General features: G+C 51.9%; 2 protein-coding genes across 9 annotated transcripts in view; both read left to right on the top strand.

Annotated features, from left to right (window-relative positions):
• Nucleotides 1-214: 214 nt before the first annotated feature.
• RGS12 (regulator of G protein signaling 12) lies at nt 215-119,924 on the top strand. 8 transcript variants are annotated; one of them, XM_038533173.1, is made up of 19 exons: nt 215-275; nt 27,723-29,703; nt 43,642-43,758; nt 67,931-67,952; nt 98,616-98,785; nt 99,256-99,348; nt 100,319-100,462; nt 100,990-101,100; nt 101,445-101,598; nt 103,128-103,204; nt 105,315-105,509; nt 105,874-105,947; nt 106,411-106,537; nt 106,889-106,985; nt 108,960-109,039; nt 109,426-109,579; nt 110,812-111,273; nt 114,122-114,184; nt 119,411-119,924. In XM_038533173.1, the coding sequence occupies exons 2-19, from the start codon at nt 27,823-27,825 to the stop codon at nt 119,635-119,637; spliced, it is 4,248 nt and encodes a 1,415-aa protein (XP_038389101.1). In that variant the 5' UTR covers nt 215-275; nt 27,723-27,822; the 3' UTR covers nt 119,638-119,924. The 8 variants fall into 8 exon arrangements, with proteins under 8 accessions (XP_038389101.1, XP_038389100.1, XP_038389097.1 ...); XM_038533172.1 differs by having other exon boundaries at nt 101,442-101,598; XM_038533169.1 differs by having other exon boundaries at nt 100,990-101,169.
• Nucleotides 119,925-121,867: 1,943 nt separating this feature from the next.
• Nucleotides 121,868-121,896, top strand: part of HGFAC (HGF activator) — an 8,252-nt gene continuing 8,223 nt past the window's right edge. The window contains exon 1 of the mRNA NM_001031815.2: nt 121,868-121,896. This exon is cut by the window's right edge and continues 97 nt beyond it. Coding sequence (NP_001026985.1) covers nt 121,883-121,896 — 14 coding nt within the window. The 5' untranslated portion in view covers nt 121,868-121,882.

The raw sequence follows: 121,896 nt of genomic DNA, 5'->3' as shown, positions 1-121,896 counted from the left end.
GCCCCGCCCCGAGGCCCCGCCCACAGGCCGAGAACTTGGGCGGGATCCCGAGCCCCGCCCCCCGAGGCCCCGCCCCCCCGAGGCCCCGCCCCTCCGAGGCCCCCGCCCACAGGCCGAGAACTTCGGCGGGATCCCGAGCCCCGCCCACGCCCGAGGCCCCGCCCCCGAGGCCCCGCCCCCTCCCGGGCGGCGGCGGCGGCGGCGGCGGCGGCGGCGGCTGAGCGAGCGTTGCGCGCGCGGGCTGAGGCGAGCGAGGCCGGCGGAGCGAGCGGCCGGTAGGTTGCGGGCCTGGCGCAGGGCCGCCCCGCCTCCGTTTCTTTCTTCTGCGGGCGCGCGCTCGCCCTCCGCGGCCCAGCCGCCGGCCCCGCCCAGCGCGGGAGGGCCTGGGGGCGTCCTGCCGGCGTGGGGCTGGCCTGGGCCCCCGCGCCCCCGGGCCGCCCGCCCTGCCGCCGGCCGCTCTCCTTTTGTTCCCGGGCCCTCGGCGGGGACGCGGCGGGGGAGCCTGGGCCGTGGGGTCGCCGCGGGGCCGGCCGCTCCTCGGCGGGACCCGAGGGCCCGGGTCGGGGTGGGGGGCGCAGGGGCCGGGAGCCGGGGCCTACGGTGCCCGCCGCGCCCCCGGGGCCCGGGTTGGAGCCGGGGCGCCCGGGCCCGAGTCGGCTCGGGGTCTCGGGTTTCCTGGCGGCCCCCGGCCGGCGGCGCATTGTTTGCGCGGAGCTGTCTCCGGAGACCCCAACTCCCGCGATTAACTGCGGCAACGTCAGCGCCGCGCGGTGCGGCTTCCCGGCCCAGCCTGTGCTGCCACTCGGGGGTCCTGGGCTGTGGGGTGCGGACCGGGCGGCCCAGAGTTGTGCGGTCGAGACGGAGTCCAGAGTTGGGAGGTGCAGACAGGGCGGCCCAGCCTTGTGTAAACAGAGTGGCCCAGAGTTGTGGGGTGTAGACAGGGCGGCCTAGAGTTGTGGGGTGTAGACAGCAGCCCAGAGTTAGGTGCAGACAGAGCCCCAGAGTCATGGGGTACAGACAGGGCAGCCCAGACTTGTGGGGTGTAGACAGGGCGGCCTAGAGTTGTGGGGTGCAGACAGAGTGGCCCAGAGTCATCTTGTGTAGACAGTGGCTCAGAGTTGTGGGGTGTAGACAGGGCGGCCCAGAGTTGTGGGGTATAGACTGAGTCCCAGAGTTGTGGGGTGCAGACAGCAGCCCAGAGTTGGGAGGTATAAACAGAGTGGCCCAGAGTTGTGGAGTGTAGACAGGGCGGCCCAGAATTGTGGGGTATAGACTGAGTCTCAGAGCTGTGGGGTGTAGACAGAGTGGCCCAGAGTCATCTTGTGTAGACAGTGGCTCAGAGTTGTGGGGTATAGACAGGGTGGCCCAGAGTTGTGAGGTGCAGATGGGGTCCCAGAGTTGTGGGGTGTAGATGAGCCCCAGAATTGTGGGGTGTGGGTGTAGCCAAGCAGCAGCCCAGAGTTGTGGAGTGTGGACAGAGTGCTCCAGAATTGTGGGGTGTAGGTAGAGAGCAGCCCCGGAGTTATGCGGTATAGACAGAGGTCCCTTGTGTGCCTTGCCTGCCTGGCACCTGCCCGGCCGCTCACCTGGGATGTGCCCTACCTGCTCCGTGCCTCGGTGGCTCGTGGTGGAGTGGCTTGGGAATGGTGCCTGCCAGGGGGCCGCTGGGCGCTCCATGAGTCTGTGATTGAAGTGTGTGGTGGGAGGGGGTCCCCGCAGGAGGGCGTGGTGCGGAGAGGAGGGGTGCAGCCAGGCGAGGCATGGTGGGGAGGGGTCCTGGAGTCTAGAACATGCAGCCGGGGACAGCGAGGAGTAGGAGAATGTGGCCACGGTATTACTTTAGAGACATAATTGTCATTGTGAGCAATTTCATAAAAATGCCACCTCACCCAGTAGGTTTGAGGACCAGAGACCATGGCTCGAGGGCCTGCACAGGCCCTGGGCTGGAGGGACGCTCCTCAGGCGGGTGGCCCACTGCTTGGCTGACTGGCGACAAGGGACACCCACCCCCCCCACCGACCGCTGGGACGGGTGGGGCAGGGGAGGCCACGGTGGCTGGAGGGAAGGCCATGGACTGGGGCTGGATATGTGGAGCGACTGCAGTGGCCCTGTCGTGGGGCGGGGTGGAGGCACTGACCAGGCCTGCGTGGCAGTGAGGAGGTGGCTGTGGGCTGGTGGCCCTGGGGTCAAGGACAGGCCTTGTCCCCTTTTTCCAGAATGGGGTCGGCTGAGGGGGATGTGGCCAGGCAGAGAGGGGCGGAGGGGGCACAGGGGGCTTGGGCTGGGCTCTGGGTTAGGGTGAGGCTGTGAGGGAGTGGGTTTCAAGGTTGGGGGGGGGTCAAGGCTGTGGGAGGTCGTGGGGGATGGAAGTGCCGGCTGGCTTCCATGGGAGATCCCTCCAGGTGGCCCAGAGTTGGCTCTGCTGCTACTGTCTTCTGTCGCCCTCTGTGCCTGTGCCTAAAGCCAAGCAAAACAGGGTGCAGGGCAGGCAGTGTGTCAGGGCTTCACAGGCTGTGGGCAGGTGGGCGCAGCAAGGGCCTGCCTCATACCTTTTACACCTTGCACCTTCCTGGACTTGGGTGGAATTCCTGGAAACATTAGACTTCCTAATTAGCGCTTGAAAGACTTTCTCGTGGCTGCTGCAACAAGTGACTGCAAACTTAGTGGCTGAAGCCATGGAAATGAATTCCCTTGCTGTTCTGGAGGCCAGAAGGCAGTGGGGGTGTCCCTGGGCTGACACCCAGGTGGTACCTCAGCAGGAGGGAGCCCACCCCCAGCCCTTCCAGCTTCCCAGGGCTCCCACCCACCGTGGCCTGGCTCCCCTGCTCCCTCTGCCTCCTTCCTGCAAGGACACCTGGGATTGCACTCAGATGGGGAGGGAGGGGGCTTTCTCCCATCACGGGGTCCTGAACATAGTCACAACTCCCAAGTCCCTGTTACCTATCTCGAGTGACATCCATCCATGGTCCAGGGAACTAGGACCTGAGCCTTAGGAGCCCACTCTCTAGCCCTCCACCATGCTTCTGACTCCATTTTTGGGAGGCCTGCTTCTTCCCTCCCCATGTGGAGGAGCAGCCACATCCTTTCCCTTCCTCCTTGGCCCGAGAGAGAAGATAAGCCTTGCTTGGGGTCCGAGGCTGGTAAATGACTTGTTTTTACTTTTTGGGGGTTGGTGGTCCCCAGCTCCCTTGACCATCTGATAAAAATTGTAGTCTCTCTTTAGAAGCGTACTCTATACACATGCACACACAGTTTTACTGTAGACGAACTTTACCCATGATTGTTGGTCCCCCCTTTCTGAGGTTCACCCGGTTCATGGGTGCGTGTGCTCCAGGCAGACAGCTGTTGCATTAGAGCATTCCCAGTGCAGTTTGTCCTTTCTGGTTGTCTTCCCTCTTCCATTCAGGGGCTTTGCTGTCCCCAACCCTGCAGTCATGGTGATCCCTAATGTCTGTCCTTCCCCATCTTTTTTCTTATTCGCACAGTCATTTATAGATGGACAAGCACACAGTCACCACCCCCCACAGACACACACACACTCACAGGCACAGACACACACACAGCCTCCCCCAGACAAACAGACACATAGACATGCCACCTACACACAGACACCCACAGACACAACCATCGACAGACATGGACATACACACACACACCATTGCTACTTATTTTCTCCTACATCTTGTTGTCCCTTAACTGTGGCCATGGTCTGCCTTCTAGAACCCTGGGTGGAGAGCCAAGCCCACTCATGAAAAAATCAAGCAGCAGATCTTGTCCTGCCTGCTTCTTGGCATCCCCCAGAGGCACTCGTCGTGAGCTTGCTGTGCTCCCTGGTGCTCACTGCTGCTCAGGCTGCTGTTCTCATGTATATGTTGTAGACATTCTCTTTTGGTTTCTGTCAGAGGTAAAGAAGCTTTGTCTCTCCCCACTGCCCTGCCCCTTTCCCCTCCATTTCCCACCGTTTTGGTGACACCTGTGGTCACTGCTTACCATTCTGACTCCAGGTTTGGTCTCTTACTCAGGACACTCATGCATAGTGCTTTCCCTCTCAGCCCTGTCACCCACCTATGAAAGGGCTCTCTGCCTTACACTCAGCGTGCGTCCCACCGCGTCCCTGTTGTGGCGGTGCTTGTCGTTGGGGGACTTTTCTCCTGGAGTCCTCCATCCTGCCCCAGGCTCTGCTGGTCCAGGGGAGCCCCACACCCAGCTGCTGCACAGCTTCCCTCTGCTGCTCTCCCTCTGTATTGGTCGCTGTACTCTGGAACCCTCTCTCTAACTGGGTTCGCTCCTTGTTTTGTTGAAGGACGTACTCTGGATGATTAAGAAGCAGTATGTAGATATTACTTATTTTTTTTAAAAGATTTTCTCAGAGAGAGAGAGGGGTAGAGACACAGGTAGAGGGAGAAACAGGCTCTATGCAGGGAGCCCGACGTGGGACTTGATCCTAGGGCTCCAGGATCAGGCCCTGGGCTGAAAACAGCACTAAACTGCTGAGCCACCCAGTGTGCCCTAGGTATTCTTTTCTAAAAAGATTTTATTGAGGTAGACCCCCCACTGAGCATGGAGCCTGACATGGGGCTTGAACCCTTGACCCCTAGACCACGACCTGAGCCGAAACCAAGGATTAGACGCTCAAGTCACAGCCTCCTGGACGTCCCAATGTAGATATTACTTCTGTCTTTGATTTTGAAGCTATCTTTACTCATTGGTAACTTTTAGTTTAGCTGGGTATAGAATACTGAAATGCTGAAAAGTATTATCTCAGAATTTTGAAGATGTTGCTTCACTGTTTTTGGTTTCCAGTATGGGTGCCATTGTGATTTCAGTTCTCTGTCAGTGATCTGGCCCCAGGAAGCTCACAGGAGCTTCCTTTGCTGCCCTATGCTCTCAAGTAGCCCGTGATGGTGCTTGCGTTCATCGTTGTGCTGGGCACATGCTGGGACCCTTCAGCCTAAGGACTGATGTTTTGTATTACTCCTGAGAGAATTTCTTGCCTTAAGTCTTGTAGTTTCTGGAACTCCTGTTATTTGGAGTTTGGGCCTCCTGGCTGACCTGCTAATCCCCTGATCTCTTGTTGATCTCAGAGATGTTTGCTCAGCTCTTGGGAGATTGCTTTGCATTGTCTTCCAGCTCTTCCTTTAATTGTTTCATTTCCGTTATCCTTTTCATTTCTCAAGAGTTCTTTTTTTATTTTCCTTTTTTTAAAAAAAGATTTATTTATTTGAGAGAGAGAAAGAGTGTGTGTGTGGGAAGGAGGGGCAGAGGGAGAGGGAGAGAGTCTTAAGCAGACTCTGTGCTGAGCAGGAAGCCCGACGTGGGGCTCAATCTCATGGCCCTGAGGTCTCAACCTGAGCTGGATGCTTAGCTGACTGTACCACCTAGGTATCAATTTCCCTTTTCTTTTTATTTATTTATTTATTTTTATTTATTTATTTTAAGATTTTATTTATTTATTCATGGGAGTCACAGAGAGAGAGAGGCAGAGACACAGACAGAGGGAGAAGCAGGCTCCATGCAGGGAGCCCGACATGGGATTCGATCCTGGGTCTACCAGGATCAGGCCCTGGGCTGAAGGCGGCGCTAAACCGCTGAGCCACCCGGGCTGCCCTCCCTTTTCTTTTTAAAAAATATCTCATTCTTCATTTAGAGATGCAAGATCTTATTTTTTTAGAAGGTAATAAACATACTTTGTGTTGTTATTCTGTTCCCTTATTTTCCACCCCCATGTATTTTTCATGAGACTATATCCTCCAGGAGACCAGGATTTTTTTTCCCTAGTATTATTCATGGCTGCTTTCAAACACCTAAAATTATGCCTGTCATGTAGAAGAAACACTTGGTAGTATTCATATCTCTTGTATTATTTCTTATGTTTGGGTGGTAGAGATTTGGGTTGTTCTAACAGTTGCTGAGAAGAGTTTTTAAAATCTCCAACAGTGACTGGATTTGTCGATCTCTACCTTTAGTTCTTTCAGGTTTGGTTCATGTGTTCGAATCTGTTATTAAGTTTGCACATATTTGTGATGGTGATTCTACTGATGAATGGGGCTTTGGTCTTGAAGTCCGATATATTTTTTCAGAGAAGGGGGAGGGGCAGAGGGAGAGAGAATCTCAAGCAGTTTCCAGGACCCTGAGATCATGACCTGAACTGAAATCAAGCCTGGGTGGCTTAACCGACTGAGCCACCCAGGTGCCTTTGAAGTCTGATATTCAGATAGCCCTTCCAGCTTTCTCACATTTATTGTTTCCATGGCATAGCTCTTCTGTTCTTTTATACTGAACCTGTTTGTGTTCTTATATTCAAAATCAGCTTCTTACAAAGCATATGGTTGGGTCCTGCTCATTTATCCAGTCTGATAGTTTCTGCTTGTGAATGTGAACATTTTGTCCATTTACATTTTTTATTTTTTTTAAAGGTTTTATTTTTTTATTTAGGAGAGACACAGAGAGAGACAGAGACATAGGCAGAGGGAGAAGCAGTCTCCCTGTGGGTAGCCTGATATGGGACTCAATCTCAGGACCCTGGGATCAGCCCTGAGCCAAAAGCAGATGCTCAACCACTGAGTCACCTAGGTGTCCCTACAGTTTTTAGTTTTTAAGTATCCCCCAAATTGAAGACTTTTTAAAATTAACTAATAAATAATAAACACAAATTTTTCCAAAGCAGCTTGGGGGGGCATAAATAATATTTGGAATACTGTTGTTCTTTAAGATTTTAAAATTTATTTTGAGAGAGAGAGAGAGAGAGGGAACATGAACAGGGTGTGGTGGGGGACAGAGGGGGAGGGAGACTCCTTCCCACTGAGTGAGGAGTCTGACGCAAGACTCGATCCCAAGACCTGGAGATCATGACCTGAGCCGAAGGCAGACACATCACCGACTGAGCCCCCCAAGTGCCTCTATTTGGAATACTCTAAAGTGGTGTTCCTTATGGAACAGACTTGAATAGACACAGAGCAAACAGGACACAGTGAGTCCCTAGTGCCTATGGTTGGGCTTAGCAGCTGTCTACAACCTGCTCCATCTCTGCCTCGGCCACACTCACTCCTGTTTCCTAGCTCTTCCTTTCTATTTTGCTGGAGTACCAACATAGCAGATTGATGTCTACCACTGGGTTTTCTCTTCTACCTTTTTTAAAAAAGATATTTATTTGAGAGAGAGTGTGTGCAGAGGGGGAGGGGCAGCGGGAAAGGAAGAGGGAGACTCTCAAACAGACTCTGTGCTGAGTGTGGAGCCCAGTGCAGGGCTCTATCCCACGACCTGAGGTCACGACCTGAACTGAAATTAAGAGTCGGACACTTAACTGACTGAGCCACCCAAGCACCCCTCTATTCTACTTTTGTTTTTTGCTGTTCTTGAGTTTTCCCTTTTCTGTCTTGTTTTGGATTAATTGAATATATGTATATGTGTACACACATACATGAATGTGTGTACAGTTATGTATGTGATATATACATGTATATGTACTATACATACACATGTAGTTTTTAGTTTCCCTTCTTAATTCCTCTATTGGTTTTTTTAGCTGTATCTCTTTGCCTTATCTTTAGTGGTCCAAAATATGTACAGTAGTCCCCCTTATCTGGAGAGGATATGGATATGTTCTAAGACTCCCAGTGGATGCCTTAAACCACAGATAGTACTGCATCCCATCTAGACTATGGCTTTTCATATACTTACATACCTGAGATAAAGTTTAATTTACAAATTAGAGATTAACAAGAATAACTAATAATAAGCTAGAATGAGTGTAAGGACGCAGTAATAAAAGTTGTGTGAATGTGGTCTCTCTCTCAAAATGTACTGCCCTCACCCTTTTGTGATGATGTGAGATGATAAAAGAGCCTTAAAGTAGTGTTAGGTGAAAGGGTGCTTCTAGAGCTGGGCTGGCTGTGAAGAGATGCAAGTGGGACCGCTGTATCTTAACCAACTGCATTCTGTTTAAGTTTGTTTGGTAACACTTGACATAAAATGTAATGATTTTGTAATAGTAAGTCCATTGACTCCCCCTTTGAGCTCTTGTTGTCATTGGCATTACAGTTATATATATTATAAACCACACAACCCAGGGTTATTTTTGTGTTTAAAAGTTATGTATTTTAAAGAAATTAAGAGTGAAAAACCAATATTTTAAAATATTTACCTATATACTCACCATTTCTGATGTGCTTCATTCCTTCTTGCAGATTTGAGTTTCCATCTGGTATCATTCCTCTTCAGCCAGAAACACTTCCTTTAGCATTTCTTGCTAAATTCTCCCAGTTCTCATTGATCTGTAATGTCTTCATTTTACTTCAGTTTTAAAGGATCTTTTTGCTGATGTAGAATTCCAGGTTGCCAGTGTCTTTCCAGCACTCTGACTACGTTATCCCAGTGTCTTCTGGCTGCTGTTGTTTGTATGAGACTCTGTCCTAGCTGCGGTGTCCCTGTGTGTCAGGTGGTGATGCTGACACATCACCTTTACAGCTCTACAGCTCTTGTGTTTGTCTCTGAGCATTTCTGACTGATGTCTGATGTGTAGGAGGGCTTTGTATGCACCCTGCCAGGCTTTGTTGAACTTCTTGGATTATATAAATTTGTAATTTTTCACCAGGTTTGGGGAAAATTTGCTATATCCTCAGATATTTTTCTCCTTTGTTTGTTCTCTCTTTCCGGTATTCCTATTACATTTATGGTTGACATTTGATACTGTCCCACAGGGCATTTAGGCTCTGTCCATTTTAAAAATCATTTTTGTCTATTTTCATATTGGATAATTTCTATTCGTCTGTCTTCAAGTTAGTACACCCTTTCTTCTTCCAGTTGTCTGGTGAGTTTTCAAATTTCAGTTACTGTAGTTTTTATTTCTAGAATTTCCTCTTGCTTCTTTAAAAAAAAATTTTTTTTTTTGATGTTTTCAAGTAAGCTTGACACCCAGTGTGGGGCCTGAACTCACAACCCTGAGATCAAGACATGTGCTGTACTGCCTGAGCCAGCCAGGGGCCTGCTTCTTTCTTATAGTTTCTGTTTCTTTCCTGAGATGTGCCATCTGTTTATTATGATCATATTTTCCATAAAATTCTGAATACATCATATTAGCTGCCTTAAGTTCTTATCTGCTAATTTCACGCCCTGGGCTATCTCAGGATCAATTTCTGTTGACCCCTTTTTCTCTTGACTGTGGGGCACATCTTCCTGTTTCTTTGAACATTTAGTAATAATCATGTGCTGGACATTGTGGATGGTCCACTGTGGTGATTCTCTTTTCTGGAGAATTATGATTTTTTTCTGGAAGTTCATTTGTCTGGACTTAAACTGAGATCTCTGCTGTAATCTCTGCTTGGAGCACCTGGGCTGCTCCTTCTGTTGCTTGGAGGCACTTAGGGGATGTCTAGCTCAGGGGCTGGCTGAGAGCCTGGGCAGTTTACAAACACATCTCAGGGCTTTCTCTCTTCCAAGCTACCTCCTTTCTGAGATACTGAGATGTCTCCCTCACTTTCCAGCTGTACCCAACCTTCATTCTCTGACTCAAAGGTAGGAGGCTTGTGGCTTTCTGCTGGAGTTCCAAGCCATTTGTACGAACCCATGTCTTACCCAGGGCGACTGTTCTTCTAGGGGATATTCTCCTCTAGTTTCTGCCTGCTTTTTTTTTTTTTTTTTTAAGATTTTATTTATTCATGGAGACACAGGGAGAGAGAGGCAGAGACATAGGCAGAGGGAGAAACAGGCTCCATACAGGGAGCCCAATGTGGGACTTGATCCTGGGACTCCAGGATCATGCCCTGGGCCGAAGGCAGGCACTAAACTGCTGAGCCACCCAGGCGTCCTTCTGCCTGCTTTTCATAGTTCTCCAAAACCTTCACATAGTTGGTTTTTGTGTCTTGTACCCAGTTGGAACTGGATTTAGCAGCATAGGAGAACACGTGAGTATTTTTACTTCACTGATAGACCTCTTCACACTTTGATTAATAGCCAGGCCTTGATCTTTGGGGCTTACTTGTTTCTCATCTGGAGAATCAAGGTAATCAGGAGGGAACCCCTCTAGTCTAAAAGAAAGTTTTCTTTAACATAAACACTGGATATTATAAAGCCCTTCTAGGTGTTTACCTGATACTTTTTTTAGATCAGTAAAGGAGTTTGATGAATACGGTGGCAGTAGAGCCTGTCCATTGTTCATTGTGTTCCTGTGATGTGAGCCACTTAGGGATAAGTATCAGGGGTGGTTCTTCTCTGACCTCTCAGAGGCTGACAACCCCTGAGCCTGGCATGAGTTTGCTAGGCCTGGGCTCCATCTGAGGGCCAGGAGGAGAGATACAGACCATGTTCTTCACTCCAGCCCCACTGTCTGGTTAGACTTTGGGCTTTTTTGGGTACAGTGTGTGTCAGGTAAGGTTAAGAATAAGGCTGCTGTGAGCATTAATTAGGATGGTGTGTGTGACATGGTGGAACTGTGTCTTACACATATGACTTTGTGACCACTAGCGATGGTGCTAGTGATGTCACATCTAGGTTTGTAGTGTCATTTATATGAGTATATGTGCCCTGGGAGGTATCCAGGTAGGTAGCTCAGACCTTTGCAGAGCACATCTTTTTTTTTTTTTTTTTTTTTTATTCATGAGAGACGGGGGGGGGGGGGGGGGGGGCAGAGACATAGGCAGAGGGAGAGGCAGGCTCCCAGCAGGGAGCCCAATGTGGGACCCAATCCTGGGACTCCAGGATCACGCCCTGAGCCAAAGGCAGATGCTCAACCACTGAGCCACTCAGGTGTCCCTTTTTCTTTCTTTTTTTAAAAGACTTTATCTATTAGAGAGAGAGAGAAAGTACACAAGAGAGAAAGGGCAGAGGGAGAGGGAGAAGCTGCTTCTCCTTGCTCGTAGGGAGCCTGATGCGGGCCTGGACCCCAGGACCATGAGATCATAACCTGAGCCGAAGGCAGGCAGTTAACCTACTGAGCCCCCCAGGCTCCCCTGCAGAGCACATCTCTATCAAGCAGCTAGCTTGTGGCAGGCTGTGAGCTCTGTGGCTCCTCCTAAATGTAGTCCAGAGGAGCCAAGCCTAGGACACATTTTCCCCAGGTGGTACTTGGGCAGAGTAACATGCCCAGACCATCCCGCTCACCAGAGCCCTGTATCCCTAGTTGCCTGGAGTCCAGCCAGAAGGATGGTTCTGTGGAGAATTTAACGGCCAGTTGGCTTCCTCACTATGAAGTTGGGGTGGTTGGGCCCCAGGAAGAGGAGGGCCCTGGGCCCAGCCCTGTGTTCATTTCCTGTGGCCCTTGTCACAAAGCACCATAGATGGGGGGACTTAAAATAGCAGAAATTTATTCTCTTACAGTTCTGAAGGCCAGAAGTCCAAATTAAGTGTGGGCAGGGCTGCACTCCCTCCTAGGCTCTAGGGAAGGATCCTTCCTCCCTCTTCCAGCTGCTGGGACTACTGGCAGTTATGGGCCATGGCTGCACCGCCCTGTCTCTGCCTCCATCTTCACGTGACCTGTCCCCTGTCTCCATTGGATCTGCCCTCTACCTCCCTTTCATAAGGACACTTGGGATGGCATCTGGGGCCCATTCAGACCATCTAAGACCATCCAGGACCATCTTCTGTCCCAGAATCCTTCACTTAAGCCCATCTGCAAAGACCCTGTTTCCAAAGGAGGCCACATTTCTGGGGCCTGCAGATTAGGGTCTGATGTCTTTGGGGCCACCATTCAGCTCATGACAGCCTGCCTGGACCCGGGAGGTGAGGAGCCATGTGGGGCCACCAGGGGTTGGGGCCTCTTGCTCATATGACCTCTGGCCACCCCTCCTCTATTGCTTCCAAATGGTGTCTGCCCTCAGTTTCCCCGTGGGCAGGGTTGAGGCTTGTAGCTTCTCCTTCATACTGTCTGCACTGAAGTGGGCACAGGGACTTGGTGTGTTTGCACACTCTCTTATCTTCCTGGGAGTAACTGAGAAAGGCATGCAGAGCAGAAAGATTTCTTTCAGCCTTAATGAGAGAGCCAGACAAAGGGCAGTGTAAGACTCCTCTGCCTGTCCCTCTTGAATCCTGTAGGCAATGACCAAATTTGTACGTGGGTAGGAGAATGTCGCGTGGGAGGCCTGACATAAGGCCATTTGTTGCCAAGGAAAATTGTTCTGTCTTTCTAGGCATTTGGGGGTGAGGCAGGAGGCAGGCTGGGGCCGGGGATTGAGTGAGGTGTGGGGGGTCAGGCAGGGAGATAGACACAGGGCTCAGCCTGTCCCCTGTCTGTGGGCGGCCACTGCCCACTTGGCCTAGGGGAGCTGCTGTGTGGGGCTGGGGGAGCTGCGAGGGAGGTAGAGGTGACATTCCGGGGGTGGGGGGTGGGGCGGTAATGGGAGCCAGCGAGGATCCAGCAAGGAGAGCTGAGGGATACTGAGTCAGGGACTGTGAGGGCCACGGCCTCCTCTGTCCCTTCTGTTAGACTTATCAGACAACACAGGCTGCTCAGTATTTGGGACACACTTAGACTAAAAGTCAGCCATCTATTATCTGAAATTCAAATACATTTATTTATTTATTTATGATTTTATTTATTTATTCATGAGAGACACAGAGAGGCAGAGACACAGGCAGAGGGAGAAGCAGGCTCCATGCAGGAAGCCCGATATGGGACTCAATCCTGGGACTCCAGGATCACGCCCTGGGCTGAAGGCAGGCTCCAAACCACTGACCCACCCAGGGATCCCCTGAAATTCAAATTTAACTGGGTGTCCTGTTTACATGCCAGACCTGACAGCTCTATAGCCCCGTGATGCCCAGGTGACAGCCACAGACAGAATCAAGTAGAAGGAGGAAGGGAAAGTCAGATAATAACGGGAGGGAAAATTGAGATGGTTTAATCTCCAGTCCTTCCAGATAATTGAGCTAGAATTGATTACTGGAATCAAAAATAGCCCCACAGTTCCATCAGCTACAGAGCAAGCCAGGAGCTGGTAGCTGGAGGGGGTGGGCACCTGCCCTCTGAATCCTCTGGACTCGGTCCTGGTGGTGACGGCCAGGTGGGAGTGAGCCATGGCTGTGGGCCCTTGTCTGAGCCCCTCAGAAAGGCCTGGAAGGTGGTATGGTGCCTGGGCAGACAGCGGTGTGGCTGGAGTGTGAGGCCCACTGGTCTGCAGATAGCTGGGGGGGAGGTGGGGATTGGAGGAGCTAGTGGGTCAGAACTGAACCAAGGAGCCATGGAGGGATGGGCAGAGGGCACGCTAGGGGAAGAGTGATTCCCCAAGGGGGTCAAGGCTGGGTGCCCCCACCCCGTGTGTCCCCCAGACCTTCCATGACTGGTGGACTTGATGAGCTGTGCTGTCCCCCCGGGGTTGGCTAGCACTAGAGGCCGGGGCCACCCCTGGTCACTGTTCACAGTTGTCTACTTGATGCTGCTGTAGAAGCCACTCAACAGCCATTGAGTGAGTGAATGAGCAAATGGATGAATGAGGCACAGGGAAATCGTGGGTGGTGAGGACAGGCCTGTCTGAGGTGGATGTGGAGGCTGGGGCAGGCCTCAACAGGCAGGCTGGAGGCTAAGGCTGGATCCCGAGAGAAGTGGGGGAGTGTTACAGGCCTGGGTTCGAGTCGAGCCTGAGGGAAGGTGAGGGCAGGTGTAGGTGGGAAAGGTGGCGTCAGGGAGAGCAGGAGGCTCTGCGGGAGCGGGAGCGGGGCTCCGCGCTGCCCAGGGAGGCTGCACAGGAGTAGGGGTGACAGCCAGCTGTTGCGGGGTGCCGGCGGGCCACCCGCCAGCCTCTCCCCTCTCTGCCTTGCCCTTTGCTGTGATCCCCTCTGCCAGCTCCCACCTGGCCCTCTGGCTGCCTTCCTTCTCCAGAGCTTCTTTCCTTAATAGAGAGCTTCCCTAACTTCCTTCTGGTGTAGAAAATGTTCTTAATGTGATGTAAATAAAAGAAGTTACATTAGAATGCACCTACCTCAGTAGCTTTGTTCAGCCCAGCACTACAGAGAGTCCTGCAAAATGAGGGGGGAGAGCCTGTGGGTCAGGCCGGTGACCCGCCCAAGTGCCTGTGAGGGATGCCGGTTGTGGGTGTGGACAGTGTGGACCCGGGGTCACAGCACAGGTGTCTGTGTGGCCTGGGGCTGCAGGTGCTCTGTCCCATTCACTGTGCATTGTGTGAGCCCAGCCAGTATTAAAGAATGCATTTTTCTAATCATCAGAGGTCTTGCATGTTTATCTCTTTGAGATGAGAGAGCGTAGGACATTTCCTTCTCCTAGTTGGTTAGCCTACAGATTTTGTTTGGTCTGAACTTTATATCCCAGAAGATTAGATTCACTCAGAAAGATACATTAATATTTTTTGAACCAGTAAAATGGACCTTTGTAATTTAAATGATAGTTTCGTGCCAGATCTCCACCTTGTCCCTCACATGCTAGGAGGAGGGCAAGTGCTGGGTTAGAGGCACCCTGGAGCCAGGCTCGGACTGTAGGTGGGACTCCGGGAACTGGAGGGACACACCTGTGCCGCGGGGCCCTAGCCGGTTCCCACAGGCCCTTGGTTCCCACAGGCCCTTGTGTCCGGAGGGCCTCGGGCACTTGCAGCCAAGGGTCTCCCTCTGCCGCTGAGCTGTGGCCGTAGCTGGGAAGGCAGGGAGGCCGAGGGGAGGCCGAGGGCTGAGTGGCATCTGTCTGGCCATCCATTGGCTCAGTGCCTTGAAAATGCACTGGTGTCATGTTCTCCTGAGGGAGGAAGCTAGGCAAGTTTAGAGCTCGCATTTCAAGCCGTAAGTGGTAAGGATGGCATAACTACTTCTCCAGCTGTGTATCAGTACTTTCAGAATACCATCTCCTTTTCACAGGATCAGACTGTAGTCATTGTACATATGTTTTTCTACTGTGTTTGAAGAGATGAAACCTTCAGGTTGCCAGTCCTTAGTTTCCTTTTTATTTCTTTCTCTTCTTTCCTCATTACTTATAGTTGCCCTAGTTCCTGTTTCCAAGAGTACCTTTACTGTTGTTGGAGTGTGTTCTCAGCTCCCCTGCTGATCACGCAGCAGCTCTGTTAGGGGCTTGTTTTTCCTGCCCCAGCCTGGAGTCTGGAGCCCAGAGCTCAAAATCTGGAGCTGAGAGTCTGGAGCCCGGAGCCCAGAGCCTGGAGCCTGGTGCTTGGAGTCTGGAGCCTGGAGCCCGGAGCCCACCGGGAGGGCAGATGGGAATGCCCTGTTAGTACCGAGCCCGATACTTGCTTCTGTGGCTTGATCTCTTGGTTTCTTTGGACTTGAAGTGTTAAACCTCAAGAACTGACATTAAGAAAAGCCCCTGCAAAACCTTTGCATAATCACAAAATGCTGACCCGGAACATTGTATATTTTGTGCTCTTCTGTTCAGCCTATTATAAATTATTCAACAACCATGCACATGAATGATCTCAGTGGCTGCTGACTTGCCTCCTAAGCTTAGGTTAGTGTTCACATTTGGGAGATGAAGTATCATGGAATTGAGCTAGACTGAGAGCCAGGTACATCATTTTGGTGGGAGAAAAACCTCCCAGGAGGTCTGTTCCTCACATGCTAGGAGAAAATGAGAGGCAGCCAGGTGGTGCTGAAGAGCTCACACTGGACTTGGTCAGCTGAGTCTGTGTTCGGCGGTGACCCTGGGCAGTGCACCTGTGCCTTGCGCCCTCCTTAGAGGGATGGGATTGTCATGGTTAGCTGTGAGGTCACAGTGTTTCAGTGGCCATCCAGTGTAGGCACTGTTCTTAGCCAGTTTGTTCCATTCTGTAGTCAGTTTCTCTCAAGTGTGTGCAGTCAGATTTCCTGAATCACCCATTGCAGAACTTCCAGTTCAAGGTGATAGTGCTTCCACTGACGCAGTTTTCTTGACAACTTTGTGGGCCTCCTGTGAATCACATTGCTGTTTACTCCATCGGACGACTTTGAGAGAAGGTTTGTGAGGCTCACCCTTAGGGGGACACTTTGAGAAAGTTAATCACGCATTGCTACCTAGAAATAAATCTAGTGCCGTTTTTTTCTATATTGATAGCAGCAGTGCTAACAAATCAAACGAAAACTTTCATACTTTGTACTATATGGGACATTAGTCACATACTGCTGTGTAACAGATAGTTCCACAAACAGCAGCTTACAACAACCAACATTTATTATCTCTTAGTTTCTTGGATCAGGAATCTGAGGCTTTGTTGAGTCCTCTGTTTCAGGTGTCACCCAAGGTTGTGATCAGGGTGTCGGCCAGGCTACACTGTGATGGATCTGCTTCCAGGCTCACTCACATGGTGGCGGTGGCCTCCGAAGATCTCACAGGTCTGCTGGCAGGCCTCATGATCTTACCAGCTGTTGGCCAGAGACACTGTTGCCATGGGGCTGCTGCTCAACACACCTCACAGCCTGGCAGCTGACTTCCCTCAGGGCAAGTGAGGGAGACAACGAGGACAAAAGCCAGTCTCTTTTTAAATTATCTTGGAAGTGACTTCTTGTTGCTTCTGCCCTGGTTATTAGAAGTGAGGCACTAGGTCCAGCCTGAGGCTCAGGAGGAAGGGCTGCCAAGGGTGGGACAACTGGGAGGGTATCACTGAGTTATATCAGAACATTGATAGGTGTCAGTCTGCTCTACCACTGTCTGGTTTTAGGCCCCAGTGAGTTGTCTCTGCCTCTTTCTTTGGGTCTCTCATGGATGGATAAGTTAAATCTTAAAAAAATTTTTTTTTTAATTTATTTACGAGAGACACAGAGAGAGGGGCAGAGACATAGGCAGGGGGAGAAGCAGGCTGCCTGCGGGGAGCCCGATATGAGACTCTATCCCAGGACTCCGGGATCACGCCCTGAGCCAAAGGCAGATGCTCAACCACTTGGTCATCCAGGCGTCCCCAGATTGTGGCTCCTTGATTCAGCCCCTGGAATGTGCATCCTCTCCATCCTGGGCAAGAGAGGCTAGCTCCCAGCCCCACCTCCCACACCTGAGCACACTGTTGGCACAGACATGGGATGGCCACCGTGGACTCCTGCCCAAGGCGAGGGGGATGGGGTGTGTGGGGGCCTGGCTGCTGTTGGAAATGTCTTGGTTATGTCACCAGGCCTGACTCTGTCTTCAGGGCCTCTGACCCCCACTCTGAGTCATCTTCCATTCTCACGGAAGGCAGCACGTGCTTGCAGGGGGATGGCCTCTCCCCACCAGTGGAGTTTGCATCTTGTGCTGCTTCTCCTGCTTCCAGTTCAAGGTGGTAGTGCTTTCATTGACGCAGTTTTCTTGACAACTTTGTGGGCCTCCTGTGAATCACATTGCTGTTTACTACATGGACGACTTTGAAATGAGCCCTCCTCTGTCTTGGGCTCCTGAAGGGACTGCCATAAGCAGCTCCCTGGAGGAACGGTTTTTCAAGGAGAGGGTTTGTGAGGCTCACCCTTCATCTCCCAGGATCCCAGTCTGCCACTTCACCCCTTTCCTCCCACAGCAGCTTTCACTGACCTCACATGCACCCAGGACTTAGAAAAGCAGAAGGTGAGATGAGGAGGTGGCTTTCGGGAACATCCTCGTGGACAGTGGGGTGCTGGCAGGAGGTGAGACAGTGGTGACGGGAGTTCAGAGAAGGGGTGAGGGGAGGAGGTGCAGCCGAGCTCTGCTGGGGAGATGTGCCAGAGGTGCGCAGCTGGGGCAGGAGCGGTGACCTTGGAGAGTCCTCATTGCCATGTCTGTGCCCTTCTGTGCTGTTTGCACTCGTGTTGTGGGACCTGTGTTGTGCGACTGGGTTTCATTCAGTGGGCTTTCTGTGTGGTGTTACTGGAAACATAGGCTCATCAATCAAGTACTGTCCTCACCTGGAAACTCTTGATGGTTCCCTTCTGTCAATGTAAACAGGGTCAGTCTGCTTGGGATCAGCCTGTAGGGTCCATGTCACCTGAAGGAGCAGAGGGCAGCCCGTGGCCCTGGCTGCCTGACCCCCACACACCCTGATGGCCAACCTGCTTCCCTGTGGCCTGCGACTTTCTTGGGTACAAGGCTGCATCTCATGCTTGGTTACTGGGGCAGTTAGGCTGCCAGCCCTTGTCTGAGGGGTCGGGTTCAGGGGCTCGGGGGTTCAGAGGTGATGGGATCTGGGAACAGGGAATGGGGCAGATCCTAGCTTCACCTGCGGGAACTCAGAAACATGCCAGAGTGGCTTTCTGTCAGTTTTTTTTTTTCTTTTTTTCTTTGAGTAGGTTCCACACCCAGTGTGGAGCCCAACCCCAGGCTTGAACTCACGACCCTGAGATCATGACCTGAGCTGAGATCAAGAGTCAGATGCTTGACCGCTGGAGCACCCCCTGGCACCCCTGTCAGAAACCTGATGTTGGGTTTCTTTCATCCTTTTACTGTTTTCTGAGTTGGTGTTGATCAGAATACTGATTATTGGGCAGGGGTGGCAATGCCCTCTGCTCATCCTGCCCAGCAAGCTCTGCCGTCTGTGGTGGGCAGCATGCTGTGACCACTCCCTCTCTCTGCACCTGCAGCCCTTGCTCTGCTGCCATGAAGGCTTGGGGCTCCGGGCAGGCACCCCACTCTTGCCCGGCCCTATTGTGATTCAGGCAAGGTCTCCTGCTTGGAAGCCAGCTAGGGAAGACAGGTGCCCCCACAGCAGCCTGGGGCACCCCACAGTTCATCTGTCTTCCCTGTGGCATCCTTGTTGGGCCAATGGTGGGGCAGGATTGATGTGAGTTTGGAGAGAAAAGGCCACCTTCATTTTTGTACAACAAAGAATTACGTGTAAAATTCATCACACGCTTCTATTAACTTTGATTTTTTTCTCATTACAAGAATCATGTTTGCTCTTTTTAGAAATTTTAGATGCTCTGAACAAAAAATTATTAAAATTCTAATACTTAGAGAAAGGTAAGACTTTCAGCCATGTTTAGTGGCTCAGCAGGTGCTTACTGAATACCTTTTTTTTTTTAAGATTTTATTTATTTATTCATGAGAGATACAGAGAGAGAGAGGCAGAGACACAGGCAGAGGGAGAAGCAGGTTCCATGCAGGGAGCCTGATGTGGGACTTGATCCCAGGTCTCCAGGATCGTGCCCTGGGCTGAAAGCGGTGCTAAACCGCTGAGCCACCCAGGCTGCCCACTGAATACCTTCCTATGCTCCAGTGGGCCCATAGACGTGAACACAGACTGCCTGCATAGCCACACGTCACCCTTGGGCTCACGTTCATGCTCATGAGTCAGGGAGGGGAGCGAGCAGAAGGACCTGGGCCTGTGATGGGCCCTGTGGACAGTAGGTAGTCCAGGAAGGGGCCTTCAAAAGGGAAGAGTGCTGTGAACTTGGTGAACTTGGTGTATGCAGCCAGCACATCCTTGCCCTTAGGGAACCACGCAGGGGGTCCTGTGTTGTCTCCTGGGACTGTGATTTCTCAGATGGGTGGGGGAGGGCCAGCAAGGATGGAAGCGAAGGCCTGGCCCCTGCCCTACTTCTCATGTGTGATTTCATCTGACACAGCCTCAGCCCGTGGCTCTGGGGTCTCTACAATACACATGACCAAGGTCCTCACTTGACCAGGATCACATGAATGGCATAATGGCATGATTGGTCCTCTAAGGTCCAGTTCCACAGTCCAAGAGCCCTGACTAGAGCAACCTGCTAGACTCTGTCTTAGCTACTGGGGGGATAGAAGGCAAGGCTCCCCTTGGACAGGCTCCCCTACTATGTGTTCCCCAGGACAGGCTCTCCAGGATGGGTTCACTTAGGACAGGCTCCCCACAATGGGTTCTCTTGGACAGGCTCCCCTAGGACAAGCTCCCCTACAATGTGTTCCCCAGGACAGGCTTCCCATGATGGGTTCCTCAGGACAGGATCCCAAGAACAGCGTCCCCAGGACAGGCTACCCCAGGACAGGCTCCCCACGATGAGTTCCCCAGGATAGGATCCCGTAGGAGAACATCCCCAGGACAGACTCCCCACGATGAGTTCCCCAGGATAGGATCCCAAAGGAGAGCATCCCCAGGACAGGCTCCCCCAGGACAGGTTCCCCAGGCAGGTCCTGTTGTCTCCATTCTTCCCTCCTCCTAGAGGTGCACTTGCACAGAGGTGCTCCTGGTATTTGTGAGACAGATGCAGACAAACATCAGCTCGCTTCTTTGTATTAACAGAGCTATTTTAGGCCTCTGGTATTCAGGGGAAGACTGCAGAATTCTACACACATGAGGTACCACCTGTCCAGGAGTCCTTTTAAAAGAATTTCCTTCTTTGGTCCCAAAGCCCAAAAAGTCTTTTACAGAGAACATGGGAAATTCTCCTTGCCTCATATATTTGAGGCTTCAGCTCACCCCTCTAGGATGTCTGGGAGCTTGTTTACACGTTGTTGCAGTTTATCAGACTCTTCCTGTTCAGGAGAGCACCAGAGTGCCGCAGATCTTGGAGGGTTGTGCTGGGAACGTGGCCCTTGGTGCATCTGGCTGGCTGGCTGGCTCGGATGAGCACAGTCTGCCTGGGCTGATGTTTATGTGGGGGCAGGCCCACCTTCCCATGGCAGCCCCACACTGGCCTAGAGCTTGCATCATGGGTGAAGAAAAAGAAACACAACCCGGGGAGTCAAACAAATGGTACAAATGAGACTGGTTCCAGATAAGGGGTATCCAGTTGATTCTTTTACTTTTTTTTTAATTTTTAAAATTTTTTTAATTTTTAATTTTTTTGTTTGTTTTAAAGATTTTATTTTATTCATGAGAGACACACAAAGAGAGGCAGAGACACAGGTAGAGGAGGAAGTAGGCTCACCGAGGGGAGCCCAGTGTGGGACTGGATCCCGGAATCTGGGATCATGCCCTGAGCCAAAGGCAGGTGCTCAACCACTGAGCCACCCAGGTGTCCCTTATTTTTTTTTTTTAAAGATTCCATTTATTTATTCATGAGAGACACAGAGACACAGGCAGAGGGAGAAGCAGGCCCCATGCAGGGAGCCTGATGCGGGACTTGATCCCGGGACCCTGGGATCACGCCCTGAGCTGAAGGCAGACGCTCAACCGCTGAGCCACCCAGCTGTCCTGGGTCCATTAATTTTTGGACCACCTAATCCCCAACCAGGTTTTATTGGGCAAACATTGACTACCACTAATAAATCCAGTCAGTTTATCCATCCATCTATCCATCTACCTTCATCCATCCCCATCCATCTCTCCATCCCTCATCCATCCATCCCCCCCCTCCATTCATTCCCCATCCATCCATCCCCCATCTACCTCCAATCTGTCCACCCATGCTCTCCATCCCCACCATCACTGGAGCTGTGTTACTGGGGCTGTGGTAACCCATTGCTTCTGCAGAAACAGCCTGGTTGCAAAGCACTCCCTGAGAATTGGCATGACTGTGGTTTGAGGCGTGTAATTAAACTGCTGTGTTTTTCTTTGTAGGGCTTGAGCAAGTGGCCTGTCCCCTGAGCATGGGAGTGAGGCTGGGGAGTGTCCCCTTTGCTCTGGTGACTGCAGGATCCCTCTGATCTTTCTTCCAGTTTATTTCTCTCAGTCCTTTTCCACTTTTTTCTAACATCAAACAAGGCCAGACATCCCATCAAATGCTAAAAAGTCTGGCTTCAGTCTTAGCTGCCTTCAGGGTTCTCTGAAGAGAATATGTTTTCCGCATGGGGTGCAATTTAAGTCATACAACCCAGATATACCCTACAAATTTGGGGAACCCATTCTGGCTGCCTTCTGTGGGTGGTATAGTGACAGATGAACAGAGAGACTTGTCACCAAATTATCCACATGTTTCTTCCCCTCCATTCCCACTTTTTCCCTTGGCAGCTCCTGGTCAATCCTCTTGGTGGCTTAGCTCTTCTGCACTATTCTCATCTCCTGTTGGCCTTGGGGTTACCCACAGGGGAGGGCTTTGAAGTCTAGAGAGGAAAGGGGTCCTTACCTTGGTCGAGGGAGCTGGCAATGCCATTTTGTGGAGCACAATGGGTGGGGGCCGTGACCACCGGAGGGTCCCCACTGGGTGTGCTGTGCCCCTTGGGTTCCTTGGGAGTCACTCACCAAGCAACAGGTATGCAGATGTGCAGCTGGGGAGTCCTGGGTAGTCAGCCAGCATCCTTGTCCCTGAGCTGTGGGGTCTTTGAAGGAAGGGTCTGTTTCCTCAATTGGCAGCCCTGTTCTGGGCCAAGTCCCACACAAGGTCCCACCTGGTGTCACCATTGAACGGCAGGTAATGTGTGCAGGTGTCAAGCAGTGGTGGGTCAGGTCGGGACCTGTGGGGAGGGCCCTTTAAGGATGAGAGCTCAGTGAGGGTGTGGGTTATTAGTGGCTGTTCATGGCCTGGAACTGGCCTTGGTGAGCCAAGAACCCACCAGTCTGTTCTCTGGCATTTTGGGGACCTGGTGTGTTGGAGAGGGCAGGTCCTAGGTCAGTTTAGTCTGGGGGAGAGCAGGAAACATGTCTTGGACTGGGGAGTGCTTCTCTGAGATCAGGTGGCAGGTTACCAGAATGGATCAGACCAGGTGAGGCCAGGGTGCAAGGATGGTCAGCATGCGTCCTGGTATGTGTGACGGTGTTGGGGCTATGCTGCATCTTCTGCAAATGTCCCCAAGAAGTTGGGGGGAATAGTGCCCAGTGGGTGTTTGGTGCCATGGCAGTGGTGGCTGGAGGTAGCACCCAGACACAACAGCTTTGGGGGAGGATGTGAGGGGTAGGGCCTGCTGGTGGGTGGGTCCTGGTCGGAGAGGGTGGCACGGCACCGCAGGGCTTCTGCAGCAAGAGATCAGGCGGTCAGAGGGACTGTGGAGGTGGCCGGCGCCTGCTGTCTCAGCCCCAGGGCTGCTTCTGCTTCCTCTAAGGACCCCTCTGTGTGGAGGTGGAGAGAGCGGGGTTCAAATCCACTTGTGACACTCAGGAGCTGTGCAGCCTTGACAGGTTGCTTAGCTTCTCAGTGTGTCTGTTTGCTCATCTGCAAAATGGGAGTAATCCTACCTACGTCATAGCAGTGTGGCTTGTGGGCACACATGTTACCACACGTGGAGTCCTGAGAACAGCCCTGGCTCAGGCCAAGTACCAAGTACCAAGTACCAAGTACTGCACACAGCTCCCTGCTGCTAGTGCTTATCTGATATCTGCTTCTGTTCCTGCACTTCCCACTTGTCCTCATGTGCTGGGTGCCCTCTGCCCGGGGTCCTCAGCCTCCCCCTCTACCTCGTTTCCAGGCCCCCTTGTTGTAGCTGCTCTTCCCCGCTTCGGTCTTTTGGCACCTGTGCTCAGCTCAGGGCCTATCATGGTGACCTGGGGCATCATCGTTCCAAAATGCACCCCAGCAAGGAAGGATAGAGGAAGGGGGTGAGCCATGCGGTTGGCAGGAGTGCTAGATGCTGTGCTCCTCTCCTCTCCCTTCTGGGCCGGCAGACTTCTGCCCCTGCTCCTCCTGCTTTCCCTGCTTCCCCTCCTCCCCCTCCTCCCACTCCTGCTTTCCCTGCTCCCCCTGCTCTTCCTGCTCCCCCTGCTCCTCCTGCTCCCCCTCCTCCCTCTGTTCTCCCTGCTCCTGTTGCTCCTCCTGTTCCTCCTCCTGCTCCCGTGCTCCTCCTGCTCCCCCTGCTCCTCCTGCTCCCCCTGCTCCTCATCCTCCTCCCCCTGCTCTCCCTGCTCCTGTTGCTCCTCCTCCTCCTTCCCCTGCCTCCTCCTGCTCTCCCTGCCCCTCCTGCTCCTCCTCCTCTCCCTGCTCCTCTTCCCCCTGCTACTCCTGCTCTCCCTGCTCCCCCTGCAGGGCCCGGAGCACACCACGTGGGGTGGTGGCTCTTTGCCTTATCCTGCCTCTCCCTCCCTGGGGCCTGGGGGCTGCTCAGGGCCCCGTGTGGCTTCTGGGTGTGAGATGCTGCAGGGCACGGAGTAGACACTCACTTGGTGGCTGTGAGTGGAGCAACTCATCAGATAGGACTGTCTTCTGATTTGAACCTCAGAGAGGAGTAGGGAAAGGTCACGGCACCTGAAGTATAGTCCTGGGTCCTGCTGGCCTGAATGACGTAGGTAAAGGAATGACAGTGTCATTTGATCCTGGTAGTGGGCATAGTGGGGGGACCCTTGTGTCCTATTGTCTGTGTTGTGAGGAAGCCGTCGCTTCTTTCTGAGCTGTTCCCTTTTTCTGCGCAATGGGGAGGCCAGCTTGGATGATGTGTCCATTGGCTGGGGCTACAGCAGAACCCTGCATGCTGAGCACCTGAAAGCACACCGAGGTCCAGTGTTTGGCGAGGACACTCCCTGGTTCCAGATAACCGTCTTCTCGAGTCCTCACTGTCTTCACCTGATGGAGAGCGGGGGTGGGGGTGTCCTGCTTTACAGGACAGGAATCTCATCCTGATGGCTCCACCCTCACGATTTCATCTAAACCTCCTCACTTCCCAAGCCTCTCCTCCACACACCTTCACACTGGGGGGTAGCATTTCAACATCTGTGAATTTGGAGCTACACACATTCAGCCCATAGCAGGTGATCTCAAGTCAGGGCGCTCCAGGTGTTGTTACCTGTCGAAATCACCTGGCAGGTGTGTGTGGGGGAGAGACTTTGTTGAAGCGGGCAGCTCAGACCTCCTCACCTGGAGTATCCGGGTGGAGGAAGGGGACCCAGGAACTGGCACTTGAGCAGCCGAGATGGCAAAAATGCCAACAGGAGCTGGAAACTGTGCCCTATGGTTTCTTCCAAATTTCACTCTGCTCACTTTACTATTAACTGATATAGTTTAAGGAAAAATTAACCTGTAGGCTGAACTCAAAATGTGGTTGTAGGTATTAAGACACTACTTATATGAATTAGAAACAATTCTTTTTCAGTGAGTAAAGCACAGGGACAGGACCTGTGGTCAGAAAGTTGCTTGAATTAGAAACAGTTTTTAATCAATAGAGGAATGTGACTGTAAGAATCCAGTAGAAATATTTGGGTAAGTCACATAGAAGACTGTTGGCTTGGTGTTACATCGTACAGTGCTAGGACTCTGGTGTTTGGGTGAATTACAAAATAATTCTGCATGTAAAATTGGGAAATCATTAATTTTATACAGGCAGTACCTGTTGTTTGGCAGAGACAGCCAGCAGTCTTCTGTCACTGGAGGAAGGCAGCAGGGCGTCATCAACCCCTGTCCTGGGAGGGGTCATGGTGATGGGTGGCACAGGTAGGCATAGTGGCCCTTGCATCTGTGTGCTCTCTCCTCACCAGTAGGGTGACGCCCCTGGCACGAGTTTCTGTGGCCACGGAAGCAAACTCGGAGGCTTGGAACAACACAACTTTATTCTCTCACAGTTCTGGGTGATAAGTCCACAGTCAGTCTCACCTGCTACAGTCACAATGTCGTGGGACTGTTCCTTCTGGAGGCCCTAGGGGAGGGTCTGTTTTCCTCACCTTTTGTGGCTTCTAGGGGTGCCCCGATTGGGAGCTGTGTGGCCCTTCCTCTACCTTCATAGCCTGCCACTCTGATCTCCACTTCTCTCTAACCCTGACCCTCCTGCCTCCCTCTGATCAGGACCCTGTGACTCCAGGGGTTGCTCAGATCAGCCAGGATAACCTTCTGTGTTCAGGAGCCTTCACCTGAACATGCCTACGAGGTCTCTTTGGCTGTGGGAGGCTACTTCCCAGTTCCCTGGGGGTAAGGCATATTTGGTGGGGGAGCATCATTCAGCGTGGAAGTGGCCTGGTGAGGAGACCCTGAACACTATTCTTGGCCAACTTTAATAGATGTTTTTAATGATGAATATCAAGTAGTTAAATGTCCAGTCATAATACTTAAGTGATTCTTGTATCACTACTTAGATATTAAACAGTATGGTAATTTAGAAATACTTTGTTCTTTTATCACTCTTAGCCATCGGGGTGATTTTGTTCAAATCCACATCTTGCACACTGTGTCCTCTCTGTCCTTGCCTCCACTGGTGGGGCCACCCTGGAGCACACCCTTCAGTTCCTGTAGCTTCTTCTGTCATGCATGGGTGGGCATTTTTTTTTTTTAATTTTTATTTATTTATGATAGTCACAGAGAGAGAGAGAGAGAGGCAGAGACACAGGCAGAGGGAGAAGCAGGCTCCATGCACCGGGAGCCCGACGTGGGATTCGATCCTGGGTCTCCAGGATCGCGCCCTGGGCCAAAGGCAGGCGCCAAACCGCTGCGCCACCCAGGGATCCCGCATGGGTGGGCATTACTTGAAATTAAGCTTCTGTGACTGCGTACCTTTCCCAGGATGAAGAATTGATCCTAACAACTTTAGAACAATTATTTTAAAAATGTACTTTCCTTAAGAAACATGATATCTATACTGTTTTGGGTCTTCACAACATGATTTGCTATATTGTTTTTTAAAGTGATCTTTGAAGGGTTTTGTACAGTAGGAGCTCCACAGTGGGACCAGGCTGTCCCCCGAGAGGCCTGTGCTGCACTGGGCCTGGGCAGGTGTCCAGGAAGTGTTCCCGCTCCTCAGCTGGACACCCCCCTGCCTGTGCCAGACCCCTTCTTCCTGAGGGTCTGCGGTTTGGGCTGAGCCAGGGGCAGGGGCCTGGAGGACCAGCCCCAGCAAGCCCTGTTCTACGTCCTTAACGAGCCACCCTGGCTGACAAGACCCCACACGTGTTGTCACTACACGCTGCTGGGAATGGAGTGCATCCCACCTGAGTCCCAGGGAGAGGATGCTGGAAGCTGGCACCTGATTCCTCTGGACTTCGTCCCCCTGACTTCTTGACCCCATACCTCTCCCTTTGGCCAACTCCCTGGGATCAATCCCAGCCATGAGCACAACTTTATTCTAGGTCCTGTGTGTCCTCCTAATGAGTCATGGAACTGGGATGGTCCTGGGACCCTGACACAGGTTTGTTTTTGAGGACAACCAAGGCTGAAGTCATCCCCGGAACAATTAAATTATATTCCTTTGCTCTTTTTTTTTTAAATGTTTTTTAAAGATTTTATTTATTCATGAGAGAGAGAGAGAGAGAGGCAGAGACACAGGCAGAGGGAGAAACAGGCTCCATGCAGGGAGCCTGATGTGGGACTTGATCCCTGGACTCCAGGATCACACCCTGGGCTGAAGGCGGCGCTGAACCGCTGAGCCACCCAGGCTGCCCTCCTTTGCTCTTTTTGGTGGTTTTAACTGTTCTATCCGGTGGCCTCTGTAGTTGGCTGAGGCGATTTCAGACTAACGCAGTTTTCCCACATGGTACCTTGTTCAGAAGAAATTAATTGAGGGAGGAAAAATATGAGAGAATATAAGCTGACTCTTTCCTGATGGATTGCTGCTTGTGATGGAGGAATTTGTGATCAGATAGGCGCCTTTCTACCCCAGGTCTGTAGCCAGCACTGCTTCTCACTCTGCCTCTGCGTCTCAGATTAAAGTGCAGGTAGGGATGTGCTGGATCTGCAGAGGGGCACGAGAGCCCCATTGTGCCCATTTCCAGGCGCTGCCAGGCTACTGGTCTTCTGATCACACTTGGAATGGTAAGGGTCTTGAGGTGTCTTTCCTTTCTGCCCAGACAGGCAGGAGAAGGCAGGAGAAGCTTCTGCTGCAGCCCTGGATCCCTCAAACCTAAGGTGGGAGTAACGTCACATCAGTGTTGCAAAGTGTGTCGATTCTGGGAAACACAGTCTGCTCCGGAGGGAAATTTCTTAGGCTGACTTTATGGTTTACCATATGTAGAGACTGCTTTTCCTTCCTTTGGACATTTATGTGTTAACCAGACACTCTTTCTATGATGGTTTTTGTTATGAGTTATCTTTTTATATTTAGGTGATATGGGTAAGCAATGGAAATATGGGATCTGGAATAACAAGCTATCTATTGTCTTCCTTAGGGCATTATTTCAAGGAAAAGTGCAGTAGCACCCAGCATTCCCTGAACTATGGATCCCCTGCAGTAAAGAATGATGCCCTTGGTATTGCAAGCACATCGAGATGTATAGAGCAGGGGACACAGTGGAGCGTCCACTTCATGGGCCGGCGCCCCTTCGCATGAGGAGTGTGGAAGTGGCCAGAGGAAGAACAGGGTACGGATTCACCCTTTCTGGTCAGGCGCCTTGTGTGCTCAGCTGTGTCATGAGAGGGAGCCCTGCAGATTTTGTGGGCCTCCGTGCTGGTGATCAGATATTTGCTGTCAATGAAATCAATGTGAAGAAAGCGTCCCATGAGGATGTAGTGAAATTAATTGGGAAATGTTCTGGTGTCCTGCACATGGTGATTGGTGAAGGCATTGGCCACGTGGAGTCCTGTTCCAGTGATGAAGAGATTGGATTTTATGAAGGAAAAGGCTGGCTGAAGCCCAAGCTTGATTCTAAAGCCTTAGGTATAAATAGAGCAGAGCGAGTTGTTGAAGAAATGCAGTCCGGTGGAATTCTCAGTATGATCTTTGAAAATCCTAGTCTTCGTGCGAGCAATTCAGAGCCCTTGAAATTGAAACAAAGATCCCTTTCAGAGTCAGCCGCTGCGCGATTTGACCTTGGACGTGAAAGTATAAGTCATCCGAATCCTGGCCTGCTTTCTAAGGAGGAAGTATCAAAAATGATTAATGATGATTCGGTTTTCAGTATCGGACCTGAGAATCCTGAAGATTTTGTAGTAGATGCAAGTATTTTAAACGTTGCCATGGTCGTAGGCTACTTAGGTTCCATCGAACTTCCTTCCACAAGCTGTAACCTTGAGTCGGACAGTTTACAGGCGATCCGTGGCTGCCTGCGGCGCTTGCGGGCGGAGCAGAAAATCCACTCCCTGGTGACGATGCGGGTCCTGCACGACCGTGTGCAGCTCTGTACTGACCAGGCGGCTGTTCTGGCCGAGTACCCGGCTGAGAAGCTGGCCTTCAGTGCTGTGTGCCCAGATGACAGGAGGCTCTTTGGGCTCGTGACCATGCAGACCAGTGACGATGGGAGTCTGGCTCACGAGGATGAGGGTGCCTTGCGGACTTCCTGCCATGTGTTCATGGTGGATCCAGACTTATTCAATCACAAGATCCATCAGGGCATTGCTCGGCGGTTTGGGTTTGAGTGCACGGCTGACCCCGACACCAACGGCTGCCTTGAGTTCCCAGCATCCTCTCTCCCTGTCCTCCAGTTTGTCTCCGTACTGTACAGAGACATGGGCGAGCTAATCGAGGGAGTCAGGGCCCGGGCCTTTGTGGACGGGGATGCGGATGCCCACCAGAACACCAGCACCAGCAGCAACAGTGACAGTGGCATTGGCAACTTCCACCAGGAGGAGCGAAGCAGCCGAGTGCTTGTGGTTGACCTGGGCGCCAGCTCTAGCAGGCACGGCCCCAGCAACAGTGGCTGGGAGGGTGCCGGTGGGAGGAGCTCCCAGCCTTGGGGTGCCCCCTGGAATGGGGCCTTTTGCCACGACCCCGAAGGGGGCCCCCTGTTTGAGGCCTCTCCACAGGCTGATAGGTGCCGGGACTTCAGTAAGCACTTAGGGTCCACTTCTCACGGAGAGGCTCCCCCTGCCCCCTTGCGGAGTTCAGTGCCGCCTTCCAAGAGGGGTGCCGTGGGCCATGGCGGTAGTTTCGGCCAGCGGTGGCTTCCAGTCCACGTCCTGCAGGAGTGGCAGTGCGGACATGCCAGTGACCAGGAGTCTTACACAGACTCCACCGATGGGTGGTCTAGTGTCAACTGCGGCACGCTGCCCCCTCCCATGAGCAAGATTCCCGCCGACCGCTACAGGGTGGAGGGCAGCTTGGCACAGCCCCCCCTGAGCACCCAGAAAAGGGACTGGTCCAGGAAGGCTTTCGGGATGCAAAACATTTTCGGTCCCCATCGACAAGTTAGAAAGACTAAGGAAGACAAAAAGGTAAGCCTGTTAGATGTGATTCGGTAAAACTGAGCTGGATATCGTAACTCAGTCACTGATGGCATGATACATGCTAGTTGACAAGTGTCCAGTCCCGTTTTTCTCCTGCTGCCCTTGGGCCCTGCCTCTGTTGGCCTTGCAGGATGTCTTTTGCTTATGTGCGGTGGGCTCTGTCCTGCCCGGGAGCCCTCTAGGTACTGCCCCCTCTCTGGCGGGTCCTGTGCAGAGCAGATAATGGAGGAGGGATATCACTTCTCACAGCCAGGCTGAGGCTCTCCTCCCTCCCTCCCTCCTGCCCTTTCGTACTGCTGGTGCCTAGGAGGGTCCTATCCATGGGCCCCTTTGGAGCCCATTTTATCCCACCCTTTTGAGATGAGAAAATTCTTGAAGCACAGATACTGTTGATCTCAAGACAGGTCACTTCCCAGGGTGTGGATCCTTGCTCTGTTTACTTCATCTGGAAAATCCTGAAAGAAATGCTGGCTGAACTCGGCAGTGGGCTGGTGGCTTGTGCTCCTTATTCACTGAAGGTGCCTATCAAATGGTAAGGGACCATGCTTGGTGCAGCAGTGCTTTGAGCATCTCACACCTGTCCATGTCCCTTTGGGGCCTTTGCCTTCCCCACTAGGAGCTCAGTTTGGAGCATGAGGGCGGGCGTTAGCATGTAGGACTTTCCTTGGCAGAGGGGTGGCCAGTGGCACCAGAGGGACAGGCTGAGCTGTTGTGTGGCCGGCGCCCAGTGAAAGACCCAGTGAGACATGGAATGGTGCCTGGCTTGGGTTGTCTCCAAGGGACTTTTCTCAGAGGACTTTTCATGATTTAATTTTTTTTAATTTATTTTTTTAAAAGATTTATTTATTTATTTATTTATTCATGAGAGACAGAGAGAGAGGCAGAGACACAGGCAGAGGGAGAAGCAGGCTCCATGCAGGGAGCCCGACGTGGGACTCGATCCTGGGTCTCCAGGATCACACCCTGGGCAGCAGACGGCACTAAACTGCTGCGCCACCAGGGCTGCCCTTCATGATTTTAAAATACCTTTTCTGCATGTGTTCACATTTCTGTTCTTGATAGCCAAGAGTCTCACAAGGAGATCCTTCTGCTGGCTGGTGAGGATGGGGTTGGGGAAACAGGAGAGCTGAGGGGCTGTTCAGCGAATATTCTGTTCATGCCTGCACCCTTCCTAGTAGTTTCCTAGTCATAGTAGTTTCCACTGTACAGCACTCTGAAGATTTAGAGATGGAGGAGAGGTCAGACCCCCTGGCTTTCCCTCTCCCAATGGCCATGATCACATTTTGAAGAGTCTAAGGGTAGATTTTTGTCCTTATAAACAGTTGTAATTGTGTGGGTTTTTGACTCAGTTCCTAAACTGCTGCTGCCAGATGTTCTATTGTCATGTGCACCTGTTCTCTTGTCCCTTGGCTGAGCCACACATGGCCTGGGTTCTTGGGGCAATCCCCCCCACCCACATCCTTCTCGTCTGCTCCAGCCAGCCAGACTGTGACATGGATGCTTCACACTTGAGCCTCCTTCTGGGGTTGGGGGTGGGGAGGTTCCAGCAGCATGTCCTTCCCTATTGCTGTGGTAGGCTAAGGAAGGAGGGCCCGAAAGGTGGTAAATGTTATCTGAAATTGGAAAATTCACCACCCCTTTGAATGCATATCCCACAAATGTGTCTCCACTGGTGGTGTATAAGTGGATTTTTGCATTGGGGGAAGGAAAGGGTGTTTATGTGGCTCTCTGCAGGTCCGGTGTACCCCTGGTCATTCTGGGTGGAAGCCCTGTGTGTGCACTGCAGGGCTCTCTGCTGTCTTAGACTGCACCCAGTGGGGTTTCAACCTCAGGGCACCTGCGAAGAGGGGGTGCTACAGCCCCTGTTCTGCAAGTGACGTAGCCAAGGTTTGAGGTTTAACAGTCAGGATTAAGCAGGGTCATGATTCAAACCTTGGATTTCTTCTTTTTGTTAAAGATTTAATTTTTTTTAAGATTTTATTTATTCATAAGAGACACACACACAGAGACAGAGACACAGGCAGAGGAAGAAGCAGGCTCCATACAGGGAGCCCGACGTGGGACTTGATCCTGGGTCCCCAGGATCACACCCTGGGCTGAAGGCGGTGCTAAACCGCTGAGCCACCTGGGCTGCCCAAGATTTAATTTTTTTTAGGGGAGTTTTAGGTTTACAGTAACATTAAGAAGGTGCAGAGATTCCCCGCATACGCTTTGCCCACACATGTGCACAGCCTCCCTGACTATCCGCATCCCCACCGGGGAGTACCCGGTACTGATACCATCATCACCCAGAGTTCATAGCTCAGTTCCAGGTCCCTGTCGATGTTGTGTGTCTGTTGGCTTAGACCACTGCGGAATGACAGGTGTCCACCCCTGTGGTATCACACAGAGGAGCTTTGCTGCCCTAAACACCCTCGTGCTCCCCCAGGGTCCTCCTCCCCAACCCCAGCCCCTGGCACCCACTGGTCTCCTTCCTGTACCCATCGTCGCTCTGTTTTTCCAGAATGTGCGGCAGAGGGACTCCTACAGCACACAGCCTTTGCTGACTGGCTTCTTCCTCTGACGTGCACCTGAGGCTCCTCCAGGCCCTTTTGTGCCTTGATAGTTTGTTTCTGTTTAACGCTGAATAATCCACCATCTAGATGGACACAGCTTATTCCTTCATCACCAGCTAAGGACATCTTGGTTCCTTCTGAGTTTGGGGAATTATGAACAAAGCTGCTGTTAACATCTGTGTGTAGGGTTTTGTGTGGACGAGTTTTCAGCTCCTTTGGGTAAATGCCAAGCAGCTTCATTGCTGGATCAGATGGTAAATGTTTAGTTTGTAAGAAACTGACAGACCATCTCCCAGAGCGTCTGCACCAGTGATTCTGTGTCCCCAGTGTGGTAAGCAGGAGCTCCTGTGGCTCTGTGTCCTCGCCAGCACGTGCTGTGGTGGGAGGCCCAGATTTGGCCGTTCTGACAGGTGTGTAGTGGTATCTTACTCTTATTTTAATTTGCAGCTCCTTGATGTGGTAGGATGCCGACCCCTTCTCATATCCTTCCCTGTCATATGCTTGCAGTCTGTGGCTTGTCTTATTCTCTTGACATGGTCTTTCCCAGAGCAGAACTTCTTAGTTTTATTTTTTAATATTTTATTTTTTAATTTATTCATGAGAGAGAGAGAGAGAGGCAGAGACATAGGCAGAGGGAGAAGCAGGCTCCATGCAGGGAGCCCGACGTGGGACTCGATCCTGGGTCTCCAGGATCAAGCCCTGAGCCAAAGGCAGGCGCTAAACCGCTGAGCCACCTGGGCTGCCCCAAACTTCTTAGTTTTAGTGAAGCCCAGGTGATGAGTTCTCTCATGAATCATGCCTTCGGCGGTATATCTGAAAAGGCCTCATCAAGCCCACAATCATCTAGCTTTTCTCCTGTGTCATCTTCAAGCTTTATATAAATTTTTTATTTCACATTGAGGTGTATGATCCATTTGAGGTTAATTTCTGTTAAGGGTATACCGTCTATGGGGAATATAAATAATAGTGAAAGGGAATATAAGGGAAGGGAGAAGAAATGTGTGGGAAATATCAGAAAGGGAGACAGAACGTAAAGACTCCTAACTCTTGGAAGCAAACTGGGGGTGGTGGAGGGGGAGGAGGGCGGGGGGTGGGAGTGAATGGGTGACGGGCACTGGGGGTTATTCTGTATGTTGGTAAATTGAACACCAATAAAAAATAAATTTAAAAAAAAGGGTATATGGTCTGGGTCTAGATTTATTTTTCTGTGTAGGGACGGCCCATGGCTCCTGTACCATTTGTTGAAGATGCTGTCTTTGTTTGCTTGTGTTGCCTTTGTTCCTTTGTCAGAGATCAGTGATGATATTTATGAGGGTCTCAGGCTTCTTTTTGATATTCTTTCACCTTGAACACAAGTGTAGTGAGAAGGAGGGCCAGGCTGGTAAGACTTAGGCTGTAACAGAGGAGGACATGCTGCGGTGGAGTTGGGGTGTCTCTTGTGCTGGGAGATAACAGGAAGGTGCTCACCAGTGTACTGTGGACCCAGGTAGGAATTCTGTGAGCCCGTCAGATGGGTATCGTTCTTTTTATTTTACTGACAAGGAAAGTCAGGTTTATATGCGTCAGAAGACCAAGGAAGTGCTGAGATTCAGACTTCCCTGGGTCTCTCTGACTTCCTTCATTAGACTAGTTTGGATGACTTGTTCCTTTGGTAACGGTGATGGGACACCCAGTTCATCTAAAAATAAGGAGTGGTGAATGGTGTTTTATTGGATTCCTACTAAAATCTCTTGAAGGTTATCAGTTACTTTTTACTTTGCTCCATGGATTCTCCTGATTATTAGCTCAGCCTAATCTCACAGCCTCCCTTGCTGGAGTGGCAGAAGCTTCCAGAGGTTGTGAGGTGGTCTCCTGGTGTCCCTCCTGGAGGCTTGTTGGGATGAGGAAGACAGGCCAGGAGGGATGAGGGAAGTGCCTGGGAGTGGGGAGAGAGTGAGAGGTGTTGGGAAGGGCACGTGGTGGGTGCCATGCAGTGGAGGCCCCAGGTGACTCCCATTCTTCTGCATGGTAGCAGTGGCTCCAGTGACATGCTGTGCATGGGTCAGGGGACAGAAAACACACCAGGTTTGAGCAGAGAAACAGCGTGGAAAAGTGTGACATAGGCCAAAGATGGTGAGCTGCTAGGAGGAAGAGCCCTCTTGGACCCTGGGGCAGGCCTCACAGCAGTGGCGGGACAGGGGCCAGCTGGAGAGGCTGCCCCCCAAGGCCCCGCTGCTCTCTTGGAAACAGTGCAGGAACCCATCGGAATGCAGCCACTATGGGACGGCCATCCCCAAGCACTCACTCACCACCTCCTGGAAGACATCCCAGACCAGAGCAAGGTCCTGTTAGACCTTGACACCTCCCTCCCTCCTTGGCTGGCAGCGCCTCCATCAGGCCAGCAGGCCGTGAGAAGGCCACCCATGTGAGCCGGGTGGCCACTCCCGCATTGCCCTTGGCAGAGTGGGGAGCGTGTTTGAGCTTTTCCTACCCCCAAGCCCATCTCGATCCCCAGCTCTCCTGGAGCCAGTCTTGGTCACCTGTGCCTGAGGGCTGTTTCTTGTGGTTATAGGGCAGTGCTGGCCTGGGCAGCCTTGTGGCTCCTCTTCTCTGGGAGCCATATGGGGAGTGACATGCTACCTCCGCCTCAAGATGGCCTTTCCTGGTCTCTAGGTGCTGACGATGGCTCCCACATTGTGCTCCGCAGCTCTTTGTATGAGATGTGCCCTGTGAGTTCCTGGGTCGTACCTGTACGCAGTCTGTTAGCTCCACAGTGAAGGAGGAAGCTGACCCCCAGAAGTGCTCTTCCAGGCCCATCTCTTCACTGTCCTCCTCTGCCACCGCTTTGGTTACAGCCTTCAGTGATTTCCCGCTTTGTTTACTTTGCTTTTTGCTGAGTATCTTAGGTACAAAAGGGAACGTATGACTAACAAAGGGATTGATGTTGAAGAAAACCCAAGACCTTGAGATGTGATCTGTATCATCAAAAATGATCCCATTACATTTAATTTGAATTAAGGATATTTAATTCTGCTTCTTTGAAAACTGATATTCTAAAAATAATATTAATCAAAATATCTGGCTAAGTAGCAAAATCCATATTCTTAAACTTCACACGTAATGGATTTTGGAAAAATTAAAAATGGAAATATGTTCATTATAAGACCATCTAAAGGATTTCTTATTGTTATTTTGAAATGAATTCGTAAATATTTTTAAACTTCTCAGTTTCATTTTTAATATGGAAAATAAACAATAGGTGGATCCCACAGAAACAGAAGCTCTTTGGGATCAGCAGTACTTTGTATGAGGGTACAGGCATCCTGAGACCACAGTGTTTGAAGACAAGATGCCCTGGAGGCACTCACTGGTTTGCAGGACAGACGTTCAGGAGTGAGTCCTTTCCAAACTGGCAGTGTTGGTGGGCACCTAATAAATACCTTTTTGATTGAATACAATGAATAAGTGCTGAAAAAAACACCGTAGACTACATGCACTCATTTAAAAGAAAGCAACATGAGTTAGCGAACATGGAGGGCAAGACAGGGTCACGCCTACACCCCAGTGGCCGTATCTGCTGTGCTTGGGAGGGGGGTGTCAGCTGAGTCACACGGTGGCCTCTGCTGCAGGAGGCTGTCAGTGTCGTGGTGAGCCCCTGGGCCTCATGTGCAGCACACAGCCCCATGGCAGAGGCAGGAGGGAAGAGAAGTTAGCGCCATCTCTGCCTCAGGCAGTGGGGTCCATGTACCAGCCCCATGGAAAGCCCCCCCAAGGCACAGGGAGAAAGGTCACCAAAATACATGTATTTAATATCCCATTTTTGTGTAAAAATGTCAATACCCCTCAAATGAACCTGTATGTTTTAAAGTGTGTACATGTTTATATATAAATGTATAGAAACAAGTCAAAGGAAATGCTCCCTACTGAGCAGTTACCATGGGGGTGTAAGGGGAGATTGGGGATGGGTCCAGGACATTTTGGTTTTATCTTGTGTTACTTTGATTTTTTTATTATGGGAATAAGAACATATTTTACTTGCTAAAAATCATTCCTTTGGAGAAAAAAATTATTTTTCTGAATTCTGTTTAGTAAGAACCAAGTGAGGCATGGCGCTGGAAGCCGAAGCCATGTTTCTGTGGCATAGCTGGTGATGGGCTGGTCCCCGGGGGGCCGGGAGGGTACCTGGTTCAACAAACAGATCTCGTACAGCCTTCCAGTACAATGAGAGGAAGTTTTAAAATAGATCTTAGAAAAAAAGAATCTGGAGGATACTGTATCCTTCTGCACAAAGTGGCTTTGCCCATTAGCCTGTGGGAACCACGCCCGAGCACCGTGGCGTCACTTTCTGCCCCAGGTCGCCAGGCCAGGAAGCAAACGGGAAGCCAGGCCGGGCCAGCCGGCTGTTGCTGCTGGGCTGGTGGCTGGTGCTGAGGGGCCGGTGGAGGCAGCCCGGAGCCCCCGTGGAGGGGGGCATGTGGGTGGTTGGGGGGCTCAGGGAGGCAGGACCAGGTGCTGCGGAGGAGGTGGCGGGAGCACAGGGAGTGCCAGGACAGAGACAGAGCGTCCCCCACCCCCACTGTCCTGCCAGGGTTTCCTGTGCTTTCCAGGAAAAGTGAGAGTGTTCCGAGCGAGGTGGCCCCGTTCCCGCCAGAGTCAGGAGCCGGGGAGGCCGCAGCAGTAGCGTGTTCTGTCCTCCTGCCGCCCTCTCCGCTCGGCTCTGTGAGGGGCTCAGCGCAGCCGGTGTCGGCTCAGATTTAGCCATGCACTGTCTGCTGCTGCGGCCCATTCATTTCCACCGTGTGTGCACCGCCACACACACACGCACACACACACATGCTCTCGCTCACACGTTCACACACTCACTTTCACACATGCACACATTCGCCCACACTTACACACTCACACCCATGCATTTTCATACTCTCACATTCACACTTTTACGCATTCACACAGTTCTCACAAACACTCTCACATCCACACATCTTCTCACACACACTTTCTCTTACGTATTCACACATGCACACTCACATACACACTCTGAGCCATTGAGGAAATGGCAAGTGCTGCTCTTATGAGCATCCTGCACACATGTCCATCTCCGGCAATGCATGTGAAGGGATTTCCCGGGGTCTGTCCAAAGAGTGCAATGGCCAGTCGGTAGCAGTGCTTGTTCATCTTTGCCGATAACTGCCAGGTGTTGAGTTTTTAGTATCCATATTTTAGTATCCGGCAGGTTTCTGGAGCAGCGACAGATTGGACTACTGACTTATAACAACTTTTTCCTGGTGCTCAGTCCTTGTCCCTGGACCATGGCAGTGTCAGCCACGTCAGGTGTCACTCTACACGCACCAGGGTGGTACTTACTGTAGGTGAGGAACCCTGAAAAGAGGAATCAGGGAGCTTATACACAGGCTATACCCTCTTCCTCCTGGCTCTTTAAGCAAGTTTCCTTGGAGACAGAGGGAAGAACCCTGGGTTTTCCCTCCTACTCTTCGCAATGTAAATAAGTATCTCTGGTAGGTTCTCCCCAGACATGCTCCCCCCTCAACTCTGAAATGGAAGGTCTTACCCTCTGGAGGTAAATCTCCTGAGTTTCCTGTCTGCTTCCTCCTAATTAAGTCACCAAATCTAAGACTGGGAGACTGTGGGTCAGGTCCCATGTCTCAGTTTCCCAACAGTCCCAGTCTGCTAAGCATGAGCACCCAGACTGCTCCACATTGTCTCCAGAACTTGCCAGAACTCGCCCTGGCCAGGCTTCTTACTTTGTTGCCAATCTAGTGGATGTAAAATGATACTGCACCTTGGCCTTGCTCAGGAAGGTGTGGATTCCTTGTGGGGAGAAATCCCCTCAAATCTATGCCTACTTTTCTCTTGGGTTGTTTCTTCTGCTTGGCCTGTCGGAGTTTTAGATACTGGCTGTTCATCCTGTGCTGATCATATTGCACGTATAGCTACACAGTTTGTGGCTTGTGTTGTTCACTTGCTTTGTGGGGTCTTCATGTCAACCATCTAGTCAATCTTTTCTTTATGATTTACAGTGTTGATGTAACACATTCATCACTACCCTGAGGTCAGGAAGATTCTTTTTCTTTTTTTTTTTTCTAAAAAAAAAATCTGCTTTATGAGTAGAATAAGATAGCTAGCAAGTTCATTTTTTTCTCTCTCTGGATGACTTTGGAACTGCTGCTTGTTGCTAGAGCACTATAACCATCCTGCCGTGTGGCAGGCTCAGAGGTCCCTCAAAGAGGCTCAGCTGTGCCTCTTTGCATCACATGTTCACACGTTTGGGTCCATTTCTCAGTGCTCTACTCCTCACTGTCCACACCTCCAACAATACTTTACTTTTATAATTGTAGCTTTGTAATGAGTCTTTATATCTGATGCGCTGGCTCTCCTTGCCTTATCTTGGCTATTCTGAGCTTTGCTCTTTTATATAGATTTTACAGTGAGTTTGTAAATTGTCCAGAAATGCTACTGATGTTTTTGTTGCAGTTGTATTTTCATCTGTAGACCAATTTGGGAGAACTGACATCTTTAGAGTATTGAGTCTTCCTATCCATGAAAATGGTATTATTTCTCTCCATTTATTTATTTAGGCTTTATTTTGTTGCAGTAAAAATTTATAACTCCCTTTATAAACATCTTTAATCAGATTTATTTTTAGAGTCTCCCTTTTTTTTTTTAAGATTTTATTTATTTATTCACAAGAGACACACACACAGAGAGGCAGAGACATAGGCAGAGGGAGGAGAAGTAGGCTCCATGCAGGGAGCCTGATGCGGGACTCGATTCCGGGACCCTGGGATTGAGCCCTGGGATTGAGCCCTGAGCCGAAAGCAGATCGTTAATTACTGAGCCACCCAGGCGTCCCTTAGAGTCTCCCTTTTGCAATCAGCTTTGGGACATTGGCATCTGTGTCCCTCCCCCTCCCCCAAGCTCTGCCCCCAGGGGTGCTGGGGAGTGGCTAGAGGGGAGGAGGAGGGTCCTGCTTCTCCCTCCTTGCTCCCTGCATGTTGCCATGGCAATGCTCCTCCCTGGGCTGGGCAGTCCTCTCCCCTGCCAGCCCTGAGCTCAGTTATCAGCTCCTCTGGCTCCATTGTGGCTGCACCCCACCCCTCTCCCCCAGGTCTGGGTCCTCATCTGGCTGCTGTGTTTAAATCCCTCCCTCTTCTTCCGGTCTTTGTCCCAGCCCTGGGGGTGTAGTCACTTCCCGGTGGCTGTCTCTGACTTCTTAGTGTCTCTGCCTTTCCAGGTCTCTGATGCCTAGTTAACTGTTCCTTCTAGGAAATTCTCCCTGTGAAAACAACTGGTGTGGTCTTGCTTTCTGACTAGACTGCCTGACATACCAGGAACAGTAAGTATGTCAGCTGGAAGTCTTACTCCTTAAATTCTCTGTGTTCCCTCTTTTTAGAAAAACCTTCAGATACTCTGGTCTCTATTTTGAACTAAACAGTTTTCTTTGTTAGAGTCTACTTTTTTAGTAAGTGCTTACTGAGCACCTACTACATACTGGGCCCCATGGAAGGGATGGAGGCATATGAGCGGGACAGGCACAGCTCTAGTTCTAACTGTAACTAAAAAATGACTAGTCAGGGCTTGTTCCAGGCCCCCTCTGGGTCACCCTGAGCAGGTGTTTCACTGGCTACCGTGTTCTCCTGTGGAGATCGAGGTGGTTAGACTGGCTAGTCTGAGTCACTGCTGGTGCTGAAATGAGCCGCCTAACTCAGTGGCTCTGTGGGATGGATCAGCATTGGTACTAAGTGGCTGGGGCAGTTTGGTACCCCAGGTGATGGAGTTCTGCTCTCCCCCCACCCCCCACCCCATTTCCACCCTGGAGAGAACTGACACCTCTCAGCCTCCTTGAGGTACCCACCCCCACTTATAGTTTGAGGTGACAGGAACCAGGGGGGTTGTTTCTCCCAAGTCCTACTCAGGGACCAGGTGCATGGGAGGGCCCTCTTGTTCCTCTGGAAACCCGGCCGCACGCCCTGACTCTGGCTCTGGCTCTGGCTCCGGCTCAGCTGCTGGTGGTCAGGCCATGTTCTCCATGCCTGGAGCTGGGGCAAGACAGTCTGCTCCCTGGGCTGGGCCATGGCCACGTGGCAGTGACAGTGACAGTGTGTCCCCGCATGACCCCTGGCCTCCTGCAGCAAGTGTGCAGAGTTGTTAGCAACAGCAGCTGAGGAAGGGAGATGCAGGTGGAGGAGGGCTGCCATGCAGGCCGTTACACCCTTGTTCGGAGTGTGTGGGGACCATGAGTTACTTAGTGCCGGGGGTGCTGAGTCATTGGTGAGCTTCTGAGTTTGTTACGGTAAGAACTACGTTAAGAACTCCAGTGGCTGGCCCAGCCCGCATGTCCTCGCCTCCTGAGCATCACAGTGACACCGTGTTCTTAGCACAAAGCCACATGCTCATTACCCCCACCCACAAAATAAAAATACGGAATCACAAGTACATGATTTGTACACAGGGTTCGTCTTGTGCATATTTGGAGCCTTCTTTGGTTTGGGAGCAAAGAGCATTGGGCTGCAGAGAAGGCGTTTGGATGGCTGCCAGGCTTCCTTTGCCTGCAAGCCACTGGGTCCTGCTGCAGGGCTCTTAGGCCCCTAGACAATTTGTTCTCAGCCTTTCTTCTAGCACTGTGCTGGGCAGTAGGTATTCAGAGGACAAGGGCCCTGCTTCCTGGGGGAACTTGTGCTAACAGGTGGGGAGGGAAGGCACAGCCTCAGAGGAGGACTCCTCAGAGGGGGACCCCAGGGCAGCTCCTCAGGCAGTGCAGTTAGGGGTGGCCTTGGGTTGAGGGCTGAAGGGTGGGGAGAACAGGCACCTGGCCCAGCGGAGTCTGGATGGCAGGGACCAGGCCTTGCCAGTAGTGCAGCAGCCTCTGAAGGGCTGAGCAGGGGCTACTAGGCAGATGTGCAGGGAGCCCGCTACTCAAGTAACCTGCTAGCAAGGGTTCTCTCTGAACTCTTGTTGGGATATTCAGGTTTGATGAGTGTAGTGGGATGTTTTATTACCAGTTCTGAGGACCTGTGTGCTGCTGCTGCTGGCGATGGTGCGTCTGGGACAGGGAGCCTTGGGCATCTCTGCCTTTTTCTTCAGGCCTACCTATTGTCCTGTTCCTGAGACAGTCCCTTCTTCCCCCTCCCTCTCCCTCCACCTTTTCCCCTCTCTCCCCCCCTCCCTATCTCTCCCCCTCCCTCCTCTTCCTTCCCCCAATCCCTGCACTCCTTTCTCTCTTTGTACTACTGCTCCCTGCTAGGTTCGGTTCTTTCTGCTCACCGCTGCAACAGGTTGCCCTTTCCTGAGCTTGCACACTCTATTTCAGAAGACTTTGCTGAAGTACCCCTGCCAGTGCTGTCTGCAGCCTGGCTTTGCCCTGTCTGTTCCAGGGCTCTGTTGGGCTTGACCTCTGCTTAGCCTGGTTTCCTTCTCTAGTGGTCTTGGCCTGGAGTCTTCAGCACCATCCTGGACTTGCAGTCCACGGTGTGGCCTCCAGGGGCCTCTGGTTTCTTCTAGACTGGGAAGCGTTCAAGTAGCCCGCAGCTGCTCTGTTGCCGTCTTCAAGTAGCCTCAGGAGGACTGAGAGATCTTGAGTTCTTTGGAGTCCAGAGACCTGTCTGAGCTTGTCTTGGGTGCCCTGTGGCCCTGTGCATGTGGTTGGTGTTTAAGAAGCACTTGTGGAGAGCCCCGTGGCAACGCAGAGCAAAGGAAATGAAGGCGGTTTCCCTTGGCACCTATGTTACTTTTTAATAAAAATTGAGAGATTAGGGCAGCCTGGGTGGATCGGCGGTTTAGCGCCGATCCTGGAGACCCGGGATCGAGTCCCATGTTGGGTTCCCAGCATGGAGCCTGCTTCTCCCTCTGCCTGTGTCTCTGCCTCTCTCTCTCTCTCTCTCTCTCTCTCTCTCTGCCTCTCATGAATAAATAAATAAAATCTTAAAAAAAAGAAATTGAGAGATTAGGGATGCCTGCGTTGCTCAGTGGTTAAGCCTCTGCATTTGGCTCAGGTTGTGATCTCGGGGTCCTTGGATCAAGTCCTGCACTGGGATCCCCAAAGGGAGCCTGCTTCTCCCTCTGCCTATGTCTCTGCCTTTCTCTGTGTGTCTCCCATGAATAGATAAATAAAATATTTTTAAAGAATCAAGAGATTAAAAATAATGTGCTTGTTGCTCCCATTTAGGACCCAGTGATTCAGGGGGTGGAGGTGAGAGGTTGGGGTCTGGGTGTGAGTGCAAAGGCAGAGAGTGAGGGAAGTAGCCAGTAGGTGTGTGGAAGGCAGGGGGAGGCCAGAAGGGGCAGGAGGAAGAAGCCGTGGGTCAGGCCTACCCACACCCTGAAGGCCCTTGGCCTGAGGTCCCAGACAAGGAGGAGCGAGGGAAAGAAAAGTGGTCACGTGGCCGAGGGCCCCTCGGGTCAGGCATGTCATGGGACAGCAGTCTGGGGGTTGTGTTCTTCCCCCACGCAGCCAAGTGGCCTAGGTGTGGGGGAGAGAGAGGGGTAATGGGGTGGGGTGTGTGGGTGAGGGTTGTGTGGCACTGAGACGTGGCCGGCGGAGCTCTACCCGGCAGTGCCACAAGGCTGCTCCCTTCTGCAGGACGCCCAAGGGTCTCACACGGGAGAAGAGCAGACATCTGGAGAGCCTCATAGTCCTTAGAAAACGTGAACTTCCTTTATGGCTGAAATTGGTCACTTAGGATTTCAAGTACCCAGGAAATCAGAGATTTTCAGCTGTGATGCTTTTTATATTAAAAATGTGATGCCTTATTTGTTGGACCCAAATCACATTTGGGGAAGTGTCCAGCATAATGACAGTGAATTAATTCTGATCATTTCCCAGAGAAAGAACAAGACCAGTTATTTCATGCACCTGAATTGCTTTGGTCTTCAGACACCAGCTGAATGTCTAGGGATTCTTTAATTTCCTAAAATGCCTATAAAATTATGTAAAGTCATGATTTTTATTTTATTTTATTTTATTTTTATCTTTATTTTAATAGTTATTTCTCTCCCCACACACTTCATCCTTTCCCAAATATCCACATGTTGTTTTTCATTTGCTCTTGATAGTGGCCTTTGGAGGCCAGCAGGCAGGAACCTGGCTTGTAGTCATGGGGTGTGAGGCCGGGGTTGTCCTCTGGGTACAAATCTTAAGTGGCAGGGCAAGCACGTGGAGGTCCTGGGGTGACTTTTGTTTTCAACTTTGGATTTTTCTTGTGGTGACACATGCACAGCATGACATCGACTCCGGGTGACGCTCCAGTCTTGCTCTCCTCTGCTCCCCAGTGCCCTCTCCTCTCTGGGGGTCCCCTCTCTGGGTGGTGTGCCTAGCAGAACTCTGCAACTCTTCCCAAGAAGGTAATGTGATGTGTTTTTGTTTCTTTGTGTTTAGGGCTCAAAATTTGGGCGGGGAATCGGACTCACTCAGACTTCTCAACGCACCTCTGCCCGGAGATCATTTGGAAGATCCAAGAGATTTAGTATCACTCGCTCCCTTGATGATCTCGAGGTATTTGATTTTAATTTTTCTCTTTTCTTTGTCAGGTTTTTACAAATGAACATCTACCGTGCAGATAAATTGGAATCTTTCTGAATCCCACCCTAATCCTGATCCCTTCCCTCTGTCTTGGTAACTGTGATTGCCAGGTGCAGGGAGGGTAATGAGAGACTTCTACTGCATAGCCAGGCCTTCCCTACCCCTGCCCATATTGCTGCCTTCCCTGCATCTGCCTGCATCTGCAGAGCGTTGCAGTGGCTTTTGCTCTGTCTTCTGTGTGGCCAGCATGCCTGTAAACACTTTACAGATGTGAGCTTGGCTCACCCCTTACAAGAATTCTGAGGAAGGTGGGGCAGCCCGGGTGGCTCAGCGGTTTAGCGCCGCCTTCAGCCCAGGGCCTGATCCTGAAGACCTGGGATTGAGTCCCATGTCGGGCTCCTTGCATGAAGCCTGCTTCTCCCTCTGCCTGTGCCTCTGCCACGTGCTCTTTTTCTCTCCGTGTCTCTCATGAATAAATAAATAAAATCTTTAAAAAAAAAATTCTGAGGAAGGGCTTCTCATGGTCCCCTCTTTATTTTATTTTTTAAAGTATTTTTTTATTTATTCATGAGAGGCACACAAAAAGAGAGAGAGTTAGAGACACAGGCAGAGGGAAAGCAGGCTCCATGCAGGGAGCCCGACGTGGGACTCGATCCCGGGTCTCCAGGATCACACCCTGGGCCGAAGGCAGCATTAAACCGCTGAGCCACCCGGGACTGCCCTGGTCCCCTCTTTAAAGATTGGGTATTGACTCACAAATACAGAGGGTTTTATTTTTTGTTTTGTTTTGTTTTTTTATTCATGAGAGACACAGAGAGAGAGAGAGAGACAAAGGCAGAGGGAGAAGCAGGCTCCTTGCAGGGAGCCCGATGTGTGACTCGATCCCGGGTCTCCAGGATCACGCCCTGGGCCGAAGGCAGATGCTCAAACGCTGAGCCACCCAGGCATCTCCAAGTTCTTTGCTTTTATCTATAGTTCTTAAAAAAATGAACAGACTTTCCTTTCAGAGCCATTCTAGGTCTATAGAAGTGGCAGAAGGCAGAGAGCACCCCGTGCTCCCCATTGGCACTGCCGCAGTGCCTGGGATGCTGATGGGCCAGTGTGGATGCGTTCTTGTTAGGCCCCACTCTGAGCCGTACATTCAAGGCCTGTGAACAGGTATATGGTGTCACATGTGGTCTCTCACTGCCCTGAGAACCTCCCTTTCCCCCCTGAACCCTTGGCAGCCCCTGATCCTTCTGTGGTTCGTTGTGTGTTCTCATACTTTACACAGATGCACCTGTACCATGTCTTACTCTGCCACCTTTAACACACTGCCTGATGCCTTCAAGTCTGACCCTCATGGCTTTAGTCCCAGTGTGGCACTTGTTCCATGGCATTCCACTGTGAACGTGCTAGTGCTGTTGACAGGCACCCGGTGGGAAGTGGGGAAACCCTCTCCCTCTGGGTGGGGTGCTGCGTAACAGGGTGGCCACTCCCACACAGGCTCTGGTCACCCTCCTCTCTGGCACCAAGTGCTGTCAGACTAGATTTTTCCCATTTTAGTGGAAGGGCAGCTTGTTTTACTTTGCATTTCATTGATGATGCGCGTGGCCAAGTGGTCCACTGTGGGCTCTCTGGCCAGTCAGGTTTTCTCTGTTATGAATTAGCAGCCTGTTCATATCCTTTTTCTATTTTACTAAAAAAGATTTTGTAGTACTTCTTTATATATTATTCTGGATATGGGTCCTTTGTCAAATAAATGTTTTGAAAAAATCTTTGTGGCTTATTTCTACGTTTGTTTAGGGTGTCATTGGTTACACATATATTTAATTGGAGTAAACTGGTTACAGCATAAAATTCATCATTGTTAAGTGCCTCGTTCAGTGGCATGACACATATCACAGTGTTGGGCAGCTGTCCCCCCTGCCCCACATCCCCAGCACTCTTCCTCTTGTAAATGGAAACTGTCCTCATGAATCCCTGGCTCTCCATCCCCCTCCCCTCGCCCTGGAACCCACTGTCACACTTTCTGTCTCTGTGGATTTTGATGACCCCTAGGTCCCTTATGTAAAAGGAATCATAGCAGATTTGTACTGGAGCCCAGGGTCCCCAGATCCTTCTGTGGGCAGCAGGTGTCAGAATGTCCTAATATTTGATCCATTTTTCCATTGCATGGATATTCCACCTTCTGTTTATCCATCCATCTGGCAGTGGACGCTTTGGTTGCTCCCACCTTTTTGACTGCCATGGATAATCCCGCTTTGAACTCGGTTGTGCAAATATCAGTGTGGTTCTATTTTAAAAACTAACTCTAAGATAATTTCTTTTGTTTTTTTCTATTTTTTTTTCTCTAAGATAATTTCTTACAGACTGAATAACAATAAATGGAAACAAACTGACTTTGGTTGTTTCTTGCTTAAAAGAGTAAGTTAGTTTGTGTTTTGATGTGAAAGGGGAATCATTGAATGTTAGAGCCAGAAGAGGCCTTTGAAAGTACCTCATTGTCTTCTTGGCTAGATGAATTTTTGTTGGAGTCAGAGGGTGGGTTGAGGGGCTGGAGCTGTGGTGGCAGTGAGACCCTCCCCTGTGGTCTCATGGTAACCGCGGGGCGGTTCAGGCCAGTATGCTGGGTTTGGTTGTCAGTGGTCAGCATAGGCTCCAGTGTATCACCCACACTCCTGTGGAAGAAGCAGAGGTGTGCGTGCCACAACGCACAGGCCAGGCAGAGCCTGCTGCCTGGGGACCCTCAGAGTGGTGCTGGTCCCACCAGAAGGGGGTCTGGACTAAGCCCACATTCTCAGGTTAGGTGGCTTGCCAGGTGTTTTCGTGTGTTTCTGGAAGGATTGTGGAAGGGGTCTGAGCCTCCAAGAGGTGACGAAGTAGCACCAGCCAGGCTTATGGTGGCAGCCTGTGGTCAGACGTTCTTTTCTCTGATGCAGGCCCTGGCATGCGTGCCGCAGGACGCTGTAGTTGGTGCTTACTTCTCCTTGCCCAACAGGAAGTCCCAGGACTTCCCACAACATGCCACCATCGCGTGCACTGTGGTCTGTGCTCTTGATCAAGGGCAGGCTGGGCGGCTCAGGTCTTTTCTCTCTGACCTTTGGGTTGGCTCTCTACAGAGATTGTCACGATCTCTGTTGTACAGATGGGGAAACTGAGGTGCAGATTCAGGAGCATTTTCCTGGCCATGTCAGACTGCAAAGCTGTGGTCTTTCTGCCACATGTGGAACCTCTCACTTTTGTGAAAATAGTACATTAGGGACATAAGATTGAATCTTTGCTGTTTTTTTTCTGTCTGAAGATTTCAAAATGTAGAAGATACAAATAACTTTTATGAACATTCGTCACTGGTAAGCTTCTCTCTGAGGGCAGCTTGTTGAACACATTGTCTGTACTTCCCTTTGCCGTTCTTTAACAGGTGTCCTCAGCAGTCTCTGAGACTGTCCCCAGACTCTTGGGCTTCACTGCCTTGTATGGCCCCCTCAAAGAGGCACCAGCTTTCACGTCAGCCTTCAACTGGTACTTACTCATCCTGGGCTTCTTGGGAACATTCTCTCCATATTGCAGGGGCCTCCGCATCCCTTCAGCTACCACCGGCCCAGCTCCTCTGCACAATCCATCTTGGGTCCACTTCCCGGGGCCCCTTAGTCCCCTGGAGTTAGACTCAGATGAGAGCTATGTAAGCCTAGGGACAATGAGGAGGACCCAGTAGGACCACATAAAATGGTAAATGTATGGGTCAACCCAAATGAGTGGTGACTGTGTAAAACAAGAATAACTGTGTTCTATTTGGTTTAAAAATACATAAATTTACCTGACACCGTAGCACTAGTCTGAGCTCCAGGGAGGGTAGAGGGTGCAAGTTCAGATGCTTAAATCCCTGCGGAAGAAGGTAGAGAGAGAGGAGCCAGTAATTCTTCGATTCTTATAATGTGAGGATGCATGCTGTAATCCCCTGAGTAACCTGAGGCAATAAAACAAGGAGTAATTTTAGGTTGCAAGAGGGAAAAATGGAGTTATGAAAAACAGTCAATTCAAAAGAAGGTGAGAAAGTTGAGAGGCGAGACAACAGGAGGGCAAGAGCAGAAACTGCTGACAGGAGGCAGCATTTGGCAGAGCTGGGGTTAAGCCCAGATAAGTCAGTAAGTACCTTTAATTTATTTTATTTTATTTTATTTTATTTTATTTTATTTTATTTTAATTAATTAATAAGATTTTATTTATTTATTCGTGAGACACAGAGAGAGAGAGAGAGGCAGAGACACAGGCAGAGGGAGAAGCAGGCTCAATGCACGGAGCCCAACGTGGGATTCGATCCTGGGTCTCCAGGATCACACCCTGGGCTGAAGGCAGTGCTAAACCACTGAGCCACCCGGGCTACCCAGTGCCTTGATTTTAAATAAATTAAATATTTAATTAAAAAGAAAAGATTGTCAGACTGCATGAAAAATATGATCATACTATACTAGAGACACATGAAAGCTTGAGGACACAGAAAGCAAATAAAAGAACAGGAAAGGACTTACCATGCAATGCTAATCAAAAGAATGGAATAGGGTGCCTGGGGGGCTCAGCTGGTTGGACATCTGCCTTCGGCTCAGGTCAGGATCCCAGGGTCCTAGAATCAGAGCCCTGGGTTCTTCCCTGCTCGGTGGGGAGTCTGCTTCTCCCTCTCCCTCTGCGCCTCCCCCCTGCTCGTGCTCTCTCTCTCTCTCTCTCTCACTGTCTCTCAAATAAATAAAATCTTAAAGGAAAGAAGAACGAATGGCATAGCTGTATTGATGTCAGAGTTGGCTTTCAGGCAAGAAGCTGTCCTAAAGGTGAAAAGGGAACCTTCACGATGTGAGCGGCAGTAAGAAGTCACAATTCTGAATGTGATATACATTCAGGAGTATGCTCTCAACGTATCTAAAGCAAGAATGGCTAGAGACAAGAAAATACTCTGCTTAATGCCTGGCAGGTTGAGCAGGAAAAGGGTCAGTAAGAATCCAATCAGCATGACTCCCACCCTGGCCTCCTGGACGTCATGTGGCACTGTACCCAGTAAGTGCGTTCTTTCTACTCCCTTGTGGGATGTTTATGAATGCTGACCACGTGCTGGACCATAAAGCAAGTCTCAGCAGATCTAGAGGACTCTTCAGTCTGTCCCCTGCTGCAGCAAGGTTGACTGGAAGCCGGTGGCAAGTAGGTGGTGCCCACACACCTGTAGATAAGTGATCCACTGAAAAGAGAATCATTGGGGGCTTGAAAAGAGAATTGAAAAGAAAACTTGAAAAGAGAATCATTGTGGGGCTCAGAGCATATTTAGGATGACACTGGAATGGGCGCATCTGGCCCAGGGGGGTGCTCACAGTGTTCCCATGCCTGTATGAGAGGGGATGGAAAGCGGAAGGTTGTCTTGAGGCTAGAGAGAACGTGGTGAAACTGACCTGGAGAAGTAGAGGCTGGACAGTGATGGAAGCAGAAGCAGAAATTAATGAAACAAATTAACAGACTGAAACAGCAGAAGAATACGTAAAGAGGGGTTAACTGCGCAACTCGTTTTATGAGGTCTCCAAAACCTTGGCTCCAAAAGTTGATGAGGACCTGAAAGGAGAGGGGAGGGGCAGGGCTGCCCACTGGTGAGCACAGGTGGGAGGACTTCACGCCCTGACATAAGCATAGTCCAGCAGTTCATGGTCATTCCAAGAACGTGTTTTTTTTTTTTTTTAACACTTGAAAGTCAAAATAATTTACCATATTAACAGAGTAAAGTAGAACAATCGTATATCATCTCAACAGCAACAGGAAAAGCATTGGGTAAAGCTAGTATCCATTCATGGTAAGAACAAACGAAGCAAAACAAAATTTAACAAAATAGGAATTAAAGGGAACTTCCTCAATCTGACAAGGACATAAAAACCCCTAGAGCATGCAGTGTACTCAAGCTTTCCCCTTGAGGTCAGGACCAAGAGGAAGATGTGTGCTGTCACCAGTTCTATTCAAATGTTTATTGCCAGTTTTAGCATACTAAGAAAGTAAAAACAATAGAGAATTAAAAGCCACAAAAGAAAGATGAAAATGTTATTATTCTCACAGGATATGATTATGACATCAAAAATCTAAAAGAATCTATAGTCATTATTGAAATTAATGAATACTTGGCAAGCTTGATGGATAGTCTGTCAAAATACAATAGTCAGCTGTGAGTACAGTCAGACAATAGCATATAGATTCAATGCAATTTCAATAAAAATCCCAAAAGGTGTTTTGTTGAACTTAAGATAAATCTAAAATTTGCCTAGAAATGCAAAGGACCGAGTAGCCAAGATATCCTTGAGGAAGAATAGGTAGGAGGAATTCTGCTATTCGCTATCAAAACTTGCTACAACATGAGAACAATTCAGGACTGTGTAGGTGTCGGTACATGGATGGACAGACAGACAGTGGACTCAACGAGCATGCATAAAAATAGACGCATTGCCTACATAATTGGGCTGTGTGCAGAACAGGGTTGAGTGTGGTCTTTTCAGTGGTGCCGGGGTAGAGAGATCCATGTGAGAAAAAGGAAGTCCATTCTCCCCATGCCGTACAAACAACTAAATCCAGCTGTGTTGTAGATGTAATGTGAAGGGCGGCACAGGAGAGTCACCAGAGGGTAATGAAGGCACATAGCCTCGTGGTGTTGGGGCGAAGAAAACATTACCCAACAGAGAGCTTGAACCATAAAGGCAAAGGCTGATGCCCCAACTGGGTGAATGTTAGGACCCTTCATTTGTGCAAATGCACCATTGCTAGAATACGGGGTGGGGGCATTGGTGGTGGTGGCCCCCAAGGTCCATCCATCTGAGGATGCCTACCAGAAAGTGGGCATGAGACTCAGATGGAGATTTTATGAAAGATGACACCTCAATGACACATCCAGCCACATTCGTCATCAGGAAGGTACTGTTACTACAGTGGTGAGGCCCGTATGCAGAGCCAGCTGGAATGAAGACCACAGTGTGGAATGTTGGTGTGGCTGGGAAGCAGCCCTGACCCCTCTGAACCCCTGGGGCGAGGGTGACATTATCTACTGCATGTGGAGGTACATGGGCCCTGCAATCTGGAGCTCTGTTCCCTCAAAGCAGACGGCACGTATGCAGGAATTCGAAACAGCACAGTCCTGGTTTGCTGAAGCCGAAGCAACCTGTCTGTCCACCCACCCTGGGAAGGAGTCTCTAGGGGTCTCCACCCAGTGTCGCTGTGGGAGGCTGTTGGCCACAAAGAATGAGAAGTGGTTTGCTGTGGTCCTTCCAGCAGAGAGGGCCGAGCAGTGAGTGGGGGTGGGGTGTGGCGAGGGCAGGCCGGTGGGGGCTCCTCTCCTTAGCTGTTCTGACCAGCCTGCCGGGAAGGCTTGCAGGGCATAGAATGGGTGAGACTGCAGGCATGTCAGGGTATGAGTGCGGGGAGATGGACAGTGTGGGAAAGGTGCTTGTCCAGCACAGTGGTGACAGCTGTCATGGGCGGGGATTAGAAATGCCCTGTGAGAGACACCTGGGTGGCTCAGTGGTTGAGCATCTGCCTTTGGCTCAGCTCAACATCCCAGGGTCCTGGGATCGAATCCCACATTGGGCTCCCCGAAGGGAGCTTGCTTCTCCCACTGTCTAGTCTCTGCCTCTCATGAATAAACAAATAAAATCTTAAAAAAAAAAAATGGGAATGGCCCATGAGTCCCAGGGCATAGGTGATTGGAGAAAGGTGGCCTCAGGACCTCTGGTTCCTCTGATTGGGCACAGGCATGGTGGGAAAGCTCCTGGACTGAGCTGGTGGGTGCCTGGTGCTTGGCCGGGGCCCAGGGAGAGGGTCGAGGGTCCCTGGGGTGAAGAAAGAAGGACCTAGGGATGCTGGTGGGAGGCATCTGGTACTGGGGACCTCCTGCATGGAGGCATGGCAGGCGTTGGCACATTTGTGGTAGGGTGATGGCAGTGGGGGAACTGGCCACATTTGTGGCCAGAGATGGGCTGCCGTGAGAATGTTCACGTGGAACCCTTGATGCAAGGGGCCAGCACGTGAAGATGTGGGGGACAGAAGGGAGGGCAGGCCAGGCTGAGACCTTGGGTCTTACTCCAAGTGTGAGGGAGGCTTTGGGATGCTGAGGGAGAGAGGGAGAGAGTGACGTTCCGTGTCGAGTACAGAGTGCAGTAGTGTGTGTTTCATTGCCAGGGAGTGGGGCTCTGTGGGGAATGTCCTATGGTGGCACGCAGGGTCGTACAGGAGGGATGGGGCCCAAATCTTGCCTGCGGCACCTGGAAGCCACTGTTTGAGCTCTGCAGATGCACTCCCTGCCTTTAGGAGTTCCCAGGGCATTGAGAGGCACAGAGGAAGCTCTTAGGTTTCTAAATGACCAGGAGGGACCACCACCCATCAGACTGGAGAATGTGAGGGTGGGAGAGAAGCAGCTGGGAGAGCCAGCAGGAGCCCTGGGGGCTGGAGTCCACGAGAGGGGTTGGGGGGCTGGGACTGGGCAGAAAGGTGGTGGTTAGGGCCAGAGTCTACACATGGTGGCCTTCAGGCCAAGGCTTGTCCTGTGAATAAAGTTTTATTGGCACACAGAGCATTCGCATGTATGTGCTGCTGTCACAGTGGCAGGGTTGGGTGGTCCGGCAGTGACCCATACACCTGGAAGTGCTTCTTCTCAGCCCTCCTCAGAGCAAGCTTGCTGTACCCTAGAGCCACCTGCCTGACCTTGCTGCAGCCTTGGGAGTGGGAGAGAACCTGGCCGCTCTGTAGACTGTGGCCTTCAGCCCCTACTCGTGGCCTGAGATCCCATCCCTCTCTAAATGGGCTGTCCCATGAGTGCTAGCCCCCCCGCCCCCCGCCTGCCCTGCTGCCCCTGGAGCCTCTCTGGTTGTAACTAGCATACCACGGGGAGCTCCCCATTGTTCCTTCTGGCTCTCACTGTGCCCTGGCCCCCTCCATGGAGCCCTCCCTGTGCCTGGTGGTCTAGAGCCCTCCCCACCCAGGAGGTTGGCTGGGGGACCCCCCTGCCACTCCAGGTGTATTTAGCAGGGACTGGCAGTTCAGGGCCTGGACGGCAGGGGGCGCTAAGGCCATACATTTCATCCCAACCTGTGTAGACTTCCCTTTGGCGGGGATAAGGGGATGGCACCTGCCCCTGAGATTGGGCTGCTCCCTGTGTTCATCTTCCTCTGCCACGCTGGAACCTTCAGTAGAGTGTGTATGTTCCAGAAGGCCTGGGAGTTCCTGACGAGTCCAGGGCATTAAGGGGAAGGTGCTCCCCGCTCCAAGACTGGCATGGGACTGGGGGCAGGAGCCCATGAGAGAGAGGCACCTGGGAAGGCAGGAGGCTGCTGCCATGGGTCCAGAATACAAGAGAGGCTCCTTGGTTGGCTCCTTTACCAGGATTTTCCAGGTGACGACAGAGGATTCTCTGCCTGGCTTGCTGGTGTTCCTGCGGGGATGCCCTCTGTTCCCCTCTCATCTGTGAGCTTTGGCTGAACCCTCCCCTGGCATGCTCCCTGAGCTGCTCTGCCCTGGGGCCCCACAGGACCTCTGCTGCCATTCCCAGGTGCTTGTACTGGACAGGACAGACTCCTGGGCAGGCCTACTTCCTGTTTCAGCTTCTGGGGCCAGAGCACCCCACCAAAGGCCCCTAGCTCCTCAGTTGGTTTGCACCAACACTGGTAGTGAGCTTCTCACTGCCCCTCTGGGCAGCTCACTGCTGAGGCCAAGCCTGTGCAGCACCACACAGCACCCCTGCCAGGCTTTTCTTCTTGTACCCAAACCCACACTTGGTTTTATTAGGGGCTGGTCTTTATGGGCCCAGGTCTGAACTCAGCCCTGACTGGCCCTGAGCTGGCACCCATCAGGATAGGGAGGATACAGTGGTGAGTGTTTGGTGTCAGAATGTCTGGACACTTGCTCTCAGAAGCTGCTGGAACTCTTGGACACTTGGGCAGCCTGGGAATCCCTTCTTCCCCCAAAGGTGAGCCGGGCTCCAGGAGCTGAGGGCACCATTTGGCACAGGGGGGGTTGCCGCCAGGTTCTTGCCCCTGTCCCTTCCCTCTCCTCACCCTACACAGCAGGGAAGGGCACGCTGACAGCAAGAGGGGAGACATAGCCCCAAAGGGACACAAGGACTCTGAGAGACAGTGGCGCCAAGAGCCAGATAGGCATGTGGAGCCTGGTAGGGGTAGGCTGCTGTTTGCGCCCCATGTGACAAACCACAGACAAGATGAGATTGTACTTCCTTTGCTAGGCAGTGGGCTTTTCTGTCTGATACGATTACAATGAAAACAGACTAGAGGGCAGCCTGGGTGGCTCAGTGGTTTAGCGCTGCCTTCAGTCCAGGGCCTGATCCTGGAGACCCGGGATCGAGTCCCACATCGAGCTCCCTGCGTGGAGACTTCTTCTCCCTCTGCCTGAGGCCTGAGTCTCTGCCTCTCTCTCTCTCACTCTCTCTCATGAATAAATAAATAAAATCTTTAAAAAAAAGAAAAAAGAAAAGAAAAGAAAAGAAGAAAACAGACTTGGCACCTGAGCAGTAGTATAGCCGGCATGGGACCCAGGTGCCGGGTTTTCTAGAGGTCCACGTCAGAGGTCCCACGCTGTGCCCCGTGGGCATGGCCCACCCATCCTACGTTCTGCTTCTATGCTCTTGCCACCTGGTCCAGAGCCTGGCAGACCTTTGGGACTGGAGGCCCACTGTGCTCTCCCCAAACCTACAGGTTAGTACAGGCCCCTTGGAAATCAGTGCAGAAAATATCCAGATCACAGAGTCACACAGCTGTGACCACCTGTGAAAACCTGCCAGAGTGTTTCCTCTGAAGATGGGTTTACGTGCATGCATGTGTGTATATGATTGCTTGCGTATGCATGCAAGCTGGAGGGTGAAGTTGGGCGGGGGAACATGGGTGTCAGGGTTGGGTAAAGGAGGGTGGCATGTGTCCCATTTGTTTGCCCACGGCCTGGCCAGATCCTATTTCCACCTTGCCAGTCTGCGGTTGATACCACACGATGCTCTGGGTGCTGCTTCTCTCTCTTCACGGCTGCCTAGGGGGAAGGAGATGGGCTTGCTGGCTTTGTCTGTCAGACTTCATGTATTCCTGGGAAAGGTGACTTGTTCGTGTCCCCAGGGAGCCTTTTTGTAAGTGGCAGCCCCCCCACCTTCCTTCATCCTGCTGACTGTCCTGTTTGGGAAAGATGAATCCTGGAGAACAGGCAGGGTGGGTGGGCCATGGTACCTAAAGATGAGGCCCTAGAGAGGGCAGGGTCTCTAGGCTCCCCCAGGCCTGGCCAGTCAACCATGGGAACCCTGGAAGCCCAGGAGGCTTGGAAGGAGCTCTCTGGGCTGAGGCTCATTACATCACCCCCACTCATCACAGGGAGCAGGGGGAAGGTGGGGCTGCCTGGCACATCCCTGCCCACCTCCTGGGGGCCCAGGCTGTAGGCCTCTCTCACCAGGACCCAGCCTTCCATGCAGCCTTCCCTGCATCTCCCAGCTTGTCCCCCAGCCTTGGGCCATGCTCTCCCCCCAGGCCCTCCCTCATGTGCTCCCCCCCATCATCTCCCATGTGCCAGGCCAGGTACTCCCTGTGTTCAATGGTAGTGTGGATGGTCATGGCAGCTTTTGCCCCTTCCTTGCTCTTACGTTGAGGTCAGTTCATACTTCCATTGTGTGTGGACCTCAAGAAAAGCAGTCTGAAGAAGCTTGAGCCTATGTCCATTTTTTGTCTATAAGATTTTCACCTTTTAGGCAGGCATTGTACAATTTCCGCATTCAACACAGTCCTGTGCCCTGTGTGGCACATTCCCTTCACTGAATGCTCACGTTGGGAGTGCTTCTGTTTCTCCCACAGAAAAGCAAAAGTCAGGACAGGCTCAGCATGGTCAGTGCAGTCGGCTGATGGCCTGACCCCCAAAGCTGAGGGCCATCATCCCAGCCTCTTGACCCTATGAGCATTGCATTGACAGCCCTGGACATGATACTCCCCAAGGTCTGCGGCAACCTAACCCTCCACGGGGGAGCTGAGCACTGGGGCCCATGAAGATAAGACATTTATGCTGTAGTGTGGAGAAGCACTTTGGGGTGAGCAGTTTGCCCTTGGGTCTCCAGAAAGTTAACAGGTAAATTTAGGGTTCTATAACAGGTAATACCTGGGTTTTAGAATCAGTTTCCTATTTCTTTTCTACTTCCTCCACACGGCAGGATCTGCGGTGGTTCCCTCACTTTCAGGTTGTATCAGGCATCAGAAGACAGACAAGCAAATCATGGAGCAGAGATAGATGCGTGAGACGGGTTTTAGGAACACGGCCGATTCCGCAGGTTGGCACCACATAGACTCGTGCATATGGAGGCTTATAATAGAATCGTCAGCAACTGTAATTAAGGCTGTGAACTGCGCCACGCTGCTAAAAAAACAAATTCTCTGCAGCTGTTGTACTGACTGAGCATTACCCCTATCAGCTGAAGTTTTATTTTTCTGATTTGGTAGAGGAAATACTTGAAAAATGATCTCACAGCGTGACTTATGTAAACGGCCTTTTTTTTTTTTTTATATGAGACAATTGAGATAGAGTCTGAATCCCTGGCAAACCACAGTTTCCTGCAGTGTCCTGTTGCCATGGGTTACGAAGGGAGCGGAATGGAACTTCATCTGAAATGTCTTTAAACTTCCCTGACAAGCACAGGCATGCTGCCGCGTCAAGTGCTGTAGTGTAGGTCTGCGCGCCTGGTGTGGGTCGGAAGGGTTCTTGTCTTAAGATGAATTTGGGAAAAGGGCTGTCAAAGGAGACGCACATTTTAAATGATCAGCAGGTAAGGTATTCCAAATGTTTCTTGTCACTTAACAGATTTTTTTTGTAAGAAAACTTGGCATCTCAGTTACTGCATTATTTTTAGGTTGTTCGGTGAATGGTAGATTTTAGATGTAAACTTTGAAAGCACCTCTTGTGTCTGCATCCCGGAACTGAAAAGAGTTGTCTGGAGATACATGGCCGGCTGTGGGACCGCAGGTCCTCTGAGCGAGGCTGGGGACTAGGGCCAGCCCGGCTCCCAGCTGCTTGGGGTCTACAAGCCCACCCTACAGGGAGCATCAGGGCTGTTCTCATATCTACTATAGTAACTCTGACTGATTTCAAAGTGAGCCAAGTGCATGAAATGTTAGATTTCTACTGGATTTTAAAAATCTATTGTACTCTTTAAATTACCATTTTATATCTAATATTTTAAAACATAATGAGTTGATTCTGCTTCCTACCCATACAAAGGGAACTCCTGAAAATCATATTTAGTGATTGATTATTATCCGAGCTTTTATAAGTTGAATTTGCCATGAAAATTTTTACCAAAGGCTTCAGATTAAAAAATTATGTTTATTTTCCTCTTGTGGCTGTGCTGTGTTGACCTAAAGGTGAAAGTAAATTATTAACAGAAGATTGTCACTAATTACAGGGTATGATTTTAAATCCATTCTTCCCTGAGAGTTGTTTCATCTTGATATTTTCCTAATATCTAGCTGGAGCCTCTGTGGAGAGCTGCAGAAGGGCCAGTTCACAAATGCCTGGTTCAGAAGTATGGCAGAGGAGAGGGAGCTGTCTCCTTCCTTTTCAGTGGAAAATAGGAAGAGGTCACTTGGATAGGTCAGGAACTATCCTTATGTTGTAAGTGCAGATTTTAATGTATTTTTAAAATATTTAGTGTGTAGCTTGAAAAGCCCGAGTACTCCTGAAGCCTACTTGAGAGGGTAGAGGCTTTGATGTTGACCGGCATGCCTGCTGCTTGGCTGCCTCTGGCTGCCTTGGTGCAAGAGGGACTGTGTGTTCCTGTATACCCCATTCCTCGTCCTGGATGGAAAAGTGAATTACGGAAATATTGTGTCCTCAAGGGACCGATTAACTGGTTAGGTATTTGTCCATAAACGTAGATTGCGTTTTCATTTCAGTGCTATACAAAGGCAAGTGTTAGAAAATGTTTCTTTTATTCTGAGTAAAAAAAAAAAAAGGTCACTAAAAATCTGCCTTTGTACATGCCTGTATAGATGATTTGGATCCCTTTTGAAATTTTTGCAAATGCTCAAACTGGCAAATATGTTGTTGGCATGAGTGTGTTAAAGTCTGATTGTATAGTTGTATTAAGCAGTGGTAAATGAGCAGCTGCCTCCCCTCTGGGGTCGAGGGTGGTGCTGGAAGGTCGTGGGACGAGTGTAGGTACTGCGTGCAGCTCTGCCTGGCTCCAGGGGGGTCCATGGGAAAGGGGGCAGGAAGAGGGTCCTGGTGGAGACCTCACCCTGCAGGCACAGGTGCAAGGGGAGTAAAAGTCAGGGGCCGTGTGGGAAGGCTGGCTCTGCATCTCTCTGGCTCTGCCATCCTAGGGGAGTGCTTCTCCCTCTGAGCCTCTAGTTGTTGGTCTGTAAGTGGGGATGCCCTGGGAGGGCCGCCATCTGCAGTGTGTATGTGTGCATACACGTGTGTGTGTGTGTGCACACTCAGTGGATGCTGTGCTTCATGAAAGGCTGTGTTTCTTGTAAGCGTCTTTCATCTTGGGGCAGAGAGCTCTTCTGCCTTCATTGGAGCGCTTTCCCACAGTCATTTCAGGAGCACAAAGGGTAGCCAGTGGCTGCCGACCCAGAAAACACATGAGGCTTTCACTGGCCAAATGAAAAGATCCCAGTTTCTCCATCTTTTCAGAAGTGAAGTTGAGCAGAAGTAGACTTTGAGCATGCATATATGCCCCTCTGTCAAAACAAAGCGGGCCATCATCCTTGAGCCACATGAGGATGGGTGTGAGCTGCAGAGGCTGGTGGGGTGCGGTGTGAGGAGACACAAAAAGCCGTAGCCTAAAAGGAATATGAATTGTCACAAGAGGGAAGCTTCAGCGAGCCTCATGAATGGACCCCTCACCCTGCTGCTGCGGCGGCACCTGGTGGGCTGGGTGTCCAGGAGGAGGTGTGCCATCCCCAGGGGCCCAGGGCTGCTGCAGCGGGGTGGTACCTGCCCCCCACCTGCCTCCCACCGTCTTGCTCGGGTGCCCGCCAGGCCAGCGCCTCCCCAGGCAGGGCTGCCCTCAGAGGTCAGCCGCTCCTAGGCTCTGTCCTTCCCTTCCCGGTCAGAAAGTACACATCCTGCTGAGCGGCACGCCTGGCAGACGTGTGGCATTCGGGGGCTTGGAGCGCCTCTTGTGTCATGGATGCCTTCTGAGGTCCGTCTGCCTGGGCAGCTGTGTTCAGGCTGCTAGAGTATGAGGGAAAAAAATTTCCAGAGACCAAGGGGCTTTCACCTCTTCGTGCACTGGGGCTCTGGGTAGGATTTGAAAATAAGAAGGACTTCACTGGGAGGACACAGTCAAGTGTTCGGTCCTAGGCAGCACGGAGCCTGTCCCACCTTGGGCCTCGGGGTATGAGCGGTGGGAGCAGCCATGCTCGGGGCTCCCACGCCAGCACCGGTGCCTGGTCGGGGTGTGCAGAGGGTGTGCAGCGGGCATTCAGGTCCCGCAGAAAGGCCTGGAGAGGCTGGAGGAAGACAGAGCAGTGACGGCGAGGAGGGTCAGCCCAGGCTTGGGGAAGAAGGCAGAGCGGTCACGCAGGCAGGGCTGGAGCCTTGATGAACTCAGCTCTTGTCACAGGGCGGATAGCGGGGTTTAGGTGTCCCGGGGGTGGCCGAGCGGGTCCCTGGGGCCGTGTGGGCTGCCCGGCTGCCAGGCTGGCTGTGGGACGGGAGCGAGCGTGTCAGGCGTGCCCTTCTGTGGGCTGACGTGTCAGGCCGCCTCCCGCCCGGCTGGCTCCCAACCTTAGGATGAGCTGGGTGGGCTGCTCGAAATTCTTTTGCATTTGACTGAGTTTCTCCTTTTTTAGCTCAGATGAACCGACTTCTGTTCACTGCCTGTGTCTGCCATCAGCCTGTCCCTCTCATGGGGCTCCCACAGTCCTGGGGAGAGCCAGGTGGAGGGCCACGGGCCCGTGTCCGGTGGGGTGGCCTCTGCCCAGGGCTGGCCCTGTGTGGCTGGCTGTGAGCCAGTCGGTGCGTACTTTGCCCCAGATCTCTTTCCACCCTACAACTGGTGGGGGAGGGGCCTTGGTCTGTCAGGGTGATCGCGTTTATGCCATTGAATGCACTGGTTGCACAGATTCCTCTCCCACTTTCTGGGGCTCTGACTCTGGCTATACAAGAAGACCTCCTAGTGTGTGTGAAGGGGACTTCACCTCTGTTTGCCTGTCTTCCCCTTTCCTTCAATAAGTGCTGGGCCACCGTGCCCTGGCAGCCTTCCTTCAGCGATGATGGCCCTGTCTTCTGCACCTCCCTGTGGCGTGACCTACATGCAGGCTCCTTTCCCCCTGACCCTGTGGGGGTTGCCCAGCGCCCTGTCCCTTTTCACCCTCCATCCTGGAATGACTCATCTGTCCGTGCTTATTTATCATCCTCTCATGAAAGAAAAACCAGATTTCCTAAAACAGCATTTGTTTGGGTGTCCTAGAGTTTGACCAACCATCCTGGGGGCCCCCTCCCCTCAGATCCCTCTACCTGGCTTCTCTGCTCCATGTGCCTCCCAGCTGTCATGTAGAGGCTGCCCTTGCCAGCCTGCCTCTTGCATCAGGGACCCTGGCTTCCGACCCGGCAGCAGGTCCATGTCCACTCCCAGCTCCCTCTGGATGTGCAGGAGGCAGGTGGGGACTAGTGACCAAGTCAGACTTGGGCTTCTCCCTGGGGTTCCCCTGCCCCTCGCCCAAGCCATCCCTGGAGCCCATGTCAGCAGGCCCATGGACTCGGCATTCCAGACCTGTCCCTCTGCATCTCCCTTCCACACCCCCACCCTGCTCTCTTGCCTGCAGCCCTGGGGGCTGCTCATCAGCCTGTCTTCATCGACACCCCAAGGGGACAGCCTCATTTGCCCTTCTCTGTGCCATGCTCCCCTGTGACACCTGACTTGCCCAGGCAGCAGGGATCTGACAATTTTGGATTCATCCTCAGCCCCCAGCATGAGCACCTGGGAGTGGAGCTGCCCATTTTGGATATGTGGCTTTGTCGCATGCAGCCCACGTGTGCAGGACACATTGACGCGTAGAAGCAATCTCAGCTGAATCTCCTGAGGCTCTGCCTGACCCTGAAGGTGGAGGCCACACCCCAGGACCCACAGGGCAACAGCTGGAGCGAGCCCAGGGGCTGCCGGGAGCTGATGGAGCCAGCCTGGGAGGATGGAGGGCTCCAGCTTGCGGCTCAACTCCAGCTTGTGGGTGGAGGTTTTAAAACCACCAACACACCTTGGCCTTTATGAGAAAGTGCATCCCTGGGGTTGGGCTTCAACTTCACACAAGAGTGGGGCTTGGATTCGGCCTCTGCATGTCCCTGCATGTCTGTTTCCTTCAGGAGGAGCTCCTCTGCAACAGTGTCCGTCTGAGAGCTAGATGTAGGGCCGCGGCCCACATAGAGCCTCCTAGGCAGGCCATGCTTACCTCCACTTTGCTAGCAGTTCAGTGCTGTCCTGTTGGGATGTTAAGTCATGGGTGTCCTCCCAGACCTTCTGTGTCTTTCTGAAACTTGGAACAGCTGGTGAGAAAAAGGGATTTGTGGTCTTTACATCAAGGTCAGAGGATTTTGGGGTGCAATCAGGTGTTCACACTGAATACTTAGCATTAGTGTGGAGCCTGTGTGCTGCTCATCAGGGTGTTTTCAGAATTTGCTCTTGGGCTTCACCATGTACATGATGGGATGTTCACTCTTGAGTTCTTGAGAAAAAGCTGTCATTGTGGGTTTGGCCTGATTGGGTCTCTTCTGATTTTATTGAAGAATGAAGAAGTCTTTGGGATACACACCTTAGAGAGAGAGGCCAGGTCCGATTCTGAGCTCCTGGGGCTCTGCCTGCATCTGCTTGAAGGCCCTCAATTGCCCCGTCCCCTCTCCCCCTCGGGCTGAGTGCACTGTGGTGTGCTGTGTTGTGCTATGATGGCTCTACCCTCACCCATGTCCCATTTGTCACTGTGTGGCACAGAACACGCCTGGAGCGCCTTCACCCTATGTCATTCACCCCATGTCTTCCCTATTTCCTGGAACACAGAAATCCTTTGTTATGAACATCATAGTTTGAACCTTAGGAATAGGTGCCCCTTCCCTGCCTCCCTGTGAGCTGTACATCTAGCTGTCTTTTTGTCTTTACCTGTTGGAAAGCAGTAGTATGGAGGGTGTGTGTGCTTGTGACTTATACTCGTGAACATGGAGAGATCTGGGGGTGGGATCAAACACGGTGGCCTCCCAGTGTGGGGGTGGGCACCGAGCACAGCCCCCTCACCAGGCTCTCTGGGAGGTCTGTGGGACATCACTCCTGGGCCCCGCCGCCAAGGGACCTGGGAACTGACCTGTGAGGGCAGACATCAGAGTGTGTGGTTGGACTCACCTCAGGGGCCTGGCAAGGAAGGCTTAAGGTGTAGCTGAAGCCACAGCCAGGTAGGTGGGCTGGCCAGGTGGGGCTGTAGAGGGAGTGGGGGGGCAGGAGGTGCTCTAAGCTGAAGGCACAAGGAGGGGCTGGGTCCTCTCCACAGAGGCTCTCAGAGTCCTGGGACGACACCACACAGGGGGAGATGGGGTCACATCAGGACCTCATGCACATGATGTGCGGACCCACATGCACACCCATGTGCAACTCTGAAGCTAGGCTTGAGCACAGCACGAACCATGGCAAGTATTTAGTATTTTCCTTTCACAATTTTCTATCCATCTTACTTCTTGGTTGACAAATGTGGCTCGGGGCCACTGAATTGATTTGAAAGCTCCTTAGGGGGTTGTGGCTGGGTGTGAAGACCCCTGGGCCCACAGAGCCTGAGTCAGGGCACACCGCCCAACAGGCCCCAACATGAGCCCGCTTTCTTCTGTACTCAGTCCAGCGAGGAGTCACTTAAAACTGAAATGATCAAGTTTTCATTTTATATATTTATTAGAATGAGAGAGAGAGAGAGAGAGAACAGGGGTGCATGAGCAGGCAGAAGGAAAGGGAGAAGCAGACACCTCACTGAGCAGGGACCCCAATGCAGGGCTTGATCCCAGGACCTTTGGATCCTGACCTGAGCCAAAGGCAGACGTCCAACCAACTGAGCCACCCAGGCTTTCCAATGATCGAGTTTTTAAAAAGTCAAATAAATATATATTAGATACAAATAGGATTGTTAAATTCTTTTTTTTTTTTTAATTTTATTTATCCATTCATGAGAAATCCACAGAGAGAGGCAGAGACACAGGCAGAGGGAGAAGCAGGCTCCTCAGAGGGAGCCCGATGAGGAATTCGATCCTAGACCCCGGGATCATGATCTGAGCCAAATGCAGATGCTCAAACACTGAGTCACCCAGGTGTCCAAGGATTGCTAAATTCTTAAGGTTTTCCATCATTTGGGTTATTTATCTTCTCTTTGTATTCAGAATATTTGATGCATTTGGGCAACTTGCAACCTTTGGTCTTTTATTTAGGACTCAGATATGACTGATTAATACTTTTTATGTCCAAAATAGGAAATTTTGTCAGTGGCTCAAAATTGAAAATTGACATTTTTATATATTATTATATATCAAAGTAATTTGACAACAGTATAGTTTAGTACTTTTCTCTTGTCTAAAGTTACAAGCAGGATCAGCCTTGATAGAGGCTAGATTTGTCATGTAGTTCCCTTTATATTAGTGATCTTAAACTCACTCCATTAATTCAAGATATAATATCCATGGAACGTGTGGTCCAGATTTCCTGCTGGGAATAGATCCGATTTCCACTGAATTGTCAGGTTTAAGAGGCTGACCCAAGAAATGGAGATTGTTTGGACTTAAATTGCATATCTAAAATACTTTGTAAAAAAAAAAATAAAATAAAATAAAATAAAATACTTTGTAAGTTTCTTCCAAATAAATACATTTATGTTAGTGTAAATCTTAGTCCGGCAGGCCTGTTATAGAACACTTTAGAGCTGTTTCCTTATGGTACATGTTTAAATTGTGAGTGCAGAGAAATGCTAACTTCACTGGCAGCTTGTTTTGCGGTTCTGCTTAAGTGTAACACGTAGATGTGGGAACGTGGAAGAGCCCACAAGTACAGACTAATGAAAACGAATTTTTTTTTTAATTTTATTTATTCATGAGAGACAGAGAGGGAGAGGCAGAGACACAGGCAGAGGGAGAAGCAGGCTCCATGCAGGGAGCCCGATGTGGGACTCGATCCCAGGTCTCCAGGATCGCGCCCTGGACTAAAGGCAGGCACTAAACTGCTGAGCCACCCAGGGATCCCCCTGTGAAAATGAATTATTGATGTAGATTGTCCTAGGTCTGAGAATAAACATTGGGGATGTTAAGTTTTAATTCATAAAAATGTTTATGGTGGTCCAGTGGTCTCAGTGTGCTGAGACATTGCGAATGCCTGATTTTAAGCAACACTGAGCAGCAGATGCCCCTCTGTGGGGATGCTCTATGGGAAGTATTTGTGGGAGTTTCTGAAGCTTTGCCATTTTGGACACCACCACCACCACCAGCACCCCCGCCCCGTCAGCCAGGCTGTGCTAAAAAAAAAAAATGCAAACCAGGCTTTGAAAGGGTAACTTGGGTCAGAATCAGACATGCCATTGATCCCGAGGCAAATAGAAACGATTTGGGGATTCTCTGTCTTTTCTACCTCCCTGTTGTTGGCAGGTTGTCTGCCCGCCCCTCCTCATTGTCCCCTTTACCCGCCCCCCCTGCCCCCAGCACTGAGCACTGGCCACCAGTAAAGCCTGTTGTGCCCTGTGCTCCCCACAGGCACCTCCCTGGCTCCTTCCTGCCAGCGCCGTGGGCAGATCACTTCACCTCTCTAGGCCTTATCTCCTCCTGAAGTGAAGCCCCCTGATCCGTACTCCTCACCTGCTGCCACGTCCATCTCAGGGCCTAAGGAGTTGGGGTGCTGGGCAGGGATCGGCTGATGTAATGGCCTGGCTCTGCCACTCCCCGGTGTGTGCTGGTAAAGTAAAATAAATATTGGACAGAAAAAAAGAAGAGTTAGGTTAATGGTGATTATACATTATTTATTTGCAAATTAAATAATCTGGTCAGGAATAGTATAGTCATCATCCATTTCTCTGAAAATATGTGAACTTGGAAGAGGATAGTGGTTTTGTATCCAGGGATATATGTATATATTTTTTAAAGATTTCGTTTATTTATTTGAGAGAGAGTGAGAGAGCATCAGCAGGACAGGGGTGGAAGGAGAGGGTAAAGCTGACTCCCTGCTGAGCAGGGAGCCTAATGTGGGGCTGGATCCCAGGACCCTGAGATCATGACCTGAGCCAAAACTAAGAGTCAGACACTGCACTCACTAAGCCACCCAGGTGCCCTGAACTTTCCTTAGCATTTTAGGCTTGAGAAATGCTCTCTGTACACACCCTCCCAAGCTGGGGGAAGGGAAGGAAATGCACATTTGAAGCTGTGGCTCAGAGATGTTGAGTTGTTCCTGGAACGTGGTGCACAAAGGAGGCCCGAAGACTGTGGAGTGCCTCTCCTGGAGGGTGTGCGTGAGGGGTCCCCGGGGGTGGCCTGTGGGCTGTGAGCTCTGGCACCAGCAGGATAGCTCTCCTTTCTGAAAGAGTTCACCTGGCATCCAGGCCTTGCACCTCTCCACCCTCAGCTCACTCCCAGCCGTCCTTGTCTCCGAGCTGCTGCCAGTGTGACCGTTTCAGGGATGGCTTCCAGTTCCCAGACTCTCTTCAGCAGCCTCCCTCTGCCAGCCTCTACCGGGTGTCTTATTGAAGTGTGGTTCGTTGTCAGACGCCTCATGGAGGGTGTGTTTCACGGCTGCCACTTTACTACTTCTCCTCCGTATCACAGCTTCTATGGACGATTTCAGAGCCATGTGGCATTCCATATCAGAACTTTCCAGTGCCCAAGGCTCTATTAGTTGTAGTTTCTGCTGGCTGTTTCTCCTGGTGGGCTTTTTTCCTGGGTTTGGGGGCCTTTTGGAATTATAAGCACTTACTTGGGTGGTCTCACTTTTTGGAACTCCTGCAGGCGTCAGTTGGGCTGCTTCTCTCCCAGAGGAATTAGGGAGTGGGCATCTTTGTCCAGGTTTCCCAGGGTGTGTGGGGCTGTGCCCTACACCTGATGCCCAGCCCAGCCCCTGGGTCCCCACAGCGGCAACTTTGGTGGTTTGGGAGCAGCAATATATTAAAAGCATGTTTGTCTTTGTCCTGTCTTCACAATTTTTCTATAAATCTAAAACTGTTCTAAAAAAGTATACTTTTTTTTTTAAAGATTTTATTTATTTATTCATGAGAGACACACAGAGAGAGGCAGAGACATAGGCAGAGGGAGAAGCAGGCTCCATGCAGAGAGCCCAATGTGGGACTCAATCCCGGGACTCCAGGATCATGCCCTGGGCCGAATGCAGGCGCTAAACTGCTGAGCCACCCAGGGACCCCTTAAAGTATACTTTTTAAAAAAGCATGTTTGTTGAGCTTTACCTGGATCTGTTGGCACTGCACCTAAGGCCCCCTAGCCTAGAGTCTGGCAGTGTCCTGCCTGCCTCGTCCATGCGGCTCCCCCTGCTGCCACTCTGCTGCACCCCACTCTCGCTCCCACCTCCGTCCTGGACCATGGGTCTTGGTTCATTCTGGGGATGGGTGTAGAGCTTTGTAGTGCATCTGTTCCATCTGCTAAAGTCTGAGAATGTAGTTTTCATTGTGATCATAACATGAAATTGACCATGGCCTTCATATTTATGAAGTTTGCATTTTATGATTTATTTCTCAGATATTATTGACAGTATTTCTGATTTTGTGTGTGGCCTTCCTTGTGGATTTTCTTCTCATAATCAATCTCAAGGGAATAACATGCCTCTGATGCTACTGAATTTATAACATGATTGTAGGAGATTGACCGTAATGTACGTGTCAGCCTTGGAAGGAGCCCACCCCATGCTTCTGTAATGAAGGCCAGACCCTTGGTTGGTGAGGGCTGATGGCCCAGGGCTAGCTCAGATCCAAGTCCCAAGAGGTGAGGGGCTCAGAATGGGAGAGGTCCCCCATCTTCCATGTAGGCTGGGAGGTGAGATTTAGGGAGGCCTGGTGCTAGGAACAGGCTGTCAGCTGTGCCTGTGAGAAGCCCTTCCTCATATCCTGCACACTGGTCTCACTTATCTCAGCAGAGAGGATACGGGTGCATGTCTTTTTCCCCACCAGAGTCCCAGGGATTCCATAGTCCAGGCCTGAGCCCAAGGGGAGCGCATAGCTGCGAGGTGACCACTGAGGAGCGCATAGCTGCGAGGTTTGGTCCTGTGCATAGTGAAGGCCAGCAGGCTGCCAGGGGAGGCCCATCGCCAGTGTCCCAGCACCTGTGCCTTGGGGGCCTGGCCTGCATGCTGTGCTGGGGGGCTCCGGCCTCTACTGTGACCAGGACGTGCGTGCGGTGAGATTGCAAGGTGTCCCCTGTGGGCTCCTGCATCCCTTGTTCGAGGGCTCTTTCCTCAGCTGCCCCTCCCCTCCCCCCACTTCCCTACTGGCCTGAGCAGTGCCTGCAAGGAGTCTTCCTCAGATGGGCCTTTTGTTACTCTGGCCAGCTGTCATTCCAGGGCCTCCCTCACAGCCTCCTGCTTCCTACTGGCCTGTTCTCTTCCACAACTTGTTCACTCTTGCCCTGGAGCCTTGGAGCCAGCTGCCCTCCTCTGCTCCCATCCCACACTCTCCAGGCTCCCACCTGGTGGGCAGGCTGCAGGGCGGACCCCTGCTGTGCTGGCAGCAGCACCTGAGCACCTGTCACCACACATGGGGATGGGGGGGGTTGGGGGTCCCACTCAGGGAGGTGATAGAGTGGCCTAGCGCAGTGTGGGCACTGAGTGGGGCACCACTGAATGTAGGGCACGGGGGCGGGGCCGCCGTTCCTCCCCCCCCCCCCCCCATGCTGCCCACACTGATGTGGGTTCCTAAGCCACTTTCTTCAAGGTGTCCTTCATGGTGTCAAGCGTGCTGGGATTTGATCTCTTCAGAGGAGAGTGGTGATGACTTGCGCAGAGCCCTGTGGCCCTGGCCCGCCCGGCCTGGGCGGGGTTCACTCAGGAAGTGGGAGCGGGCACTCGGCTCACCGGCTCACCAAGGTGTCCGCACGTCCTCAGTCACCGTGCTCACACTGTGGACCTGCTGGTTCCTGACTTGTCATGAGGCTTAATTAACTCATGTCTCTCTCTCTTTTCTTTCAGTCTGCAACTGTGTCTGATGGCGGTAAGTCCCCATTTCTGATGTATATTTTTATTTTTTTTAATGAAGTGTTCAAATTGTGAATGTGTATTTGCCACCGATCCACCTGGAAGAGGTGATTTACTTGCCTCTCCCCATGCCCCGGGGGAGGGTTCGGGTCAGGGCTGATGTCCGGGGAGCTCGTGTGGCTCCCAGGTGGCCGGGACGCGAGTTCTGGAAGCCGTTCATTGCAGAGACATGTTAGGAGCCTGGCCTTGAGCGGGTGGAGGCCTTGTGGCCGCGCCGGCGTCGGCTGCAGCACGTCCCGTCCCACGCCTGTGCCAACAAGTTAAAACACGCCGTCTTGCTAAGCAGCAAGTGAAGATTTCAAAGCTCTGGCTGAATTTGAGCAATTCTGGAAATTCGGGTGAGACTCAGGTGCTATGTGTCCCTTTCCTAGGAAGAGCGCAGTGGGTGAGTGGAGGCCCCGGGGTGGAGAGGAAGCCTTCTTCCTGCCTCTGGGTCATGTCTTCCGAGGGGACTCCTTTCCTGGGAGCGATCCAACACTGAGAGGCTACAGGTGTCCTCTCCGACTGGAAGTTGCTCAGTTGTAACCTTGTCCTGTAGCTGAGTAGTGGTTCCAGGGTTCTAGTACTCATGAAAGTCCTTATGCTTACAAGTTGTGTTTTGTTTGTCACATGTTTTAATTAATCTATTCTTTGCCTTTTGAGAGTTGAATTTTCTAGCTTATCAAAAGGTACAAGCTCTGTGTTTTCATGGTCTGCTGGCTGTGAGTCTGGGAGCAGGCGGTGGCGGCCAGAGGGGACAGGTGCAGGGTTCGAGGGGGCCTGGGGACTGCAAGGGAGAGAGAAAGTAAGTGTGGTTTTCTCGATGCTGTCTGTTGTCCCACAACTGCTGGCTCTGCTGGCGGGCCCTGGACAGAGCTGTGGGAGCGGAGGGCGGCCTGGCCTGTGGAGCCTGCTGCTTGCTCACAGGGGTGCCAGTGGAGCACCTCTCGAATTACAGACGTGCTGATACCTGAGGCCACAGAGCCTGAAGGTTGTATTTGTGGATTTATTTTAATAAAAGGAATTACGTTCCCTATTTTATGTGCAGTGATAATCATGCCATTTAATCAGTCTTCAGCTGGGAGTGGGAACAATTTCCCTTAATGGAAAGAAATAGGACCAGTAACCAAATCCAGAATAAAAGTGAGTGGTTTTTATAACATTCTCTTCATGCTTCCCCTTTCTTCTGTGTTCCAGTTTGTCTTTTCTGGTAGAAGACAATCATTTTTGCAGGAGATTTATAAATGTGAGAAGTTCAGTTTCATCGTAAATATGAAGTCAGTCATTGAGACAGTTTGGTTCTGTCAGCAGCAAGTGCGGGACCCTGGAACTTGGGTATCTTGTCTACTCAGTGCGTCCGAAGCCGAGCCCCCCCACGTTCCTGTGTCCTTCCTGAGGGAGCGGCGCCCACTGTGAGGCAGGACCTCCTGCCCCTGTGACCTGGGGTGCACGGGCCCTCCTCCATGCCAGGGGCTCACTGTTTCATGAGCGCACCCTGGAGCTCAGGAACTGCTCCAGACAGCTTAGATATGTTTTGGTTTTTTATGCTTTTATTATTTTCCCATCTTCGGTTTCTCTTCTGATTTTTGAGAAGAAAACGTTTCTCACTGAATTTGCATGCTAGTTCTAGGAGGTATGTGTTATATTCTGCCGTCTTTACAGATGAGCACCTTGAGGCAGAAGGGGGCCACCATGACACCAGGTTAGTGGCTGGATTGGGGTTCAGACCCTGAGATGGGGCCGTGCACAGAGCCCGCGGAGGCAACTCTGGCTGCTGAGGCTCATGGTGCCCAGCTTCCTGCCCCATTGTGCCCCAGCTCCACCAGCTCCAGGCCCCCCAGCCCCTGACCCTGCTTCCCGGGGACGCCTCCTTAGCCACAGACAGGAGCCTGTTGAATGGGTTTCCACACACGGATGTTTGAGGGGCCATGCTGGCTGGGGGCGGGGGGGGGTTAGGCTCCCCGAGGGGCCTGGGAGCCCCAACAGCATAGTCACTGCAGGAGGAGGGCAGGGCCTGGGGAACCTCCTGCTCACGGATTGGGGTCCCCACATGGACATCGTGCGTGGCTTTGGTGATGAGTAGTCACTCATTCAGAAATATGGTTGGTAACTTGTCTTCCCTTTCATGTAGCATCCCTTTCTCTTGCAGCTTCTCACCATCTAGTTGTGTGGCTTTATTTGAAGGAAGTGGACAAAGCTGTTTTTGTGATCTTTGTCAACTTGAAGAGTATTTTCCACTTTCTCACAAGGAGAGGGGCTCGTCTGACCCCTGTGCAGGCAGGGTCAGAGGTCAGCTTCTGTGGAGGGCCACCCAGGGTGAAGTCCAGGGGCAGATTCTGTCTCAAGGAAAGGAAGAGCATTCTAGCATTATAGAAAAGCTTAGAAATGAAGCAGTCTGCCGTGAGGGAAGGTACTCAAACACTTGCTCACAGAGAATGCCCACAGCCGAAAACCAGGAATGCAGAGGTGGCAGCCATGGGCCTCCAGAGTGGGCACCTGAGGGGCATCCAGCTCTCCCAGTCTGAGTTTCGGAACAGTTCAGCTTTACTGTCATAAAAGCTCACTCTCGTATTTCATTTCTGTCCTTTTTTTACCCTGCACCCGGCAGCTTTGCCAGGGCTCCCGTCCCACTCAACTCCTACGTCCCCAAAAGGTTAGGCTGGTTTCTGCCATTACTAGATGTGCCTTTTGAAGTTGAGAAGGGAGAAGTGAGGGGGAGCACGGCCCCGGGGATGGTCCCTGCAGGAGCCACACACACAACGCCCCCACCCCAGCTGTTTCATGAGCACAACTTCACCCGCCCAACCCTCAGCTCCCCCCAGCGTGCTGGTTCCAGAGCCCCTCTGTCCTCTGGGGGGCATGTCCACTCTACCTCCTCATGCTCCCATGAGGAGCTCCTAAAGTGCTGTCCTCCCCCACTAACACCCAGCGGGCATGCCCTCCCCCTGCCCAGAGCTGCCAGGGGTGGAGGTAGTCCTTTCCCGTGCCTCGCCAGGCACTGTCCTCCTGCGCTGCTCTCACGTGCCCTCAGGCCGTGTGCGCACCAGCATGCTCCCCATCTTGCGGCAGCTCATCACCGGGGCTGCACCCCGCCAGCAGCTTCCCTCTGAGTATCAGCCTGGCTTTGTTTCCGACCAGCACTGCTGACGAGGGCCTCCATCCTAATTACTCATCTGGGTGGCTGTGTGGCCTGCCTGTCCACCCACTAGCAGGTGGCCTCCCTGTGGCGGCCTCAGTGCCACACACCACAGGTGACACAGAGGGTGCCTGCTGGATGAATGACTGAATTAAGGCCCTCACAGGATGTGCAGTTGCTAGCTGGATGCTTGGTTGGGACAGTGGCTTTCAAAGTTTTTATTTCTTAGTGAAACCCTCTTAAAACACAAGCAGACAAGCTCAGTAGTAGAACCCCATCTGGTAGAGCACAAAAGCAGAGAGGTCTGGTTGGATTGTGGGGCTGCGGCCAAGGCCTGAGCACCCAAGTGTGGGTGGGCCTCTTTCCATGTGCCGGCCCACATGGAGCAGGGGTGGGCAGGCTCTTATCTTTCTCCAGAAGCTTCCATCCACCACCTCATACTAGCACAGACACCTATTTTTGAAGTCATTCGTAAGCTCCGTGCCATAAACCAATAGCTGTTGTTTCCACTAGTTTTGATTAGTGTTTTGACAGAAATGAACCTTTTTGAAATCAGAAATAATACCAGATGAAAGACCTGTGATCTTTAATTCTTCTTTGTTTTCTGAATGCAGATGGCCTTTGATTTTAAGTCTACTCTCTACCCTACTTTTCTGTCTGTCCTTTTTAAGGGCGTGCAAAGTTAGGTAAGCCACGGGGAAGCAGGAAGATGGCGGGTATGTCCCTGGGCTGGCGCATTAGGAGTGACAGGGAAGGCTGTGCACCAGAGGTCCTTGCCACCAGGCAGCTGAGGAGTCCCTCATGCCCAGGGCCTGTGGGGCTGTGCTGGGCCTCATTGACCCAGCACACAGGCCTTGGCTTTGCAAACTCTGGGGCAGTGCCTGTCCTACCTCAGTCAGTGCTCAGTAGTGAGGAGATGGGGAGACATCCTCTGCTAGTTAGTTCCTCTGTAAGTAGCAGCTAAGAGGCTGTGCTAGCAGGTTAGGATCATTTAGTAACTGTGATCAGAGCAGAGGGCAACTAAACATGTCATTTTTAGCCAGCCACTAAGATTAAACATGTCATGGACCTTGGGCCTTGGGAAAGGTGCCGTCCAAGAGGAAGGCCACTAATTCAGGCCACGCATCCTTGACCACACTTGGTACTTGGCCTGGGTGTATTTTGGCACATGTTACCAGTAATCATATTCTGCACATGGGTTTCTTGTTTTTTTTTTTTAATAATTATTTTAATTTTTCCCAGATTTATTGAGGCATAGTTGACAAATAAAAACTGTATGTGTTTAAGGTATATGATATGATGATTTGATATACATATATGTTGTGAAATGATTACCACAGTCAAGAGCAATTAATATATTCATCATCTCACATGGTTACCTGTGTGTGTATGTGGGGGGATGGGGACCATAAGATTGACTGTCTTAGCAAATCACAAGTGTACAATACAAGTTTGTGAAGTGTGGTCACCGTTTGTACCTTAGGTCCTCAGAACTTACTCATCTTATAAGTGAAACGATAGACCTTGACCAACATCTCCTGTGACCCCGCCCCCCTCAATCCCAGCCTCTACTAACCACCATTTCACTCTTGCTGCTATGAATTTGACTACAGTTGACCCTCGAACAACACAAGTTTGAATTGCACAGGTGCATTTAGACACAGATTCTACCCGCCCCCCCCTATAAACACAGGACAGTCCTGTAAGTGTATTTTCCTTATATTTTTAAAAAAGATTTTATTTATTTATTCATGAGAGACACACAGAGAGAAACACAGAGACACAGGCAGAGAGAGAGAAGCAGGCCCCATGGAGGGAGCCTGATGCAGAACTTGATCCTGGGACTCCAGGATCCTTTAACAAGGCAGAAGATGCTCAACCACTGAGCCACCCAGGCATCCCTATTTATGCTTTTCTTTTTTTTTTTTTTTTAATTTTTATTTATTTATGATAGTCACACAGAGAGAGAGAGAGAGAGAGGCGGAGACATAGGCAGAGGGAGAAGCAGGCTCCATGCACCAGGAGCCCGATATGGGATTCGATCCCGGGTCTCCAGGATCGCGCCCTGGGCCAAAGGCAGGCGCTAAACCGCTGCGCCACCCAGGGATCCCTATTTATGCTTTTCTTAATAACATTCTCTTTTCTGTGGCTTATGTTATTGTAAGAATACAGCATATGTTACAAATAACACAGAACATGTGTTGAAGGACTGTCTATGTCATCAGTAAAGCTTCCGGTCAATAGTGGGTTGTTAGGTAGGTTTTTGAGGAGTCAGAAGTTATACACGGATTTCCAGATTTTTGACTGCGCAGGGATTGGATTAGGGTTAGGGCACCCCAGTCCCCACGCTGTTCAAATATCAGCTATACTTTAGATCCCACACACAAGGGAGAACACGCAGTATTTGACTGTCTGTGTCTGGCTTATTTCACGTAGCGTAATGACCTCTGAGTTTGCCCATGTTTCTCAAAGCAGAATTCTCTCTTGAGGATCGAATAATACTCTTCCACATGGGTATTTGTGATTTCTTTGTCTCTTCACCTGACCGGCACTTGTTTTCATGTCTTGACCATTGGGAACACGGGGATGCAGATTTCTCTTTGACTTCCTGATTTCAGTCCCTTGAGAGAAATACGCATGGGTAGGATTGCTGGATTATAGGGTACTTCTATTTTCATTTTTTGAAGAATCTCCATACTGTTTACACAGCAGCCACACCAACTTACCTTCTCACCAACAGTGCACAGGGGTTCCCTTTACTCCACGTCCTCACCATCGCTTGTTGGTTTTTGTCTCTTTGATGAGAGCCACCCTGATGGGAGTGAGGTGATTCCTTATGGTGGTTTTGACTTGCATTTCCCTGATGATGAGGGATGTTGAGCATCTTTTCAAGTGCCTATTGGCCATCTGCATGTCTTTGGAAAAATGTCTGTGCAGGTCTTTTTTTATCTGGTTATTTGTCTTTTTGTTACTGAATTGTATGGTTTTCTTGTATGTTTTGGATATGATTCCTTCACCAGATATAATTTGCAAATCTTCTACAGAGGGGCTTCTGACCACATGGCCACCATTGAGCAGTTTAGACCTTCAGCCTTGTGCCCTGAGTGAGGCACAGGGCCTGGAAGAGCCCAAGGAGGAGGCCCAGCTGCAGCCATGCTTGGTGAGGGCTGAGGAGGCTACAGCTCTCCCCTAGGAGCTATGCTGTGCACCAGCACAGTGCCTGTCATGCTACATGGTGCTTCATTTCAATTTTGATGGCTACGCTGTTAGGCAGGTCCAGATGTCACCGGCAGGAAAGGTGAGTAATTGGCATACTCACACAACGGAGCCCTTGAGAGCACTGAGATCACTCCTCCTGCAATTGCACACATCTATACGGATGAGCCTCAGAGATGGTGCTCAGCTCGAGAAGCCAGAGCCCAGAGACGGATGGTAACTCCGTTTATGCCAGAGGCTGAGAGTGTGAGAGCCGAGGCCCCAAGAAGTAGGACCGTGCAGTGGGTGGCAGCAATGGTGCGCCATGGAGCTGATGTGTCCAGTTTCCCTGCCACATCTCTCCTTCTAGCCGCTTACACTTGATACCTGGTTTAGTTGTACATATTTGATATTTGAGGAAAATGACCTTTTTGGGCAAAATGATACATATGTACTATAAATAACCTAAGTAATAAGAAAAAGTAAAGCAGAAAATGGCTTTAAAAAAATCAACCCCAGGACACCTGGGTGGCTCAGTTGGTTGGGTGGCTGACTTGATTTTGGCTCAGGTCATGATCTCAAGGTCATGGGATCAAGCCCCAAGTGGGCTCCCTGCTCAGTGGGGAGTCTTCTTGATATTCTCTCCCTCTGTCCCTCCTCCTGCTCATTGTGCTCTCTCTCTCAAATAAATACATAAATCTTTAAAAAAAAATCAACTCAATCCAACAACCTTGGGCAATATAGGCAAACATCACTACAGGTGTTTATAGTGAAGCTGAAGTAGGGGGATAGCAGGTCAGAGCCATGATGGCCAACACGCTAGGTCCTTCATGCAGATCAGGGACCCCTGCAGTGTGCCACCAGGCAGAGGGGACCAGGCACAGGGCACTCAGGCTACTTGGTGGCTCAGATGGTCAAGGGAGGCTCGACCAACAGCCCCCTCCTGCTCCTCCTCTATTCCCACCACTCCTGGGGTCATGGCCACAGAATGTACTTCATTCACCGAAGGCACAGTCGTAGTGTCACACCTTGTGGCTGCAAACTTCGGTTCTGTGTGGAGTGGAGGCGAGAAGACTCATGATAGGCCCTTCCACTGGGCTTCTCTGTCTCTGCTCTTTCACTTGGACTCACTAGCAGGTTTCTAAGAGTCCCTAGGTGCTCTGTTCCTCACGTTTCTGCTTCTTCAGGAAAGCCAGTCTGTTCTCATCATACTCAAAATACAATTTTGTTGCAAAAGTCTTTTCTTCTATGTCACTAATTTGATTTTCAGATATATCTTGTCTCTTACTTCCTCTTTATTGGTTTTATTTATTTTATTTTTTATTAAAGATTTTATTTATTTATTCATGAGAGACACAGAAAGAGAGAGAGAGAGAGAGAGAGGCAGAGACACAGGCAGAGGGAGAAGCAGGCTCCACGCACCGGGAGCCCGATGTGGAACTTGATCCTGGGTCTCCAGGATCACACCCTGAGCTGAAGGCAGATGCTCAACTGAGCATCTGAGCCACCCAGGGATCCCATCTTTATGGGTTTTATAATAGTACTGCTCTTGTTCTCCATTTGTTTAGTCTGCTGTGTACTGTCATAGAACAGGAAAAATTATAACACTCTTTAGGCTGTGTTTCCTTTCAGGCCAGACTTTGTGTTTGTCTTTTGCTTGTTATGTACCTGCTCTCATCCATGCATCTGTTCATGCACCTGACCAACCGACCATCCATCCATCCATCCGTCCATCCATCCATCCACTTATCCATCCACCCATCCATCCACTTACCGACCTACCCATCCACCCATCTTTCCTGTTATCCATCTCTCCATCCATCTATCCATCCATCCGCTTATCCATCCACTGATCCATCCTTCCATCCATTCATCTTCCCAGCTATATGAGTCAGCAGCCCCCATGACCCCCATCACTTTCTGGTACTGATGTTCACAAGCCCAGAGAGACCTCACCCCAGAGCCTCTGTGTCCAGTCTGCCTGGACTGAGATCCCCAGTGCCAGCTAGGGATGTACTCACAAAGGTTTATCCCCACTCTCCCCAGCTTATCTGTCAGCCTGCCTTACTGAGAATGTCAGGGTTCTACTGAGTCATCTCCTTCCCCAGGACGACTGTGGGGGACTCAGGTGGGTTATGCAGAGAATGTCTCAGAAAGTCTCCCCTTTTAAAAAAAAAAATCTTTCTTTGGCTTTTTTCCCCTTCTTTTTTTCTTTCTCTGTTTGTGAGCTTATGGCAAGAGACTCCTGTGGGTTGCTCTTGTTAAGTTGGTGGCTGGTTTGTGGTCTGCACCCCACTCCCGCCTGCAGGGGCATGGGGAAGGGGAGCCTGGGAGCCTACTTCACATGCTCACACTTACTTGGGAAGCTGCACTGTGTGGGCTTGTTTTGTTTCTAAATAGCACTTTTAGTAGGAGATGAAAGAGGAAAGTAGGTTGCTATAGCTGAGAGCTTTACAATCCTTTTCACCTGCTCCTCTGGGCACTTGGTGCTGAGGGATGTGGGTCTGACTGCTCTGTCTCCAGGGCACAGCAGGGGCTCTGCTCCCAGAAGTTTGAACACACCTGACTGAGGCTAAGCACAGCTCACTGGGCTGCCAGGCCATGTCTTTCCAGGCTCTATGTCCCCTCTTTAACTCTGGCTGGACACCCAGTGAACGATGGTGGGCATGGCCTGGAAGGGCATGGCCTCAGATCCAGTGGAGAACCTCCATTTGCCATCTCCAGGCCTGGGCTTTCTCCTTCCTCCCACCAGAATCAAACCTTAAGCTCTCCATGTGGGTCTGTCTCAAGGCTCTGAGTTTGTAGTAAACTTGAATTTCTAGAAGTGACTCTTATTATTTCAGGTGTTTGGGATTTGAGGAGCCTCTCCCTAACATCATCCTGCATGAAAGTAAATGCAACTCACAGATAAACTCCTGTTGCTTCTCCTCGTTCACTGGAAGTAACTGACTCTTGTGAAACTGCACACGTATCAGGATTCCATGGCTCCCACCCTCAGGGCTGGGCTAGCCTAGCTCCCGGGGCCGCCCTCTGGGGCATGTCCTCTCCATCTGTGTCTCTGTCTATGTCCTCCTCTGGCATCTGGGGGATCTGGGGCATCGCTGTGCGGTGCAGAGTCAGGCTGCCTGGAGTCTGTATGGGAGGTGACCCTTGCTGATGGTGTAGCTGGGGGCTGACCTGTGCCCACCTTGATGCAGACTAGAAGGTGTAATCTTTAGTATTCCTGGCAAATGGAACTACATTCTATACAATTTGAAAAAGAAAGGGAGATGTAAAAGGTTTCAGAGTAATGCCATGTTTTTGTACAAAGTTTTAGTGATTTCACATTATCTGCATCAGAAAAGCAGCGCAGCCTAACTGAACATTTTTCAGAAATGTTTGCTAAATAGTAGAGATGGAATGTTAATTTGTAATTTGCTGTGTGAGAGGAGCTGTTTTAACCAAAACTCTTTATTTTGGTTTAATATATCATATTCGTTATGGTTTGCTTTAGAACTGAAAAATTATACCCAGAATAACATAGTGTATTTATAGGGTATGAAGTACTAAATATCTGTAAACACTAGTCAGACTGTAGATTTTAGTCTGGGGAAGCATGCAGCCTTGCTTTCTGCCAAGATGCTGTCCAATGTGCTTATTTCTTTCCAGTTCTATAAGATATTTGGAGAGAGTTTTTACTAGCAACTATTTATTTATTTGTTTGTTTTTTTAATTTTATTTATTTATTTATGAGAGACAGAGGCAGAGGGAAAAGCAGGCTCCTGCAGGAAGCCTGATATGGGACTCGATTCCAGGATCCTGGGATCATGCCCTGAGCCAAAGGCAGATGCTTTTTTATTTATTTATTTATTTATTTATTTATTTATTTATTTATTTATTTATTTATTTATTTATTTATTTATTTTTTTTTTTATGATAGTCACAGAGAGAGAGAGAGAGAGGCAGAGACACAGGCAGAGGGAGAAGCAGGCTCCACGCACCGGGAGCCCGATGTGGGATTCGATCCCGGGTCTCCAGGATCACGCCCTGGGCCAAAGGCAGGTGCCAAACTGCTGCGCCACCCAGGGATCCCCCAAAGGCAGATGCTTAACCACTGAGCTACTCAGGTGCCCCAGTGATTATTTCTTTTTTTAAAAAAGATTTTATTTATTTATTTGAGAGGGAGAGAAAATACAAGCTGGGGGAGGGCAGAGGGAGAAGCAGACTCCCCACTGAGCAGGGAACCCAGCGTGGGACTCGATCCCAGGACCCCGGGATCATGACCTGAGCTGAAGGCAGACGCTTCACCGACTGAGCCCCCCAGGCGTCCCTATCAGTAATTATTTCTACTGTGAATTTTTTTTTGAGTGAACAGAAGTTTAAAGTAATAAAGCCAGTGAGCACAGACCTACCTCCCAGAACTAACATGTGAACATTTGGGCATATTTGCTTTAGACCCTTTTTCTAGAGCATTAAAATCACAGTGGAGGTCCCCCGTGTGCCCCTCCTGTATTCTTCCCGCCCCCCCCCAGAGGCCCTGTCTGGCAGCAGGCGTGTATCCTTCCTACCCCAAGGGAATTGATTACTTTGCTCTCTTATGAAACTGTAGTGTAAAAAGAGTGGGGTGTGCAGACTGTTTTTGTAAGCTGTGTGTTCGCATCCGGAATGTGGGTAGCTCCTGGGCTGCTCAGGTCCTGCCTCTTGATCGAGGAGCTGCTCCGGGAGCTGGTTCCAGGGCTGCATTCACTTGTGAAAAACTATGCACTCGTAACGTGAGCATTTTTCAGTCTGTGTTACCCTTTTGTGGACAGTCTACTGAAATAATATTTTGAATGTTAGAAGTTTTTTACCAAAGGACTTTCAAAATTGTCTGAACATCTTAATAGGTTCACTCTCAGAGTATTTATAAAGTTGCTGAGAGAAAGGATTTTATAGATTGGGCCGAAAACTTGGTTGGCCAGAATAATTTAAAGGAAAGATTTGAAAATGGACCTTGAGGTTGGTGGTACTCAAGGCCTTTCCCAAGGGCTGTCCTGAGTAATTTTTGTGCAAATTAGGAAAACTCCCCCGTCCCCAAGCTAGAGAAACTGTAAGAAGGTCAGGTATCCAGGCATACCGCATCGAAGGCTTTTAAGATTTTATTGCTGGTTTTCAACAATTTAATTATGATGACTCTTGATTTGTTTTTTTTTTTTTTTTTTTTTAATTTTTATTTATTTATGATAGTCACAGAGAGAGAGAGAGAGGCAGAGACACAGGCAGGGGGAGAAGCAGGCTCCATGCACCGGGAGCCCGATGTGGGATTCGATCCCGGGTCTCCAGGATCGCGCCCTGGGCCAAAGGCAGGCGCCAAACCGCTGCGCCACCCAGGGATCCCTCTTGATTTGGTTTTGTTTGTGTACATGCTGCTTGGGGTTTGTGAGGATCGGGTATCTCTTTTTTTTATTTTTTTATTTTTTAAAGGATACAAACAGTGATCCAAAGGGGCACCTGCAACCCAATGTTTATATATATATATATATTTTTTTTTTTATTCATTCATGAGAGATACAGAGAGAGAGAGAGAGGCAGAGACATAGGCAAAGGGAGAAGCAGGCTCCATGCAGGGAGCCCGACGTGGGACTCGATCCCGGGTCTCCAGGATCACACCCTGGGCTGAGGGCGGCACTAAACCGTTGAGCCACCGGGCTGCTTAGGATCGGGTATCTCTTAATCACAAAAGCTTTAGGCCCCTGGAGCTTTTCTGACCGCCCTGGCAAAACATTCATTTTTAGTCCTACTTTTTCTCTGCTACACTTCACAGTTGATAGATTCCTTGGCTCCATCTTTAAGTTCCCTGATCTCTTCTTCCATAGTGTCTAACACACATTACAGTGTGTTCTGTGGCCTCCCAGCTTCCAAGGCTATGACTTTGTCTCAGCAATGGCTCTGTCGCTTCTCCAGCCCTTCCCCTCTGTCCTGACTACGTCCCTGCCTGCCTTACTCCCATGAGCATGTGTGCAGCATCTCTATGTGGCTTCAAATCCTCGGCTGCTAACTCACCATCACTGGCATTCGTGAGTCTACTCTGATGACTGGTTACCAATCATATTTTTCTTCATCTTCACATGTCTAGAGATTTTCCACTGGTGCCACATTTTGTCATCTTCCTTTGAAGAGTACAGAAGCTTGTTTAATAGGCAGTTAAGCTACTTATGGGTTGATCCTCTGAAGCTGGTTTTTAGGTTTTTTTGGGCAAGTCTAAGGGTAGCTTTTACTGTGGAGTGGTTTAGCTGCACTACTTAAGCCTAACACAGGTGGAGTCTCCTTTGTGGAGCAGGTATCCAACCAGAACTCCTTGGGACTCAGATCTCCTAACCCCGTGGGAGCTATAGGAACAGGTCAGCCTGCAGCTCCCGGCTACTGTTTGCCCAGCCTCGTGGGGTTTCACCCCATGCCCACACAAACCAGAACTCAGCAGCAGGCCCCTGGGTCTCCTGTGGGCTCCCTGCAGCTCTATTTCCACTAACTCTTGCAGCCCCTACAGATCCTGGCCACCCTAGGCTGCACTGAGTCTGGTGGCTATCTCTTCAGCTCAGTGAGAGAGCCATTGTTGATTCAGGTCTGAATCTGAAGCAAGGGACCACCCGTCCTGTCCATGTGCCGCATTTTCTGTGCTGCACTGTGTGTGGCGCCTGCTGACAGGTTGCTGGGCAGCCTCAGGAATCACCCCACTGATTTCTTCTCCATCAGGAATCAGAGTCTTACAGTGACTATGGTCCAGTTTTTGAGAGCTGTTGTTGGTCTACTTTGCCTAATTTTTTATAACATGTGGCACGACAGGAAGTCTGGTCCCAGTTGCTCCATCATGGCCTATCACTGTGTCTCTAAAATTCTAAACAAAACTCAGATCACATCAAAGTTCTTTCCTGCACAAAGAACTTCAGTGATTTCCATTTACCTCTAGGATAAAAACTGCCTTCACAACTTAGAGTGGGTTCTCATCCCCCCAGCCCAGTCCCTGGTGTGCCCAGGACTGGCTCAGTAATAGGCACTGAGAACAGCCAGTGAATGAGCAAACACCTAATTCTGGAATCCAGGAAGCTTGAATTACCTTCAGATTCACGTAATATTCTGATAGAATTTATTGTGGCTGCAGAATGAACTAGTGAGGGATCCCTGGGTGGCGCAGCAGTTTAGCGCCTGCCTTTGGCCCAGGGCGCGATCCTGGAGACCCGGGATCGAGTCCCATGTCGGGCTTCCGGTGCATGGAGCCTGCTTCTCCCTCTGCCTATGTCTCTGCCTCTCTCTCTCTCTCTGTGTGACTATAATAAATAAATAAAAATTAAAAAAAAGAAAAAGAATGAACTAGTGAAATGAATGAGGAACTCTTACCCTGACTCTACCAGAAATGGGTCTCCTGTGGCCCTCATAACTAGACTTTTTCTCCCATGTGGGGGACATCCTGTGTCTCCACCACTACCCAGTCTTCTCTAGGAACTAATGCAGGGGGCCCCAGGAAGTGCCCTTCTCTGGTTGGAGGGAATCTGGGGGAGCCTGCCTCCTCAGGAGGGACTTCTGGCTTGTCTAATACCATACGGACCAACACCAGGGGTCCGAGTGCATCCCTTGGGATAGGCTGTCCTGGGTGCTTCATGTGCTTGCAGCCGTGCAGTCCTCCCTGTGAGCAGGTGGCTCCCAGGCCACAGGTGGACAGCCAGCCCCATAGGTGGACAGGCCGGCGGGGAGGTCATCTGAGCCTCGCGGCCTGGCAGCAGTGGGTGCACTCGCCCACTATGCAGCACATGGACAGGATGGATGGTCCCTTGCTTCAGCTCAGGTGTATCAGCAGTGTCTTGCTACTGCTAGGAGCAGATCTGGGTGGCCCTCACTTGCCACAGTTCTTGGTGCTGAGAAACTCTTATGTATGTTTTAAGTGTGGCTATATCTGACAGTACTGACATAACGTCCTCTTTCCCCGGCTTTAAAAAGGCAACCCTCTGAGTTCACATTAACCAAACTCCAGTTCACTGACACAGCAGTGATTGATCTGAAAGAACTCACTGTGGAGAAATGGCTGGAATTTGGGTAGAAAGGCTTGGCCTCAGATTGGGTCTGGCCAGGATCCCTGCGTGTCTCCTGCTGGTGGCAGGAAGGAGGCGAGGAACCAGAGCCCCTACCCTGTGCGCAATGTGCCCTTGGCCCTCTCTGCCAGCCTTGCTCACACTTGGCCTCTCCATTCTCAGACCTATGCTCTTTCAGGGCACACCATTGTCCCCTCCGGCAGATTGCGTGTGCTGGTCACTATCCCTGGTGCTGGGGAAATGCAAGAACACAGATGCACAGTTACCTGCAACCCCTCCCCGCCCCAGTGGACACATCCACTTAGAAGACACATGGGACAGTCCTCACTTATGACAGCTCCCCATTTTTGTTCCTAACCACAAGTCCCAAAACTCAGTTTTGGCCAATTTGAAATAATATGAACTGTAGATAACAGCTCTAGAAAGAAATGTCAATAACACAGTCTAATTAGAATAATTTATTTCATTATACAAAGTTACATTTCACATTAAATGATACTAATTTAGAAAAGCTGCTCTCTCTTCTAATCTCACATTTCATGATACTATTTCATTCAGATACTTCAGATGTGTTTTTTTTACTACTCATCTTCAGCCAAACGCTGCCAGTACACACGCACTAGCAGCAAATGGCCTGAGGACTTTTCACAAAGTGAACACCTGGAAGCCCCTTGTACCCCCCTCAGACCCTGACCCCAAAGCGGACCCCTAGCCTGGTGGCTGACATGTGTCCACCGCTAATCTTGCCTATTTTTGAACTTAAACATGATGCATTCATACTGCTTACCCGCCTCAGTGTCCAGCTGCTGTCATTCAATATTGTGAGTTTTATACATGTGCATGTCAATAACCGGTCATTGTCATTGCCATGTGCCATCCCACAAGACTGCTGGGGACATTTAAGTGGGTTTTGGCTTTTGGCCATTGCCAGTGGTATGTGGGCCTCGAGGTGAGCATCTATGAGCACTGCTGCTGAGACAGGTTGGCTCTGGTGCTGGTGTGTATAGAGCTGTAGTACATCAGTGTTCCAGAGCAATTTTCCTATATATACACTGCCCAGCATGTGTGGGAATTCTGGGTGTTCCACATCCTCTCTGCTCTTCACACTGTTTTCAGATGAGCCATCAAATAGGGAATATGGGGCATGGGGTTGTGGTGTAGCTCTTCCCTGCAGCTTCCTGATAACTAATGAATTGAGCACCTTTTTGTGTTTTTGGCCACTTGGATATCCTCTTTGTGAAGTGCCTGTGCAAGACCTTCACTCATTTTTCTATCAGATCGTCTGTCTTTCCTTATTATTTGTAGGAAATTTCAAGAATATATCCTAGAAATAAGTTTTGTCTTGAATTTGTGTATGCAGGTAAGCCTCTCTGCAGCTTCCCTCTTCATTCTTCTAGTGGTGTCTTTTGCTGACCAAAAAATTTTTTTTTTCAATTTATTTATGATAGTCACACAGAGAGAGAGAGAGAGGCAGAGACACAGGCAGAGGGAGAAGCAGGCTCCATGCATCGGAAGCCCGACGTGGGATTCGATCCCGGGTCTCCAGGATCGTGCCCTGGGCCAAAGGCAGGCGCCAAACCGCTGCGCCACCCAAGGATCCCCCAAAATTTTTCATCTTACTATCATCCAATTTATTGATGATACTGATGATTTTTCTTGCTACTGCTAGGAGCAGATCTGGGTGGCCCTCACTTGCCACAGTTCTTGGTGCTGAGAAGCTTTTTTTCTGATGATACTTTTTATGTCCTTTTAGAGTAAGCCTTGCCCTGCCCCTGACCGTGGGGGTAAAAACCATTGTTTTAGTGTTTCCCCTCGAAATCTCGGGTCATCTGGAGGCAGCTTCTTATGGATGACGTGACTTAGGGGACAAGCCTTGTCTGTCCCACTTGAGGTCCGGCTGGCCCCACCCCAGGTGTTACAATGCCGATCCTCTCCTCACTGAATTGAAGCAGCGCCTTTATCAGGTAATCCTATATTTGCAGGTCTGTTTCTGGCCTCTGTCTTTTGTTCCATTGGCCTCTTCGTCTATCATTGGGTCAACACTTCGTGCTGTAATTACTGTCACTATTGGAGCATTGTGAGATCTGCGGTGTAGTCTGTTTTGTGTATCTTCAGGATCACTCCTGCTCTCAGGGCCCGTGCATTTTCTCATACCTCTTAGAGCCAGTTTGTACGTCACTACTGTATTCCAATCATCTTCGCTTCTGCCTGAGCTGGTCGAGATCTAGCACTTCTGTGTGACACCTTCCCTGGAAATGTGATTATAAAGCCACAAACAGCCATTGACATTAAGACTGTTGGGTTTAAAATCTGTTTTGTAATATATGTGTGTGATCTTTGTCATGTAGCCACTTACTGCCTTGCTCTATAAAAATCTTGAGGTCACTCCCCCAGGAGTAAATACTAAATTTGGCTTGGTTTGTCTTTTAAAAAACTGTTTCTTTTAGATGACTGGTCTCCATATCTAAAACCAGGATTAACTGAGATTTTTTGAGGCTAATATGTCACCCTCAAATGGGTTCGATTGTCCAAACAAAGGTGAGGGAGAAGCCTGCAACGTATTCGACTTTCTGAGGATTTGTGTATAAGGTGACCCATCACATCAGAGAGAAGCCAATGGAAAGGCCACGCCTGCCTGTGGGTAGCTGACTGACTGTGGTCAGCTGTGATGCCCTTTGGGGTGGCAGAGGTGTAGGGCCTGACCCAGGCAGTGGTGGGCATGGCCAAGCAAAGCTGGGCCTGACATGTGAACTGAGCTTAGCCTGAGTGTGGGTTTGTCGAGACAAGAGGAGACAAGAGAGGCCCAGAACGGGTAGCTGGGTGCAACAGGGAACCTGAGAGAGAATGACTGTGTGTCCGTTGGGGTAGCATGGAGTGAGGAGACACCATCCCAAAGCCAACTTCCGGTTTTTCACTTTGGCACCTATGGGATGTTCATGGCATTTGCAGGCATGGGAAGGAGTGGGATGGGGAGAAATGGACAGTGGGGCAATCACAGGAGTTCTGCTTTGGGCCTCGGATTTTCAAGGTACTCACTCAATGTCCTGGGGGAGATGCTGTGTAGATGGCATAAACAGATATAGAATGCAGAAAGTTCAGGAGTCATCAGCCTGTCAGTGGACTTGAATGCCTTGGTAAGTTTGAAGACTTTGAGATGGTACAGGAAAGGCAAGTCTCAAATCTTTGGGCTGAGTGGGGGCTAGAGCGGGAGAGGCAGTAGGACATGCAGTCAGGTCACATCCCCACAGGCCTCTGCTCCTGGCAGTGTGCCTCAGCTCTGCTGTCTGCATGGTGTGGTCCCAGGACCTAGTGCACAGAGTTCTCATGAGAAGTAAGTGAGTTAATGCACACCATGCACTGAGAGCAGCACCTGGCATGTAATCATGAGCTGTGACAACCCAGCTGCTGCTGTTAGTGTCACTGTTGTGGTTCTGATCACATTTCAGTATAACTGCACACTGCATTCAGTATTACTGCCCAGAGGGACTGGGCAGAGAAAGAGCCTAGGACGGGGCCTGAAGACAATTTCAAGATCGATGGGAAAGCAAGCATCAAATGGTATAAACTCTCCACTTAGACTGTTAAAAGTCCAATTTTAAAACAACACTGGCAGATTGAAATACTTAAATGAAAGAAGATAGCACAGGCAGATACTAAGAAAGAAAAACTGGTATGAGAATATGAATCTCAGACAAAATACTTTTTTTTTTTTCCAGACAAAATACTTCAAAGTGAAAACAAATGCAAGTAGAGGGGCTCTGTGCACCAAAAATAGAGCATCTCATTTATGAAGCAGACTTAGATGGACCACAATACCAGTGGGCATGTACTCCTGGGAAGAGACTGTAATATACCTTTTTCACAAGCTAAGAGATCAAGCTGGTAAAAATAAATAAATAAATAAATAAATAAATAAATAAATAAATAAATAAATAAAATTTAACAGGTATAAATAGAACTTTGTGCCCAATATACTTTTCCCTAAAGGTATCCTAAATATTCACCAAAGTTGACTATATCCTATGCCAAGATGTAATTGTTACAGATTTAAAAAATATTTATAGCAGACAGAGCACATCTCCTGACAGCATTGTAATTAAATAGATGTCAATCACAAAAAGACAAAAAATAACCCACACATTTGAAAATTCAAAACTATACTTGTAAATAATCTGTGGGCCAAGGAGAAAATTAAACTGGAAATTACAATACAATTTAGAACTGCTTTGCAATTATGGTGCTACATATTAACACCATGGGGTATAGCCAAAGTGGTTTAAAGAGAAAATTTTATAGCATTAAATGTATATATTATAAAAATGAACAGTTAGAAAATATAGGAGCTTGAGCTTTCAACATCAGGTAGGAAAACACAACAGAAAAGTAAGTGTAAATTAAGATTAAGGAAATACTAAAGCAGAAACTAACCATTTATTCATTTAGCAAGTATATTTTGAGCTGCTACTTTCTCCTGCTTTCTTCTAAAAATGTTTTTGGGCACTGGATATACATTTGCAAAAAAAAAAAACAGGGTCCCTGACTTTGTGGGGCTTACATTTGGTAGTGAAATATCATAGGCATATGAACAGACTGTGCTGTGTTAATAGAGTGATGGAGTAAAACCATATGATTATCACAGTAGAAGCTAAAGGAGTATCTGATAGAATTGCACACTCTTGATTTTTAAAAGTTATACTTGATGGTTAAACATTAGAAGCATTCTCATGAGAGCCAGGATTAGGGCAAGGATGTTCCCTATCTCAGTAACTATGTAACATTGTATTGGGAATTCTGGCCAATAGTATAAAGCAAGAAAAAGAAAGAAGTTCAAAAAATTTGAAGAGGAGAAAACCAAATAACTATTATTCTTAAATGATACTAGCATCAAAATGGAAAGCCTCAAGCATCAATCACATGGCCAGGCCTTTTGGAACTAATGGAATTCAGAAAGATAGTTAGTAGTTTTCCTAAACAATACACATTGTTTCTGTGGGAACATATATATGCTGGTAAAAGCATTAAAAAAATATCTGGAAGGATCAACACCAAATTAATAAGATGGGGTTTCTCTGGGGAGGGGAGATAGGGCTGGGATTTTAGGTAATGATTAATAGAGATTTTAGATTTATGTTTAAATTTTCTAAGAGAAAAAACGTTTCATGAATTGTGCATTAAAACCGCAAGATACATATAATTTGAGCTTGTGTGCATTTTAGCCTGTACCACATCATTAGCTCATATTTGGGATACATGACCCACTTATCCAACCAATGTTACTGTATGCCTCCTATGTGCCTGGCAGTATTTGTTACAAAACTCAGTAGGGAGGGGCATTCTCGCAGTACCCCTGTGATGTCAGTCTGTGACTTTTACCACGGTCTTATAGAAGGGTGAGTCCCTTGCCCAGCTGGGAAGATTGGAGCTCTCATTCACCAGGCAGCATGACTTAGGAACCCACAATGTGAGCCAACACACCTGTGCCAACTGGAGCTGGGCTAGAGACTCTGGCTCCCAGGACAGAGCTTGCCGCAGAGTAGACCTTCAACAAATATTTGTCCAATGGATGAGAACCAGAAGTGGTCCATTTACCTCCTATTCTTCTTAAATGTTTCCCCCAGTTTTAGGAAGAAAACCTAGAGAATGGGCTCGCTGGATAGTGTAGCCTTGGTCATCTGCTTATTCTGTAGAAGATTCAGGCTTGACAGATTCCCTGAGGCCAGCCTGTGAGGTGGGCAGCTCAGGCTTTGGTACCCTGGACAGTCTGCTGGCCACAGCTCTGGGCGCATTGCAGTTCCTGCTACTGGAGGCAGAGCAAGTAAGCCCCAGCTTTCTCTGCAACCAGGGGGCTGCAGCCCTCAGGAAACATGGGACCAGCATGGTGACCAGATTTTGGGAACCCAATTTTAGACAAATGACTTTTTAGTTTTCTTTGGAAACCATAGAAGATGTGCAGATATTCCATTGTGTTTAGTTTTATATCTACCATGCTTGCTATCTTCATTAAAACTATGTGACACCATAACTGCCCCAGGAAACCCCGGCTTATGGTTGCAGGGTTTACACCTGCCTTAGAAAGTGGGGCTTCTCCTTCGTCTCACCACTACCTTTCTTCCACTCCCAGGAGTGGTCCCCAAGCACTGTCTCTGAGGTGCCTGCTGCAGGAATGTGAATGCTCCATCCTTTTGCTTCCTCGATGGCCAGTGCTCCAGCCCCTGGCCTGTTGGGAAGTGTTCTCCCACCTGGTCTCCACCTGTCCCACATCAGCCAGCACAGGCCCAGGGCTCCTGGCTGTGCCTCGAGTACTCTGTGTGAGTGGTCTTACTGCAGCTGTGGGAAGGGTGAGCAGCTTCTAGGGTCTTTGGGCTCTTGCGTTGGGCAGTGTCCTATGGACAGGGACAGGCTGCAGATGGACGATCTGCCCTTCATGTGTGGCCTTTGGCACAAAGATAAAAGAAGAACACCTTCATAAAGTACATGTTTTATTCACTGGAGTGAAAGAAATTAATTTCACAAAGAATGACCTAATAAGTGAATAAGGCATATTTTTGAGGTTCAAGCCAGTGTAATAAATGAATTTGATGAGGGTTAATCTTTGAAAATACCCTATGTCCCTTTTTGGTGACACAGGCTCCCTATGGTTAGATGCCACCTTTATTCTGCCAGCCACTTGTGGTCGTAGTGAAGGCTCTGAGAGCAGAATCCTGAAAATTCAGTGTGACAAGTGACAAGATGCGCCCATCTCCGAATGTCGCCTCACACTTCCCACACTGACCCTTTTCGGTTACTGCTCTGCCCACTCACGTGGCCTCGCGAGCTCTTGCAGCATTTTACCCCATCTGCTTGGCATTTCACTCTCCAGAAGGACTTGTGTCATTTCAGACGTGGAAAGTGTGTCTTGCTCTGCTCTGCCAGAACAGTGATAAATCAGACTTCTAGTACTGACTGCAGGAAAGGCTCGGAATTTAGATTTCTCCTGTCTGGGCCCACATGTCTTCGTGCCCCCGAGCTTCCATAAGAATTGCGGGGCATTTTGCCTTCTCTCCAGAGCTATGTGATCTGACAGGAGAGGCACCAGAGGCCTCACTGTGGAGCACAGGCCCGTGGGCTTGGCACCATCACTGGCCACAGTCCGGGGCTACAGGAGGTCTTCTGACCTCAGCAACTTCCTCTGTAAACTGGGTGATTGACTTAGAGCTATAGTTTCTAGACATGTCTTGAGGAAGTACTTGTAGGGGTTCTAAAATTGTGCTCTGATGATCAGTAGGGCTCCACAGTTAATGGCTAGAGAGGAGCTGGGCTGGCTGCCCAGGGTGGAACAGAATGCTGCCAGCCTGGGTTCTGTCCCACCTGATCTGGTCTGTCCCCTCTTCCTTCCCCAGGCAAACTGGCCCATTCAAAAAGATTCCATGTCTGATTTCTTCCAGAAAAACGGCCTTGCTGCTTTAAATTTGTTGGTAACTGAGGAATGAAGTGAACACTCCTAGGTCCAAAGGGTGACTGCTATGGTGGGGATGATGGGACTGACTAGGATGCATGGCTGGAGGGGTTGAGCTGGGGTGGGAAGAGAAGACAGGGGGGCGGGGGGAGGAGGCAGGCCCTCCACCCCCATACTGCTATATCTCAGTGCAGAACTCAGGCAAGTTCCAGATTCTTTTTTTTTTTTTTTTTTAAGATTTTATTTATTTACTCATGAGAGACAGAGAGAGAGAGAGAGGCAGAGAGAGAAGCAGGCTCCATGCAGGAAGCCTGATGTGGGACTTGATTCCGGGTCTCCAGGATCAGGCCCTGGGATGAAGGTGGCACTAAACCCCTGAGCCACCCGGGCTGCCCGCAAGTTCCAGATTCTAAATTCAGATCTGGTCTTCCAGGTTGTTTGAAGGTAGGCTAAAAGAATATAGCTTATTCAAGAGTATGATAGCTCCCCTGGTGCTTTTTCAATATTTAGGTACATAGTATGAAGTCCTTTATTAATACTCTAGCCCCAAGCCCTGCAAATGTTAGCTTCTGCCCTAATGAAAAAATCAAGGCAGGTTTTGGACCCATGCAGTTACCACATCAGGCCACCTGGAGACTGAAGAACCTTCCTGGGGCCCCGAGTCTCCACCTGGATTCCCCCCTGCAGCTGAATTTCATTCACCATTATAGTGACCCGGTGGCAGGCATTCTCAAGGCCTGCTTGGCTTGAAGAGTGAACAAGTGCACTTGGTGAGCAAACTCAGGTTTTAAAAGGTAGGTGACATGATTTTAAAACTCACTGAGTTTTAATTCAGTCAAGCACCTATGACTGTGCAATTGACTCTCTATATCTTATCTAAAAAAAGGACTACAAACAAGATTGACCCTAGTTAGTGGGTTTGGTTTTTGCAGTGATATGAGTGAGTTCTTAAATTATCTTGTAGAGAGTCCGGGTGTATTCTGGTTGAGCAAATGAGTAAATACAGTCCAGGACAGTGGGAGCCCAGTTCCCCATGGTTGAAAGGGAGTTAAAATATAGGAAAGGAGAATGCACTTGGGGTTGGGTCACAGGTGTCAGTATGAACTCATGGTCATAGTGGACATACAGGTAAATGTGGAGATGCATGGATGTCTGTGTGCCTGTGTATCTATTTCCTAGCTCTGTCTGCCAGAAAGTCCTGGGAGCAGGGAAACCTGCCAGTAGCAGCAAGCAGCCCTCATGTGCAGATCTTAGTACCTAAATACCACTCTTCAGTAAAAGGAACCAGCTATCCTTGGAGCCAAGCGTCACTTGCTGGGCTGGAGTGTGGAAAGCACATTGGAAAATCAGGAGACACTCAAGAGTGTGATACGGGCTCCCCTGAAGGACACCAGGGCCAGCCCAAAGGGAGGCAGAGCATACAGAAAAGAAGAAAGAAAAAAAACCCAGATATTTATGGCTTTTATTTTATTCAGTGGCTTAGCCACTGAATAAAATAAAATTCCACTGAGCACCTCCTCATATAGATAAATGAACTTGTAAAAATTGGGAAGAAAGGAAAGCTCTTTCTCATGGTGGAATACCGACTAGAAGTGAATGAGGGGTGGTGGCCGCTTGCTAGATGGGAACCAGATGCATCTGTCATCCCACAAAGGAGGCAGCAGCCCCCTGGAGGGGAAAGCTGGTGCCCTACCTAGACATTACCAGGACTGTAATAAACCGATGTTATGTGCTTCCTCAGGAGATGTGCCCAGAAGGACATGTCACTTCCTGAGGATTCCCACCAAATTGAGGGGCAGTCTACAAGATAACTGGCCTGGGTGGAAGTCTGGGAACACGAAGGCCAGGAGTTTGTAAACAGACACAACAGCTCTGTGATCCTGCGTTCCATCCTGGTCCGTGCTGGGGAGGTAGCTAAGAAGGACATCCTTGATGCCATTGGACTGTGCTGCTTTTCCCAAGTTTGGTAATTGTATGTGGTTGTGGGAGAGAATGTCCTCGTTCTTCGGAAATGCACCCTGAAGTATCTGGGGCCAAGAGAGGTGCCATCTCCAACTAAATGTCCAACAGTTCGGAATGTGTGTGTGTCTGTGTGTCTGTCTGTGTCTGTGTCAAGAAAGAGGATGGGAAAGAGGGGGAGAGATAGGATGATCTAGCAAATAGGGCAGCATGTTGGTAGATGTCTGGTGAATCTGGGTAGAGGATGTATGGGAGTTCCTTTTACTATTCTTGTAAACTTTCTGCAAGTTTGAAAGGGTATGAAAATAAAAAGGTGCCCCCCAGATGATAGCACAAGGAGCCCACAGAAGGGGGCAGCTTGAGTGCAGGTGAAGAGGTTTGCACACACCTGGGGGTTCAGCAGCCTAGGCATCCCCCATCTGACTCATTGGCACCGAGGGCTCTGCCTTCCGGAGCCCACTGCACCAGCTGTGGCTTCGGTGATGCTAGCATCTTCACTTGCTCTGGCCTCCTGTGCATGAAAGCCCGGGGCCCAGAGTCACGGGGGCCAGACAGGAGCAGAGCTGAGCAGAGCCGTCTCCCACACTCTGCTGCCTCACAGGCGACTGTTGACGGGAAGGCAGGACCAGCTTATGCCAGGCTTCCTCTCTCTGCCCCCTTGGAGCAGAGTGGTCACTGGCACTGGAGAAGCCTGTGGGACAGTGCACCAGCATAATTTGGGGCGGGGCAGGAGGGGGAAGCAACATCAGCCCCAGCCTCACCCTGCCCTCTGCAGGTTTTGTAAATAAAGCTTCAGGGGAACCAAACAATGTGGTGCTTTCTGACCCAACTAAATACTTGTTCCTGATAGCCTGAAGTTTTTGGTGAACTCTTTGTTCTCACTTTTAAAAGACAGGCCTTTGTGTTTATGGGGTTTAAAAACACTATTAAGATCCGTCGGAAAATACATGTTTAAAAGCCTCAGAATTATCATGAAAAGCTATTTCCTGTTTCCTTCCCCACCGCTGGTCTCAGAAAGTGCACCGCCAGGTGAGCAGCCGGTGGTAAGCCTCTGCTGATGGTTTCCCTCGGGCACTCAGGCCTCCAGTGAGCCAGCAGCTCCTGCAGCCCAGCTCTGCCTGCCTAAATAATTCAAGTTCCCCGAGCCTCAGCGGGCTAAAGGTCTTGCTGTGAATTATGCATGCGGCTCCTATGATGCTTTGTGTTGAGTACACTATTGGTTTCCTCTGCAGGAGCCTGAAGGGGGAGAATTGCCTTTGTCGCCGGCTGTGGCTGCGGACTGGGGTCGCTGGGGAGTGTGCTAACCGGCCTCCTTGGGGAGCGTGAGCTGGGAACAATGTCTCTGTGTGTGGCCCGAGCCTTTGCCCGGGGCCCTGGGGGCTGTGCCGGCTGACCCTGGTATGGATTCAGAGGGGTGGTTTTCGGTGAATGGTTGGAAGTATTTGGTTAAGTGGCATCACAGTGGCTCTTATCAGCTCTACCCAGGTAAAGTCCCTTGTGGTCTATGCGCCTTGTCATGCTTGTCGGGGTCTGGCTGACTTGAGCAGGCGGCAGGTATGTTTGTGGAGGGCGCTCAGTCCCAGCCGGGGCAGGAAGCCCAGGACTTTGACCTTGAGGTGTGATTTACATACTGAAAGTGTGTGAGATTATGGTTCCCATGGGATGTTCTGGTGAGATAATGGGCTAAAGCTTTGTGTTGCAGAATTCGCTCTAAAACTGTCCTCTTAAGGTGTATTGACATTATTTATAACACGCAACCTGCATGTTTATGCAGCCAGTATAAAGGTGGTGGCTTTTCTAGTTTTCAGCAAGTCTGAAACTGACTTGGAAGTTTTTCTCGCCAGGAAAGCATTTCTTTGACTCAAAATGGTCAATTGAAAGAGAAAACAAAAAACAAAAGCAGTCAAGACGCAGGGAACATTCTCTAGCATGATGCTGACACGGGACGTGTGCGAGGCCTCCGCAGATCTGTTCCCTCCTTTGTCAGAGTGGGAGAGCGGCTCCGGCGGGGAGCTGAGTGCACAGGCCCTCCCGGTCTCCTGACTGGCCCTGGAGCTGAGGTCGGAGCCCTGGCGCTCAAGATCAGTCCTTTCGCAAATGTGCTGTTTTCCATGTTGGAGAAGAACTCCAGAGTGAGTTGGAAGGTGGAGTTAGGAAATTCAGACTCGGATGGTGGGTATCGAGGGCGAGGATGTGTGGAAGGCGCCGGGATTTGAAACCCACCTGAGCAGCACGCGCGCTGCGTGCGTACCACGTGCCTTTGCAATGCCCCTCGGGAGCGAGCCTTCATCCAGAGTTGCTAGGAGACCTTATGGCTTGATGTGCTTCATACAGCCAGCAATTGTCTCCGATTTCCCCACTTTGAAGAATGTGCGTGTTCCCCGAGATCCGGCTGTCTGGAGGGAAATGGCCGAGTCCACGGCCTCAGACAGTGTGTGGCCTCCCCCCGTGGGGTCCGGGAGCGGCTCCTTCGGGGTCCTCGTGTCCGTGTTCCCTCCCTGAGCTCCGCTGGCCCAGCGGCCATCCACGTGGTTTCAATGAGAAACAAAACAGAAGGGAACAAAAGGAGACCGTGGGAAGGAGCCTCAGCCTTTCCTCCCGCAGCGTGGGGAGCCTGGGGGCAAGATGACTGTCCCCAACTCTGGGGGGGCCCATGAGGCCCTGAGCGCCGGCACCCGGGGCCTGCGTGCCTTCAGGGAGAGTGGGTTTGCAGCCACGGGGACCTTGCCCTTCATCTGCGCCAGTGTGTGCTCAGTCCACTGTGCATCTCGGCCTGCCTCCTGCTGGGCAGACCACCCTGGCCTCCCCGAGGTGTGCCGGGGTCATGGCGCAGCTGCGTGGTAGGGCACAATGCATGGAATGGGAGACACTTCAGCAGTTTCCTTCATTTTTTAAAAAGACTTCATTTATTTATTCATGATAAACAGGCAGAGACATAGGCAAAAGGAGAAGCGGGCTCCCCACGGGGAGGCCAATGCAGGGCTCGATCCCAGGACCCCAGGATCATGACTTGAGCCAAAGACAGATGCTCGACCACTGAACCCTCAGGTGCCCCTAGCAGTTTCCTTCCTTAATTTTAGTTTCTTTCTCCACTGGACTTTTAAAGGGCCAGTGGTTGATCTGTCAGTCTTTAAAAAAAAAAATTAATATTTGCCAGGTCTCAAAAAAAATGATTATAGTCAACATATGGGTCACCTTTCACTTCCAAGTTCTCAACAGTGTCTTCCCTCACCCACTTACATGCTTAGGCTGCAGCCCACAGCATCTGCTCGGCCTGGGGCAGGGTGCCAGGCGCCCTTCCTCGCTGCTGTCCTGTGTGTCCTGGGAGGGCAGGTGCTCAGAATCACTCTGTGGGCTGCGTTGTTGGAATCCAAACTCCTTTTATTTGAGAAACAAAAGCACCACCACCCTTGATGGGGTTCAGCTGCTCTGTCTGCAGTTTGTGGCCAGTCTTCCTGTTTGCTCCCTTGCCCTCATAGCCCCTTCCACCTGCACGCTCCCTTGGGCAGAGCTCAGGGCCGCCCTGCACACACCTGGGCCCATGGACCTGTGAAGGAGAGGTGTCTTCTCTACCTTCCCTTGTTCTTCACTGCCCCCAGGACACAGTCTATGCTCCTTGGCCCGCCATTTCCCCCTAAAGCCAGACATACCAGCCGTGAACTATGCTTCTGCTGCCCCAGGGTCTTTGCATATCTGGCCTCTCACCTAAGGCTTTTTCAGTTCCTCTGAGTCCCATTACCTTCTGATCACCCTCAGTTCTCAGTTTAGCCTTTATTGCCTCAAGGGAAAAAAGTCCGAGGAAGAATGTTTTGGTGCTCATTCTTAACAGGGTATTTTGAAAATTATTTTGTGAGCATCACCTCCTTTATCAACCATAAAATAGAGCAGGAAAGTACCTCAGACCCTGCTGATTGTGATGTTACCCCCTTAGGTACGTATAAAGTGGCTCGTTCTTCAAATTCACCTTTAGCTCATTGTAGGTGAAACTGAACCCATGGTTAGGAGCCATCTTAAGCTCACTTAGTGACCAGCCACACTGTTCTCCAGTTTTCTTTGGTTTCTGGATCATTTTCATTTTGATATGCAGGCACTCTCAAATATAAAAAAAATTAGTCCTTCATCTGTGTAATGGATTGTATTTCTCCACACTTTGCCTTTTGACCTAGCTTTTGGTGTTTTTTAACTTTCATCTTTATTTTTCAAGGTACAGTTGACATGTTACATGGGCTGCAGGTACACAGCACAATGAGTTGGTGTTTGTATACGTTGTGAAAACCATCACCACATGCAGTTCCATGAGTTTTTTCTTATGATGGGAATTTTTAAGATCTATTCTCTTCGGCCCCGTCACGTATGCAGCACAGTGTTGTAAGCTGGCTCCCCTCATGCCAGGACTTGTTTCTCTTGTAACTGGAAGCCTGTACCTTTGACCCCCCCCTTCCCCCCCCCCCCACCACTTTGCTGGCTCTTCTTGCGCGCGCGCACACACACACACACACACACACACACACACTTTGGTGTCGGCTGTTTATCTGTCTTGTCTCTCAGGGCTCTGAGCTTGTGTCTTCTCTTCCAGAGTTTCTCTGATTTGATTTTCTTACATTTAAACCTTTGGTCCAGGTGAGATTGATTTCAGCCAGAAGGGACCCAACTTGATCATTTCTCTGGTGGTTTTCCAGCTGGCCTTGCATAGTTGTCACCTTTTGTCCTGGGGACGAAGCTGCGGTGAGCCCATGTGCTGTGGCGCCAGGTGGGGCCGGCCCCACCTCCTGGCTCTGGTTTGCTTTGTTTTCCCAGCATTTCACGTTTAGTTTTCCACGTGAACTTTTACATTTCAGCTCGTCTGGTTCTAATAAAACATCTATTGGGAAATCTGTTGGGATTACATGTTAATTCAGGGAGAATTAACATCTGTGGGGTTTTACCCCTCATTGCTGCGGTTACTGGACACAAATCAGAGAGAGCGGGTCTTTGTGTGAGCCTGCATCGTGTGAGCGTGAAATGACAGCTTTTGCCCGGGGAGCTCTCCACGTGGGGATTGCTTGGCAAGGCGATTCCAGGTGGTCCAGCTGCGTGATGGCAGAGTTGCTAAGTTCTCGGGGGGCCTTGCTCGGACCCCTCGCTGCTGGCTGTGCTGTGCTAAATGTTTAGCAGCGGTGCGTCCGTACCGTGTGGCAACTTGGTGTCTTGAGCCAGGGCCTGCCCTGCATTCCTCCATGAGTAGTGGTGGTAGATTCCACCACCAGAGTTTCTCAAAAATAACATATACCGTGTGGTGGAGTCTAATGAGCCACAGAGAAGAATTAAAATTATTCTTCTCTCATCTTGTTTAATCTTCTGGATCTTAATTTTTTTTCTATAGCAGCTTAAGTTATTAGATTACTCTTTGACTTTCTATTTTTCTTTTCTTTTCCAATCTAAATGCTTTTTGAGCTTTGAATGACTCCTGTCCAAGTGGCCTCTAGTTACAGCGTGGGTCCAATTTGACCCAATTCCTGGCTCTGCTTTCTTGGTCCTCTGTTCCCTGTTTTCGAGGGGCTGTACCGTGGCCTCCTCGAGGCCCTCTGGGCTCCTGCTTGTGGGCGTGGTAGCCTCAGGCCTGGCCTCTGCCCACTGTGCTCTCAGCACTGCTGTGGGCAGGCATCAGCCTAAAGGGTACTGGTCCCCACTTCCCCTGCCTCCCTGGTCCCCTGGTCCCTACTTCCCCTGGTCTGCCTCCCTGGTCCCCACTTCCCCCACTGTTGGCCCCGGGTCACTGAGAAGGTGCATTTACAGTGGTTGGCCTAGAGCTACAACCAATTCCTCCCTTGGGCTCCTTCCCACCACCAGCCCCATTGAAAGAACACAGGATGGAGCACATGGACCCTATTTCATTAGTCAGCTTTGCTCCTCCAAGCCTTGCACCCATGCAGGTTAGGGATGCTCCTGTCCCATGTCCTCTGGTCAGCAAGCTGTGGCTCGGCCTTCAATCTCCTTGGTGTTAGGACCTGGGGAGGAAACGGCCCCGTGTAGGACATTGGGACGTGCTGTTTGTAAAGAAGGGGATGCATCCATGGCAGATTATGTGTCTGGTCCAGCTTCTGGACCACCTGTGTCTTTCCTTGAGTCTTACCAACCAGGCCTGCCCTTGGGGGTACTGAGAGGCCCAGCATGCTCCTCACACGAGGTGGGAGACAGTGACATGGAGCTCCCCGAGTCCCTCCCCTTCCCTTTGTGAAGGAGCGGATTATTCGGGAACTTGCCTAAGAGATGAGTGAACTCAAACTATTTGGGGTTATTTCATAGCCTCTGGGGAGCCAGCCTCCTGCGGCACATGTGGTCTTTTCCATGCCGGGGTGGCCTCCAATCAGTTGTCACAACAACACGTGTGGTTAAATAGGACGTTTGAGTGTTCTGCCCATGCAGAACAGGGCACACGTGTGAGTGTGCTTTCACATGGCAGACGTTCCCTCCAGACACAGAGCCGCGTCCTAGGTCCCAGACACCCTGTCTGTGCCCACTTCCCTCTGCTCCCCCCATGGTGACCTGGCACCTCCCGAGCCTTGCAGGTGGAATCACTGGGAGCCCCGTTGTGTCTGCGGTGCTCGCTCAGCCATTGACGTGTGCGTGGTTGCAGTTGTTGCTGTCCCTGCTCCGTGGATGTGCACGCGGCTGCGTGAGGACTGGCGTGAGTCCTGTTCCACGCTCCATTCCCTGCCCCCAGAATAACGCTGGGTGTGCTGTCTGCACTTGGTGCAGATCATTGATTGAATGTGTGTATTAGAGAAAGTGCCTTGGGGACAGCCCCCTGTTACCTCTCAGAAGGCTGGGCCGGGCCCTGCGGGGCAGGCTTGGGGGATACACGTGCAGGTGAGGTGTATGCTGGTCCCACAGAGCTGACCGGCACTGACCTGAAGGACTGCGTGAGCAACCACAGCCTGAGCAGCAATGCCAGCCTCCCCAGCGTGCAGAGCTGCAGGCGCCTGCGTGAGAGGAGGGCCGCCAGCTGGGCTGTGTCATTCGAGCGCCTTCTGCAGGACCCTCTCGGTGTTCGATACTTCTCTGTGAGTAGGGGGGCTGTGGCGGGGCCCAGGGGCCCCAGGCCCCAAGGACAGAGGCTGCCCTACCGCAGGGGTCTCCTCCTGCCCACGTGCTCGGCACACTCGAGGCCAAGAGGTTGAGGGGGGGCCTCTGCCCAGCCTGGCCTGGGCTCAGGGTCGAGGATCTCCCTGCAGTGAGGGCCGCGGAAGTTTCTTGTAAATGCTTGGAGGTCAGCTGCATGTGGCAAGGCTGGCCCCGGGGGAAAGGGTGCTCTGCCCTGAGGAAACAGCTGTGAGCGCCCTGGTGGTCCTTAAGTGCCCGCAGCTTGTCTGTCATTTAGGGCCTTGGGTAAGTTAGGGAAAGGGGTTTAGAAGCCTCTGGTGTCTGTGAAGGTGAGCACAGGAAGGCGTGGGAATGAAGTAGAGCTTGGGAGGAAGGCAGGTGCCGTGGGGACTACCTGTGTGTGAGGGCTTATCGATGGTGTTTTTCCTAGGATTTCCTAAGAAAGGAATTCAGTGAAGAAAACATTTTATTCTGGCAGGCCTGTGAATATTTTAATCATGTTCCTGCACACGATAAAAAAGAGGTAAGTTTGTTCATGCCTGGAGAATGAGATGGTCTCACTGTGGGCTGGTGTCTTTCTTTTTTTTTTTTTTTTTTTTTAAGATTTTATTTATTTATTCATGAGAGACGAGAGAGAGGCAGAGAGAGAGGCAGGCAGAGATACAGGCAGAGGGAGAAGCAGGCTCCATGCAGGGAGCCCGACGTGGGACTCGATCCCGGGTCTCCAGGATCAAGCCCTGGACTAAAGGCAGCACTAAACCGCTGAGCCACCCGGGCTGCCCTGTGGGCTGGTGTCTAGTGCAGTTGAGGTCGATGTAGAAACGTTCTCATGTGGTTTTGAAACACTTCTTTTTCAGAGTAAGTTTCTTAACATATGCAATACTTAGTTTTGTGTGAACATGGCACGTGTAAGTCCCCTTGCTGTAGACTGTTACCAGCAGATGTGCTGCCACTCAGTGTGTTGGAAGGGGAGCTTAAATGCCCAGACAGAGGGGCACCCTGAGAACATCCATTTATACAGCTTCCCTGCATGTGCCACACATGCCATCAGGTTAGCCCTTGCTGGTGCCAGTCCTTTCCATGGTGTAGTCACTTGAGGCCACCCATGGCCCTCCTTCCTGCCACAGAACAGGCCTCTTATCTGCTTGTACCCTTGGTACTACATGGACCGAGGTCTCCCATCACCCAGAGTGTGCGCAGAAAACTCCACACACGGGATGGCGTGCTTCGGTGTCCCATGGCTGCAGCACCTGAACAGTTACATAGCCCACTGAAAAAATTCAGGGAGGAGCCTATTCGGTGAAAAGTTTCATACTGGCTTGGACTTTTATTTATTTATTCAAGCAAGAAATATTTATTGGGTCTCAAGAAAATGCATCTCTAGTGCTTGGACCTGTGTCCAGCATTTGGGATCTGGGAGTGACACCAGCAGCACACATGCACGGCAGGGGAGCCTGTGTCCCACATGTCCCACTCACGCATGTGTCCTTCAGCTTTCCTATAGGGCCCGCGAGATCTTTAGCAAGTTCCTGTGCAGCAAAGCCACCACCCCCGTCAACATTGACAGCCAGGCCCAGCTGGCAGATGACATTCTCAGTGCTCCTCACCCCGACATGTTCAAGGAGCAGCAGCTGCAGGTGATATGCCTCAGTTTCCCACAGGGACTCCTCGCCAGGGCTCGCTCCTTGTTGCCCGATGGAGAAGGGAGGTGCCCATGGGTGTGGGTGTAGCTGGAGGGCTCTCTGGGAGCAGGCTTCATTCCGGCAGTGAAGTGACACTCCCTAAGCCCCGCAGGCCCGCCTTTGGCTCCCTCTCTGTGGTCACTCCTGCCTAGGCTGTGTGTGATGTCACGAATGCATGGCTGTGATGTGCACATAGGTATGGAGTTTTTTCAGTCCTAGGACATTACTGTGATTAAAAGGGCACATGGGGCCTACTGCTTTTTAGAGCATATATCCTGCTGACCCTATCAGAGATGACTTCTGTTGCTAAATCATATGAATAATGTGGGGGAAAAAATGGAGGAAAGTATTTTCAAGGCGGTTCTCCTTTCCTTCAAGTCTCCAGTCACTGTGGGTTTCATTCTTTTTTAACAAAAGCTTCTCCAGGATTGCATGTTAGCTTGTTGCTTCAGAAGTTAACCCCTGTCGCATGTGCTCTGTAGATCTTCAACCTGATGAAGTTTGATAGCTACACTCGCTTTCTCAAGTCCCAGCTGTACCAGGAGTGCATCCTGGCCGAAGTGGAAGGCCGCTCCCTCCCTGACGCACAGCAGGTACCCAGCAGCCCGGCCTCCAAGCACAGCGTCAGCTCAGAGCACTCCAGCGTGTCCACGCCAAAAAAGGTACCTGAGCTCCAGCCACATCCTCTCAGCAGAGGGGAGCTGCTGTGTGGAGCAGATGCCGCTAGGACACAGCCCTCCATGGGAGCCCTACCCATGTAGCCCTCCTGGGATGTACCCTCTGCCTTCAGCTGGGGGGCGGATGGTGGCAGAGCTGCCCTGTGGCTGCTGGAGGGTCTGTGCCATCCCACAGACAGCTTTACAGCTCTCCTCAGCTTCCTTTCATGCTTCATGTAACGTTGAAATAATGTTCTGTTAATGTCTCCATTGGACAGCAGCTGAGTGGAAAATCGAAATCAGGAAGATCCCTGAACGAAGAGCTGGGGGATGAGGATAGTGAGAAGAAGCGGAAAGGAGCCTTCTTCTCTTGGTCAAGGACCAGGAGCACTGGGCGGTCCCAGAAGAAGAAGGAGCATGGTGACCACACAAACGGTTCGTGGATGGAGTGGCTCAGGCACAGGCGGGGTGGCGGGGCCAGGCTCAGAGGCTGGGCTGGGAGAGCACGTCTGGGGTGTGCAGAGTGCAGCACTGTGTCCGGGGTGTGGTCCCTCGAGGGTGGGCCCACCAGCTTCAGTGCCTTTTGAAAAAGAGGGTGAGGGTGTGTTCCAGCCCACTTGCCCTGGGCTAGGGGACCCTGCAAGGGTGGTTTCATGTCCGGTCCTCTCCAGGCCTCTTGGTAGGAATCTGGGAAGGGAATTAAAATATAAGTGTGCTGCCACCTGTGCACCTAGACAGCCTCTCAGTTTCCTTCCTAGGCACTTTCCTAGGTGTGCATAGGGCTACATGGGCCTTTGTTACTTTTTTTTTTAATTTTTTTTATTATTATTTTTTAATTTATTTATGATAGAGAGAGAGACAGACAGACACAGGCAGAGGGAGAAGCAGGCTCCATGCACCAGTGCCCGATGTGGGATTCAATCCTGGGTCTCCAGGATAGCGCCCTGGGCCAAAGGCAGGCGCCAAACCGCTGCGTCACCCAGGGATCCCCCTTTGTCACTTTTTATTGTAAATGTTAAAGGTCACCTGTTCTAGATATTTTCTCCCTTGGTTTCTTCTTGTGCAAAGCTCAGAACATAGTGTGAGAGGGACAGGCTCGTCCTGGGGAGCGGGTGAGAGGGAATGAAAGCACCTTCTGGGTAAGGCAGAGAAGGATAGCAGTGATACCACGCATGAAAGAGCATAATGTGGAAAGGCTTTGGAAGGATTTTCTTCTCAAGGGATTCTCAAGAAAGGAATTATTTTCCAGGAAATAACCCTCAGGCTCCAGGCCTGGGTCCCCAAGTTTGAATGGGGCATTTATGGAGAGAGCACAGGTAGGGAGCATCTCAGGGAGAGAGGTGGTGACAGCTCCCAGGATGGGGCCTGTGCTGTGCCAAGCCGTCTGTAGAGCATACATTTTATCTCCTCCTAGAGCAGTGGGTGCACTGTCTTCCTGTGCCCATTTTACAGATGGCAGTGCTCCTGGGTCGTGCCATGGGTGGTTAACAAAGAAGTGTTCTTTCAAAAGGAGAGGCAGACAGATTTGCAGAATTCAGTCAATGAGAGAGCACCATGGGGTTCAGGGACCCCTGAGTACTGGGGAGACAGGAACAGTTGCCTTGAATAGCCTGTCTACCAGAGCAGGACCCCAGGAGCTGGGGCTCCCTGTCCCTGGCAGATCATTAGAGAAACATCTGGAATGGGCTTTAAATCCTGATTCCAGGGCATTCCCCAGGAATTCTGACCTGGTCAACTGGGAATCTGCTTTGGAAGGTGGGCCAGTGGTTCAGAAGGTTGGGGGGACCTGGGGCTGCTGTCTCCTCACACCCTGGCCTGCAGTTGCCAGCCATGGCTCAGCACCCTTTGCTCAGCCTGAAGGGTGGGGTTGGGAGATGTGATAGTAAGTGAGGTTTCGGTAGAAAGTGCGGAAAAGCAGAGACGGTGCTGTTTGGTTTTCTGAGTCACTGTGTTTCCCCATCAAGAGCCCCTGCATGCCAATGGAGGCCTGGGCCGCCGCGAGTCGCAGGGCTCCGTGTCCTCTGCGGGGAGTCTGGACCTGGTAAGTCACCGCCTCCGCCTCCCCAAAGGCCACAGCAGACTGATGAAACCCCCCTCAGTGTTGAGTCACGCAGAGCCCACACTTACAAAGCTCAATGAAAGTGTGTGTTGGACGTGGGGAGCAGGGCTCCGGCCGGGGCGCCTGCCAGCCCAGCACTCTTGGCCGCATAGGGACCCGTTTGGCAGATGGGGGAGGGCTGCTCCTTGAGTGCTGAAGATATTTCTGAATTTACTGTGGATGTTTTATTGCTCTCATTCAGTTGCCATGTTTTGAACTCCTGCTAAGAGCAAACAGAAGGCTCTGAAGCCAGGTGCTTTGTGTTTGTGTCACAGTTGGAATAGCCCATTAAGGCAAACCTTCCTGTGTTTGTGTTTCTGCTGGCAGGGGCCTGTCCGAGGCAGGGGCTCCACCTCCCCTCACGTCCTGCCCACAAGGCCCCAATCTCTAGTTGGGGGTGGGAGGGGGCGGCGCTGGGGGCCCTGCGGGCTGTCAGCTGTCAGTCTGATAGGGTTTGGAAACCCTCCTTGAACAACATCCTAGTCACTTGTCATTGTCCAGTGACAATGTAGCATATTATCCCTTCTTCAGTTATGCTGTGTAACAGTTAAAAGCTGGAGGGGTTTAACTATGTGTCAGTTCGCTGTTGCTGCTGGCCCAACCACCCCAAAACTCTGGCTTAAAACAAAGACCCTTTATTCCTGCATCTGTGTTGTCCATGGAAAGGGAATAGTTGGGGCCATCTTATAATCAGCCTACCACCTACAAACTGTGTTTTCTGGAATGCTATTGGGGTGGCAGAGAATTCTAGACTGTCAGGAGGAGATGGTGACAGGGAAGCACCATCCAGGGCAAGCTGCACATGAGGACATGTGGGGCCCTGTCTGCAGCCAGTGGCTGCTGTTGTAAATCAGAGACCACGGGAGATGTCCTGGAGAGACCCTGAGGGGTGCTGCACACATGGAGCCCTGGCTGGCCCCTTGGTTGGTACCCTACCTGCCCAGGAGCCCCCATGTCTGGGCTGGGGTCCTGGTGCTGGGACAAAGCGCTAAATAGCAGTTTCCTGTGCTCTGCTGTAGTCCGTGAATAATGTGGATGATCTGATCACAGGTGCTCCGGAGCCACTGCCTACCTGTCTCCCTATCCACCTTCCCCCGTCCTGCAGGTGCATCTCACTGCTGAGTACTTGGCAGCCGAGAGGCCTTGGGACAGGGGCAGGTGAACTTGGGCCGTGTCCTCACCCAGACAGAGTTGTTGTGCATCCTCTGGGCAGAAAGGGCACCTGAGGCCTCAGCCTGTCCCTGGTGCTGTCAGGGCGGACCCTCTGCCAGCAGCTAAGGAGGATCGCTGCCCTGCCCTCCCTACACTCGCCATCCTGAGCACTGAGTTAAGTTCAGAATGGTCGAAAACAACAAAACCCCACCCCTCACAGCTTTCTCTTGACCCAATGGCTGCTGCCCTGCCAGGGGTCTTTACCCCTCAGGTGATGTTCCTGCCTCCTGGCCTTTGTCTGAGCTCCCCGCTCCCTCTCCCAGCCTGTGTCCCTCAGGCTGACTTGCTGTCCACAATCCAGGCCTCTCAGAGAGACCTCTAGTCCTGGAAGTTCTGGTGGGAAGAGCCAGGAAGATGAGGACAAGCAGCGGAAGGGCCTCCCAGACTGGGTTGGGCCTCAGGCCCTCCAAGGGGGAGCCAGCCTGCCTGGTGAGCCCCCAGTGCTGCAGGGGAGAGGCAGGAGAGTGGGTTCCACAGAATGACTCCCTCTGCTTCTAGCTCAGGGAAGCTAAGACAAGACCCCTGAAAACAACATGGGAAGGGCCCCTCCTATTCTTACGGAAAAGCTCATGAAATACGACCCTGGTAAATGGTTTGATGAGAGAGTAGAGGAAAAGACCGGAGATACAGAGAGACCTGCTCTCTTCTCTCCTGTGTTTCTGTAGAAGCCCCAGCAACTTTGTTGGCTTTTTGTACACAGCAGCCTTTCTGCATTTACAGAGCTGCGTGTAGGACAGGGAGACACACTGTATGATCTCCCTGAGCACATGCAGGCTAGTGAGAACCCTTCTTGGGGCAGCCCTGCACACCTGCCCATAACACTGGTCTCCCGGCTTCCCAGTCGGATGCCTGTAGGACCTTGATGCCAGAGCGGGACAAGGCCGCCAAGCACTGCTGCATCCAGCTCCCCGATGGGACGTCCTGCATGGTGGTCGTCAAGGCAGGCTTATCCATCAAGGAGGTCCTGGCTGGGCTCTGCGAGCGACATGGCATCAACGGGGCTGCCGTAGACCTCTTCCTGGTGGGCGGGGACAAGGTACGGGGCTGCCCTTCCCATAGGGGATCCTGCACCTGGGCTGGGGTGGTGGGATGGCAGGTCTGTTTGTCTTGTGAACTAAACCTGCCCAGTCACCTGAGTCTGTTGCCTGGAGCAGGCCCTCAGGCTGACTGTGCTCTGCTGCTGGAGGCCGACCCTGAGAGCCCAATAGCCCAAGAGCCCATGCAAGGGGCTCTCGGCACACTAATGTTAGCTTGTCTGCAGCGCGCCCTCCTCTGGGTGGCTGTTTCTGAAGCTGCTCCTTTGCTTGGTGGAGCTGTGCATCCCACAGCGGTTGGGGAGCACTTCAGGGATCTCATCTGCCCTCTGATGTCAGTCTCTATTTTCTTCATGGGTTGCAAAGCCTCTGGTGCTGCATCAAGACAGTAGCATCTTGGAGTCTCGGGACCTGCGGCTAGAAAAGCGGACTTTGTTTCGGTATGAAAACTGCCACGGCTGTGTCGTGAGGTGTCTGGGGATGTCCCCGTGAGCCCTGCAGCCTGGGCGGGGAAGGGAAAGCTGGTGCCCCCTTCATGAGCTGGGGGGTGGCAGCGGCCACAGGGAGGCCCCAGAAACCCATGGGGCCAAGGGATCACTAACTGTCCTGTGTCGTGGCCAACCATAGGGCCGCACTCTGGGATGCACAGGCGGGATGACAGAGTGCTGGCCATCTGCCAGGAGCGGCCCATCTGCTGCATGTGATGGCCCACCAGGAACCTTAGCAAAGCCCCCTGTGGCTTCCTTCTGATGCTGAAGCTGTTCCACAGCCACAGCCTGGCACTGACCTGCTGACCCCACGGTGCCAAGGGTGGCCCGTGGTACTGTATGGTTGTGCCCACAGGGAGGAATAGCTAAGTTTATATTTGCAGCAAATATGTCATGTCTCTCCCCCTCCAACCAGGCTGGATCTGGTTCCAATTAACCGGTCAGTGGGACTGAAGGCCAAGCCGACCAAGCCTGTCACAGAAGTACTGCGGCCCGTGGTAGCCAAGTATGGCCTGCAGCTGAACGAGCTGGTGGCCAGGCTGGTGAGTGTCTTGTGGGGGGAGCGTGGCTATGCTCCCTGCACAGACAAGTAAGCTCATAGAGGCCTGCTTGCCTCTGATGCTCTGCAGATGGGAGCATGTGGAACCAGAGGCCATGCTGAGGCCCTTTGGGGGAGAGCTTCACTCGAGGGGAGTCCTGTTGTCTGTCTATATCTTGATCACTCCCAGCAGGCTCTGGGTGATAGTTGAGATGCGGTTTTGGTCCAGGGAAACCAGAATGAGAAACACAGCACTAGAAACCCCTTCAATATTCCTGCCATTTGCAAATCTGCTCGGCCAGTCGGCCGAGTGCCAAGAGCACTGAGTTACTCAATGTACCATCTCTGTCTCTAGAGTGGAGAGAAGGAGCCCCTGGACCTTGGTGCCCCCATATCAAGTCTGGATGGGCAGAGGGTCATCTTGGAGGAGAAGGAGCCTTCCAGGGGAAAAGGTGAGTGAGGCCCTGAGGCTTCCACTGGTCGCCCTGGCCTGCTGGGGTCCACTTTGTTCTGCCTCCTAGAAGCCCCTAGCCCTGCTAACCCCCTGGTTTCATTTAGGGTCTTATGGGGCCTGGCGAGCTCCTTCCATGGCATAACTCAACCCCAGCTGGGTGTCTGAGGGGCCCAGCCTGATCCAGGCCTGACTGTGGGCAGGAGGCAGCAGGACCAAGAGCTCAGGGGCCTCGCTCTAGGAGCCACATGCCTGCTGACAAGGGGGGCAATGTCCTCTCAGCTATAACAAGGGATGATGGGCCTGCTGGACACCCCCCTCCCCCCAGGGTAGGATTGCTCTGAGGTTCCAACACTCCCTGTGTCCAGGGCTTTGGCCAGAGAGTGCTCCCTTCTGAGGGGCCTCAGGATGTCCTACATAAGGGACACAGGCCCTGCAGTAGAGGAGGCAGTGGACTGGGTGCCGGCACATCCCCACTACTTCGTGTGGGGAAAATTGGGAGGTTTACAGAGCCTTTTCCATCCTGCTGCCTCTGCCATGACAGACCTGCCCTGGGGACTCTGAGGTGCCCACTACCAGGTGCCCAACCTTGGGGCCAGCAGTCAGTCCCCCACGCTTCACTCTGATGCCTTGAGGGCCCATGCTCCTCCTCAGAACACCCCACCCCCTTCTAGGCGGAGGGCGGTAGGAAGTGGGTCCCCTGGAGAGGGCTTTCTGGAACCACCTACTGAGTACCCTGGCCAGGAGATACTTTGTAAAGAACGGCTGGATGTAGCTTTGGGCTGTTTCTTCCCTTTCCTGGCCTTCCACCCAGCAAGGACTGGCTCTGCTCCTCAGCATAGCTGGGCTCACTTCTCTCTGTCCCGGTGGATGCCCAGGGTTCCAGTCCCTGCCCCTCTGCCCCCCTGCTGCAGAGGAGAAGTCTTCCTGGGCCCACCCTTGGTTCTAGAATGCTTTTGGGCAGCCCCGGTGGCTCAGTGGTTTAGTGCCACCTTCAGCCCAGGGCATGATCCTGGAGACCCAGGATTGAGTCCCCCATCAGGCTCCCTGCATGGAGCCTGCTTCTCCCTCTGCCTGTGTCTCTGCCTCTCTCTCTCTCTCTCTCTCTCTCTCTCTCATGAATAAATAAATAAAATCTTTAAAAAAAATAGAATGCTGTGCTCTCTTTCTGGGACCTGGTAACTGGGCCCAGCAGGGTAAGTGGCCCGAGCAGGGCATGGCTTCCCTCTGGCCTGTTTGTGCACAGGTGAGTCTGAGCATGGCACCTCAGGCAGGTACTTCAGTGTGTTTGTAAAGCTGTGTATAGGCAAGAGTGCTGTTATTCTTCTTGTTGGTTCTGGCCTGGACATGTGGTCTTTGTATGGCTGGTGTCGGCAGAGGCTAGTCTGCAGCCCTGACTTGGAGCAACAGTCATATTTGAAAACATATATCCTAAGTCTGAGACTCTTCTGCTTTCTAAAGAATATTCTTGCCAGATAGAATCTGAAATGAGCTTTTCTTTTGCCATGCCTCCAGAAGGTCCCCATAACTGCGGTCTAGGACTGGCATGCCTCCTGCACTGCTCCACACGGTGTCTCCTGCCCCAGATGCAGCAGCTGGGGGAGGGCGATCTTTTGTCTTCTTGTCCTGCACCAGGGCTCTGGCCTGTATGTGCATATCTAATACAAGATTTCTAGGGATCCCTGGGTGGCACAGCGGTTTGGCACCTGCCTTTGGCCCAGGGCGCGATCCTGGAGACCCGGGATCGAATCCCACGTCGGGCTCCTGATGCATGGAGCCTGCTTCTCCCTCTGCCTCTCTCTCTCTCTCTCTCTCTCTCTCTCTCTGTGTGTGTGTGTGTGTGACTATCATTAAAAGAAAAAAAAAAGATTTCTAATATTTGGGCTTCTCTACAGTTTTCTCTCAAAAACAATATAAATGTTATGTCTGAATGTTCAATTCACTGTCATTACAAAGCGTGTTTCATTATGTTTAGGATCCACAGATAAACAGAAAAGTGCACCAGCCAAACAGAATATAGCTGTAAATTCCAGTTCCAGAAATCACTCGGCTACGGTAATTCCCCTCTGCTCCCTCTGCACAGTTTCCTTGCCGCTGACTGGTGCAGTGCCGGGGTGGGCTGGGACCCCAACGCTCCTCTGTCACCCGTAGTGCCCACCGGCTGTCTGCTCAGAGCCGGCCCACACCCTGTCCCCCTTCTGATGCCTGGCTCCCTCTAACCATGAACTGCTGGCTTCCCGTTTGCTGTGTTGGGGGTGGTTGTGCCTTACACGTTCCTATTCTTGTATCTTGTGTCACTGTGATTGTTTTTTCCGCAAGGCACAGGACATCTGTGTCAATGTGATCTGTATTTCAAAGGTCCTTTTTGTCTCTAACTGATGGATTGTGTGTTGTCATGTGTCTGACATGTAAGCAGAACTTTGACTTTCCTTCTAATGCAGGGAGAGGAGAGAACGCTAGGCAAGTCTAATTCTATTAAAATAAAAGGAGAAAATGGAAAAAATGCTAGGGATCCCCGGCTTTCAAAGAGAGAAGAATCTATTGCAAAGATTGGGAAAAAAAAATATCAGAAAATTAATTTGGACGAAGCAGAGGGTATGTGTACTTTTTACAACTTCCGCGTTTTCTAGTGAATGCGATGTCAGTTTTCCAGAGCAATCATTAGGACTTTCTTTGAGCCGTTGACATCAGAAGGATGCAATCCCTGTCACACCAAGCATGCCCCTTACCCCTGGGTCAGCCTGAGGCTGTCTGTGCCGCTCCTCTCAGTTGTCAGACTGAGCATTGGGCCCCTTGCAGGCCAGGCTGGGAGTGCCCTCAAGATGGGCAGCAAGCGGTCCCCAAGGGTCTGCCCATGCCCCCTCTCCCTGGCTCACATGAAGCTCAGTTAGTGTCAGGGGGCCCATATCAGGGTCCTCACCAGCAGGGCGGGGGCCCTGAGGCAGATTTATTCCTGGACCTGCAAGGGAGAGGCAGGGTGGCCCGAGAGACCCCCAGAGAGGTGATCTCTTACAGAAACTTCTTTTTTTTCTGAAAGCTTCTAAGAGCAGAATCAAAACTAACAGCTGTTAGCATGACCTGAATTTTTGATGCAAGGAGTGCTCCCCAGGCAGCCGGGCCCACAGCTAGCTCCCTGTGAGGCCTTCCTATTCACCCCCCTCCCCTGGCCATTGCTGGCCACCATGGAGGCAGAAGTGAGTCACAAGATTTAAGGTTTTAAAGTCCTTGTCATCCTTCAAACACCAAGAGTGTAATTTAAATGCTAGAGAAAGCTCAGCTTAGACTCCTACTTTGAACAGTGAACTGCAGTTATGGCTGCTGGTCAGCCCAGGTAAGGAGACAGGAGGTCTGGGGGAGCCAGCGAGGGGGCTGGGGGCCCTACCAGCACCACACTTGGCCAGGGGCACTGACCCTGCGAGGCGCTGTGTTTACCCGCTGCCCTCTTAGAGTACCGCGGGCTCCCTTGTGCCTCAGTTAGCCTCCCTGTAACCATCAGAAGGGAGCCAGGATTCCAGCAAAGGGCTTCCAAGTGTAATCAGAAACCCCGGGCCAGATTATGGCCCACGAACACGCTTCTCGAACCATCCCCACACAACCATGTCCAGGCAGGGGTTCTGGTCTATTCGAGTCTGGGCTTCCTAGGACTTCACAGGGCAGGGCCTTCCCTGCAGCCCTGAGGGTAGAGAGGGTGCCAGGTATGAGCACCTGGGGCCCCGCAGCCTGTAGCTTCAGGGCAGTGGGATGAGCTTTCCAGATGGTGAACTTTTTTGCTGTGCTGGCCTAGGTGGGAAACTCTCTAAGACTCGATGTGGGGTTTTTTCCACTAGAGTTTTTTGAGCTCATTTCCAAAGCTCAGAGCAACAGAGCAGACGACCAGCGCGGGTTGCTGAGGAAGGAGGACCTGGTGCTACCCGAGTTTCTGCGCTTACCTCCCGGCCCCATGGAGCTTGCCCTTTCCTCACCAAGCGCGGCCAAGAGCTTTGGCAAGAGGAGCTTGACGGGCAACGGCAAGGAAAAGGCTCCCCAGCCCCAGGAGGCATGGGGGCCCGGCCAAGACTTCCGCGAAAGCCCAGCAACAAGCCCCAGCTCGGCCGACAGCACCCCGTTCAGCGCCCCCCTGACCCCCTCGCCCCCAACACAGGAAGCTGAGGCCGGGGGTGTCCAGACCCTGGAGGGCGAACACGTGGCCGACCTGACGCTCACGGGGGAGGGGGACATGAGCAGCCCCAACAGCACTTTACTGCCGCCAACCCCCACCCCGCAGGACTCGGCCGGACCTCCGAGACCAGGTACCTCCGGCTTTGACCCCCCTGCACACCTTTGACTCTCTGCTACTCCACTGTCCACCCGGTGTTATCCACTCAGTTTCCAATAAAAAAAAGAAACAGCTATGGTAAGTCCCCCTCTACCTATAATAATCACTCTGTCAAGGTTCCAACGTGACCTCTGGTGTCCTATTCACTGTGGGCCCCCTCTGCCTTTTCTGAAAGGAGCACCTCTGCGTGTGGCCAGGACAGGTCACGGAGGGGCTCGGGCCATGCAATGCTCTGGGAAGGCTGGTGCACGTGGGTGGTGTCCACCCCTGCATAGACAGCGGCACTCCCCTGCCAGCCTCTTCCTCCCTCCTGGGTCCACTGAGGCCTCCCAGCCAGGCCTGGGAATTTCTGAAAATGTATGTGCTATTCTTAAAACTTGGATAGCTAGCATTTTTAGTGTTGTAGTCTCAAGACTGAAAAAAATAGCATTTGTCTTGAGCAACTGGTAAAGTCCCATGTGTTTGGAAGAGAGCGAGTGTGCTCTCTGGCCCCGGGTCCACTATAGGGAGGGAGGGCTGCACACGCCGGCCCCATTCCAGTAGACTGCAGGTGCATCTGGTTCCATGTGGGCTGGGCCGTGGCTCGGTTCCCAGGGAGCCAGAAGGAGTCCTGGGGTTCCCTGGCCTGGAGTAGGCCTGGGCGTTCCTCCAGACGGATGCTCGGGTTAATAGGAATGGGGCTGAACAGTCCAGCTGCCCAAGAGCCGCAGATGCCACAGGTGGAAGCAGGGCTCCCGGCCTTCCAGGAGTAGTTCTGCCCTGCTCTGAACCAGTGTCACGACATGTGTGCCTGTGTCCCCCCCCCCCCGTCCCCCATCCCTGTCCCCTGTCCCATCCCTGTGCTGTAGACGAGGAGCCTTTTCAGTGGACACTTTGGTAGGCCGCTGGTGGCTATCCTTTCTCCTCTGTGTGCTCTGTGATGCGCGGACACTGACCACCAGACGTGTGGTCTGCTGTCGGGGATGACATGAATGCCTACCTTTGCTCAGGCCCCCGCCCAAGGTGCCAATGGCAGTCTGAGTACGCCCCAGGATCGGGGGGCCAGGGAAGCCGTCGCTGCTATGTGTTCTGTACATATGTACATAGCTGGGCACTTTGGAGCACACATGCCATGTGGGCGGGCTCCCCTGGTGCCTTCCCACTGAGACTGCACACGGACTCAAACCGGGAGAAGCCGTGGTCTTCCCGTGTGTCGCGCTTTTGCACGTCTGCGCTGTGGCTGACTTTCCCTTTCTGCTCTTTGTAGACACCTGTACGCAGGTCCACCTGTGTTCTGAGTCTGTGTGCTTCCAAGAGTAATAAACTCTGGATCTTGTCATCGGACTGGTTTAAAGCTCTCTTCTTTTTCTTTTGAAAATTTCTTTCCACTTTCAATGGGTCTGCCTTAGTATAGTGGCTTTCAAAGATGTGCCATTCACTCAAGAGATACTCTTGAGCACTTGCCATGTACCCACACACAGTTGTGTAATGGGGAGCGATGTGAGGGGGTGGCTTGAATGACCCTGGGAGGCCACCCTGGGGCAGGAACGGGAAGATGCAGCACCCTGCTTGGGCCACATGGAGGCCTAATGGGTAAGGGGCCTCCTCTCCCTGAGAACACCAGTGGCCTTGGTGGTCAGGCCTCCCCTGTGTGCCGTCATCTCCAGGGAAGAAGACTCTGGGTGTCAGGTGGTGGTCAGTAAGGCTGCCTGGCTGAGATCAGCAGCTGGTTCCTCCAAACCTGGAGCCCTCGGGGCTGGCAGCCCTGAATGGGGCTGTACCGGGCTGTCTGGCCCATGTGGTTCACCCCCTGGGGTCTGTTTTCCCACAGAATGACCATCAGCCTGGGAAGTGCACCCAGGCTTGTCCCTTGGGGATGTCGTACCTGCTGCATGCTGGTGTCTCTGGCCTGTCAGCGTGGAGGGCAGCTGGCACCAGCTGTGCAGGAGCGTAGGTCTTCCCTGCACCCTGGCAGGCTCCTCCTGGCCAGACTGGTCCCATGGTCAGCCCAAGCGCCCCAGGCTCCTGGCTCTCTGCTGTACTGAGAGGGAGGGGCTCTGGCCATAGGCTCTGACCCCCACCCCCATCCCCCATCTTCCTGGAGCTGACAAGCTTGTTTGATGGGAAGGGCCTCGGTCTTGAGTGTCCTGCGCAACACACCATGACCCAACTCGGCGAGGGCTGGCAGCCTGAGGCCTCTGGCAGGGTCTTTGTGGTTCTCTGTGTGGGAAAATCACTGGCCCCATAATGTGTCAGGCACCTCCACGTTGCAATGAAAGGGAACCCACCCCTGAGATTCCTCCATCAAGCGAGGGAAGAACATCTTTCACACCCCTGAGGCTGGAGCACATCTGTACCTAGCACTGAATTTTATTTCTCAGGGTTTAGAAGGCAGGTCTCCCCCAAAGTTACCCTCATTGATTCTAGCAGTCGCTGTGAAATATTTCTTAGCTACATGGCGGCCACTGGGGATCGGTTCAGGGTAGGGAACACGGTGAACTGATATCCCTGGGCTTCGGGCTCTGCAGCTCATGGTCACATCCAGGCCATGCAGCTAGTTGGGCAGCTACCACCGACAGCCCCCAGGTGACAGGGGTGTCTTCCCGAGGATCACACTGCTCACTCACGCTGGTCTGCCACCCCCAGTGTCCATGTACAAAGAGGCTCATCAGCAACCTCAAGGCCAGAGGATAGAGGTTTTCAAAAGGACTTGTGGACCAAGAAGTGACTCCAGTGCAAAGAGCCCCTTCCATACATAGGTACACTCTTAAAATGAATCCTGTGGTTGCTCTGATCCTAATTGCCACCTGTTTTCTCCATCGTTATCTCTTTGGCTTCCAAAGACACACCGGGAGTTCATGGGCACCCTCTGGCATTTCCTGTCCTGGGAAGGACCAGCTGGGGAGGTACGTGTCCTCAGGCCCCAGCAGAGCAAGAGTCCAATTACGAGTGTGGGCCACACATGGCCCATGCCCAGGGTGGTGCTGGTCTCTCTACTGTATGAGAAGATGCCTACGTCCACGTACTCAGAGAGGGTGTAAGAATTATGCCCTATAGAGCACTGGCTTCCTAGTGAGCAGAACACATCTGTTGAGTTGAATGTTTGATGAACGTGTCCAGAGCAGCAGAAGGGGTCACATTCACTGCTGACTGGTGGCCCCAGCAGCTCCTACCTCAGCCCAGCCCAACATTTGCTTGGTGTCAGACCTGAGGCTGGGCTCCACTTGTGAGTAAAGAGTCAGTGGCTAGGAACCCCAGGATATAGAGCTTGACCATGTGGGATTTGGGAGAGGTCTTTGCAAGGGGTCACATGGAGCCCTTCCCCAAAGGCAGGGTTCAAAGAAATCTCTCCTCAACTGCCCCTCTGTCTGAGTGATGGATGGGCCAAAGAGGGCCAGGAGAGCCCCATGCCCCCACCCCTCACCAGGCTCCAGGCAGGCTTGGGAAGAGCCAGGCTTTCCTCCTCACTGGTCTGGCCACGCTGGCGTTGTGGGTGTGGGTCAGGGTCCCTGGTTGAGCTGCTCCTAGCCCTTTCAGGAGGCCAGGCTCCTGGGGACCCCACCAACCAGCTGCCCTTAGCAACTGTGGGGCCCCTTGGGGGCCACATGGGCACAGCTGCCAGGGCCATGCACCGCTCCCTAGGAGTCCCCAAACAGCTGTTCCAGCCTAGGGTCTGAGGGGGCTCAGATGCAAGGGGATACTGCTCACTGGCTAGGGCAGAAGTTTTCCCCTCTTGGAGACCTCATCCAACTATGCCCCAAAGCCACACCCAGTTTCCAAAGTGGCGGCTCTTGGGAACCCACAGATGGCTTCCTAGCTGACGTGTGTAGCTCGTGGCCCCTCACACATAGCCCACCCAGTGGGGGTTGCTATGGCCTAGTGCTATGGCTTCCATGGGAATGGAACTGGAGCCTTAAGCAGAGGCCACGAGCCCTTGGAGGGGCCACAGCCTTGACCTTGGCAGTGAAGGCAGCCAGACCGCACACCCCCAGTGTGGCTGCAATCCTGGAAGCCCATCTGCACCCAGCTGCTCAGTGGTCAGCCCCCATCCCCACCCTCCCTTTTCCCCACTGCCCCCGGCCACAGCCCTGGCGTGTCACACCTGCTCGGCCCCAGATAATGGGGAAGCCAGGACCATAGCCACAGGGAGGCCTCCAGGGCCAGCCACGTAGGTGTCCCCAACCCAGGCCCCACCTCCTACTCCCTTGTCCTTCCCCACATCTTCACTCATCCTTTCAGGTGTCTTCTCTCTCCAGCAGATGCCTGGCCAACCTGTCTAGGCGGCCGAGGTGTCCCCACCCTGAGCATACACCTACCTTCTGGGGTGAGACAACCCAGTCCTACCCAGTACAAACCATAGCACACACACAGGTGGCTGGCTTTTTCAGGGACACATAGGTGCCAGGGGCCTCGATGGGAGCCCTCTTGCCCACAGCGCATGTTCTGGCACCCTGGCCCGGCTCTGCTGGAGTAGACCTGAGCAGACCTTCTCCCGTTAGATGCCTGGCTGGGAGCCTCCACAGGCTTCCCCGGGGCTGGCCCGGCCCCCTCCCCAGACCCCATCCTCCCAGCTACTGAGGTCCACAGCCTGTGTCTCCTACACAGCCACGCTCCGTGCCCGACCTTTTCTGTGTATGCTGCCCACTGTCCCTGCTCTACCTGACTTCTGAGGCTCACTGGCCCACAGCGTGATCCAGCCCCACCTTTATTGTCCCCTGCTGTTCTGGACCCCAGCACTGGGGCTCCTGCCTGTGGCTCCTCCCCCACATCCATGCCTGCACCTGGCGTGGCCCTGAGATTGCCCGGTCCCCGTTCTCCCTGAAGACATCCCCTGCCCTCACTGTGTACTGCCCTTTGCTGTAGTCCTGGCACTAGTAGGTGCTCAGTACAGATTTACTAATGAAGGGTTTTAATCCAGTAACCAACCCCCCCCCCACCCCCTGCCATGTCCAGACATAGCCCAGTGGGTCTGGGGATCCGAGTGGAGAGCTCCCTTGTACATTTGATGGACTGGAACCAGGGCTTGGGTTGGGGCTGTCCCTGTTCTTTCCCATGGGGACCCAAGCAGCCTCTGTGAAAGTATGCAGAATGGGGTACCCAGGGTCAGGAAGGGCCTTGGAAGGGCCAGGGGCCAAGGGCAGACTCTGGGGTCCCTGTCCCTGGTCCCCGCCCCTCTTCCCCAATTTTCTAGTTCAGCGGTACATACACCTCGTGCTGTAGGAGCTTCCCAAGGGCAGCCGGAGGCTTCACAGAGATGTTGGGATGGCCTAAAAGGACACCCAGGATTTGGCCTCACAGATAGTCCAGAGCATGAGGGACAAGTCACAGCGAAGCAGCTGGATGACAGGGAGGGTTCCTCTTGGTCAGGAAGGGCCGTGGGACAGGCAGCTGGAGTTGATCCTAAAGGAGAGCTTGGAGATGGCCAAGGGGTCAGGCCATGCCCCGGGACCTGGTCCCCCCAGTGTAGCCCTGTACTGTGCTGTCCCTGACAGGGGGGTCCTGGCTCTGCCATCCCATTCTCCCTTGATGACCAGAGCAGACCTGGCAGTTGGCTCTGAGAATGCTAGTGGCCAGATGCAGGGGTGGCCCAGGGATGGATGGACCACAGACAGCTTGGCAAGGAGCAGGCGGGGCTCCCTGAGTTCCAGATTGCAGTGAAAGCCCCAGCACGCATGCTCATGTTCGGAGAGGGCCAGCCAAGGGGCAGGGTCTGCGGTGCCCCAGGAAAAGGAAGGTCCAGCAGAGCAGCCCAACTGGGCAGGATAGCGTGTGAGTGTTTTAGGGACCCGAGACAGGACCTTAACGAGCCTCACCCTAAGTGAACCGTGTAGAGCAGAACCAGGCTCCCTTGGGAAGTGGCCGCCCCTGGAGCCCTGCTGGGGAAGTGCTGATGAGCGCTTCGGAAGGCTGGGCTGGCGGCCGCTCTGGGGCGGGCCCTGGCCCAGGGGCTGTGACACATGCCTGTTGCACAGGGCTGGGTCCTGCCACTGAGTCACAGGTCTGGGGCTGCCACTGATTCAGGAGAGCAAGTCTGAACAGGGCAGGCAGGAAGGTCCCAGACTGCAGCCACCCTCCGTGTGTTGCTCACATCCTTGGCCCATGGACTGACCCTCTACCCTGACCTCAGAAGCAGTCATTCCTCCCCATCCTGAGCCCACTGAGCCCCTGGGAGCCAGGGGACCCGTGGCCAAGGCCTGAGTGCCCCCTTCAGCTCCCTGTCATCCCAGGGGTCCTTGTGGGGCTGGATGGGAGAAGCCTGGGCTCTGGAACCTGTGTGGGGTCACCAGCCCTTCAGTGCTCCAAACAGGTGCCCCAAACGGGGACAGAGCTTAAGAGGGCAAATCCCTGCCTCTCTGCACATCCTGTGTCCCAGGCGAGGCCTAACCCTACCCCATCCATGTCTGGGCCCTGCAGCCTGGCATTTGGGACTGTGGGGACCCAGTGATGCGTGGGGGACAGGGTGGATCCCAGTATGCCCTGGCAGGACGGCCGTCAATACGCCTGAAGGGCCATGCCGTGTGGACCTCGGGAGGGCAGCCTTTCCTGGACCCCCTCCCCAACATGGCTTCACCACCCGTGGACCTGCCTGGATGGGTCAGGCCCTGAGCAGCCCTGCTGCAGGCCAGGTACCCTTCCACCTCCTTGACTGGCTGCTGAGAGGTCGGCGGCCACTGTCGGACAGGGTGCCTGTCTCTGCCTGCAGGCCCAGACTGGCCTGGGGAGGCCGTGTAGAGGCACCTTCAGAGGCGTGGGGTGTGGTGGAGTTGGGGCACTTTTGGGGCCATGGAGCAGCCCAGACTCCTTACCTCCATGGTCACCCCCACTTCTTATAGGTCTTGAAACCAGGGAGGAAGCAGTCTTCCCCTCCACCAGCAAGGCTGGGGAAACTGAGGCCTACGGACAGGTCGTCACTGGGCAGGACCCAGTGTCCCTAGGGCTGCACTCCTCCTCCAGCCTGTCCACTGTGGGCCATGGGCCTACAAATAGGACAGGGCTCCTGCCCACTCTAGGGAGCCAGGGAGTTCAGGGAGAGGGCTGAGTGCACACCATGCCCACCCTGAGCTGGTCCCTGGACACTCCACCTGTGGAGTGGAGTGACTCCATCTGGAAGACACATTTCTGCCTACCATGGGCCCTGCTGGGAGACACGACGGCAATGGCCCTCCCCAGGGTCTAGAAGCTTCCAAGACAGTTTCAGGCAGCCCAGGGCCTCTGGGCCAGAGGACTGCGGGGGGGGGGGGGGTGGTGGCGGGTATGGAACTTGGAGCCAGATGCCCAGCTGACCACTGAATGGCCTGTGAGAGGGGCAGGCAGTGTGGCTGGGGTGGAGGGAAGGGGCACTTGGCCCAAGGTGTGCGTGATGGGAAGGGAAGGTGTCGGGGGTGCCTGACTCAGGAGTTTGTGAGGGTGAAGACATAGCCCCGAGGCAACAGTCAGGAGGACAAGCAGGTGGCCAGGGCTGGGAAGGGTAGCCAGAAGCGAGGCTGGGGCCTGTGCCCACTGAGGCCTGTAGGTGGAGGTCTGGAGTGCCCGGGGAGGGATCTTTCCCTGAGGGCCCAGCACCCACCTCCCGGGACCACCCCCACCAGCCTAGGCACAGGTACCTCCCCTGCAGTCTGCTGGCATGGCCAAGGACCCCATCCCACTTACCACCTCTCTGAGGACCCCTTGGCCTAGCCCCACCAGGAGGAACCAGGGGCCATACTAGCTTGGGATAGGGTGGGTCAGCAGGTAGCTGAGCTCTGTTCCTGAGCCTGTGGCTTCCACTGTGTGGGGGCTCTGAGGGGCATGGGTGACCCTACCCAGGGCCCCCACCTTCTGTCACCCTACACCAACCTCTGTGACTCCTGCCCAAAGCCCCCTTGGCTGGGCCCTGCTTGCCCTGTGCAGCCCACCTGCTGAGAGCACTCTGCTGTTCTGGGTGGTGGTGGGGCCCAGGAAGGTCTGGGGGCTTGCCAAATCGGAGGCTTGAGGTCGGGCATTCTCCCCCAGGCCCAGGGCACCCAAGGACAGAGATCACTTGTGTCTGAGTGATGAGGGTGGGGTGTGGTCTCCTGCCCTGGGTGCTTGCAGGGCTCCAGAGCCCAGGGCAGGGCAGACAGGTGACAGTCTCTTTCTTCTCCTTGTGACAGGAGGCGGGGCCAGAGGCAGCCAAGGCCTCCCAGTCAACACCATCATCGACGTGGACCGTGTGGCTGGCTTGGCACCCGGGCAAGTCAGCAGCATCCCCAGGGTGCGGACAGGTCCCCAGAGGTCACAGGCCAGTGGGCCCCTGACATCAGAGCTCCCCAGCCTGAGCCCCGTCCCAGCTGGGCCTACCAAGTTCAAGGCCAGCCAGCACCATGCAACCTTCGTCTGAGGCGCCTGAAGCCCCATCCCCACTGGCTGTCCCTCCTGCCGCCGCATCTGAGCTGCCTCACCTGGACACGTGTGGAGGCCTGTGATCTCGTGGGGACAGCCCCATATCACCTCGAGGGCCTTGGAGGGGCCATATTGGCCACCACGCCTTTGGGAGCCAAACTAGGCGAGGGCAGAGTGGCCTAGCCTTGGACGCTCGCCATGGCTGGCTCAGAGGGCTCCTCAGACCCTGCCCTGCTGCCCCTCGGCCTCTAGCCTTCCCTCAATAAATCAACTTTGGGGACCCCCCCCGAGTGTCAGCCTCGTGCTGGGTGCTGGGGTCAGAGACCCTGCCCTCGGGAAGCCATTATTTTGGCCCGTGTATCAAGGAGAGGGGTCGAGGAGATGATGGCTGAGGTCAGCGTGGGCAGAGAAGGAAGCCAACCTAACAGGGCTCACAGCCATGGTGTCCTGGAGGGTGAGAGGAAGTGACCCTTCTCGATCAAGGCCTCTGGTCACATCCGCTTTGTGGCATGCCTGACAAGTCAGGGCAGGGTCCCCTTTTGGGGGTGGCCGCCCATGAGGGCAGGGTTCAGCTGGGGGTCCCCGGCCGCGCGGCTCCCTGTGCTCTCCTGTCTGGGTTCTGGGGGCAGTGGGGACCCTGTACTCTGCCTCATGTGGGGGATGGGGTGCAGCAGGGCCTGGGCGGGGTTGGGCCCCGAGGCTGTGATAAGTGTGATCACAGAGTGGCCGCAGCCTGGGCAAGAGGGCGCGTGTCAGGCCACGCTGTGGGGCAGGGCCACCGTGTGCTATCGGTGGAGCAGGTCTGGTCGGCCTCCCGTCAGGGCTGATGAGCAGAACCCCAACATCGAGTAGCTGAGCGCTAAGGGACCCTGTGCTGGGAGGGGCCTAAACTGCAAGTACTGGGCCAGGCCACTGAAGTGGTTCTGGTTGCTTCTAGGGAGCCACCCCCAGTGAGCAGTGCTTTGGGTGGAGCCTTGGGAGGTGTTGGAAGGGGGGCACCCATCACCTACTGCACCCAGGACCCGTCGTGTCTCCTGGCACCCACCATGCTCCCCTACCTGCACCCATGGTGTCCCCCATACCACACTTGATGTTCAGGCCCCTCCCCAACCCTGCACCCACCACAGACCAAGCTAGGTGGCCCAGTTTCCATTCTCCTTTCTTTTGCACAGATGGCAAAACAAGGGCCTAAAGAGAGTGGTGTTGGGGGTGGGGTGCGCAGTGAGGTAGCTGCAGAGCCAGGCTGATCCCTTGACCAAAGTGAGGGCCAGCCTGTGGACAGCTGAGCTAATTCATGGGGAACCCTGGCAGCTCTGCCCGCAGCCCCCAGTCATGCATTCTGGGACCCGTGGAGTTGGGGGTGGGCCTACTGTAATTGTGTCCTGACTCCAGGTCACAGATGGAAAGAGCATGCAGACCTGGGCAGGACTCTAAGCCAGGTTTCTGTGGCCCTTGGTGGGCCTGGGTGCCTGGGTGCCTGGGTGCCTGGGTGCCTGGCTGGGGCTTTTCTGGGGACCAGAGCTACCCAGAGACAGCGGGTCCCGGCCAGGGCTCAGGGTGGAGTGTGGGCAGCCCTGGACAGAGGTTGTCCAAGCTGTGAGGGGGTATACCCAGGGCTGAGGGGGTCCGGGGGGGGAGGCTTCCTGGAGGAGATGCCCAAGGGAGTCCTCCCAGGGGGGAGGGGACATTCCTGGGCAACCTGCTGACTTAGGGCAGGTGGACTGGCAGCTCTGGTGCTGCCCACCTCCCCAGCTGTACGCCCATGAGGGTGCCCACCCCAGGCTTATCCTGGGAGCAGCAGGGAAAGCACACCCTCCGCTGTGCCTGGCCTTTTCTGGCTATGGGGCTAGCACCCACCTTCCAGGCCTAGGAGGCTCAGTATTCTTAGCCACTCGGGTTACCAATAGTTCACAGAGAGATAGTGGCCAGCCCTGTGGAGAGGTGGGGGCCAGAAGCTGGGGCCAGGAGTCCAAGCCCCCGCTGGCTGTGTGTCCTGGGAGACTTCCTGGAGATGGCTTCTAAGCTGAGACCTGAGGATGTTGTCAGGTCCAAGGCCCGTGTGGCTGATGCCAGAGGGAGACACCTGGACCAGGCGGGGTGAGCTGGGCAGCAGACATGGGGGACATGTGGGCCCGGCACTGGAGGCGGCCAGAGTTAATCATTTCCAGGAGGCCTTGACCTCCCCCTGCCCTAGTGGCTGTTCTGGCCTCCTGCTGCCCCCTCACGCCAGCCCAGGAGGAGCCATGGGGCGCTGGGC

The sequence above is a fragment of the Canis lupus genome, chromosome 3 (genome assembly GCF_011100685.1).
Source record: "Canis lupus familiaris isolate Mischka breed German Shepherd chromosome 3, alternate assembly UU_Cfam_GSD_1.0, whole genome shotgun sequence".
Classification (NCBI taxonomy): Eukaryota; Metazoa; Chordata; class Mammalia; order Carnivora; family Canidae; genus Canis; species Canis lupus.
This window is presented reverse-complemented; position numbering and strand designations above follow the sequence as displayed.

What these genes read in the sequence shown, in the direction of transcription:
- RGS12 (XM_038533167.1), top strand. Translation starts at nt 27,823, where the DNA reads ATGTATAGAGCAGGGGACACAGTGGAGCGTCCACTTCATGGGCCGGCG. An exon ending in TCGGTGTTCGATACTTCTCT is followed by an intron (nt 98,786 to 99,255) that starts GTGAGTAGGGGG and finishes TGTTTTTCCTAG; the next exon opens with GATTTCCTAAGAAAGGAATT. An exon ending in GCATGGTGACCACACAAACG is followed by an intron (nt 101,599 to 103,127) that starts GTTCGTGGATGG and finishes TTCCCCATCAAG; the next exon opens with AGCCCCTGCATGCCAATGGA.